The sequence below is a fragment of the Balaenoptera acutorostrata genome, chromosome 6 (genome assembly GCF_949987535.1).
Source record: "Balaenoptera acutorostrata chromosome 6, mBalAcu1.1, whole genome shotgun sequence".
NCBI classification, from domain to species: Eukaryota; Metazoa; Chordata; class Mammalia; order Artiodactyla; family Balaenopteridae; genus Balaenoptera; species Balaenoptera acutorostrata.
In genome coordinates, this window is record NC_080069.1 from 19,188,447 (window position 1) to 19,318,688 (window position 130,242).

General features: G+C 41.1%; 3 protein-coding genes across 4 annotated transcripts; all 3 read left to right on the forward strand.

Annotated features, from left to right (window-relative positions):
• Positions 1-6,417: 6,417 nt before the first annotated feature.
• On the forward strand, positions 6,418-9,884 carry LOC130708393 (NADH dehydrogenase [ubiquinone] 1 alpha subcomplex subunit 3-like). Its single transcript, XM_057548326.1, has 3 exons — positions 6,418-6,437; positions 6,479-6,616; positions 9,626-9,884. The coding sequence occupies exons 1-3, from the start codon at positions 6,418-6,420 to the stop codon at positions 9,882-9,884; spliced, it is 417 nt and encodes a 138-aa protein (XP_057404309.1).
• Positions 9,885-26,609: 16,725 nt separating this feature from the next.
• Positions 26,610-27,972, forward strand: LOC103009295 (leucine--tRNA ligase, cytoplasmic-like). Its single transcript, XM_028161684.2, is given in 3 exon segments — positions 26,610-26,916; positions 26,919-27,356; positions 27,359-27,972. Coding segments are annotated over 3 exon segments (1,308 nt in total). The 5' UTR covers positions 26,610-26,660.
• An 8,896-nt stretch (positions 27,973-36,868) lies between these two features.
• Positions 36,869-102,794, forward strand: SPIN1 (spindlin 1). 2 transcript variants are annotated; one of them, XM_057548305.1, is made up of 6 exons: positions 36,880-37,038; positions 60,176-60,388; positions 75,891-75,939; positions 90,037-90,290; positions 95,005-95,238; positions 99,218-102,794. In XM_057548305.1, the coding sequence occupies exons 2-6, from the start codon at positions 60,337-60,339 to the stop codon at positions 99,415-99,417; spliced, it is 789 nt and encodes a 262-aa protein (XP_057404288.1). In that variant the 5' UTR covers positions 36,880-37,038; positions 60,176-60,336; the 3' UTR covers positions 99,418-102,794. The 2 variants fall into 2 exon arrangements, with proteins under 2 accessions (XP_057404289.1, XP_057404288.1); XM_057548306.1 differs by lacking the exon at positions 60,176-60,388 and having other exon boundaries at positions 36,869-37,038.
• The last annotated feature ends 27,448 nt before the right edge of the window (positions 102,795-130,242 follow it).

Sequence of the window (130,242 nt, forward strand, 5' to 3'; positions counted from 1 at the left end):
AGAGAGATAGGCTGTCACAAGTTATTTAGGGTAAGGGTCCCATAAGTATCTTGGGTTTCTGGAACACTGTGCAGATGATCTGGATGCCTGTGTTAAGGCAATAAGTGGTCAAAAGTTCAGATTCCATCCAAGCTGAGACATGCATAAGTCCCACCTCATCAGTGGCCTCCTGGCTCCATTTTAGAGAGCTCTCTTAGCAATACTGACTCCATTCTGATTTTTCTTTTACACCAGAAACTGGAATGTAAAGTAGAGAAAGCTGCAGGTGCCCCAGGGGAGATGTGACCCAGCCTAGGCATCAGGAAGAGTTGCCTTGAAAATGTGATGAGTAAGCTAAGAGCTGAAGGACCAAAGGAGCTAGCAAGGCAAAGAACAAAAGAACATTCCAGGTGAAGGGAGCTCAGGTATGGAGCCAGGTGAGAAATTATTGACTAAAATGAGAAATCTGTGATTACGGACTTCCCTGGTGGTCCAGTGGTTAAGGTTCCACTGCAGAGGAGTATGGGTTTGATCCTTGGTCAGGGAAGTTCCACATGCCATGCAGTGTGGCCAAAAAAACCAAAATCTGTGATTACAAATAGTGACATTGTCACTCAAGAATTACTAATGCCATTTCTATTCATAAAAGGGATTTGCTCACAGGGTCCTTGGAACAAGATGTGGACTGAGTTTCATCTTCACAGTAAGCAATCTGGTAGATTACACAGCTCTACTATTCTGAAGTAGAAACATATTCTACTATGTTCCATCTAAGATTGGTATTCTTTCTGCCGTTGCAAAAACACAATATTCAACTGCTTTTGTATAGCTTCGTCAACTGCTTTTGTATAGCTTTGTAGCTTCATACAAGATAAATGTCCTATATCCCAATATATTGACTGGTTTTTGAATCTTATAAAAATATTTTGCCCAGAGGATGCTTTGGATTATTATTTTTCAGAATTTAGAATGTTGCACATGGTGGGGGGAGGGGTACAGTTGGAAGCCTTTAACTACTAAGTAGAAATTTCATGATGTTCTATATTTGAATGTGTAATTTCATTAGTGATGTATTCTTTTTCTTTCTTTTTTTGCTGTTTGCAGTGACTATTTCAGAGTTCAAATTACAAGTTTTACTTTGAAGATTTTATAAAAATACAATTGCCTACTTTAATTTACAATATTGAATTTTCAAATAAAACAAGGATGCACAGTGATTGAGGTCCTAGCCAATGTAATAAAGAGACAAAAACTAGGAAGCTGAATAATGGAATGATGCTTGTCTTACAAAATTCAAAGTGATCAACATAAAATCTAGTGGAAGTAGTAAGAGAGTTCCATTAGGTGGGCAGGTATGGGTCCAACAAACAGTAACCATTCACCCGGAAACCAAGCCAGATCCTGAGGGGCCCTCCTGGGTACAAGTCTCTTCATGTCCTGGTTTCTGATTTGTAAAAAAAAGCTTTAGTCTCCTAGGCCTTCCCCAAGTTCCAAAGATCAGACTCAAGCAGTTAAGTATTATAGAAGTGAGAAAATGCAGAAACAAAGGAAAAGCAGTCAAACAAGATAAGTTCTAAGCCTGAACAATAGAGTCACAGGACTCCTAGTTCCTCCTGAAAGGATATAGATAACAATTTGATGCATATCCTTGAGATTTTTACAGAAACTAGGACCCCCCACCCCCACCCCGAGTTGGAAACTGCTAACCACAAGCACACAGACACCAGACTGGTTGGAACCAGAAGGTTGAGGATTGAGATTCCTGAAATATCACCTTGTTACTGCACCACCAACCAATCAGAAGAATGTCCACAAGCTGATCACGCACACTATGACCCTCACCCCTAGTGTTGCCTTTAAAATCCCTGAAAGCCATGAGGAAGTTTGGGTCTTTTAAGCATTGGCTACCCATTCTCCTTGCTTAGTGCCCTGCAAATAAACACTGTACTTTCCTTCACGACAGCCTGGTGTCAGTAGATTGGCTTTACTACATGGCAGGTGAGCAAATGTAAGTTTGGTTTGGTAATAGTTTTTCACATAGGAGAACATCCTTACAAGGAACATCCAGTTAGAAATGTAATGCAAAATAATCCCAACGAAAACTATAAAAAAATTTACCAAACTTACTCAGTAAATTCAACCAATCTTAAGCCTAATGGAACTCGAAACGTGAATTCTAAAATTTTTCTAAAAGATAAATAATATCTGCCAAAATTTTTTGAAGAAGAGGAATGATAAGAGCACACTGTCCTATCACAGGTAAAATACTGATGGCTGTGAAATGAAAATAGTGTGGCTTTGCACCGCTGCAGGCAACTTGACCAATGGGAATTTAGCACATGACAAAGTCAAAGTTCAAAAATGTAAAGAAAGAATGGATTATTTTTTAAATGGTATTGAGACAACTGTCTGTCCATACAGGAAAATCTGAGAAGTCTTTCTGGTGTATGGGAGCAAAATTTGCCACCCCAAATTGTGTCTCTTTGGCATGAGGATTAATACAGGCTGATTATTTTTAAGAAACAAGAGACTCAGGAAGTCTTTCTTTCTCCCTTCCCTTTAGCTGCCTAAAGAAGTTAGATAAAGGGCTTATTTACAGAATAAAGCTGTCCAGAGTTATCTGCAAAGAATATGGGTTAGGTGTGGTGGGGGAAACTCAGCAGGACCCAGAGACCAGAGTTTGCTTTGTGTCCCCTCACCTCTGCCTGGCCCAGCAAACATTTATTTACCAAACATCTGCTTTTTCAACTTCCTGTGAATTGCCTTTCTCCTCTTTGAAGTTCCAAACTACTATCCCCAACATCTCTTTTGTCTTTAGCTGAAGATGGTATTTAAGGTCAGGGTTTCGGCCATTTGGGTGAGTTACTTAGTTTTCCTGGGTCTCTCCCATGTACAGGTTATTAAACTTTTGTTTGATTTTCCCCTGTTAATCTGTCTCATGTCAATTTAATTCTTAGACCAGCCAGAAGAACCTAGAAGGGTAGAGGAAAATTTCTTCTTCCCCAACATCAGTTTAAGAATCACACAGCCTTGGGACTTCCCTGGTGGTCCAGTGGTTAAGACAATGCACTTCCAATGCAGGGGGTGCAGGTTCAATCGCTGCTCAGGGAACTAAGATCACACATGCCACATGGTGTGGCAAAAAAACCAAACCAAAACAAAAACACACAGCCTTAAAATGTTTTGTATTGATTAAGGATGTAAATGTTAAAAAGTGAAATTATAAAAGTACTAGAAGAAACCAAGGGGGAATTTTTTTTAAATTAATTAATTAATTTATTTATTTATTTATGGCTGTGTTGGGTCTTCGTTTCTGTGTGAGGGCTTTCTCTAGTTGCGGCAAGTGGGGGCCACTCTTCATCACGGTGCGTGGGCCTCTCACTATCGCGGCCTCTCTTGTTGCAGAGCAGAGGCTCCAGACGCGCAGGCTCAGTAGTTGTGGCTCACGGGCCCAGTTGCTCCGTGGCATGTGGGATCTTCCCAGACCAGGGCTTGAACCCGTGTCCCCTGCATTGGCAGGCAGATTCTCAACCACTGCACCACCAGGGAAGCCCTAAGGGGGAATATTTTTGATTGTTGGGTGGGAAAGTGAAACCAAACAGAACCCTGTGCGTCTCCCAGGTACAAATCCTTTCTGTGTTCCCCGTTTCTTGTTTGTAGAAAATAAGCTTCATTCAGCTTCCATGACCTTCCCTGAGTTCCAAAAGTCAGGTTCAAACAGTTGCTAATCAGGGAAGGGAGCGAATGCAGAAACAAGAGAGAAGTCAAGAAACAATAGTACAGACTTGGGGCTGGGTCCTTGTTCTTCCTGAAGGAATATATATATAATAATACCTTTGAATTCTTCTGCAGGAACTAAGGTCCCCACCCAGGTGGAAGATGGTAACTTCAAGCTGAGCATAAGATTCCTGGAGCACCACCCTGTTACCTCACCACCAGGCAATCAGAAGAAAGTCACACACCCTGCAAGCCTTACCCTAAATTTGCCTTTTAAAACTTCTCACTGAAAACCATCAGGGAGTTCAGGTTTTTTAGCACAAGCCACCCGTTTTCCTTGCTTGACCTGTGAATAAACCTTTCTCTGCTCCAGACTCCCACATTTCAGTTTGTTTGGCCTCACTGTGCGTCGGGCACACAAACTTGTGTTCAGTAACAAAAATACTGTTAGGGACTGAATGTTTATGTCTCCCCCAAATTCATATGCTGAAATCCTAACCCCCAGGGTGATGGAGTCTGGAGGTGGGGCCTTTGAGAGGTAATTATGAATGGGATTTGTGCCCTTATAAAAGAGGCATCAGAGAGCTCCCTCACTCCTGCCAGGTGGGGACACAGTGAGAAGACAGCTGTCTAGAAACAGACAGTGGGTCCTCTCTAGACACTGTATCAGATGGTGACTTGGTCCTGGACTTTTAGCCCATAGAAGGTGAGAAATAAATTTCTGTTGTTTGTAAGCCATGTATGGTATTTTGTTATAGCAGTCCAAACAGACTAAGACAGTGACTTACTAATGAGGATATGAAATGCAAAAGCCATAAAGAAAATAAATAGGTTGGACTTGGCTGCATTAAAATTTAAACTTCTATATGGCAAGACACCATAAAAAAGTTAAGCAAATAATGCACAAAATTTTTTTAACATAAGAAGAAAATTACAACAACCCAGCAGAAGGGGAAATGCGTAAAGGATGTGAGTAGACTGTTTAGATAAAGAAAACTACAAATGGTTAACAGAAACATTCTCTCTTAATAGTTATCAGAGAAATGAAAATTAAAATAGTGAGATATCATTTAAGCTTAATTAGATGAGCATAAATAATAAAGATTAATAATATCCAGTGTAGGGACTTCGCTGGTGGAGCAGTGGTTAAGAATCTGCCTGCTAATGCAGGGGACACAGGTTCGAGCCCTGGTCCAGGAAGATCCCACATGCCGTGGAGCAACTAAGACCATGAGCCTGCGCTATAGATCCCACAAGGCACAACTACTGAAGCCCACGTGCCTAGAGCCCGTGCTCCACAACAAGAGAAGCCACGGCAATGAGAAGCCCTTGCACCACAACAAAGAGCAGCCCCTGCTCGCCACAACTAGAAAAAAAAAAACCCCGCGTGCAGCAATGAAGACCCAACGCAACCAAAAATAAATAAATAAATGTATTTAAAAAAAAATAATAACACCCAGTGTAAGCAAATGAATCTGTATGTTTCTAGTGTGGGAAGGAAAACTTATTCTTATACATTTTCGGTAGGAAATTGGTATAGGACTTTATAAAGAACTATTTGTAAGCATCTATCAATCAGATTTTAAAGTGTACGTATACTTTATGATAGCAATAACATTTATAAAAAGCCCTTCTATAGAAATAATCATGCATGTTAAGTGGATGATTATAGAAGTACTGTTTATCGTAATGAAAAACAGAAACACCCCAGATGTTCATCAGAAGGGGAATTTCATTAAACTGTGTCACCTTAATATTATAGAAAAGTATGCAGTGGTTTAAAAGGATATAAGAAAGTCCAGTTCAGGACAGCAGACCAATGAGACATGCCACCTTCCACTTGTCTGAGACCTCTTGCTTCTAGCAGTGCCTTCTTCATCCCAAAGCTCCCTGATGACACACCCTGAGTGAAGTCTGCTGGTCAGTGAGTGGTCCCCTGAGTTCCCAGTCAAACTCACTAGAAAGATCCCTGGGGGGACATGACTTCCATCCAAAACAACAGCATAAATTTCCATTGGCCACTGAGCTCTCCTGTAACAAACATCCACCAATCACCATGCAGAAAAAAGAGAACCAATAGTTTACAAGAGAAATACTTACACAAACAAATGGCCAGGCATGGAACAATAATTTGTGAACAACATAAAAGATGAAAACTCTCTAACATACTGGGAGAAATGTAAGAAGATTTTCACCAACATAAAACCCAGATAAATGTGGAGTTACTGTGTACCGGGTACAGAGTTCAAGTATGGGAAGTTGAAAAGAGTTCTGGAGGTGGAGGGTGGTGATTGTTGCACAACAGTGTGAATGCACTTGATGCCACTGAACTGCACACTTAAAAGTGGTTACGATTATGTTATCTCTATTAAACTACAATTAAGAGAAAAAAAAAAACAGAATATAATGAAAAATAAGACAGACGACCAGTTACTCGGCATTGTTCTCCTTGCAGCTGTGGTACCAAAGGAGATGTTAACGGAAGTTGTTCGATTTGACATCTGGGAAAGCGCCTGGAAAGCGGCACACATCCTGGGATGTGTCTGCCTCCGACCTACAGCTGTCTTGGGACAAGAGGGAAGGCAGCCTCACCAAAGGCATCACTACCCTGAAGACCTAACAAAGGAAAACAGACACCTTCCCCAGGGAAGAGGTGAGGACTAACCACCCTGCACCGCGAAGGCACCTTCCACCGGTCTCCTCTGTGGAGACGGTGTATAGATGACGCCCCAGCAGATGAGGTAATAAGACAAAACCCCCGTTGTGAATGTATGTGTTTCAGCCCCTTGGGAAGTCAGCTGTCTGAAGCCGATCAACTTGTGGGCATTAGTGCCAGGGAGCAGGTGACAAATCACATCCTGCTTGTTACAGCTAAAGCCAGAATGCCTCAGCTGTCGGGGAGAGACACGTTAACCCCTCAGTATCCGTTCCCATGACGCGCCTGTCATGAAGACTAGTAGAGAAATGCTTCCCTTTACTCTTGGTAGCCAAAGGGGATCACTTATTCCATGGACACAGGGGATAAAAAAATTCTTAGTCGTCCTCATTAGAAAGACCGTTAAACCATAAATCGCACAGGTCATGGAGGCATAGGACAAATACTCCAACTGCTAGCCCTCCTCTTTCATTTTTGAGGTCAGAAACTTGGGCCTGGAAAAGCTAATATTTTTCACAAATTTAGCAACTAATTTGGGAACTTAAATTCATGCTTGGAAGTGTAAGAGAAGAAAATAATTTTCTCTCTACCCTCTGAGTTCTTGGCTGAGACCCTCCTAATAATAAAAGACAGATTGACAAGAGAAAAAAGAACAGAAGTTTATTAACATGTATACCTCATAGGTGCATGGAATATACTCAGGGAAACTGTAAATCCCCAGATTACCCAAGCCACCACCTTAAATACCATCTTCAGCTAAAGACAAAAGAAAGATGTTGGGGAAGGGAGGCCAGTCATGGTGATGGTGGGGGTTATTTCCAGGAAGAGTAAAGTAAACAAGGGTAAAGTTGTTATATAGATTCAAGTGTGTGCCTCCCTCACTTATTAGACTGTCTTGTAATTTAGAGTCATCTTCCTCTTCCTGGTACATAATAGGTGATACCGATACAAATGGAGATTTGTTTTGTAAATGTAAATGTCCCTTACAAAAAGGTAACTTCTACTCTGTTTTCAGAGCTTCTACGGCCTCAGCTGTTTCTCAAAATAGTCCTTGTGCCAAAGAGGCATATTTTGGGGTGGCATATTCTGCTACCCTTCAACAAGCTCTAATATCTGTAAGAAAAATGGATAGTTTTGATATTTTTCCCCAAAAAACTACACATTCACTATCACCTTGAAAAAAAATCTAGACGCTTCACTGTATTTTATTCTGTTGAGTTGTTAACTGCTCTGGTATTTATAGTTCTGTTTCCCTAGTGAAGACTGCGGTTTCAAAAGCCACTGTCCCTCCCCCATACATCACCATCTCCCTTACTCTGCTTAATTTCTTGGCAGTTGGGACCTTGCCTCTAGTCTCCAGGTCAAGAAGAAATCACACTCTAGAAAGACGATCTAAAATATTAATTTAAAATGTCATACATTACGTATTCTGGGTTTTATATAAACCATAATGTAAACTATGTTGGATTATATTAACACTGATTCATTTTTTAAATAAATCTTATTTGGTGTCTAGAAATTTTTTTCCTTAGAACTCTAAATTTTTCAGCTATAGAGGCCACGTATTCTCTCCATATAGGCCCTCAGAGCATAAATCTGTGTTTTCCTGAAGAAACAGTGTCAACAATATGTATCAAAGATCTTTATTTTTTTAATGGCGACTAAACAGCTCTCAGAAGGTAGAAGTGATTCGACATGTTAAACACAGGGGCTAAAAACCTTGCAGAGGAGAAAGGTCCTCGCGTCTTTCACATTTTCATGTGCTTGTGCAGTGGGTCAATTTTCCTTCATGGCCCCTTTTTGTCTCTGTACTTTACAGAGGGTGAAAACAAAGTCTCGGTATTTACATCAGTAGCACTAATATAACCGGTTTTGCTTAACTGATTTATTTCCATTACTACGCAACATTTCTGATGGTGGATTATACAAGTAACATGACATAGTCCTATCTGATCCATGTTTGTTCATGAAACAACCTAGCTCTTACATCCTCCTTCCCTTTCTCTTTACAAAAGATTTTGTTTAAAAAAAAAATTAAAGGGGGAGCAGATGGAGCACTCTTCAGCACATATTAAGCCTTAAATGTGAAAATAGGGAATTCCCTGGTGACGCGGTGGTTAAGAATCCGCCTGCCAATGCAGGGGACACAGGTTCCAGCCCTGGTCCAGGAAGATCCTACATGCCGTGGAGCAACTAAGCCTGTGTGCCACAACTACTGAGCCTGCATGCCACAACTACTGAAGCCCACGCACCTAGAGCCTGTGCTCCACAACAAGAGAAGCCACCACAATGAGAAGCCCGTGCACCACAACAAAGAGTAGCCCCTGCTCGCTGCAACTGGAGAAAGCCCATGCGCAGCAACAAAGACCCAAAGCAGCCAAAAATAAATAAATAAATAATTTTTTCTTTTTTAAATGTGAAAATAAGCTGAGGTAGATAGATAGAAGGATCTTGCAATGTCCACCTGTGAGCTACAGGGACATGGGGACACATGTAGACATCTCCCTGAGGCTGCAGCCCTGCTTTGTGTCTCCCCACCTTCTTCCCTCCAATGCAAGAGGCTACTGGACAGGCACGGCGTTTCTCCCTTAGTTCTGAGAATGCAGAAGTAAACACTTTCCTACCAACTCCCTGGTGGTCACTGCCTTGCCTCTCCTGAGCATCTCTTTGCCCATACCTCTTTTTCTGTATCCTTCTAAAGAAGGACAGAAATTTGGGGATTCAGTCCACTTTTCACTTCCCAAGTACAGAAACTGACAGCTCTCTCCCCAAAGTCACTCTGGCCGTAGTCCAGTCACCTGTAGGAACAGACCAAGAAGCAACAACTGGACCACTTCTCTTTTTCCTTCTCAAACAAGCTAAAAGAAATTATCCTGATATTTGTTCAAATGGTAAGGAAGACCTTTTTCAAGACTATTGCGATAGGGGCAAGAGATCAGGCCCAACTCTGAATGCAGCAAAGATGGCTAGGGGTTTACAGCCAATGAGCAGACTGTGAGGTTGGTGGATGGGAAATCACTAAGAGGAGACATCCAGGATGGGGAATTCTGGCTAAACCAGTCTAACTGGATTCTTGCTGAAGGCATCAAGGATGAGACACCAGTAGTGGGGGATGAGGAGTTTGATCAGATATCAAGAGTGGGTGAATCTGGCTAAACTGACTTAGCAGGATTTTTTGCTAAGATTGTCTTTAGCAGGCCATGGATGAGGAGGCTGTGTAAAGTTTGGTCAAACAGAGAGTCTTTGTGAACCAGCTCACTTAAATTGGGGTAGCCAGGGAAACTGCAAGACTCCTTCCTTCCTCAGGAATGCCTGGGCCAAGGAACTGGTGCTGGTGGTGTCCTTCACCATCGGGGGCCTCATTATAATTCTGCCCACAATCAGCCCCTACACCAAGTATGCCATCATGATCAACCAGGCCTCACCTTACAACCACCCAGTGCTCCTCCTAGACAATGGGAACATACTCAATGGGTCCAGCAACCCACAGGACCCACAGGGCCCAAGCTTGGAGTGGCTGAAGAAACTGTGAGCACCTACATTGACAGGGAGGGGTCCTTTTCCCTGGATCCCCTAATGAAAATGTGAACACTGAAAAAAAAAAAAAAAAAATGGGGGCAGCAAGCGTATGTGCATGTACATGTACGTGTGTTTAATTATGGGAATGGAAGAGGCAGAAACAAGTGTATTTTTAGATGAGACAAGTCACTTCCCTAGGCCCAGTTATTCCACGCTGCTTGGGGATTGGTGCCTGCCTCCATCCAGAGATTTGAACCAGTGAAGGTTTGCTCCATCTGTTTTTTGAAATACAACTATAATCCCAGGGAAAAACAATTATTTGTCTCAGGGACAAACCAGCCAGGGAAATTTCAAAGAAACGAGACAAGAGTTGGGGGACTGGCCCACAGCACTGTCGTACTCATCCTTCAGGATTCTGCCTGGCTGGCTTCATTCCCACAATGTCTGGACAGTCTGCATACTAAGCCCTAAGGGTGAGGACTCTGCCTTTAGTCCTCAGACATTTGTTGAACACCTACCTGAGCTGGGCCCTGAGAAGGTGCTGAGGATCTTGACCCCACTCTTGAGGAGCCTGCAGTCTGGAAGGGGAGGTGAAGATGCAAACACTCCCAGGACACCGGGGATGGGGTGGTAGGGGTGTCCAAGGCATCTGGGGTGCAGCGTCAAAGGGAGGAAAGAAGGAAAGGGGAGGAGGACAAGTCAGAGAAGCTTCCCTGCCTCTCTCCCTCTCCCTGCCTCCCTCCTCTCTGACAATAGGAGAATTCATTTTGCTGTTTTATTTAATCCCAGTAATTCTGCAGAGTCTAGCTAACTGCTGGCACATAGATGCTCAAAAAAAGTTTAATTCACTGACTGAACAAACCCCATTTTTCCTCTCAGAACGTCTCCTTGGCATGAAGATTATCTCAAGCTGATAATTTTTAAGAAACAGAAGACTCAGGAAGTCTTTCTTTTTACCTCCCTCTTACTGTCTAAAGAATTTAGATAAAGGCCCTGACCCAGGAAGAGCCCCATCACCAGAGATATCTACAAAGAATACTGGCTGGGTGCGGCAGGGGTCACTCAGCAGGGCCTGGAGACCAAAGTCCTCTCTGCGTCCCGCTGTCTCTGCATGGCATAGCAAACGTCTGTTCACCAAACATTTGTTTTTCCACTTCCAAGTGAATTGTCTTTCTCCCCTTTGAAGTCCCAAACCCCTATCCTTTCTCCTTCCCTCAGATGACATATAGGCCTCAATTGCCTAACTCATGCTGCTGCTCTTCAGTATTCTGGATCCCCAAGGCATTGATAAGGGTATCCAACCCCTCTATGAGGAAACGTATTAGCTCTGTAGGGGAGGAAAAAACTCTCCCTCTTCCCTCCTAGGTTCTCCAACTGGGGCCCTGCAAATTAGACTGATAAGAGACATATTAAATAGAGAAGCTCGGAGTTTATTAATGCGTGCAGCACGTATAGACATGGGGAAACTCAGGGATGAGTAACTCAAAGGGGTGGTTAGAACTTGGGCTCATATAGCATCTTAACAAAAAACGATAAATCTCTAGAGATGTGACAAGACAGGAAAAGATGTTCAGGATTTAAAGGCAGCAAACTTGGGAAGGTAAATATATGGGGAGAACTCATGGAAGATAAGTGTTGTTTTAGTAGCCTTGTTACATAGATTCCTCTCCTGATATTTTGGGGGCTGAGAAGAGACTCAGAGCCATCCTCCTCTTTCTGGTACAGTACAAGGAGAAACTTTTACAAATGGGGATTTATATCGTGCTTTTAGGCAGATGGGGAAGGTGGAGAGCTGTGTTTGGCATCTGCTGTTTCTCAATTGTCTTCAGCTCAAAATAATCTTTATGCCCATGTGGCATGTCTTGGGGTGGCCTGTTCTGATCCCCTATAGCCCTTAATCTTGATTGGTGGCCAAATGCACTGCCCATGTTTAAGGACAACCATGATGATGCAGGATTTATATACCAGTAGTATAACAGAGTTAAGATGCTCTGGGAGGAGGTGGACCAGACTTGTCACCTTATTCTAAATGGCAAAGGCTACCTAATGTGATGGGTTGTATGCCCTTGGCTGTATCAAAGAGTGAGATTTCTTTCTATCTTTGCAATCCTTTTAGTGAGTTACATTGAATGCCTGTGATGTGCATCGAATTCTGGTTTAATGCTTTATTTGATAATAATGTTGTTTTCTTTTTCTTCTACTTCTGTGGAGCAGTATTCTGGGGTGGGAAAGGATTTTGCAATTATATTTCCCCCGCACTGGCCGAAAACAAGCCCCAGCACACCTGGCCCAGAGTACCTCCAGGTGTTTGCAGACTCAGCCCCCACCCCAAGGAGTGCTCTTCTCCCAGCCACACCTAAAGCCCCAGGGTACTCTGGAAAAGACCAAGGCCCTGTAGCCCAGGCCAATTATCATTGATCAAAATTTCTGGGGTAGAGCTGGGAAATCAGCATGTTTTTTAAAACTTCCCAGGAGATTCTAGCGTGCAGGCACTAGAGAGATTTGCAGCTCTGGGAGACAAAAACCCAACTCTTGCTGGAATTGGAGCCTCAAGCAGAGCTATGTAGGGGTCGAAATGGCCAAGCTCCCCATGAGGAGACACCACATCTCTTCCTGCTCCAGGTCTCTCAGGCTTCTCGGTCTCCCTGTCCTTTCTCAGCCTGGGCCTTAGCCTCTCCTTCAATTTTGGGAACAATAGATTGCCATTCATTTCATTTCACTTAAGTTAGCTCACAATGAAAAAACCTCATACAGTTATTGGAAGGAAATGTAGGGGAAGAAGAGGGACGACCGTCTCAGGGTCCCTGGCTAGGTCTGAAAATTAAACTGATAAAGACAAATGAACAGGAGAAAAGCATACACATTTATTTAATATAAGTTTTATATGACATGGGAGCCTTCATAAGAAAATGAAGACCTAAAGAAACAGTTAAAACTGAGCGTTTTTATGCTAAGTTTGATGAAGAGTGCACGGTCATGAAGGAACAGGATAGGACAGGGTATGAAGTCAGTGTAGTAAACTGGGGGAAACAGCAAGACCTGTGTGCTCAGAATCTTCTCAGTGTCCCTCCAACCTGGAGATAAGGAGGCTCCTTTACTCTGGGTATAAGGAGGGCACCTCTTATAAGAGGATCTCATGACCTGCTTCGGGGGAAGTGGGAGGTCAGAGAACCCTTCCAAGCACCTGTCATTTCTCAAATGCCTTCAGTTTAAAATACTCAATATGCCCAGGTGCCAAGATGTTGCCAAGGGGTGCCTTCTGAACCCCATCAGAAGGAACTCTTACTTTCAACTTTATACTGAGAAATCTAACCATGAGTTAGATTTTTTTATAACCTCTCAAAACTTAGAAACTCCAATCCAAACTTCCTAAGACTATGGCCCTGTTAAAGAAAATATCATTATGACACTTGTTAAAACAGTAAAGAAGACTCTCTTCAGGACTATGGTGAAAGGTGTCAAGACTATTGCAATAGGGGCAAAAGATAGGTCCAACTCCAAATGCAGCAAAGATGGCTGGGGGTTTATAGCCAATGAGCAGAGTGAGGGGTCAGTGGATAGGAAATCACTAAGAGGAGACATCCAGGGTAGAGGATTCTTGCTAAACTAACTTAAGAGGATTCTTGCTGAAGGCAGGCTGGGGTTGTCAGATATCAAAGGTGCAGGGGTGAGGAATTTGATCAGATATCCAGGGTGAGCAGATATTGAAGGCATTCAGGACACTGTCAGGGAAGAAGAAAACTTTCCCCTACCCTTCTTAGGTTCCTCTGGTTGGTCTAAGAATTAAATAGATATGAGACAGATTAACAGGGAAAAATCAAACTTAATTTTGTATGTATAGGAATCCCACATACATGAGCAGTTCAGAGACAGAAAGGTAAAATGAGGTATATATGTCATCCTGAGCTAAGGAATGGGATAGGGGCCTGGGGCTTCCAAGGACAGGAAGGTAATTCACAGGACAGTAAGAAGAAGAGCAGGTGTTTGGTAATTAGATGTTTGACCTGCTGTATATATTGGGCCACTTAGATAAAATTTATCTCTCAGTAATAAATTTTCTGGGAAAAATCCCCAATTTAAATTCTTCTAGGTACTTAAGGGAGGAGCAATAACTTCTCTTAAACCAGCGGGGTCTCAGTTGCCTTTAGCTTGAACTAATCCTCATGCACATTTTTGGGAGGCTTTTCCTGAATCCTGACAACATGCCATCCCAAAATATGCCATTTTTTTTTTTTAATTAATTAATTAATTTATTTATTTATGGCTGTGTTGGGTCTTCGTTTCTGTGCGAGGGCTTTCTCTAGTTGCGGCAAGCGGGGGCCACTCTTCATCGCGGTGCGCGGGCCTCTCACTGTCGCGGCCTCTCTTGTTGTGGAGCACAGGCTCCAGACGCTCAGGCTCAGTAATTGTGGCTCACGGGCCCAGTTGCTCCGTGGCATGTGGGATGTTCCCTGACCAGGGCTCGAACCCGTGTCCCCTGCATTGGCAGGCAGATTCTCAACCACTGCGCCACCAGGGAAGCCCTGCCATTTTTGTATACTGATTATTTTGAGCTGAAGGCACTTTAAAAACAGCAAATCAGGGAGAGGCTTTCTCTGAACTCCCCTCATTCACCTAAAGACAGATCCTCCAAAAGGAATTCAGTTGTCATAAATCATATCCCCGGGAGTTTCATCCACCAGGAGAGAAGACTAGTAATTGACATCACATCCAGAATTTGTCCCAGTCTATCATACCTCCCATCTAATCCTCTAAGGGCTCCGACATCTTTCCTGAAAATCACTTACTCTCTCCTAAGGGGCCCATATTCCCTATCCCCTTCCCCTATTAAGATGGTATATAAGCTCTTACTTATATATGCTTTTTTTAGGTATTCACTTTTTTTCCTGTGATGCCTTTGTGCACGTAACATTAAAAATTAATTGGGGGCTTCCCTGGGGGCTTCCCTGGTGGCGCAGTGGTTGAGAATCTGCCTGCCAACGCAGGGGACATGGGTTCGAGCCCTGGTCTGGGAGGATCCCGCGTGCCGCGGAGCAGCTGGGCCCGTGAGCCACAATTACTGAGCCTGCGTGTCTGGAGCCTGTGCTCCGCAACAAGAGAGGCCGCGATGGTGAGAGGCCCGCGCACCGCGATGAAGAGTGGCCCCCGCTTGCCACAACTGGAGAAAGCCCTCGCACAGAAACGAAGACCCAACACAGCCATAAATAAATAAATAAATAATTCAAAAAAAAAATTAATTAGGAATTCCCTGGCAGTGCAGTGGTTAGGATTCCGCACTTCCAATACCGGGACTCAGGTTCAATCCCTGGTTAGGGAACTAAGAACAAGCAAGCCACATGGTGAGGCCAAAAAAACAAAAAACAAAAGAAAAAAAATTAATACATTTGTATACATTTTCTTCTGCTAATCTGCCTGTTGTCAGGGTACTTCATAGACCCAACCATCAAATCCAGGAGGGTGGAGGGAAAGTCTTTCCACCCCTACAATACCAGGGGATTCTCTCTAAACTGAGTTAGCAGGATTTTGGCTGTAGCTTGACTTGTCAGGCCAAGGACAGGGCTCAAGGACAAGGCATAGTCAAAAAGGAGGCTGTCTAAAGTTTGGTCTCAATCTCTGTTTCCATCACTTCTCAGCCTTTACTTCATGTTCCAGCAACAACTGCTTGTATCCACACATATGCACACACTCCACTCCTTTGACCATGCAATCTTCCATGCTTGAAATATTCATTCACCTTTTGATCTATAACCCACGTTCAAGAGTTAAATAAGCTTAGATAAATTCCTTGAAAAATATAATTAGCAAATATGACATAAGAACATCTAAAGAATCCCAAATCTATAAAGAATTCATAATAAAAAAAAAAATCCTCCCTCTACAGAAAGGCCCAGACCTAGAGGTCTTTCCTGGAGAATTCTATCAAACATTTAAGATAGAAATAATACCAATAATATACAAGCTCTTTCAGAAAATGGAGGAAGAGGAAATACTTCACAACTTGTTTTGTAAGGCCTATGTGACCCTGACACCAAAAGACTTTGCAAGTAAAGAAAATTACAGACAGATGCAAATATCCTTAACGAATATTAGCAAATCTACTTTAGTAATATATCAAGAATTAAGCTTATCATGACACACTGGGACTTATCCTAGAAATATAAGGATGGTTTAACATACAAAAATCAATTTATGTGGGCTTCCCTGGTGGCACACTTGTTAAGAATCCGCCTGCTAATGCACAGGACACGGGTTCCAGCACTGGTCCGGGAAGATCCCACATGCCACAGAGCAATGAAGCCCATGTGCCACAACTACTGAGCCTGAGCTCTAGAACCCGTGTGCCACAACTACTGAGCCCGTGTGCCACAACTACTGACCTTGTGCTCTAGAGCCAATGAGCCACAACTACTGAGCCAGCATGCCACAACTACTGAAGCCTGTGCGCCTAGAGCCTGTGCTCCACAAGAGAAGCCACCGCAATGACAAAAAGAAGCCCCCACTTGCCACAGCTAGAGGAAGCCCACATGTAGCAACGAAGACCCAATGCAGCCAAAATTTTTTAAAAATTAAAAAACAGAAAAAAAAATCAATTAATGTGATTCTCTACATTATATTGAAAAAGATAAACTTTGAAAACATTATGCTAAGTGAAAGAAGCCAGTCACAGAAAATCACAAATGGTATAATTACAATTATATGAAACATCCAGAATGGGTAAATCCATAGAAACAGAAAGTAAATTAGTAGTTGCCTAGGGAGGAGGGAATGGAGAGTGATTGCTTAAGGATATGGGTCTTTTGGTGTTATGAACATATTTTAAACCGATTGTAGTGATGGTTATACACTTTAAATGGGTAAACTGTATGCTATGTAAATTATATCTCAATACATGCTATAAAGACCTCTTAGGATGTCCCAAAATGCCCTGTAGGACATTTGTCATGTATCATTCCATGTTCAAAAGGCCAGACCTCCTAACTTAAAAATACAGTGAGGGAATTCCCTGGTAGTCCAGTGGTTAGGACTCAGCACTTTCACTTCTGAGGCCTGGTGTTGATCCCTGGTGGGGGAACTAAGATCCTGCAAGCCACGCGGCATAGCCAAACAAAGAGAAAAATACAATAAAATCTTTTTAGAAAGATAAATCAAGTTTATCTAAACCTAGACAACTACTTTAAAGACAAACAGGAAGAATGCCTCTTCTACTCCACACATGCTCTCAATTTCTGGGAACTTGTACTTGGAATAATGTGGTTTCCTACCACTGAGGCTCTGATGCCTGACCCCTGTGGCCTCATGTCTCTCAAGGACTGGGCAGAAGTTCTGGCACCAAAGTATACAACTTTTGCACAAGCTTCATTCATGGAAACTGGTTTTCCTTTTTTGTTGTTGTAGTTGCATTTCATTTTTTTCAGGCATTATTCACATCGTATTAAGCATGATATTCCTTGCACCTAACAGTGCCTAAAAACTCAGTAGACATCCAATAAATATTTGTTAACTGAATAAGGGCAGGAGGGCAGGGAGGGAAGCCTGATATCTGTAACTATAAATTGCAGACTCTTGTTATTTCTGTACTTTTGACATAAACAACTACAAAAAAATGGCAGCATCTTGTAGGGATCTCCATGTCAGGGAATTTTATTGTCAAATTTCAGCGGATTTTTTTTTTTTTTACTTCTTTTTAAATCGTGTTAGTATTTTGCTGTTATTACATGCTGTGATGGTTTTAGAGTAGGATTTGCCAGAATCGTGTTTGCCCCATTAAAAACTCCTATTACCATTGTCATGATTGTTTCCTTCAGTTGAGCATAATCTTGTTCTCCATCTCCAGATACACTGACCATAGGTATATAAATTACACAGTATGGCTTACCAATAACATTACTAAAGTACTTAAAATGCTTTACAAGCAAACCTTTTACAGTTATCATTACAAAATTTGTGAAATAATGTTACTCACTACGATGTGGAACCTTGTGATACATTATTTAGTGTTTTATTAAACCTGGAATCTCACTAGCTTTAAGGAGCTTCCTCTCATAGGTAAATGGACACCGACCTACTTGGTCATTGTTCACTAGTTCTATGCCTCTGACTCTCTGAATCTCTGGTGTGCAAGGTGTAAATTTATCGGAATAAAATATAATTAAACACAGTGTAGATGCTCAATGAATACATAAAAATCCCACCATTATGGTGTAAAAGTGGTCTAAAGAATTTGATCACCTAAAGTGTGGGGTCACATTTCTGAATGAGTCAAATTCTATCAGAAGTACTCTAATGAAAAACTGATGAACTCATAAAAGTGCTAACAAAAGATCAAGATGAAAAAAAAGAAATTAATTACATGGGACTGAGTGAACTGATGAGGATGAGTATAATTTTTGTGACTTTCTGTCTGAATTAAAAAAAAAAAAATCCCACAAGGACTCAGAGGAAAAGAATATACAAATCAATTTTCACTGCAAAGTAAAGGAGCTGTTACAGTGGAGGATTACTGGACTGAATGTCAATATTATGACATAGTATAAGTGTGTTTCATGTTTGGTAATTGCAATCATTGTTGCTTTTGTTGTGGTCATCCATGTACAATGCTTGGTGTCAGTCTATTTATCTCTTGTAAAAATAAAATACAGTGTGTGTGTGTGGAAAAAAAAAATTCTATCAGAAGTATTACTACATTTAGAAAATGAATGAATGAATCATTAAAATAGATACATAGTGACCTCCAAGTATTTATGCACTCATTTGTTTTGACATTATTTGAACTTATTAATAATATGCTTTGAAAGATGAGACCTTTGGCTACTTGCCTACATTAGAAAACACCTGCTGTTGGAATAGGTCCAAATGAATCTTCTATCCTACTTTACGCCTTTGTTTGCTTGACAGCCAGGTATGAGAAACCAGGTAATTTAAATTTTTTCTACAAAAATGAATTGTTCCTTGGTTCAGTTAAAATGCCAAATGAGTAACTTACACATTTGTCATGTGTTTTCCTTGCCTGAGTGTGAAGCAGGCTCTCTGGCTACAGACACTGTCTGCTGTAGCTGAAATGAAAAGACCCAGCTCAGTGTTGGGTTCATTCTAGAATTAAAAAAGCTTTACAAGTAAGGATAGCTTTATATTAAAACCAAAATGAGACCAAAATAGAGGGGATCTTTTGCTAAATTAATGAAAAGAATGTGTGATCAAGGATCCCTGTGGTAATGATAATTTTGCAGCAATCGTTCTAGACCGAAGGCAAGCTAAACAATACAGCATTTTCCATGCCATGTATAGATGGGGTTCTTATTTAACTTGCATTCCACTGTTTTTAGTGTTTGATTTAAACTAGAGTGTGAATTTTATTGTTCTTGAGCTTGTTTCCCAAGGCAGCACATAACTTGTGTATGAAGAACCAGGAGAGATGGTTAAAAGGAAGAATGTGACTCAGTAGCAGGTGGGTCTCCCAGGGGTTGCTGCTGGTCCATGAGCCTCACATTCATTAAACACGAAGGTCCTAGAGGACTGACCATTCAAAGATCACAAAGGGAGTGATTCTCCTTCCAGTAAGAGTGGAATAAAGGGAACAGAATTTATATCTTGCCTTACCCAACTGAAAAACAGATCAAATATAGGAAACAACTATGGATTACTGCTTGGATGGTTTGCTGGCCACGGAGCATCATAAAGGGTGCCCAGATGTAGCCCAGCAGTGGCAGGATCCCTGGGTTAAGGAGACACAGCTCAGAGATGGGGGTGGCCACGGCAGCTATGCTTCACAGGAGAGAGTGCCCCAGAGGAGAGATCTCCACAGAGAACTCCAGAAATCTGTCTGCAGATATGTGAATGTGTTCTGAAAAGTGTGAGTACCTGAGGAGACAGGCCAGAGAAAGATCATCAGAAAGGATCAGGGGAGCAATCCCCAGGTTCACACAGTCCAGGAATAATTCATGTTCCACTAGCCAGACTGGAAAGACTCCTAAGAAACAGGGTGTTGAGAAAAGTAGTCAATAGTGTATTGTCTTAGGAGTAGGGACAAATTAGCCCTAGAGTAAAAATCAAGTCTTAGAAGGATCAAACTATTTACAAGTACCTTCAGTATGTACCAGGATAAAGGCTAGTAACATTTAAAGGAATACTAAAAAAAATTCCTACACCCAAGAATATATTTACCATATCTATCATGCAATAAAAAAATTACCAAATATGCAAAGATCTAGGAAACTATAACTCATGATTAGTAGAAAAATCAATCAGTAGAGACAGATCCAGAAATGATACAAATGATAGAATTAGTAGACAAGCATGTTCAAATAGCTATTACGGATGTTTTCCAAATGTTCAAGAAGGCAGAGGAACACATATGTATAAAAGAGTTATTGGAACATATGAAAAAAAAAATAGAAAGGACCTCAAGAAATAAAAAATATAATGTCTGAGATGAAAAATACACTGGATGGAATTAACAGCATTTTAGACAATGCACAAGAAAAGATTAATGAACTTGAAGACCTAGTAATAGAAATCATCCAAAATGAAACAGAGTATCAGTGAACTGTGAGACAACATAAGTGGCCTAATATTTTTGTAACTTGAGTCCTAGAAGTATAGAGGGAGGTGATTTGATGAAAACTATAAACCCACAGCTCAAACAAACAAGAACAAAAACCAAAACTCAACAACCCCAAGCAGAAGGATTATGAAGAAAATTACTCCAAAGCATAGCATAATAAAATTGCTTAAAGTGAGTGACAAAGGAAGGGCACATTCAGAACGGAGAGATGAGGATGGCAGGGGAGGAGTGGCCAGTGGGCCTAGGACCCTCTGCTTGAATGCTTGTATGTCCCTCATTTGTCCTCCTGGGCCCAGCTCACAGGCCAGCTCCTGTGAGGGACAGGAGGGGACACTGCTTACTCTTGATTGGCAAGATCTGTTTTACTGATGTAGCAGGTGAGGGAGGATATCACCCTCTCCCCTCACTCTGTGTACCTGTCTCTCCAGACTATCTTTGAAGAGGTTTGTGTTTGGAAAGGGTAGAGGAGGAGACTTGCCCTGGCTGGGTCTATGAAACACACTGACAACAGGCACAGTAAACAGAACAAAAGGTATGCAAATTTATTTTGAATATCACATGAATGGGGGTGTCTCAGGGAAAAAAAGTGAATACCCAAAATGGTGATGAGATTTGAGAGCTTATATACTGTCTTAATAGGGGAAGGGGAGAAGGGATTTGAGCATTCTAGGGGAGAGTAAATGATTTACAAAAAAACAACAAAAAACCAGATGGAAGGTGTGGTAGTTTGGGACAAAATTTGAGAGTGGTGGTGACTCTCTGTCTCTTCTCCTGTGATAAGAGTCAATCTTCCCTGGTGAGTGAAAAACTCCTGGGAGGGAATTAATGACAATTGAGTTCTTTTTTTTTTTCTTTAATTTAAAAAAAATTTTTATTTATTTATATTTAGGCTGCCCCCTGGTCTTAGTTGTGACACGTGGGAACTTTTTAGTTGCAGAATGCGAACTTGTTGCGGCATGCATGTGGGATCTAATTCCCCAGCCAGGGACTGAACCTGGGTCCCGTGCACTGGGGCTACAGAGTCTTACCCACTGGACCACCAGGGAAGTCCCCGGTTCTTTTTGGAGGATTTGTCTTTAGGCAGATAAGCATTTGCTTTTTTCGAGTGCCTTCAGATCGAAACAATCAATATACCAAAGAGGCATAGTTTGGGGTGGTGTTCCTAAATTCCTTCAAAGGAGCTTAGAATTTGTTGGTGCAGAGTTAGAGCCTTGGGAAATACAGAATCCAATATAGACCTTAGAATTTGTGGGTGCAAAGTTAGACAGAACCTTGGGAGATAATGTCACTTAAATATCTTAAGAGCCACAAAAAGACAAAAATCCCAAATGCAAGGAGGTTAGGTACCATTTTAAGGGGGAGGCTGCTGATCTTCGGATAGGAGAATTAGATAATGTACAACTTGAGTGATTGAAACATGGGCTGAGACTCCCTTTGGTGCAGAAATGTGTCCCTGATTTTGAGAAGGATCACCGGGATTTTCTGGAGCTGAGAGAATAACCTTGCTTGGGATGGTTACTTCACTCCACTCAGGTGGCACCACATGCTTGTGTCTTCATTGCGTCAATGTATCTAAAGTATGTGTAGACCTAACTCATAAATCAAACATATAGAGTTAATATTTTTGTGCATACTTAGCATTTTAAGTATCTTTAAAGTTTCAGAGATTTGGGGCCCAACAATCTTGTAATTTCAGCTTAAAATGTGTAATTAGATAACTGACCAGACTTTTTTAATTTTAAAAGAAAATCTTATTCTTTGTAAACATTATTACCATTTAAAATAACTTACAATTCATGAATTTATGAAGATTGGTGATTACCGGGATAATTTTGTTCGCTAATCAAACAACCAAAGTACTTACAAAGGAAATCATATATATATATATATACACACACACACACACACACACACACACATATATACACACATATATACGTATTTTGCTATTTTTTAATTTAAGTATAGTTGATGGAAATCAAATATATTGTTAAATGTTTAAGGAGACTTAAGTTGTGTAAAAGCCTTAAAATTTATTTAAAGATTTGTTAGATATATAAATAGAATAATATGAATTATAGGTTTACTTAAAGAAGAACTAGGTTTTTACAATTTTAGAATTCACTAATTTTAAATTGGTAACTTTGATATAGCAAATACTGATTTAAAAAACAAAGTTTGCCCCACAAAGTAGTTGAAATGTGTACAAAGAGCTACTCTCAAGGATATCCAAAATGTGCTTTGAAAAGAAGGAACTTTTCCAATAAGAGAAGGACTCTAGGTCAACAGGAGCCTTCCCTGAGCAATGAAGGTGCAGGTGGAGCTCATTTTATACATTTCTGTCATTCTTTGTATCTTTTACAGCAAGTATGCATCAGTTTTCTAGTAAGAAAGTGTTTTTACAAGAAAAAAAATCCTTCATCTTCCTTTTCTTCCCAAGGGTGATCAATAACTCATGTTGACTTAAAAAACACACACACACTGTAAGAGCTGTGAGTTGAGTATATTCAGCGTCTTGCTGAGGACTGTAGACCAGGAGACAGCCTCTCAGCCCTGAGAAACTGTTCCGAAGCAGTAAGGGAGAAGCCAGGATATATATGAGATTTTTGCTGGAAAAAACAAAAAAGACAAACAAACAAAAAAACCATGTAGTTGAACGTCAGATTACTGCTAATCACAAAAAACAGACATATAAAGTTAATGATTTTAGTGCTTTTCTGTATATGGAAAGATGTAAAAATCTGGGGTCATTGAAATTTTTCCTTAGATATGCATCTTAACTACTTAGGGACTGGTATGCAAAGCCCAGAATGCTTCCTGTTTTTCTCCATCCTGAATTCCCCTCAGGTGCACAGGCAACTGCAGTGGCTAATGGCTTGATGGTTGTAGAACTGGAATAGCAGGTAACATTTTTTTTTCCTTTACCCTCAGAAGTCTAGCTCTTCATCTGCAATAATGGAGGAGGGGTACGGAACCCACTGAGGAGCCTGGAACGTAAGGGGTGAACAAGGGTAATTAAGGAATGATCTGCCGGATACTACTCCAAGAAGAGCTTCGAAGGGCCAGTTGACATTTGTCCTTGAGAACCAAAAACCATCTCTCCTGGAATTAAAAATTCTTCCCCTTAGCCTCTACCACCTACCAGCACAACATTATCATTAGCAGAAAGTCACTGCAAGCACTCTAGCTGGACGAACTTATATTGAATTTAATTGACATCCAAGGCAGAGAGAAAAAGCTATGCTTTGCCAATTTTTAATGTATAGATTAGCAGTAGTATATATGGACACACATTAGAAGCACACTCACACATGGGGGTGCTTGCTCAAAAGGTTTTCAATTCGAGATCGAACATGTTTGGAACTCATCTATTTAGAACATTCCAAATATTCTGCCTCACAGGAGAGGTAATCAGAAAAAGACTGAAGATAACAAAATTCTTAGCTTTTGATTTACAAAGTAGGTTTCTGAAGTCTCAAGGCAGAGATTTTAGTTTGAGAAAAAAAACTTGAGAAGTATGCAAAGTGGGTTTGAGACTCGAATGCCAAATTGCTAAGGACTCACAGATTTGGGGGATATCGAAAGAATAGAGGAAACTGGCCTCTCCCGCCCTCCTGAAATGAAGACTCCCTCCTCCTCCCAGGAAGCTGGCATTGCTATGAAAAGTAGAAGGCCTTGGGATCAGGGCTTGGGACAGATCATACCTGGTGGGAGCCTCTCTGTCCCTAGGCTGCTGATGCCCGGGCGCTGGCATCTTAACTACGTTCTCCATAGGTTTTGGCTTTGTCCTGGCCACAGGTTGCACCTCTGTGGGTTATCCTGGATGTATGTTATCTGCTAGAATGCCAGTGCTCACTGTATGTGCCTCAGGCTTTGCTCAGCCCTCTGAATCATCCTCATACCCAGAGGAGGTGCGGTGAGGCCCAGACTGAAGTTGGTAGATGACCCAGTCTTGAAGGCAAATTGTGAAAATAATCACCACCCAGGGTCCTTGTTTGCAAGCATTGTGGCTTCACAGATTTAATAGCTCTGATAGCTCTGAGGGACTGCTCCAAAGAGGCAAGGGAGGATCCAGGATATACAGGAGTTTTTGCAACAAAAACCAGGGACTCAAAACATCAAAATTTACTGCCAATTAAAGAAAACCAGACATCTCAAGTTAGCACTTTTCTATCTATGGGAAGATGCAAGAGTCTGGGCTCATCGAAATTATTCCTTTGATATGCACCTTAACTATCTAGGACTGGTATCCTGCTTTTCTCCATCCTGAATCTCTTCATGGTGCACAGTCTGGGGCATCTGCAGTGGCCAGTGGCTTGATGGCCCCAACATCCTTTATTTACCGATAAGCCTGGTGACATTCTTCACTCTTAATGAAGGGAAACCTCACTAAAAGAGAGTTGGGAGGGCAGAAGGGGGAGCTCTCACACAGGTACCATTTGAAGTCTATAAGATCCCAACAGGAAGAGAAGTACCTTCCATCTCCTACAGAAATGACACTACTTTATTACCACCAGCAGGAGGAAGAGAGATTTTCTTCTTGCTTGGCATGGCTCAGACAATAAGAGACTGTCACAACTTAACCAATGAAAAGCCACTATATTTTGAACTCCCAGTTTCCTCTAGTGCAGCAGTCCCCAACCTTTCTGGTACCAGGGACCGGTTTCGTGGAAGACAATTTTTCCATGGACCGGGTGTGGGGCGGATGGTTTTGGGATGATTCAAGCACATTACATCTATTGTGCACTTTATTTCTATTATTATTACATTGTAATATATAATGAAGTAATTATACAACTCACCATAATGCAGAATCAGTTGGAGCCCTGAGCTTCTTTTCCTGCAACTATATGTTCCCATTTGGGGGTGATGGGAGACAGGGACACCCGAAGTGTGTTGTTTATGTCCAGTCTACTCCGTAATCTCATTTTGGTTGCTGTCACTGCAGGAAACCCTGCTTCACAAAGATAGGATGTTGGAAACGGAAGCAAGCTTTTCAGTGCTTTTGCGGCAATCTCAGGATATTCCGCCGTGACTTTAATCCAGAAGGTATGGAGTATGGAGATTTGAAGTTGTCTCAAACATACTTTTAAGGCCACCATCATTTGCAATCTCAAGGAGTTGATCCTCTTCTAGCACGCACAAAGTCAATTCACTTGGCTTATTCACAAATGGGTTGCAGATCCATTCCTTGACAGTTTGGGGGTCTTTTGTGTTTGGGAAGTAATGCTCAAACTCTTGTGAAAGCTGAGATAGATGAGCAGTTTTGAAGGTTTCATGGTTTCGTTGGATAGCTGGTCGCCACATATTATACAAAGTGGGCTTGGAGAATGTGAATCACCTGCTGCAATTTAAGTAAGACTCTTGGTATTTTCTTTTAAATGCAGCTTTCCTTTTGTTGGCAGCCTGAGAGTCTTCTGCTGTCTCATCATTGGGTCTTTCCTCCTTTTCAAAGAAGATCTCCAGCGACATTTGTTTTTTATTCATTTTGGCTAGGGTGAGCTTGTGGGCTTACCAAAACTGTGACTGAGACAAGTGCACGGTGCGGGAAAGAGACGTGGACGGAAGTGGTAAATAAAATAATGGGCGGGCCACGTGCAGACTAAAATAAGTGTCAAATTCTGACTTAAAGCCTGCCACCAGATGCAGCTTAATTGTCACTTGCCACTCACTGATAGGGTTTTGATACGAGTCTGCAAGCAATTGATTTATTATGGTCTCTGTGCAGTCAAACCTCTCTGCTAATGATAATCTGTATTTGCAGCCACTCCCCAGCGCTAGCATCACCGCCTCAGCTCCACCTCAGATCATCAGGCATTAGATTCTCATAAGACCTTTCGCATGCGCAGATCACAGTAGGGTTCACGCTCCTATGAGACTCTAATGCCAAGGCTGATCCGACAGGAGGCAGAGCTCAGGTGGTAATGTGAGTGATGGGGAGTGGCTGTAAATACAGATGAATGGCTCACTCACCCGCTGCTCACCTCCTGCTGTGAGGCCTTGTTCCTAACAGGACACGGACCGGTACCAGTCTGTGGTCCGGGGGTTGGGGACCCCTGCTCTAGTGGACTTTTTGTTTATAACAGCCCCTCCCAACTTTCCCTTCTCCTCAACAAAAAGTTTCCTCTCCTTACTTTGCTGCACTTCTTTGCTGGATTTTGATGTCAAAACTCCACAGGCAACTTCCTCACTTTGACCCAAGCGCTTGACAAATATTCAGCCGATGGAATGTGCTTGGCTCTAGCTGATGCTGGTGACACTGTTGAAGATGCTAACTTTATGGAAACCATGGCAGATGCAGGTATTCTCCGTCTGTACACCTGGGTGGAATGGGTGAAAGAAATGGTTGCCAACTGGGATAGCCTAAGAAGTGGTCCTACCAACAGCTTCAATGATAGAGTTTTTGCCAGTGAAATGAATGCAGGCATTATAAAAACAGATCAAAACTATGGAAAGATGATGTTTAAAGAAGCTTTGAAAACAGGGTTTTTGAGTTTCAGGCTGCGAAAGATAATTACCATGAATTGGCCATAGAAGGGATGCACCAAGACCTTGTGTTCTGGTTTATTGAAGTTCAGACACTTCTCTTGGCTCCATTCTGTCCTCATTTGTGTGAGCACACCTGGACACTCCTGGGAAAGCCCAACTCAGTTATGAATGCTTCATGGCCTCTGGCAGGTCCTGTGGATGAAAGCTTGATATGCTCCTCACAGTATCTCATGGAAGTAGCACATGACCTTAGACTGCGACTCAAGAACTATATGATACCAGCTAAAGGGAAGAAGACTGACAAGCAGCCCCCTCAGAAGCCTTCACATTGCACCATCTATGTGGCAAAGAACTATCCATCTTGGCAACATATCACCCTGTCAGTTCTACGTAATCACTTTGAGACCAACAGTGGAAAATTGCCTGATAACAAAGTCATGCTAATGAACTAGGCAATTTGCCAGAATTGAAGAAATACATGAAGAAAGTGATGCCATTTGTCACCATGATTAAGGAAAATCTGGAGAAGATGGGACCTCGTGTTCTGGATTTGCAATTAGAATTTGAAGAACAGGCAGTGCTCATGGAGAATATAGTCTATCTGACCAATTCCCTTGAGCTAGAACACACAGAAGTCAAGTGTGCCTCTAAAGCAGATAAAGTCAGGGAAGACTGCTGTTCTGGGAAACCACTTAATGTTTTTAGAACAGAACCTGGTGTATCAGTTTCCCTAGTGAATTCTCAGCCATTCAATGGCCACTTCTCAACCAAAATTGAAATCAGGCAAGGAGATAACCGTGATTCTATAATCCGGCGTTTAATGAAAGTGGACCGAGGAATCAAAGACCTTTCCAAAGTGAAACTGATGAGATTTGACGATCCACTGTTGGGGCCTTGGCAAGTTCCTGTCCTGGGAAAAGAGCATGCTGAGGAGACCCCCATTTCTGAGCATGCTGTTTTCCACGTGGACCCCACGAGCAAGAAAATTCATCTTATTGAAAATGGGCTACGGGCAGATATTGGTGATACAATGATCAATCTGGTTCATTAAATTCAGGCACATTGGAGATTTATCCTGGTTTCTGGGGATATTACTACTATGATTGTGCCTACAGATGGGCTATGAGAACCTTAGGCTGCACCTAAATGTGGTTTGCTATAGTTGCGTGTCTCGAATTGCAGTTGTTTTCTGCTCCCAGATAAACTTGCTTTGCTGGTATAATAACTGGCTGTTTTATTGTCTGGGGTTAACAAAACCTTTGCAGGAAAAAAATACCACAAACAAAAGAAAAAACCAAATAAAAAATTGGGTAAATGTTTTGCTACACATATGACAGAAGATTAGTATTCTTCAAGGTGCAAAGAGTTCCTACAAATTAAGGAGAAAAATAAAACAAAAATCCAAATAGAAGAATTGACCATGGACATAGACAATTCACAAGAAATAAATATCAAATGACTGTTTTCTGTTTCATTTTTGAACAGCTTTTTTTGAGATTTAATTCATTTATGGGTAATTCACCCCTTTAAAGTGTAAAATTCAATGGTGTTTAGTACATTCCCATAGTTATGGATCCATCATCATAATCAATTTTAGAACATTTTCATTACCCCCAGAAGAAACTCTGCACACCTTAGTCATTACCCTTCAGTCTTCCTATCCCCTCATCCCAGGCAACAACTAATCTAATTTCTGTCTCTACAGATTTGCCTACTTAGGACATTTCATATATATGGAATCATACAATATGCAGTCCTTCATTGGTTGATGATATTGAACACTTTTCCTGTGCTTATTGGCCATTTGCTTATCTTATTGGGAGAACTATTCAGATCCTTGGTCCATTTTTAATTGGGCTGTTTGTTGTTTTATTATTGTGCTGCTAAGTTCTTTGTATGTTTTTATACAAGTGCCTTTTCAGATATGTGATTTGCAGATATTTTCTCCCATTCTGTGGGTTGTCTTTTCACTTTCTTGATGGTGTTCTTTGAAGCTCAAAAGTTTTAATTTTGGGGATCACTAGTTCACCTATTTTGTTGTTGTTGTTGCTTGTGCCTTTGGTGTTAGAATTAGAAACCATTGTCTAATTTAAGGTCACAAAGACTTATACCTATGTTTTCTTCTAAGCATTTTATAATTTTTACATTTAGGTCTTTGATACTTCTGAGTTAATATTTACATGTAGTGTGAGATGGGAGTCCAACTTCTTTTTTTAAAATGTGGATATACATTTGTCTGAGCACCACTTGTTGAAAACACTGGCACCCCTTTGAATTGTCTTGGTACCCTGTTGAAAATCAATTGATTTTAAATGTCAGGGCTTATTTCTGGACTCTAAATTCTATTCCATCTATCTATATATCTATTCTTTTTTTTTTTTTTTTTTTTTTTTTTACCACACAGTGGCCTGTGGGATCTTAGTTCCCCAACCAGGGATCGAACCCGGGCCCTTGGCAGTGAAAGCTCGGATTCCCAACCACTCAACCACCACGGAATTCCCTATATATCTATGCTTATGTAAATACCACCAAGGAATTCCCTATATATCTATGCTTATGTAAATACCATATTGTCTTAATTACTGTAGCTTTGTAGTAAGTTTTAAAATTGAGAAGCGTGATTCCTCAAACTTTACTCTTCTTTTTCAATATTGTTTTGGCTATTCTAGATTCCTTAAATTTGTACACAAATTTTAGGATCATCTTATCAAATTCTGCAAAAATGTCGTCGAGATTTTGATAAGGATTGTATTGAATCTGTAGATCAATTTGGAGAGTATTACCATCTATAAATATTGTCTTCCAGTTTTTGAACATGAGATACTTTCAAACTTATCTAGTTCTTTAATTTCTTTCAACACTGGTAACTTACAGAGTATAATTTTTGCATTTCTTTTGTTAAAATTATTCCTATTTTATTCTTTTGAAATCTATTATAAAAGGAATTGTTTTCTTAATTTCACTTTTGGTTTACCCATTGTTACTGTATAGGAAAAAATTGATTTTTGTATATTGATTTTATATCCTATAACCTTGCTGAACTCGTTTATTACTTCTAATAGTTTTTAGTGGATTTCTGAGGCTCAAATGACTTTTAAATATATGAAAAGAGACCAACCTCTCATAAAATGAGATAAATGTAAATAAAAACTATCATGAGATATGGTTTTGTTCACCTACTGAACTTGCAAAGATCTAAAATTTTCATATCATTGTATGGGTGTGGTATGTATAATATTTCTATTAATATTCATACTCTTTATTCAGCAATCAGATTTCTAGGAATATATCCAAGAGCAGCTATCTTCCAGTTCATGCACAGTATCCCTAGGGATGCATAAACAGTATTGAAGTGTTACGTTGTATGTAGGCATGTCACTGTTTGATTCCATTTACATAACCAGGCAAAACTACTCTGTTGAGAGAACTCAGCATAATTGTATCATCATATCATTTAATCAAAAATTTTCAGGCGACTTCCCAGGTGGTCCAGTGGCTAAGACTCAGTGGTCCTACTGCAGGAGGCCTGGGTTCAATCCCTAGTCAGGGAACTAGATCCCCCATGTCATAACTAAAAGTTCACATGCCACATCTAAAGATCCTGCATGCCACAACTAAGACCTGGCACAGCCAAATAAATAAATAAATACTTAAAAATATTTTTTTTGCAGGATGTTTCTTTAAATCATGAGGACTTCCTCCATCTCAACCTAACCATAATGCCACCATCCTCCTCCTCCTCAATAAAATAATAACTCTCCTCTATCATCTAGTATTTTGCTTGCTGTTTATTTTATTTTTTAAATTTTTTTTTTAAAATTGGGGTAGAGTTGCTTTACAACGTTGTGCTAGCTCCTGCTGCACAGCGAAGTGAACCAGCCATATGTATTGCTTGCTGTTTAAAAGTTATTGTTATATTACCCTTTTCATAAGCATTGCATCCAGTTCAAATCCTGCTCCCCAAAGTTATTTCAGTAGCCTTCTACATGGTCACCTATATTTCATAACTCCCACTCTAAATTTTCTTCTAGATAGCAACAGATTGATTTTAAAAAGTCACCCCACAAACCTGACTGAACATCTTCAATTGTCTCCCACTGGATGGTGAAACTCCCTTACATGTGCATAGAATTTAAATTCCCCAATATCCCGGCACTTGAGGCCCTTCACAAACCCTATGTTCTAACAAATGCGCATGATACAGTATTCAGACAAGTCATGTATTCATTTATAATAGTTGCTGAACCCTTACTGTCCTCTAGGAGGTATATTGATAAGGAAAACATATCTTGCCTCTGGCCTCTGGACTTTATAATGGGGTGGGTGGTGACTAAACAAGTCAGTGCTGTATGTAATTAGAAAAGAGAATCAGTACTACAAAGAAAAATAAACAAGGATGTCAGTAAAAGAGAATAGAGGGCAATCTACTTGTGCAGGTGGTCAGAAAAGGCTTCTCTGAGGAGGTGACATTTAAAAGCATATATTTGCCTGCTGGGTAGGGAATGACCTGGAGAAAGGTGGGAGTGAGCCAGGGGAGTAAGCTGCTTAGTTGACCAGATGGCTGAACTCTGCTCCTGCTGTTTCTTTCTTGGAGTCATTCATTCAGTAAATATTTTCTTAGCACCATGTGATGTCCCCTTCATGAAGTGTAAACATTCTTGTGTATGTAGACATAGGGTCTCCTCCAGAGGCTAATGCAGTACCTTGTGCTCAGTAGGGTCCATTTGATATCTGTTGAGCCAGGGAGTGGAAAGGCTCTTCTGGCTCTCTTTTTCATTCAGCAGTGCTGTGACAGTGATAGTTTCAATTATTTGAGAGAAGCCTGGAAGGGGAATGGCGCTCTAATTTATGATTTTCCTGAGGTTCCAAGGTAAGCCAAAAACGAGTGTGGAGAAAGAGTACTTTCTGAGAGAATTCCTGAGAAGAAGTGGTCCTCTTTGGTTCTTCTGGTCCCACTGCTGCCAGACTTCCAAGGAAAGAGGCTTGCAAAATCTGGCTCCTTCCCCCTCTAATAGGAAGCTGCTGGGGTCTACCTGGTCTGAGGCTTCCTGGGAAGCAAGGTGGCCAGAACTTTCCATTCAGAATGGGAAAGGAAGGGACTCATACCCTCCTGGTTGAGGTTGTTGGAGCCGGGGCAGACTGCCTCCAAATATGCCACAACGGCACATGGATTATTTTGAATTAAAGTTACTTAAGAAATGGCCAACGCAAGAGGGACACTCTGACCTTCCCCTCTGTCTCCCTGAAAACAGGAAATAAATCTCCCATGTGAAAGGTACCCTTTTTGTACCAGGAGGCAAAGAGAGATCCTTATCACCAGAGACAAGGAAATCAGGCTGAGAAGCCTGTATAAACAAACGCTGTTACTTTTTAAATTTACTACCCCAAGCCCAAATTCTGTTTAGATTTTTCACTAATTGAGCGCCCAAAACCTAAGTTTGTATTGTCAATTCCTCACAAATTTCTTTTTTCTTTGTCTAAAAAGTATAAAATCTGCCTGCTTTGGTCACCTCATAGATCCCATTTCTATGAGGCCTACACGTGCATGAATTAAAATTTGTTTCTTTTTCTCCTGTTCATCTGTCTTGTGTTAATTTTGTTATTAGTCCACCCACAAGAACTCAAGAGGAGTAGAGGGGGAAATTTTCCCCTCTCCAACAAGGTGAGGACACTAGAGAGGGCACGAGGGGGGGGGGAGGGGGAGGGGGAGGGGGAAGGGGTCAGAAGCCAGGGTGTTGGATCTAGGTCTGTGTGTGGCTTCTGCAGAGCCTGCAGTAGCACCTCTGGCAAACCTGGGTTTTTTCCCTAACTGGTTACTTCCCCTCGAAGAAAAACTTCTGCATTGAGGCCGTGAAGCAAACTTGGGGAAGCTGGCTACAAACCACAACTGGTCTTCTGTAGTCTTTAATGAACCACATCTCTCACCAGGCTCTAGTCCACGCAGTAGAGATAACAGCAGAAAATAGAAACAAAGGTGTGCCCTCCGGAAGTTCAGAAGAAGACACGATGTGACAGAGGGTGATAAGAGGCTTGGAGAATCCATCCTCACCCATTCCAGCCTCCTGTAGCCCAGAGTGGGGTAAATACCTGGAGAGGTGCCAGGCAGAGCTGACCCTGCCTTTTCCTGAGCATGCCTTACCTCTTCTTCTTTTTTGGCCCCACTGCTGGCCATCCAGGTAGGTTCTGGTCACCTCTGCCCTGAATGACAGTCCTAGACCTCATGCTTCTCCCTGTAGAATATGTGCATCAATGTGGCTCTAGTCAGAGATCTGGCCCCAGAGCCAGCGGAGAAGAGTGGCTTCTGTCCTAGTGAGGCCACCATCTTCTTAGGATTCACATATTAGGGCTGCCTAACCAGCATAGCCATAACCTATAGCCACAAGTGGGAGTAGGAGAACCAGCATAAGCCACAGTCATAATGAGGGCCATCATGTTAGACTTGTAAGCCCTGAGTGCTCCCAGTTCAATGACCTTTGTCTCCACTGCCCGGGGATAGCAGGCTGTAGCACCCAATTGGGAGTTGACCCAGGCAAACACTGGGGAGAGAGCATCCTTACTTACAAGGTGACTGGTGGCCTATAAGGCTCACTCACCTAGAGGTTAAGTTAATACAAAGAATCATCCCTATTGCGTGGGGTACATACTGAATACTTTTTGCTGTGTTGAATAACTGAATAATCCTGTAATAAATATAACTAATTTAAAAAGGCTCCTGAGGATCAGTTTCCTATGATCCATCAATGTCAGTGGGGTGAATATACCAAGTCACTGTGGGTTCATCTCTGGGGCAGAAATTCCCTTCTCCCCAAGTAGGATCCTTGGGACCCAGCAATAAAAGAGACATAGGCCTTGTAATAAGTTGAAACTTTTAACACGCCTGTTTATATTTGTTTATATTTGCCAGCAATATAGTTCCTGCAGGATGAAAAATACATGCAGGCCCTTCTGACCTAATCTCCAGAAGTCCAGTGTGGTTGAAAAACTGTAAAGAAATTAAGTTTCTGGAAATGCTTAGTTAGCAAGTTGGAAGAGAACAGAGGCTGCCTGGGAAGTTGAAGCAATTTGGCTTATTTAGCATTCCAGAAATTCACAAAATACTTTGTATTCCACTTTTCTAACTTGTTATTTTGAAAAATTTCAGTTTTCCAGAAAAGTTGAAAAAATTGCAGAATTAAAACATATATACCCATCACTTAGATTTACCAATTGTTAACCTTCTGCTACGTTTGCTTTATCTGTATATAAAATACATGTGTTTCTGAGCTATTTGAAAGAACATTGTAGCCACCACAACTCTTAAAATAATTCATCACACAACTCCTAAGAACAAGGACGTTCTCAAACATAGCCATGATCACAATGAAACATTTAACAGACTAAATAATACTCTCTTTAATATATTTTCCATCAAGTTCTCCAATTATCTTCCAAATCTCTTTCATAGCTTCTTTCCTTCAACTTGGTGTAGGATCGATGGTCATGCAATGGATTTGGTTGTGGTCTCTTATGTTTGAACTTATTCCTAGCTTTTCTGTGTTTTTCTCGATGTTGATTTTTTGAGGTCTGGTGGAGCTGTTTTGCAAAATGTCTCTCACTCTGGATTTGTCTGATTTCTTCCCCTGTGACTAGCTTCATTTTAAACCTTTTTGGCAGATATACATGGGTGACGTAAAACCTCATTTTTGACATTCAGCATGCTAGCAAGCAAGGCTTCTGAGGGCCGTTGAGATATTTTTAGCAGAAAGACTAGTAGTTGCCTTCTCTGGAGTGTGGCCCTTTCTGACATAGGGCTGGCTGACCTCCCTGGCCTGTGCATTCTTTTTTTTTTTTTTAGAAAATATCTTTTTTTTAATTAAAAATTTTTTAAAAAAAATTTTGGCTGCATCAGGTCTTCGTTGCTGCGCGGCTTTCTCTAGTTTCAGTGAGCAGGATCTGCTCTTCGTTGTGGTGCATGGGCTTCCCATTACGGTGGCTTCTCTTGTTGCGGAGCACCGGCTCTAGGCCTGTGGGCTTCAGTAGTTGTGGCTCGCGGGCTCTAGAGCGCAGGCTCATTCGTTGCGGCGCACGGGCTTTGTTGTTCCGCGGCATGTGGGATCTTCCCAGATCAGGGCTTGAACCCATGTCCCTTGCATTGGCAGGCGGATTCTTAACCACTGCGCCACCAGGGAAGCCCTGGTCTATGCATTCTTGATAGCTCCCAGTGATCATCACTAGAGACCAACTTTAAAACAGGGGTTCTCCGGTGTTGGAGGGGGTAGGACAACATATTTGGCTTTGTCTGGAGACATTTTTGGTTTTCATGTTGGAGGAGGGAGTGTGCTGCACCTAGAGGGTAGAGGCCAGGGATGCTGCTGCCAAACATCTCCCTTAAAAAAGAGTTACCTGACCCCAAATGTCAACAGTAGCGAGGTGGAGAAATCCAGGGGATGCCACTGAAATGTTCCAACTAGCTGACTCCTTGGCACCTGCCTCCTTCCATTTCTCCTTGTTTCTGAAATGCTCCACTACTGTCTGCATCATAAACATTAAACACAAAGGAAAGTAACAATTCCTCAACACTTTCTAACTGGTAAGTACGGCGACACACTTTTGTACATCTGTAACTAAATTGGCCCTCTACTTGGCCTGTGAACTTGTAGCTCTTGCCAAGTGTGTCATCTGAGATGAGCACTTTAATTGTTCCAACAGGCACGTATCAATCTTACTTGGAAGAAAAAGGTGCCAGTAAAATCCCAAAGAGCATTGCTAACTGACGATTGTCCTGCAGGTTAGAGTATACACAGTGCTTTCCAATAATACGTCTGTCATTTGACCTGACAACATTCGGGGAGGCGGTTTATTACGAAGTGACTGCGCTTTTGCACTCGAGGAACCACGTCCGCCCAGCGACTCGCTGGAGGACACGGGGCTGGTGGGGGGAGAGGGCTGGGCGGGAGCTGGGAGATGAGGACGTGGGGAGAGGAGAGTCCCGCGCCAGGGCTTGGAGGGGGCAGAACTCCAGGCTGGGGTAGGGGTAGGGGTTCAGACCCGGGTTTCAGCCTTCAGGTACGGCACTCCGCAGGAGTCAAAACTGTTCTGGACGCTTCCTTCCTCTCCCCGTTCTCCTGCAAACAATTAACCTGACACTCAAAGGGCATCTTGGCTGAAACAGAACTCAAACAAGTTCACGAGTAACCGTGGAAATGCCTGGCTCCTGACTTTCGCGGAGAGCCGAGCGAGTTCTCCAGTTTGTGGTGGGGGCGGCGCACGGGGAGGGAGTGCAGGGTCAAGTGCTGCAGAGCTCACCCTCCCCCGCCAGGTAGGGCAGGTGAGTGGGCGAGGCCCGGGTCCGTGCCGCGGTGGCGCAGTGCGGCGGAGGTGTCCGCGCGGGGAGCCGGACGGCACTGGACGCTGTCTCTGCGGCCACGGCTCAGCCAGTGGATGGCCTTGTCACTGTATCCGGCTTTATCCAACGGGGCGGCGTGCGCGACGCAGGTCGACTTGCTGCTTAAATTCAAGGACAAGGAGGGACAGTCATTCGGTGAAAGCCCTCCCACCGCGCGAAAAGGAAACTTCCAAGGATGCCAGACTTCCGGTGCGACCGCGCCGCCCCTCTCCCGGGGCTCCGGGCCCTGAACACCGCCTCTTCCAGCGCGCAGCTGGGGCGCAGCCAGGCCCCGCCCCCAGGTGAGAGCCGCGCCCGGCTCCTCCCCGCAGCCAGGCCCCACCCGGCGCCAGGCCCTGCTCTGCTCTGTTCCGCGGCCAGGTGAGTGGTGCCAAGCCAAGGCCTGCTCTGCCACCAGGCCCCGCCCCACCTCCAGGCCCTCCCCCACTCAGTCCCGCCCCACCACCAGGTGAGCAGTCTCAAGCCAAGTCCGCCGGGCCCCGCCCTCCGCCCTCTAGGCCCCGCCCACCGACTGCAGCGCCTGCGTAGTACGGCCCGTCGGGCCGGGGCCGGGCGGTTCGGCCGGTGCAGTCGGCGGGCGCAGTGCGCGTGCGCCGTGCGGCCGGGGGCGGGCGGCGGCGGCCGCGGAGCGGGGGCGGGGCGGCGCCGTCTGGCTCGGTTGGGCCGGGGCGGGAGCGCGGCGCGGGACGGCAGGGCCTGCGGGCTGCCGACGGCGGCCTAGGTGGCCGGCAGGTGAGGTCCGTGCGCCGTGGGGAAGCAGGCGCCGCAACGGGGTCGCGGGCGGGGTGCGCTGAGGGACGGTGGCGCCCGGGGAGCAGCGGGCCGAGGCGCATTGTCCGGGCGGCGGGTGGCGCCTGCACAGCGCCCCCTGCCGGCCGGGCCGCGGGCGGGGGCCTCGGGCTCTGACCGCGCGCCTTTGTTCGCCGCCCCCGCCAACATGGCCGCCGCCCCCGGCCAGGCCGGTCGGCCCCGCGCGCTTTGTTCCGGAGGCCTCGGCACACAGTGGGCGGGGGGCGCGGGGCGGGGGGGGCGACGCGGCGGGCCCTGGCGGGGGGCGGGGTGAGTGTTGCATAATCCGGGTTGGGCGGGGAAGAAGGAATGGGACCCTCGGGGCTTGAGGGGGAGGGGTTCGAGTCCCCTGGGGCGGGGGTGGGGACTGTATCCCCGGTTGGGTGGGAGGGGATGTAAAGGGGGGAGGGGAACGCGCCCTCGGGGCGTGGGGAGGGGCCGGGTTGGAGTGTGGGAAAGGAGGTGGGGGAGGGAATGGGGACTGCCCCCCCGAGCGAGAGGGGCTCTGGACCGAGACCTCAGAAAGAGGAGGGGGTTCTCCGGGTTCGGGACCCCCCTGAGGCCTGGCGCTGGTCTCCCACCCAGGGCTGTGTACCTACGACGGCGTAGCCTCCCCGGCGGTTGCCCTGGGTCCTGCAGCAGTAGGCTTCGTGGAGAAGGTGGTTTTTCGGGGCTCCCCGTAACACCCCCCGCCTCATTTCCACCGCCCCCTTGGTTGCCTGTCCGCGCGCCCTGGTCAGCTCTGCGCGGGACTGGCGGACGGCGGGGTTTCTGCACACGCACACTCACACACACACTTTTCTTTTTCATCACGAGTGACCTTGAACGCATTCCGCGAGCATTTGCTGAGATTAATTGCACGGCGCGGAAACTGCGCAGTGCCTTCGGTTTGGCTCTGTTCATCTTTCCAACTGCGGATGCGTCCTCGACTTTACCGGACTCGATTTTAGTGATGGCCTCAGCAATAAATGCCACGAAATAGGCACCCCAAATCTGTTTACGCATTTGCTTTACGTTTATTTGCTATTTCTGATTTGTGGATTGGGATTCCTGGTTTTGGAGAGGGTTTTCCATGCATGTTGAAGTAGCAAATACGGATTTGCTGTACGTTAAAAAGCAACACCAAATACATTTAAGTGTTAACGGATTACATTGTATAACGTGACTTGTGCCAGAGACGACATACCTACCAAAATGCGAATTCCTATATAACTTCTGTTGGAATTTTCTGGAAGGGACTCTGCGGTCTGAAAGCATTCATGCAGAGTACAGTAATTGCTTTCTACACAGCTTTTGTTAGGAAGTGAAAACTAAACCTACACTTGAGGGTGTATACCTGGACAGATTGAGTTTGTGAACATTCTTAAAGGTTGTGAACGTTCAGAGGCTGTGAAATTTCAGATGGGGGTCAAGTGAAATGAGGAGGCTTCTCCCCCATCCCCCCAACTTTGGTTAATGGGCAAATACCAAAAAATTGTAGTAGGTACTGGTTTACAGAACCTTTATTATCAGACTTGATAATGAAATGTAAGAGTTGCTAAATATGTTTGTCAAAATTATGGGTAGTAGATGTGTGTTTCTTGTGAGAAATAAAATTGAATTTCTTTATTTTGACTCTTTTGAGTAGCAAAATGGTTACTTTATTTTTTTAATATTTATTTGTTTATTTTGGCTGTGCCGGGTCTTAGTTGCCACACACAGGATCTTTACTTGTGGCATGCGAACTCTTAGTTGCGGCATGCGTGCAGGATCTAGTTCCCCACCCAGGGATCGAACCCGGGCCCCCTGCATTGGGAATGCGGAGTCTTACCCACTGGACCACCAGAAGTCCCACAAAATGGTTACTTTAAAATGCCGTGAAATGGGTAAGGAAAAGAGGCCTTCAGTCATCTCTATGATTGACTTAGCATTCTTTTTTTAAGATTTTCTGTGGGCCCCAGAATTTTGATAGTACTGTTTCTGACAGTACCTTTATTTACCAATTCAGACCACAGAAACAATATTTACTTAGTTTTGGAATATATATCTGAAGCAGTGTCTAAGGTGGTATTCTTGGTGATACTAGTGCTAAGAAATGCTACAGGAAAAACAAAGGGGTTCTTGGTTACCTTAGTTTGGGAAACAATGCTTTGTCCTTTTCCTTCTCCCCAAGGGTCACAATTCACATTATCAGGTTAAGGGCTTTGAGAAATAGTACCAGCAGTGTTTTCCGTATTTGGCCCCAGATCCCTTCTTGTTTTGTTTTTAGTGTAATAACTAGTAACACTCTTGAAATCTAGGTAATGGTGAAATGTTGGTCATTGGTGTCCTTACTGGTAATGGTACCACTCCCATAAATTGTGGACTGGGAGGTTGATGTGATTTGTGTGTGCCTGTGCATCCTGTGGGAAAGAGTACCTCAGATTTGGCTCTTATCACACTGATAGTGTGTAATTATGAGTTATTAATTTGAGGTCTTAACTAGAAGAAATTTAATTATGTAGTGTTCTCACTTCCCAATGACTTACCTGATTGCATACAGTTAAACTCCACTGGCTGCACTCCTTAATTGTTAGCATTTTTTCTGCCGGTATGTTAGAAACACATAAAAAGGATACCTGTTGTTCCTGAAGAATTACTGTGGATTATTTTAGAAATTAAAAATAATGCTGTTGGGTATTTCTTTTGAATTAGCTGTTAGCAGGATTCTAATTTGCTGAGAAAGAACAGTTAATATATATCATGTAAATACTTTCTTATATTTATTAGATGCTTAATTGTGTTTTCTCTTTTCCTTGAATGAAAAGAAGTTGGAAGCAGGGAATCAATTGTGAAAAAGATAAGAGCTCTGGAGTTGGACATGGAGATCGAATGGCCTTCAGCTCAGAAGAGCCTGGGTTGAAATCCAGCCACACTCCTTACTGGTCCAGAGCCACATACATGATTCATCACATAGCCTTTTTAAGCTTTCTATTCCTTAACTGTAAATTGGGATGAAACCTATCATATAAAACTATCATGAGAGTTAAATGCAGTGGATTTGTGGAGTTCCCAGTACAGTTCCTGAAGTGCAGCAGCTGGTGCCAGTCATCGTTGATTTCCTTCTCCATCCTGCTTTTGAACTTTGCTATAGTTATTAGCATTTTTTTTTCAACGTCAGGTTGCGTAGTTGTGCTGGTCTTCAATTAAATTTTTTTTTATACATTTATTTATTTATTGGCTGCATTGGGTCTTCGTTGCTGCGTGTGGGCTTTCTTTAGTTGCGTCGAGCGGGGGCTGCTCTTCGTTGCGGTGCGCGGGCTTTTCCACTGCAGTGGCTTCTCTTGTTGTGGAGCACGGGCTCTAGGTGCGCAGGCTTCAGTAGTTGTGGCACGCGGGCTCAGTAGTTGTGGCTCGCAGGCTCTAGAGCGCAGGTTCAGTAGATGTGGCACATGGGCTTAGTTGCTCCGCGACATGTGGGATCTTCCCAGACCAGGGCTCGAACCCGTGTCCCCTGCATTGGCAGGCGGATTCTTAACCCGTGCGCCACCAGGGAAGTCCCAATTAAATTTTTAATTAAATCTACTGGGTGCTTATTATATGGCCTTAAAATTGCCATAAGTCGTGTATGGACATAATACATAAAGATGTGCCCGCAGAGACCTTACAGCTGGGTGGGGAAGATACCCATACATATGATGAGGAAATTCGATGCTTTTGATATCTGGGAAGAGGGGATGTTCCAGCAGGGTTAAGAATATAGATTAGGAGAGGAAAAAAGTCTAGATGGAGGGACAGCAGGAGCAGAGTCCTGAAGAGAGTGTTTGAGACCATTCTGGGTTTGAATTACAACCAAAAGTTTGCCCTGTATTATCGGTTACTCCTGTGTGACTGATTCCTAGGTTTCCTGGACATCATAAGTTCTCTGTGGGTATTGATCATACCACTGCTGACACCACTTATAGTTTGTCATGGCCAGTCTGTCTAGGGATGAATTTGGGGCCAGATTTTAAATAATTGTACATATCACATTAAGGTGATTGGTGTTTATCCTAAAGGTGAGGGGAGCCATTGAAAGGCATTAAACCGTATGAAAGGTGCATTGGAGGAATCTGTCAGTGTAGGAGCTCTAGTTTACAGAGTGTAGCCTGTTCAAGAAGGCAGATGAAGTCATTTGAAGCAGGGGCAATTTGTCTGGAGTCCCTAGAATTTAAGTGTGTTGACATTTTTGGGGGTGGGGGGTGGGTGGTAGAGGGAGGAAGGATCCATTCATCATGCATATTGTTTTATCCAAATGTTGAGAGTAAATGAAGAGGTTAATAAAGCATTTTCATACCATTTTATATGTTTTTAGATTGTAGTAAGAAGGCATGACAACTTTTGAAACTTAGATTATATTTGTTTGTTTATATTTGTTGTTCAGCTTGCTTATAGTTATATCCTTATAACCTAGGTTTAATTTTTGGACCTGTCTGCAAATGATCCACGTATTTATCTATAGATGATCTATGTAGTTACAGACACGTATATATGACCTGTATATCTATCTGATATTAACTAATCATGTATCTAAGTTAATATTCCTAGTGTGAGTTTTAGGTCCTGACACAGGATAAGAATGTTCTTTTTCCTATGTACAGGGTTGATTTGTTGTTTTTTTGCTTTCTCTCTTTTAGGATCACTGTGGACCCAAGGAATTTTATGTATTTGGTGTGTTTTAATCAAGTAGTCATCATTCTTTTCCCTCAGCTTGTTCTAATTTGGGCATGGCTTGGTCCTTCCAAACTAGTTCTCTTCCCTTGGATGCGACCCCATTAATCTTTGAACTGTTTCTTGCTCATGTTACAAGATGTCTTAGACTCACTTTGTGCTTTTCCTGCCCAATATCTATCAGCCAGTTGTTTTAGCTCTTTTTATCAGGCAGTGGAATTTAGATAACAAAATCTGGTGCTGTGTGTCCTTACTGCTACTGAGATGCCCTCGCTTTCATTGAATAGGCTTGGGAAATAATAAATTTTGATTTCGTGTTGATATTTCCAATTCACATTTAACTTTATAGGGTTTTTACTTTTTTATCCTTTCTTCTCTAATGTTAAAATTTTGCATTCTTAGCAACAATAGTTACTTTCCTTTATCCTACAGTATAAATATAGTAGTTTGAAAACATTAATAACAGTAGAGTGATTGTAGGTTTGTGTTTTATTCTCCTTGTTTTAAAAATGTATCCATGCAAGGATGTACAGTTGACATTCTGAATTATAAAATCATTTGAAAACATTTTCCCTCTGATTTTGTAACCAATTTGATCATTAGTTTGGTTTATTTGAATGAAATCTTTAACTTTTTAAGGATTTCTTTAATGTTTTAATGTATTTTTTTCAGTGTGTAAAACATTTATATAGTTCCAGAATCAAAGCTGCATTACAAAGGTATGTTCACATTCTCCCTTTTCTTCCTATCCCTGCACTGTTCCTCTCCTGCCCCACTTTTATTAGTTTCTGGTTTATTTTTCCACTGTTTTATTTTTGCAAATATAAGCACAAGTATGTTTTGTATCTGCCTTTCTTAAAAATAAGTTTGTGTACACTGTTGTTTCTTCCTTTTTATTTAATATATTCTAGAGATCACTTCGTATACACTCTTTTCCATTCTTTTGTGCTTGTAGTTCATTTCCTAATTATGAACACTTGGGTTGTTTATATTCCGTTGCTGTGAATAACCTTGTGGATATATTGTTTTGTATTTGTGCAGGTATAATTTCAAGATAGTGAGATTGTTGGGTAAAAGGTAAATATGTTTGTAATTTGTTAGTGTCAGAAATTACCTTTTAAAAAGGCAGATCTGATTATGTCACCTTTTACGTAAAACCCTCAGTGGCTTCCCGTTGCTTTTAAGGACAGAACTTCAAAACGTGGCCTTAAGGATGTGCATATTTCTTATCCTTTGGGGCCTTGACCTCACCTGTACCACATCTCCCTTTGCTTTCCTTGCTCCAGCCATGCAGGTCCTTCTCACATCTCCCGTGCCCATCATCATCTCTGCCACCAGGGAGTGTGGCACTTGTTCTTTCCCTCTTCCTGGGATGCTTTTCTGTCCGTGTTTCAGTTATTTCTAATTTCATTTAGAGCTTGTCTCAGGCATCATTTTTCTATGAAATTCGTTTTGTGTGAGTTTGCACATTTTATAATAAAGGTAGACTAGGGAACTTTGATATATCCATCACTTGCTACAGTAACTAGCAGTTTTCTTGACTTTACTGAAGTCAAGTTCTTCTATTAGAGACATTGTTGTCCTTCCTGGTGCTTATCAAAATTACAGGGTTACATTTGTTCACATGACTTAATGGATTTTTGTTTTCTCAAAAAGGCTGAGCTTCATTAAAGCAGAGATTCTTCTTGTTTTTGTCCATAATTACTTTTCTTGTCCTTAGTTCAGTGCTTGGGTTGTGAGTGCTCAAATCCCCTGAGCAGTAGCTAGAATTGTCCAAGGGCAGGTTGAGGCTGTGTGGTTAAATGTGTGGTGTGCTGCACAGGGATCTGTCAGACAGTCTTATTCAGGGATCTCAGTTAACACAGTGTAGGAGCTGACTACGCAGCTCGTTGATAAGGCTGTTGTCTGTGTGCCTGATGCTGGAGTTTGCAGTCCATAGGACAGGCATTTGAGAAAGGAAGGTGGGTGTACAGTGGGGGAGAACCCAGACTGGAAGCCACAGCGAGACAGACGGAAAGCTGTGTCAGTTCTGTTGCCTCTGACCTTGGTTGTGTGGGTATCCTGAAAGAGCTGGGCCCTTTGTCATGGAGGTTACCACACACACTTGGCCCAGGAGGCAGAGACTCTCAGGGAGCTTGGGGGAAGGTAGAGTAGTTGTTGCAGCCTCGCATCATTGAAGCAGATGGGGAGTTCAGTGGGTGCAGGCTGCAGATGTCCTACCAGATGTGTGCCCCTTCACTTGCTCCCTCCGCCTGCTGCACAGTAGTCTCTCTTGTGGCCCGCCCAATCTAGAAACAAATGGGAGTGGAAATCTTGGGGAATGCGATTTAGCCTAGCCAAGTGAAAATGTTGCAAAGCAAAACGATGAGTTCAGGGTTTTAAATTACCAGATCAGGTTCCACATAAGGGACCTGAAAGTTTCTACGACTGCCCTAAAACTGCAAATTGAATTCCCCGTTTGTAAGTGAAAACATTGGTTGGTAAGGAATGGGATCCTGAAAATTGGATTAGAGGCATATGGTCAGATTCTGATTTAGTTGGAGACCTTGAACACCTAAATTCTGCTGGGCTATCTTTCCCAGTAGAAGCAGCCTTTCCATTCCTTGCCTGAACTTAATCTCCCTTTGCCTGAAAAACCTGCGTTTGGCTTCCCCTAGGATCATCCCAGGAGGCCCCAAAGGGTGAGGTGCAAATTGTGACCCATGAAGAGGTAGGCCTACCCTCCAAAAGATTGTCTAGTTTGCCATGAGAGAAATAGGAACCTGGGGAATATTTATGGGAATGGATGTTAAGGGTGTGAGTTGAAGGTAAAGGGAATGTAAAGTTGGGTTAGGCCAAATTTATTGATGTGGACCCATAAGGAGAGATTCTGGATTCAGTGTTATAGCTTGAGGGCTTAGAAAGGGCTCTGCTTGGTTGATTGCCTGAAACAAACCAAAGGGTGGCCTGTACTAAGTGGAGTTGAGATGTCAGAACTACCTTGGTATACTGTAGAGGAAGGTATCCCAAGGCTTAGGGAGATTGGAGTGTTGGAGTGGATTTGTCATGAAAGACTTACCCTTCCTGGGAAGGTTCATGACTCAGGCAGGCCTTATCCCACAGCCATAAGACATCTGCAAGACATCTGAACGTTTGGTACGATAAGCCCCAGTACCCTTGAGAACTCTGGTCACTCTTCTCTGTAGATCAGAAATCACAGTGGGAACTGCTGACACTGAACTGGAATCTGTAAATGCTGTGGTGACAGTTGGATCCTGGGTTGTCAGGTCTATTAAATGGTCTTTTTTATTTAGAATCAATCTCTGGGTTGTAACTACTGGTAATTTTTTGGTTACTCTGGTATTTTTGTGTAACCCTGTGAAGTTTTTCCTTAAATTGACTCAGTAAAAGATAAAAGCAATTTTATGTACTTTCCGTTCATAATTACTCTTCACCACAAGTTTTAGTCCATAAAGTAGGGTTCATCTAAAATACATGAGCCTTTAAATATATAATTTATATGACTTGTGGGACTATAATTTGGTGCAATCTTTTTGGAAGGTGGCATCATTGAAACAATATAAAATGCCTGTACTCTGTTTGGCCTAGCAATTCCACTGCTAGGAATTTATGGTATAGATGTATTTGCACAAATGTACAAACCTGTATGTGTAAGATTTTTCATTACAGCGGTGTTTGTGGTAGTGAAAAATTAGAAACATCTGTCTAATATTGAAGTTAACAGTAAAGTAAGTGATCTTTGTATCCATACACTGGAATGTTCTGTCACTATTAAAAATAAGAGGGAAATAAAAATAAGAGGAAAAAATTTCCTATATTGCATGGAAAATGTAATGTTTAGTAAGAGAAGCAAGTTGTAGAACTTAGTATGTGTGTGCATGTATGTGTTTTAAGATGTTTGTATATCTATACTTAACTATGCTTTAAGAATTTGCATATGTCATTAGATTCGCAGCAATCTTTAAACAGTGGTTACCTCTGAGGGATGTGAGAATGATGAAGGAAGGGGGAGGAGCGCTCCACGTAAACAGTCCGGCTGCATACAGCTGCTTCTTTTTTTTTTAATTTATTTTTTTTGAATTTTTGAATTTTATTTTTTACACAGCAGGTTCTTATTAGTTATTTTATACATATTAGTGCATATGGGTAGCTTCTTAATCTGAGTTAATAGTAAGTAGCAAATTCCGCTTTGGTTTAAGGATAGTTGACTTTTCAGAGTCTTGCCTTTTTGATTTTTCTTTTTTTCTTTTCTTTTTTGGTGAAATGTTCTGAAAGTACAGAAGTAGTTACAGATCCATGGTTTGTGACATACCAACCGTGGAACTCTACTCATTTTGTCATGAATTTCATTCACTCGGTCATGTATAGTTGTAGTTTGTTTATTCATGTAATGATTTATTCATGTATTATCCATGGTAGTAGTTCATACTCCTGTTGATAAATACTGGGTTGTTCCCAGTTTGAGCCTGTTGAGGTCCCCCAAGGACAAGAAGACAACAAGTTGGGATTAGATTTTGCTGTATTGGGAGAAATACTTGTGAGAAAGCCAACAGCCCCTTGCAGGACTGATGGATGTAGAGGAGGAAGAGGTTGGAGGGAACGTTTGGTACGATAAGTCTTCGGACTTCAGTGCAGTTCTAAGAAAGTTTAAGCAAGGCCAGTGACATGTCCTCCAGCCAAAGTTGGGGTCAGAGGAGTTCCTTGTCCTGCAGGAATGGACATGCTTTAGCATCCTGCTTATGGCCAGTCATTGGCTAGAACAGCCTGTGGGAAGTGTTGGGCTGGGGGAATGGTGATGATGGATTCAGAACAGAGCAGCTCCCCATGTTAGGTGATCCAACGGGCTCATTTCCATGACTGTCACGGGGCTCATGTGAGCAGACATGCTGTGAACATTCAGGTGCATGTTTCTTGTATGCTTTTTTGTTGGGTAGACTTAGGAGTAGAATTGTTGGGTCATATATTATGCCTATGTCCGGTATTAGTAGATAATGCCAAACTTCCAGTGTGGATATACCTATCAGTTTCTATTCCAGCTACAGCAGGGGTCCCGAACCCCCAGGCTGCGGACAGGTACCCGTCCGTGGCCTGTTAGGAACCAGGCCGCACAGCAGGAGGTGAGCATCAGGCGGGCAAGGGAAGCTTCATCTGCCGCTCCCCATCGCTCACGTTACCGACTGAACCGCCCCCCCCCCCAATAACTTCTCTTCTGTGAAACTGGTCCCTGGTGCCAAAAAGGTTGGGGACCGCTGGGCTACAGTGAACGCATTCTTGTGACTCCACGTCCTCGCCAGTGGTCTTTTAAAATTTAAATCATTTCATTGAGTGTGTGGCAGTATCTTGCTTTAGTTCTTGCCTAAGTTAGGTGTGGTCATGAGATTTGTCTTGGCCAGTGAAGTGTGAACTGAAGAGACTTGTCACACAGACTTTAAGAGCAGTGGTGAGATATGCCACATTCCTTTCCTCCTGCCAGTGATCATGTTTCCAAATGGAGCTTCTGGCAGTGCAGGTCTTTTTGTGTCTAGAGCAGGGGTCCCCCACCCCCAGGCCATGGACTGCTGCCAGTCCCTGGCCTGTTAGGAACCGGGCTGCACAGCAGGAGGCGAGTGAGCGAAGCTTCATCTGCTGCTCCCCATCACTTGCATTACCACCTGAGCCATTCCCCCCCCCCACCCCCGTCCATGGAAAAATTGTCTTCTGCGAAACTGGTCCCTGGTGCCAAAAAGATTGGGGACCGCTGGTGTAGAGCAAACAGAGAGCAGAGGGTGGGGGAGAGGGCAAGGGTGGAGAAAAGAGGGGGAGGGAATGGGTGGGGAGTGGGAATTTTTTTCGTCTTAAGCAGCTAAGATTTCTAGGGTGGTTTGTAACCATAGCATACTCATTAACCTATCTTGTCAGATAAACTTTTTTTTGTTGTTTTAAATACACTTTATTTTTAAGAGCAGCTTTAGGTTCACAGCAAAACTGAGTAGAAAGTACAGAGTTCCCCTGTACCCCCCGATCCCACACAAGCACAGCCTCCCCCGTCAGCAGCATCCTGCACCAGATTGTACATTTGTACAATTGACATTGTACAATGTCATTGACATTGACACATCATTATCATCCAAAGTCCATAGTTCACATAGGGTTCACTCTTGGTGGTCTATATTCTGTGGGTTTTGACATTTATAATATGTATCCGACATTATAGTGTCATACAGAATAGTTTCACTGCTCAAAGAATCTTCTGTGCTGTATTTGTTTTTTTCTGATTTCTGTCTTCATTTCATTGTGGTCATAATACTATATAAAAGCTTATGAAATTTTTTGAAGCTTGCTTTATGGTCCAACATACGATCACTTTTTGTAAATGTCCTGTGTGTGCTTGGAAAGAATGTGCTTCTGTCTTTGTTGGATGCAGTGTTCTATATTTCTTAGTTCAACTTGGTTAATTGTGTTAAATTCTTCTACATTCTTACTTTTTTCCTTTTCGTTTGCTGGTTGTATTGGTTACCAAGAGAAATGTATTAATACTCATATTTTGCATTTGTCTGTTTTTCCTTACTTGAGATAATTTTTCTTTATCTATTTTGTGGCTATGTTACTAGGTGCATACAAAGTTTAGCATTGTGTATTTTCTTTACCAGTTGAGTCTTTTAAAATAATTGTCTTTCCTTAAGGCAAAAGTATTATTAGAGGTAAAGGTTGATTAGCTTAATATTAATGTAGTTGCATTATCTTTTCTCTGATTAGTAGGTGCAGTGTATATCTTTTTTTTTAACCTTGTACTTTCAGTCTTTGTACTATGTTTTGGACGTTTCTGTTGTCAGCAGTATATAACCCGGGATTTAACAAATCTAGTCTGACAATATTTCTTATAATTGGAGTGTTTAGTCTATTGATATTTAAATTCAACCCAACTGTTGGCATAGTTGGGTTTAAGTATGTTGTCTTAATAAGTGCTTTCTGTTTATTGTACCTGTTTTATGTGTATTTTACTCCTTTCTTGGCTTTCCTTGGATGCCTTTTTTTTTTTTTACCTCTGCTAACTTCGAGGTTACTTGAAACATGCATCTTTGACTTGTCAAAATCTAATATTTGGTTGTTTCCCCCTCTTCCTGGACACTTAAACTCCATTTATTTTAGTTTCACTTACGTAGCACAGTTTGTGCTATTTTAATTCTGTGTATATTTTGTCTTAGGACATTATTAATTTGTACAGTAGTAGCCATTTGGATTTACCCTTTTCATCGCTCTTCGTTCCTTGTTGTAATTCCAGTCCAATCCAATTCCATTTTCCTTCTGCCTGAAGAACACTCTTTATTTCTCCCCTGTTGTGTGACTCCTAATAGTGAATTCTTTGAGTATGTGTTAGTCTAAAAATGTCTCAAATTGATTTTCCCTTTTGAAGGATATTTTTGATATGTATAGAGTTCTAACTTGTCAGTTTTCTTCTAAGGTGTTGAAAGAAGTTATTAAATTAGATTTTCAGCTTTCATTTTTTTTCTTAAGTAAACTGTCAGTTTAATATTTGCTGTCATGGATGGGATCTATCTTTTTTACTTCAGGTTTTTATGGGGTTTTTTTTGTTTGTTTATTTTTTTGGTCTTTGGTTTTCAACAGTTCTTATGATGTGTCTAGGTTTATATTTCTTTTAATTTATATTTTGTGTTTATAGGTCTTACTGAATCTGTGGTAATGTTTTTTATTCTTTTGAGAAGTTGGCAGGCATTATCTTTTAAAGTATTTCTGCTGCCCTGTCCCCCCTACCCTCCACTCCATTTAAATGCATGTGAGGCCTTCCCAGTCTCTTACCCTTTGCATGCTTCGTCCTGGGTATTTCTTCTGATCTCTCTTTGTTCACTAATTTTTAACGAGACCAGCCTATTGATAATCTGTCCATTGAGTTTATTGTATTTTTTCACTTCTGGAAAATCTGGTTCTGTGATAGTTTTCTACCAAAGTTTTATATCTTATTTTTCTATCTCTGAACATAATAGTCACAGCTATTTTATTTTTCATTTAATAATTTTATTTATTCCTGTAATCTTCTTCCCGTAGCTTACTTTAAATTATGATTTTGTAACTGCAACACCTGGTAGCCCAATGGGTCTGCTTTTTTTTGTTGTTTATCTGTCGTTTCTGCTAGTTTTTATTTTGTCTCTTTCTGGGCTAACTTGCATGGTTGCACATGTAGTAGATTACATTTTTTAAATCGTTTGAGATAATTTGGGGTCAGGATGATATTCCTAGAGAGGATTTATGCTTGCTCTGCCAGACGTCTGAGGGAGCTGGCAGCTTGGGATCACCTCTGCTAAGTTTTAGGGTAAAGAGGAGTTGCGGCTGGACTTCTTACCATTCCCCCAGCTCCAAAGAGCAATTCAGGATTCCATTTCATAGAGACGTGGGTTCACCAGCCCCCTCCTTCCTTTGGCAGTCCCTGGGTTCTGGTCTTTGGCCCCTCACCTTGCAAAGTTGTTAGCCTTTAGCTGCCCCTTTACACTTGGCAGTTACTCTCAGGGAGAAAAGTGGTTGCATATATGGGGTTTACCTACCACTCTAGGTCCTGCCTTTGGAAGCACTGCTGTCTTCAAGTTCTTTGATGCCTTCAAGCATATGGTTAGTGTATGTGTCACTGTGTGTGTTCAAGTTTTTGTTACGGAAGTTTTCAGTCATATACAGTCGTTCCTTGATATCTGCGGGGGGTTGGTTCTAGTATCCCCAGAGGATACCAAAATCCATGGTTACCAAAATCAAGTCCTTTACATAAAACAACGTAGTTTTTTGCATGTAACCTATGCACATCCTCCCATATAATTTGTCATTTCTAAATTATTTATAATATCTAATACAACATGAATATTGCATAAATGGTTGTAAATATAATGTACAAGCTGTGTAAATAGTTGCCAGTGCTTTCAGGAACTTTCTGGAATTTTTTTTCCCCTGAATATTTTTGATCTGAGGTAGGTTGAATCTGTTGACGTGGAACCCACAGATATGGAGGGTGAACTGTACAATAGTCAAGAAAATAGTGTAAAAGATCCCCCTTTGTCTCCGTGACACCATTCCAGTGATCTTCCTGACCTTGAAAGCTTCCTGGCTTCTGGTATGGCAAGATGTTCCAGGCTCTTCATATATTTCCTCCCCCTCACCTGGAATTAACCTTTTCTATAAGAAACTCTGCTTCCCAATAGTTTTTGTTAAGGGTGTTCTTTTAGATTTTATTTTGATATTCTAGCTTTCAGGAGAGTGGTCTAAATTACCAGTCCATCACTACCAGGATTGTCCATTCTTTACATTGATTCCTGCAGGTGGCCTTTAAAGACACATCAAAGATTCAGGGTTGCTTTTTGCCAGTGGTTTTAGGCAGGGGGGGTTGTGCCACGGACGTTTTCTCAGTCTGGTGAAACCTATGGATACCTTCTCAGAATGTTTCTGAATACAGTGAATAAAATACAAGGGAGCAAAGAAGAAATGTTATATTTAAATAGTTATTAAAATATGAAAACAATGTTAATTTAGTAGTATGGCTTTTTTTGTTACTATGTTAAGTGACAGATAAGATATACAGAAACAATTTCATATTTTAAGGTACTAAAGGGACAGCTCTTGATGTTTATCAAAAAGTAAATTGAGGTGGTCTTTTATCTCCTTTCACATATTGATCAACAAATAATTGATGATAGGGAATACAAGAGAGCATAGTAGATCCGTGTGTCACAGCAGTGTAATCCTGACACACTAGCTACCCAGAGTGAGGTCAGATTTTATAGGCTGAACCACTGTCCTCCATAAAACTGCCCTCACTACAGACACCAGCAATAGACTTGGTGGTCCACAGGCCACCCACATTTCTGACCACCTGGCTACGAATTCGGGGGTCCTCATGACCTTCTCATGTTTGATAATTTACTAGAACAACTCACAGAACTCAGGAAAATGCTATACTTATGATACAGTTTCATTATAGCAGAAAAGGATCCAAATCCATGACCATCCAAAAGAAGAAGCACGCAGGACAAGGTCTGGAAGGGTTTGAATGGGAATCTTTCTTCTGTTTTCTTCTGTGGAGTCAGGAGTATCACTGACCTGCACATGGATATGTAATGGTGCATGGAGTTAGAGTATTGTTGACCAGGGAAGCTCTCTCCAGCTTCTATGTCCAAAGTGTTTATTGGAGTTTCGTTATGTGAGCATGGCTGATTGAATCATTGGCCATGAGGTTGAGCTCAGTCTTTAGCTTCCCTCCCTGAAAGTTGGGCTGCTATCGGGGGATTCAAAGCTCCAATCCTCTAATCCCGTGGTTGGTCTTTTTGGTGTGGCCAGCCCCATTCTGAGTCATCTTGTTAGCACAAACTATCTAGGAGCCCACCATAAATCACAAACACTCCTGTCATTTAGGACATTCCAACGATTTAGAAGGTACTTCCCAGGAACGGGGTTGGGGGGGTGGGGGGGGGCAAGGTCCAACCAAACTCTTTGTTTTACAACAGTTACCAATTCTGTTGTCACAGTTTGATGACTAATGCCCTGATGGCTGATCCACTCCGGTCATGTCTTGTTCTGTGGCAGGCCTCATAACTTAATTTAGAAGTAGTTGATGAGGGCTTCCCTGGTGGCGCAGTGGTTAAGAATCCACCTGCCAATGCAGGGGACATGGGTTCAATCCCTGGTCTGGGAAGATCCCACATGGAGCAACTAAGCCTGTGCGCCACAACTACTGAGCCTGCGCTCTAGAGCCCACGAGCCACAACTACTGAAGCCCGCGCGCCTAGAGCCTGTGCTCCACAATAAGAGAAGCCACCGCAATGAGAAGCCCGCGCACCTCAAGGAAGAGTAGCCCCCGCTTGCCACAACCAGAGAAAAGCCCACATGCAGCCACAAAGACTCAATGCAGCCAAAAAAAAAAAAAAAAAAAAAAAAACAACGAAGTAATTGATGAGCTTAAAAGCTGTTTTGAGATCTGTAATAAATGCAGTGGGGTGGAAAGATCTGTGATTTCTATTGTTGAGAAAGTCAGGGATACTGGTAAAATCACGTGGTTTCATATGCTCATGATGGAAGGAAGTGCTTGCTATATAATTCAGGTGAAAGTTAGGAAAATGAAGATAGAATTTTTCCCTCATCCAAATTCATGATACTTGTGAATTTTGTCCATCCTTAAGAACTCCTATATTAGAACTTGGTGGTTAGATGTCTCATGATTTAGGCTGTTTAATAATTTTGTTTATATTGATATGAGAGTTTGGGGCCCTGAAGGCCTTCAGATATACACTTGGTATGTACTACAGCCAAACACTGGATAATTAACAATGCTGTGTTCAAACAGCCCTTCGTTTTAATCTTGAGGTTTTAGCCAAAGGGACAGCCTACGCTGGAGACCTCTGGAGCACTGTTTCTACATGCCATCCATTGAAACATTTGTGACTGGACTTTCTGGTGAATTCTTTTGGGTACTTACAAAGGTTCTGAGTTGTAATACAATGTTTTTTTCTTTCCAGATTTATATAATCTAAAACTATTGACCCTTTTTCTCTCAACATTTTATTGTGAATATTTTCAAGCATATAGAAAAGTTGAAACACAGTCGAACGTTTGTATACTCACCATCCAGATTCAGGAATTGCAAATATTTTGCCACCTTTTTTTTTAAATAATTTTTTTAAAAATTTATTTTATATATTTATTTTTGGCTGCATTAGGTCTTCGTTGCTGCATGCGGGCTTTCTCTAGTTGTGGCGAGTGGGGGCTACTGTTGGTTGCGGTACGTGGGCTTCTCGTTGCACTGGCTTATCTTGTTGTGGAGCATAGGGTCTAGGCGCGCGGGCTTCAGTAGTTGTGGCACGCGGACTCAGTAGTTGTGGCTCACGGGTTCCAGAGCACAGGCTCAGTAGTTGTGGCACGTGGGCTTAGTTGCTCCACGGCATGTGGGATCTTCCCAGACGAGGGCTTGAACCCGTGTCCCCTGCATTGGCAGGCAGATTTTTAACCATTGCACCACCAGGGAAACCCTACCACTTGTTCTTCATCTATTTTTTATTTTATTTTATTTTTTTAATGGTTTTTTTTTAAATTTATTTATTTTATTTATTTATGGCTGTGTTGGGTCTTCGTTTCTGTGCGAGGGCCTTCCTTAGTTGCGGCAAGCGGGGTCCACTCCTCATCGCGGTGCGCGGGCCTCTCACCATCGCGGCCTCTCTTGCTGCGGAGCACAGGCTCCAGACGCACAGGCTCAGTAGTTGTGGCTCACGGGCCCAGCTGCTCCGCGGCATGTGGGATCCTCCCAGACCAGGGCCCGAACCCGCGTCCCCTGCATTGGCAGGCAGACTCTCAACCACTGCGCCACCAGGGAAGCCCCTCTTCATCTATTTTTAAAAATCACATCTTAGGACATAAGCTACAGACTTTTGAGTACCTACAGTAAATCTGTGTTGTTGCCACCAATTCCGAATTTTGCTGTTCTTCTCTCTCTGCTGTTTTCCCCAAACTTTTTAAATGAAACTTGCTATACATTGAAAAGTTAAACCTATAGCTGAGTTATACCTGTATGTTTTCCATTGAGATTCATTTGCTGACATTTTGTTATACTCACATTTTTTGTTGTTAAGCCATTTGAAAGTTGCAGTAAATTGCAGACATGATACTTTTAAAAATGAGGACTTTTTCTTTGTAACTACAATATCATAATTAAGAAATAAAGAAAATTATTTCTTGTTTAATATTCAGGTCCTTTTCAGATTTTAGCCATATGTCGTTTTTCACATAAATATTTGTGATAACATATATTCCTCCCCACACTTTGAACCCTTTGTGACGACAACTTTAAGACACTTGTTGGCAGCCCAAACTTCAGCTTAACACTTGATGTGTTTAGCCGTTTGTACTTTTCCACTAGTGCTGAGGCTTCTTTGGAACATGGCACTTCTGCTTAAGCAGTTTTATAAATTTATTTTCTTTTTATAAATAACACTGTTTGGTGATAGCAGCTGGCAGCAAATATTTTGATATGTAACTTTTTTTTTTTAATATTTATTTATTTATTTATTTAGGCTGCTCCAGGTCTTAGTTGCGGCATGCATGTGGGATCTTAGTTCCCCCCAGGGATCGAACCCATGCCCCCTGCAGTGGAAGCACAGAGTTTTAACCACTGGACCACCAGGGAAGTCCCTGTGTTTATTTTTAAAATAAGAAATTTATCTCAGCTATGCTACTTGCAGTCTATATGCCCACGTACGTTTTAATTTCGGTGCAGTAGGTTTTTATTTTGTATTATTTATTTTTTTAACCTCTTTATTGGAGTATAATTGCTTCACAATGTTGTGTTAGTTTCTGCTGTATAACAAAGGTGCTGTAGGGGTTTTTTTTATATATAAATTTATTTATATTTGGCTGCATTGGGTCTTCATTGCTGCACCTGGGCTTTGTCTAGTTGCGGTAAGCCAGGGCTACTCTTCGTTGTGGTGTACGGGCTTCTCGTTGTGGTAGCTTCTCTTGTTCCGGAGCACGGGCTCTAGGTGCGTGGGCTTCAGGAGTTGTGGTATCTTCTCTTGTTCCGGAGCACGGGCTCTAGGTGCGTGGGCTTCAGCAGTTGTGGTACACGGGCTCAGTAGTTGTGGCTCGCGGGCTTAGTTGCTCCACGGTATGTGGGATCTTCCCGGACCAGGGCTCGAACCCGTGTCCCCTTCATTGGCAGGTGGATTCTTAACCACTGCGCCACCAGGGAAGTCCCGGTGCCGTAGGATTTTAATTTCCAAAATGGAACAGGTATAGTGGGTGCCTTATGGTGGTTGTGTAGAGTCTGAGTTGATGCATGTATAGCAGTGTGTGACACACAGCATGTGCTTGTGGACACTTGTTTGTGAAATTGTGAGAATCTTGTGATCCCCTTTGAGATGGTTATAGAAATATTTTGAGTTTCAAAACTAAATTCATGACATGTTTTAAAGATTGTTTAGCCAAATTGCATGCTTGGATAGTTGATTATATTTAATACAGATGGACTTATAGCAAAGGGAAATGAATCCAGGATCTTCTTTTCCCCAACTTTCTTTATGAAAAATTTTAATTTGAAATAAAAGTTCAGAGAATAACATTAGTATGTTCTTTGTATAGATTCAAAAATTAATATTTTGTCATTTTCACTTTTTTGTTTGTGTATGTATCACTTTCTTTCCGTGAACTATTTGAAATTCACTTGCAGACATTAATTCAGCCTACCTGTAGAAATTTCAGCATGTATTTCCTAAGAATAAATATATTCTCATGTATAACTACAGTGTCATTATTGTGCTTTTAAAGATTAATGAAAATTCCATAATGTGTCATCTACTATATAGACCCTATTTAAATTTCCCCAGACTTCAATGTCTTCTATAGCTTTTTCTCCTCCAAACCATTCATTCAGGGTTTGCTTGCTGTCTGCTTTTAGTCTCTTTTAATCTAGAGCAGTATGTCTACCTTTTTTTCTTATGACATTGACCTTTTAAAGAGTATATTCCATTTGTCTTGTAGAAACTTCTCACATTCTCTTGTATCACCTGTATTTCTTAAAAACTGGGAATTAGGTCTAGAGGCTCAAGTAGATTTAGATAAAGTATTTTTGGCAAGAATTTTTTTTTTTTTAAAGGGGTTTTAGGGAGAGGCTTTTTTTTTTTTTTTAAAGAAATTCACGTTCTTTTATTTATTTATTTATTTATGACTGTGTTGAGTCTTCGTTTCTGTGCGAGGGCTTTCTCCAGCTGCAGCAAGTGGGGACCACTCTTCATCGCGGTGCGCGGGCCTCTCACCATCGCGGCCTCGCTTGTTGCGGAGCACAGGCTCCAGACGCGCAGGCTCAGCAATTGTGGCTCACGGGCCCAGTTGCTCCGTGGCATGTGGGATCTTCCCAGACCAGGGCTCGAACCCGTGTCCCCTGCATTAGCAGGCAGATTCTCAACCACTGCGCCACCAGGGAAGCCCCGGCAAGAATGTTTTATAATGATATGATGTACTTTGCATCACATCACATCTGGAAGCCTCTAAAATGTGGTTGGCTCACAATTAGTGGTGTTGAATTGTTTGATCCCTCCATTGTCAAGAAGCATTTATAATCAACAGGTAATTTGGGGTGATTCTTTGGTACTGTGCAACATTATTCTTTAACAGCCTTTCACTGAATGGTGTTAGCAATCTGTTGGGTTTAGTCCTGAATACAGAACTATCTTTTTTATTGGCTTCAATTTAAGCTCCATTTGACAACATTTTGTGTAATATTTGAAAAAAATTATGACTCCTGCTATCTTAGAAATGAGATTGTGCTGTCTCAGGATTTAAGATAAGATCAAGCAGTTGGAATAGTAATTGCAACTCAAAAATGGGGAAGGACTTTTATCTGGAATTTTGTTTTCTTATATTATTCAAAAAGCTCCTATATCCTTCTCTTCTGCAACTCTTTTTTTCAATCTGTGTCTTATACTTTTTACAAGTATTATAACAAGTTCAACCTGAAAATTTTAATGAAGTGGTAAGCAGTAGAAAATCATACCAAGGTAAGCTTAAATCTGCTAGTGAGAAGGGTGCATACTCTTTAGACCATCAGTAAGCTAAATTTTTCATGTTATAGAACCAAGTTGATTTATTAAGTTAAGAAACGTTGATACTTGTGTAGATTAAAATATTCTTCAGTCTTTGAAGCAGCTTTGTGAAGAGTGTCAGAGAAAAGGAGCAGAGTCATGGGATGTTTTTAAAATTGGGAAATACTGCATTATTTATTGTATACCGATGAGAACAGAAATTGATAGAGAAGATAGAGATGGGATTGATAAAACATACGAAAGGGTTGAATTTAAACACAGTTTATCTGTTATTATAGTAGCAGAGGCTACCAACCAGCTGGTGAATTTGGTGGTGGGAAGATGAGTAGTTTTCTTTTGTTTGCTTCTGTCTAACTAGCAGAAAGGAACCGTATCTGCTGAGGGTGGGCTTGGTATTGTCAAATGCCCACTTGAGATATGAGATTATAAAGTTGAAGTTTTTCAGCCCCATTTAATGGCTGAAATTGTGGGTGCAGTAGGTAAGGAGTTGGGTTAGGGTTTTGCCAGAAAGTGACAGGAAGAGAGAAGCAAGGGAGTCACTATAGTGGTTGACCATCTGTGGAATCTAAGCTGAGTAATGAGGGAAGTTAGTCCCCAAGGAAGATAAAGGTCAAGCTGTAGTTTGGAGGTAGTGGTTGCATCAGACTTGTTGGAGTGGGACTGCTGGTGTAGGAAAAGTGGAATGATCAGAGGTGGTTTTGAGTGTGAGATGCTTGAAACAAAGATTCCAGAGGTATTGTAGTCATTGGTGACGAGAAGGTTGAGGTTGTGGCTGTGGAGATAGTTGGCTGGAGTTGGGTAGGTAGTTTGAAGTGAGGATGTCAGAGAACCAAGGGGGCACGTTGTTCAAAAGATCATATGTTGCCAAGAATGTGATGGAAAACAAGATCTTCAGGAGTGTGTGCATATGACTAGAGGATTAATAGGTAGATGACTGCAACGAAAAGGGGGGCCTGTTACTACTAGTGCTATAGCACTTGCCTCCACGTTGGGGTGTTGGGGTAGGAGAAATTGTGTAAGTAAGGTTGTTTGGGGAACACAACCACTTTGGAGAGAGCTGCTGGATGGAGGGGACCCTAGATAGACTTTTGCTACAGACAGACTGCCTTTCAGAAGGCAGCAGAGAGGTTTGGGCAGATGGGGGAAGAGGGCTGTAGGGTTCCAGTAGGGAAAGATGCATCAGAGTTGGAAGAATTGAATGGGGAACCTGAGATTTCTGGTGCTGAAAGAGGTAGACTGATGCGAGGCTTACATGTCTGTTGGGTGGCCTTGGGAAGGACGAGTGTACTTCTTTGTTGTCATGACAGCCTAGACTTTGTTGTCATGACAGCCTAGACTTCGTTTCCTTAGCTCAGTGGGTGGGGATACAGGCTGGTTGTAGCTCCTAGGAAGAGCACATGAACCTTGCATGGGAAAAGTCACCTTCAGAAAAGGTGCTGCTTCCATGTTTTTTCTGTACAGGCGTACCTTGTTTTATTGAAGGTTTGTGGCAACCTGGCATTGGCAGATGATGGTTAGCATCTTTAGCAATAAAGTATTTCTAAATCAAGGTATGTACATAGTTTTCTTCAGGTATAATGCTACTGCAAACTTAATAGACTACAGTATAATATGAACATAACTTTTATATGCATTGGAAACCGAAAAATTAGTGTGACTCACTTTATTGCAATATTTGCTTTATTGTGGTGGTCTGGAACTGAACCCTCAGTATCTCTGAGGCATGCCTGTATAACTTATTGCCACTTGAAATACTGTCTATTTTCCTTACTTATTTGTGTACTGTCTGTCTCCTCCTACCTAAGCTTCAAACAGTAGGCATTCTGAATATTCATTAAATGAATTATAAAAGCCATTTGTTTTTAAATTTCCCTTGAAGTTTTATATAGTTAAGAATTTTTACCAGTTGAAATGATTCCTCTCTCCCTTGTTATTTAGGCTTTTTAATTATTTTAACTATTTTGTTGAATTTTAGTCTCTAGAAAATGCATTCCCTTCAATTCTTAAACCTGTGAATGCATGGCTGTACGATGTAGACATGATGACTAATAACGAGAACTGAACGTAGTCATGTGGTTCAGTGAAATTTGTGGTGGTTATTTTTGTGTTTTATGAGAATACGTTTCCATATATGTTTTACTACATGGACTGTAAACTGGACCCAAATTTCATTTAAATGATAAACTGACTTAACTTTTTTGCATGGGTGTGGAAATTTCTTTGAGGCTCCTCCAGAGTTATTGCATCTTCCGCTCTGGTTTCCCGAAGCTTGGGAGCAGAAAGGGAACTGCGAAGTCTTATTGGCTGCAATCCCTTCTTTTGCCCAAGGCTGCTGGTTTACTGACCACACCTCTAGCTGTGGCTCAGACTTGAAGTAGTTTCCAGGGCTGCCTCACCCTCCAGCTGTTGTTCCACCATGCACCTGCCACACCTCTGTTGCCCGCTCCAGTGCCTTGCTGGGTCTTTTTGTGTCCCATCAAGAATATGGGCCCTGCCAGTCTAAATCTTTTCTGACATGCCAGTGTCTACCCTTTTCTGACTTCTGCCAGCAAAATGGATTGGCTGCCAGCAAAATGGGTTGGGATACAATGGGGGAAGCCAGATGCTGTATTATGTTCAGTTGACCTGTGAGGAACTGCACTTTTCCTTGTTGAGGGGTCTAGTACCTCCTTTTCTCCTGCTCCTCTGTGTTGTCCTTGGCACTGAGTTCTGAGGAAATAAAGTTAATTGCTTCCCGGCAAAGTGTATTTTAGCTGATGTTACGTTTAAAATTTGTCATGTTTGATGGCTTACTCGGAGTAGTTTGCTTTGTGATGCTCTAGTAATGAATGAACTATTATTTCACTGTCTTACAGAGTACTTAGGATTTCACGTATTTTTGCTGAACTTATTAAAAAAAGGCGCTTGGGATGATGGATTAACAAGAACATTGAAATTCTGTGAAAAGTTTCAAATTGGAGCATACTGAATTTTCACCCTAGTCCAGCAGCTCTGCTGCTCACTTAAATACAGATGAATGAAGACCCCATTCGGGAAGACACCTGGCCAGCGGTCCAGAGCTGATGCAGGTAGGCAGTGCAGTTCTACACTTTAGTACAATAAATTTAAAACAGTTGTAAAAATGAGAAATGCTCTCATGTAATTCCTAGTGGTTTGCTATTCCTAAAGCTTTGTGATTTCCAGTATTTTAAACACATACACATGTGAAAGAAACAGGTTTAGGTTTTGGAAAGGTAGGGATCATATTAATTTTTTTTTCCTGTGGTCTCTTGCAGTAAGTTATAGATGTCCAGTAAATACAGCAAGTGAATTGTAAATACTTATAGGATTATAGTAAACAAAGGATTTATCATTTGTTTTTGAAAGAAGATGTGAAAGTGAGATGACTAGCTGAGTATTAGATTTAGTGAGATTTAGGATATTTATAGGGAAAAAGGTAAGCTCAGTTTTTTGTGTGTTTATTTGAAAGAACTTTACTGGAATGAAATGTATGGAAATGAAATGAATATTTAATAGAAATTAATTCTTATTTTTGTGGCACACAGCCGATACTAGAAGTTTAGACTTTGCATGATTTTTGTCCACCCTAAAAGCAAAGGTAAAAATCTTATAGGCTACAAAATAAAATAGGTAAGTAGTATTTTCTTTAAGGTTTATGTTTTTCTCCGTTCCAGAAATACATTTGAATATTGGAAAAAACCTGTCATAACATATTAAGGTTCTTTGATAAATGAATCTGAGAATTCTGCTAGGAAAATTACTATTAATCATACAAGTGGTTGCTATGTGATATAGAATTTATTTATTAACTGTAGTGTTTGGAATTCCTTTGTAGAAGAGCCACAGGGATTAAGATTTTTAAGTTTCTCTTTTCTCTTTGATTTTAGTTCCTCTCTTGTAAAGATAATATTGATTTAACTGTTAAATATTTGTCAGTAAGATTAACTTGCAGTAGTGGCAACTGACTGAAGTGTAAGTCACCTGAGAGGTTACTATTTAAATTCCAACTCGGCTCATCAGCTCTGTCCTGCTCTTTTTATTAGCTGTATAAACATTGGTGCATTTTGTATCTTCTTAAGCCTTGGTTTTTCTCATCTAAACAATGGGACTGTTATGGTATGTATCTATTGGGGTTATTATGAAGAATAAATGTGTTTCTGTGTGTCAGGTGCTTAGGTAGGTGCCTGGCACATTATAGCTGCTCTGCAAAAAGCATTTTTTTTTTGTTGATCCTACTGTTTATAACGAAATGTTTATTCTATTTCATTAGTTGCAAAAATTGCTGTCAAATTTTTGTTGATCAGTGAACGCCCCATGTTTCTGTCATTTGAAATAGTAATTTGTACCCTCAAGTTCTTTTTATGCACACCATTCTAAATTCAGCACTCCTATTTTCTGCACTAATTTAGTCATATTCTTAGGAGAGAGAATTGATTAAAGTGATGTGTAGTATGGTGTAAGTAATTGAAGGAGCTAAACCAAGAGATGTTACTGTTAAGGGAGAGATTGTCTAATCCTAGCCAGTACTTTGATCTTACATTTTCTTACTCTTTTGATATTTTTTAGAGCATATGGCATAGTGCTAAAGACAAAGTAGGTACTCTGTAAATTCTAATCAGCCTATTGTTGAATATTTTAACATATGAAATCCTGGGGTCATTTATTGTTTTTCACTGTTGTGTATTATACTCTATTTTAGAGAGATTACTGATACCTTGATCAGTATTACTTATAAACTAGTCTTAATCATTTTTCCTGTTAACACAGACAAAGGCTTTGTTACTTGTAAATCCCTGTATCAGTAACAAATGTGCCCATTTACAAGTAAAGAAAATTCACACGCAAAGGGGGTTTCTTTTTCTCATGCAGCAGGAAGCCCAAATAGGCATTCCAGAGTTGGTATCGTGCCTCAGCTATGCCCTTAGTCTGGTGCCATCTGAAAGGCTAAAGTGGGGGCCTTCAGTGGGTAAGGCTCCTAGGATGTTTCTCTTCCTCTGTGGGCCATCGTGTAGCTGGACTTACTTGCTCTGGGAGCCCTCATGCAGTATCCCAAGAGAAACAGGCACAGTGGCATGGTCTCTTCTCTTGGAGCCTTGGAAGTCATACAGGTTCACTTCTGTTGCGTTTTGTTCACTGAAGCAGTCTCAGAGGTCTGCCCAGGTTCAAGGGAGTGGGCATGTACTCTGCTGCACGGGAGAAGTGTCAGAGAATTGTGGTCATGTTTTAAAACCACCACAGTGGGCAACTCCTAATACCTGACAGTGTTTGACGTTAGGGTGTGAGTGATCAATAAACATTTGAAAATTGAATTTTTTACATTCTCTTTATGTACCTAGTTCAACATATCAGGGATTTCTATTTTTTTAAAATTAATTAATTAATTAATTTTTGCTGCGTTGGGTCTTTGTTGCTGCACACGGGCTTTCTCTAGTTGCGGCGAGCGGGGGCTACTCTTCATTGTGGTGTGCAGGCTTCTCATTGTGGTGGCTTCTCTTGTTGAGGCGCATGAGCTCTAGGTGCGCAGGCTTCAGTAGTTGTGGCACGTGGGCTCAGTAGCTGTGGCTCACGGGCTCCTGTAGAGCACAGGCTCAGTAGTTGTGGCACATGGGCTTAGTTGCTCTGCGGCATGTGCGATCTTCCTGGACCAGGGCTCGAACCCATGTCCCCTGCATTGGCAGGCGGATTCTTAACCACTGTGCCACCAGGGAAGTTCCAGGGATTTCTATTTTTAAAATAACTTAGGTTTATTTATATAAATATGTTGGAATTTAATTGGTTACTAAAGTGGTAGTTTATATATACCTAATGACGTTGGGCAGCAAGTCCTTTTATACAGTAAAACTTTTTTCATATTTTTTTTTTCCTTTAGAGTTAGCCTTCATTTTTACTAGTTTACCAAAGGTTGCAAATTTCCTCCTTTTATGACATTATACTGATACGTACAGGGAATGGTAGTAATAGATATCCATGTGCCTAATACTCAGATTAACAACTATTTTTGCTATGTTCAAATATTTTTAAAACCTTGATTTTATTTTTATCAAATCAATAAAAATTCATGGGTGAAATGTCAAGTAGTGCCGGAGACTTATATCAAAAAGTAGGCACTCCATTTATTTTGATGTTTACCTTCATGAGTATACAAATTTCTCTTGATCTGACAAATTTAGATATGTATTGAAACCTGTTGAGGATGATGGCTTTTTCACGTAACATCTTTTTCTCCCGTTAACTTTTTTTTGTTTTAAATAATGAAGTCAATATTTAATTTTTTTATTGAAATAAAGTTAATTTACAATGTTGGGTTAGTTTCAGGTATACAACAAAGAGATTCAGTTGTGTGTATATACATGTACATATGTATGTATTCTTTTTCAGATTCTTTTCCATTATAGGTTATTAACAAGATATTGATTATATTGGGACTTCCCTGGTGGTCCAGTGGCTAAGACTCCACGCACCCAATGCAGGAGGCCTGGGTTCGATCCCTGGTCAGGGCACTAGATCCCACATGCTGCAACTAAGAGTTTGCATGACACAACTAAAAGATCCCGCCTGACACAACTAAAGATCCCGCATGCTGCAACGAAGATCCCGACTGCAGCAACTAAGACCTGGCGTAGACAGACAGGCAGATAGACAGATAGATAAATAAATAAGATATTTTTTTTAAAAAGATACTGAGTATCGTTCCATTTGCTATACAATAGGTTCTTGTTGTTCACCTATTTTATATATAATAGTGTGTATATGTTAAGCCCAAACTCCTAATTTATCCCCCTCCCCCATTATGTCTCCTTTGGTAACCATAAGTTTGTATTCTATGTCTGTGAATCTATTTCTGTTTTGTAAGTAAGTTCATTTGTGTCATTTTTTTAGATTCCACATATAAGTGATAGCATATGATATTTGTCTTTGCTTCAGTTAGTATGATAATCTCTAGGTCCATCCATGTAGCTGCAGATGGCATTATTTCATTTATTTTTTTATGGATGAGTAATATTCCATTGTATATACGTACCACATCTTCTTTATCCATTCATCTGTTGACGGACATTTAGGTTACTTCCAGGTCTTGGCTATTATAATTAGTGCTGCTACAAACATTGGGGTGCACGGGTTGCAGTATCATATGGTAGCTCTGTTTTTAGTTTTTTAAGGAACCTCTATACTGTTCTCCATAGTGGCTGTACCAGTTTACGTTCCCACCAACAGTGTAGGGAGGGTTCCTTTTTCTCCACACCCTCTCCAGCATTTATTATTTGTAGACTTTTTGATGATAGCCATTCTGACTGGTGTGAGGTGATACCTCATTGTACTTTTGATTTGCATTTCTCTAATTAATGCATGTTGAGCCTCTTTTAATGTGCCTGTTGCCCATCTGTATGCCATCTTTGGAGAAATGTCTGTTGAGGTCTTCTGCCCATTTTTTGATTGGGTGGTTTTTTTGATATTAAGCTGTATGAATTATTTGTATATTTTGAAAATTAATCCCTTGTCAGTAGCATCATTTGCAGATATTTTCTCCCAATCCGTATTGTCTTTTTTCATTTTGTTTATGGTTTCCTTTGCTATGCAAAAGCTTTTAAGTTTAATTAGGTCCCATTTGTTTATTTTTCCTTTTATTTCCATTACCGTAAGAGACAGATCCAAAAAAATATTGCTGTGATTTATGTCAAAGAGTGTTTGGAATTTTCCTCTAGGAGTTTTATAGTAGCCAGTCTTACATTTAGGTCTTTAATCCAGTTGAGTTTAGTTTTGTATATGGTGTTAGAGAATATTCTAATTGCACTGTTTTACATTTAGCTGTTCAGTTTTCTCAGCACTACTTATTGAAGAGACTGTCTCTTTTCCATTGTATATTCTTGCCTCCTTTGTCGTAGATTAATTGACCATCAGTGTGCGGGTTTATTTCTGGGCTTTTTATCGTGTTCCATTGATCTCTATGTCTGTTTTTGTGCCAGTACCATACTGTTTTGATTACTGTAGCTTTGTAGTATAATCTGAAGTCAGGGCGCATGATTCCTCCAGCTCTTCTTTCTCAAGACTGTTTTGGCTATTGGCGGTCTTTTGTGTTTCCATACAAATAAAATTTTTTGTTGCAGTTATGTGAAAAATGCCATTGGTAATTTGATAGGAATTGCATTGAATCTGTAGATTGCCTTGGGTAGTATGGTCATTTTAACAGTATTGATTCTTCCATTCCAAGAACACAGTATATCTTTCGTCTTCAATTTCTTTCATCAGTGTCTTACAGTCTTTGGAGTGCAGGTCTTTTGCCTCCTTAGGTAGGTTTATTTCTAGATACATTCTTTTTGATGCAGTGGTTAATGGGATTGTTTCCTTAATTTCTCTTTCTGATATTTTGTTTTCAGTGTATACAAATGCAAATGATTTCTGTATATTAATTTTGTATCCAGCAACTGTCAAATTCATTGATGAGCTCTAGTAGTTTCCTGGTAGCATCTTTTAGGACTTTCTATGTATAGCATCATGTCATCTGCAAACAGGGACAGTTGTACTACTTCTTTATTAGCCTTCTAAGTTTTGGCTAAAATGGTACTTATTGTTTCTATCATGATTACTGCATAAGTTCTGAACTTTTGAGTCAAGTAATGCAGTATGATTATTTTTTTGCACATTATGTTTTTCCTGGAGTTTAGTGATTGCTTTAGTTTTTTTCTATTTGTTTAAGTTTCTTTGCAAGTTGAAGTCTCTTAAACCCTCCAACAGCTTTAGAAAACTCCTCTCAGTATAATTTCCTGCATGCCAAATGTGATAGATAATCCATCTGTCCGTGTTTTTCTTAGAGGATTTTTTCCTAGCGCCTTCTGTCCTTTTCTAATCTGTTGATTATTCTCTCGACCTGATGCAACATTGTCATCCTTGGAATTTCTTTTTCCTCTTTTGTATGTTAGATTCTCCTTTCCTCCTGGTTCCCATGCATTTTGTCTCTTAGTGTGTACTCTTGCCTAGGTAAAGCATGTACGTCTTCAAAAGTTTCAAGAGTAGGCAGTGAATGAGTTGATTGTTAAAGCTGCAAGTGGAATGTATAGTGATTCATTCATATTCTTTACTTTCCACTTCTCAGATTTCCTGAAATTGTCTCTAATAAGAATTTTTTAAAATGCACATAGAAGATGGAAGTTTTTTTGGACCTTGTATCAACATTGTTGTTATTCTACTCTCATGCTTTATATTTGGCAGGGAGAAGATTCTAGGTTGGAAATAACTTTTTCTTTCAGAATTTTCCAGGCATTGCTCCATTCATTGTCTTTGAGATCCAGTGTTGCTATTTGGGGAAGTTGTATGCCATTTTCATTTCTGAACCTTTGTATGTGTCCAGTGGTTATTTTCCCTCTTCTCTAGAAACTTTTTTTTTTTTTGTAATTTATTTATTTTTATTTATTTATTTTTGGCTGCATTGGGTCTTCGTTGCTGCATTTGGGCTTTCTCTAGTTGTGGCGAGCAGGGGCTACTCTTCGTTGCGGTGTGTAGGCTTGTCATTGTGGTGGCTTCTCTTGTTGTGGAGCACGGGCTCTAGGTGCGTGGGCTTCACTAGTTGTGGCATGCGGGCTCAGTAATTGTGGCTCACAGGCTCTAGAGCGCAGGCTCAGTACTTGTGGCACGTGGGCTTAGTTGCTCCATGACATGTGGGATCTTCCCGGACCAGGGCTCGAACCTGTGTCCCCTGCATTGGCAGGTGGATTCTTAACCACTGTGCTACCAGGGAAGCCCCTGTAAGTTGCATTTTTAAAAAGCCTTTCTTGAATTAGCTCTGCCTCTTATGAATGTCTTAGTGTCTCTTTGCTTTTCGTCTCTATTTGTGAATGTTTTCTCTTGTGAATGTTTTCTTCAGAGATGGATTTTCAGATTTCCTGCTTGTATGATGAGAGTATTTAACACCTCTCAGATTTCCTCATTTCTCCCTTAAAGTTATAAAGTCATACTATTTTTCTGTTTGTTGAAGTGGCACCCCCAGAGACCACTGCTGATCATGTAAAGCCAGGCTAATTAAAATTGCTGATCAACAGGGAGACTGTCACCTTGACAGCCTCCCAGGGAAATTTCACAAGAGAGAAAGGTGCTCACAGGGGAGGAATGAGTGAGTTAATAGGATTGGAGGCAATGAGTGTGGTGTGTAGGGGGATTGGTATTTTTAATCCAAATGAGTTGCTGGAACAGACATTGGTCTTTATCCTTGGAACATTTGAGTCCATGCAAAGTTAAGTCAAAAGTTGGTTATTTTGGAACATGTGTCTGAATGAGCTTGTTACAACAGTTTGAGTGTATATAGTTTTACTTGCCTGTCATGGTTTAGTACAGTTTAAGTAATGGTTTGGTGAGTCATTGAACAGTTTATTTTGTAAATTAGGCTTTTTTTCTCATTTCAGTCAACAAATAGATGTAGCTACCTAATAAAGGGTCTTGTTCTGTTTTCCACTGGAAAATCTGTGATCCTCAGATGGGTGATATAACCCACCATTGACAACTAACTGACATCGGTGCCCAGTGAATATATACACACCTACCTACTCTTCTGTTATTTGCTTTTTCCACTTAACAGTATGTGTAGGTGACCTCTTCTTAGCAGTATATAGAGAAATTGCTCATGACTCTTTACAACTGAACAGTATTCCATTGCGTGGATGTACCAAATTAGTTTGTTCAGTAGTCAGTTATTTGGACATTTAGGTTGTTTCTACTCTTCTGCTATTAGAAATAATAACTGCAGTGAAGAACCTTGTCCATTTGTCTTGCCAGCGCCATTAGGATAGATTTCTAGAGGTAGAACTGAATCAGATCTTAAATGTGTATGTAATTCTGTGAGATGTCACCAGATTCCCCTCAATGGGCTCTGTACCGTTTTGCATTCCTACCAGCAAGTAATATGTGTTTCTCACAGAGTCTCACCAGCGTTGTATGTTGTCAGCAATGTAGATTTTTGTCCATCTGATGGGTGGGAATGATATCTCAGTGTAGTTGTATGTGTGAGGCTGCATGTCTTGTGTTACTTGTAAATGCCTCTTTGGCCTTTTTCTGTTCTTATCTCACCCATTTTTTTCTTCTCTACTTGCAGAAGCTCTTTTAATGTCAGAGATATTAATTTTTGTCTGTGGTATGAGTAATTTATCTTATACTCTCTATTGTGTGGAGTCAGCTTCTTGGAGAAAATCTTCCTTGAGTCCCTTGTCTCTTGCTCCCATCTGTATGGGTCTCTTAGCCTACTTCTCAGAAGCTGCGCTGAACGTCTAACATGGTTTCTCAGATCCTCTGTGTTTACAGTGCTTTTCTCTCAATTTCTGGAGTATCCTCCAATAATTTTGAGAGATTTGTTTAAGGTTTAAATTTTGAGCCATGCATGACTGTAAATGCCAGTTGGTAATTTATCTGGTTACGAGTTCTGTATTCAAAATAATTTTACCTCAGTTTTGAAGGCATCACTTACCTCTTGTTGTCTAGCCCAGTGTTGATGGTCAAAGAATAAGTCTAGTGCCTCTTTATTTTTTTTTAAAGAATTTTAAAAAATAGACTATTTTTTAGAGCAGTTTTAAGTTATAGCAAAATTGAGCAGAGAGGGTACAGTGATTTCTCATGTACCCCCCACTTCTCCCCAGTGTTCCCCTGTAGCAGCATCCCACACTCAATTATACGTGTGTTACAGTGAAGGTACCACATTGACACATCAGCATCATCCTAAGCCTGCAGTTTGCCTTAGTGTTCACTCTTGCTGTTTTATGTTCTGTGGGTCTTGACAAATGCATAATGACACAAATCCACCATTATAGTATCATACAGAATGGGTTCACTGCCCTAAAAATCCTGTGTTCCAACTATTCATCCCTACCTCCCCCTTACCCCTTGGCAACCACTGACCTTTTATTGTCTCCATAGTTTTGCCTTTCCCAGAATATCATATAGTTGGAGTCATAAAATTTCTTCATGTCTTTTCATGGCTTGATAGCTTTTTTTTTCAGTACTGAATAATATTCTGTTGTCTGAATATAGTACCGATTATCTGTTTACTTACTGAAGGACATCTTGTTGCTTGCTTCCAAGTTTTGGCAATTACGAATAAAGCTCCTATGAACATCCATGTGCAGGCTTTTATGTGGATGTAAGGTTTCACCTCCTTTGGATAAGTGCCAGGGAGGATAATTGCTGGATCATATGGTAAGAGTTTTGTGAGAAACTTCCAAATTTGGATTCCCACCGGCAATGAATGGGAATTCCAGTTGCTCCACATCCTCTCCAGCATTTGGTGTTGTCAATACATATTTTGGATTTTCACCATTCTGATAGGTGTGTTAGTGGTATCTCATTGTTTTGAGTTTGTATTTCCCTGATGACATGTAATATAGACCATCTTTTCATACATTTATTTGCCATCTCTGTATTTTTGGTGAAGTGTAAAGGTTTTTGGTTCATTTTTTAAAAGTTGTTTAATCAGTTTGTTTTCTTATTGCTGAATTTTAAAAGTTCTCTTTATGTTATGGATAACAGTACTTTATCAGATATGTCTTTCCCAAATATTTTCTTATCGTCTTGACAGTGTCTTTCACAGAGCAAAAGATTTAAATTTTAATTAAGTCCAACTTATCAATTATTTCTTTCATGGATTGTGCCTTTGGCATTGTATCTAAAAGGTTCTCAACATAACCGAGGTTATCTAGATTTTCTCCTATGTTGCCTTTTAGGAGTTTTATGGTTGCTAGTTTTTTGTTTTACATTTAGGCCTATGATCTGTTTTGAGTTCATTTTTGTAGTGGATATAAGATCTGTGTCTAAATTCATTTTTCTACATGTGGATGTCCAGTTGTTCCAGCACCATTTGTTGAAAACACTGTCTTTTCTCCATTGTATTGCCTTTGCTCATTTGTCAAAGAACAGTTAACTGTATTTATGGGTGACTATTTGTGGGCTCTTTATTCTATTCCATTGATCTCTTTGTTCTTTCACCAATACCACACTGATATGATTAGTGTAGTTATATAGCAGGTCTTGAAGTCGGGTAATGTCAGTCCTCCAATTTTGTTTTTCTACTTCGATATCCTGTTGGCTATTTGTGTCTTTTGCCTCTCCATATAAACTTTAGAGTCGGTTTGTTGATACCCACAAAATAACTTGCTAGGATTTTGATTGGGATTACATTTAATCTACAGATCAAGTTGGGAAGAGCTGACATCTTGACAGTGTTGGTTCTTCCTATCCATGAACATAGACTATCTGTCCATTTATAGGGTTCTTTAATTTTTTTAGTCTTTGAGACTAAAAAGTGAAGCAGTCATAAAGTGCAATTATGAAGTTTATTGTGGGGTGACTTATACACAGGCAGGATCAGCTGGACGACCATCCATAGGTGTTTGCAGCTGCACTCCATACCACCAAAAGGAGTATAGGGGGATTTAAAGGAGCCAAAGCTAAAAATGGAATCTGATTACTAAGGGAGAAGCACACCCACACAGATGGGACTGGGGTTTTTCCTCCCTGCCTCAGGGGTCTCATGTCCACTAACCATCTGCATCAGCAAAAGATATTCTCCCAGTTTTCATAGCAGGTGAAGGCAAGGGTAAAAGTTGATAGGAAACTTAACCTGCTTTGGGTGCATTTCTTGTGAGTAAGCTAAAGCTCAGTCACGCAGAAAGGGGAGGGGGTGGGACTGTGGGCCTAAGATGGAGCTGACAAAGAAGAGTCAGTGTGGTTCAGCCACACAGAACCCTTGGCATGTTATTCATAGTTATTTTAAGTTCTCAGTTGGATAATTCCAGCATCACTGCCATATCTGAGTCTGATTCTGGTATTTGCTCTGTCTTTTCAAACTGTGCCTCACAGTTTTTGATGAAAGCCAGACATGATATTCTGGGTAAAAGGAGCTCTGGTAAATGAGCCTTAAGTGATATGGTGGTGTGGTGTGGGAGGGAGAGATACACTAGTTCTGTGATGAGGTTTTAGTCTTCAGGGAGTCTGCCTCACCGGGCTGTGACCTTCACTTGTGCTTCTCAGTTTCCTCCCCTCTTGTGTCCTACAGGGTGGCTAGGGGGCTGAGCCTTGAAACTCCTGTCACACCAGGGGACAGCTAGAGAGTTGGAGTTGGGTATTTCCCTTCCCTCTGGTCACTTAGGCCCTGATACAGTAAGGCTCCAATAAAATAGTTTCTCTCAAGGGCAGGCCTTGGTAAGAACAGAATACTTTGGTGTATTTCAAAAGGGGTAGTACTTCTCCCTTCCCTCTGCTGAAAGCAAACGGGGGTTTTTCTCTGCTCTTCACTGTGAGAACCTGATGGTGCTTCTGGAGGTAAAACTTACAAAAATGTGGAGCCCCCTTCCTTCCCATGACTAGGTCCCCTGGAGTTTTTATTTTTCAGACTTGTCCACACCAAGCCTCTAGCAGTTGGTCAACTGCCTTTCAGGTTTTCCTACCCAGGTACTGGTTCCTGCAGAGGATTCTGCTACCATGAATTGTGATTCTCTGTGTCTCCAGTTTTGGGGACAGTGTGATTCCTTGTAACCTCACTTCTCTCACCAATCTAAGAAGAGTTGTTGATTTTTCAGCTTGTTCAGCCCTTGTTAGGACAGAGTGATAACTTCCAAGCTCCTAACATGCCGGACTGGAAATGGAAAGTTCTCTCTCTTCATTTATTTTAATTTTCAAGAGCTCTTGTTTTCCCTTTTTATAGCCACTTGTTCCCATTTTATGACTATAGTATCTTCAGTTTTCCTGAGGATACCAGTTCTTTTATTTAATCTTCGTAGGTCTTGGAACTACAAACAGTGATGCTTATTTTTATCTTTCTCATACCACTGGGTTTTTTGTTTGTTTTTTTGTTTTGTTTGACTATTGATCATTGTCCATCCATACTTAAGAATTAAGGATTAATTACGAACAACTTACCTTTTCTTGAGTGATCAGAAGATTGTTTTTGTCATGGTACTCATCTAAATGGGAAAGTCAGCTTTGTGGGGAGTGTGGCGATGTCTGGGGCCTGTTAAGTGTCTAGGATTCAGGGAGCGGCGTGGGTGTTAGGCCGGGGGCGTACCAAATGCTAACGTCAGCTGCCCTTTCCTTGTATAGTTAGTGTGGAAGGGAAGGGAAGGGATCCTGACACCAGGTACAATTCCAGTAGATCTTGATCGAATCCTGTATTTTCACGTCTACTTTTGCATTTTTTATATCGTTATGCTCATCTGCTGTAAGCCTAGGGATGTTCCAGGGATGCTCTGGATAGATTTGCTCTCTGTTCAGTCTGTAGCTTACCTTCATCTATGAGCTGCCCACTTCATGCAGTGTATATAAGCATGCTAGGCGAAAGTGGGGGAAAATGGCTGTCTAAGCAATCGGGGTAATGTCTCGCTGTTTTTATCTATGAAGTAGAATGGACAATCTTACACAGACCAATTGACCATATATCTCCTTTTTCATTTAACATCTTAGAATTGTAAATGTTATGTAAGTACAGAAATTTATGTCTAAAAATTGCATGTCTTAATGTAAGGCCAAGGAGAGAGAACTTTGCAGAAAACCCAGAAGCCTTCTTCCTCCACCCAGGTGGATCTTGTTACTTAGTGTGAATTTTGATCAATATAGTAAGCATGCTTTTGCATCATTCCACAGATATTGATAGATTGTTTTCATTTTCATATTTTTATTCAAAATATTTGAATTTTCATTGTGATTTTGTGTTTGAACCATGAAGTTTTAGAAGATTGTTGTTTAATTTGCAAATACTGGGGTGTTTCCAAATACCTTGTTATTCATTTCTGACTTGATTCTGATATAGTTAGAGGACATACTTTGTATGATTTCACGTTATTTTAAGTGTATTGAGGGTTTGTATTCTGAGTAGCATATGGTGTATCTGGGTTAATGTCCCATGTGAACTTAGAAAAGATCTTTATTTTGGCAGTATTGGATTGGCGTTCTGTAAATGTCAGCTAAGCCTAGTTGGCTGTTTGTGATGTTCAGGTCTTTTATATCCTTTCTGATATTCCTAGCCACTTGTTATATTAATTACTGAGAAGCGTTCATATTTTTAAATATAATTATGTCACTTTTCCTTGTCACTTCTGTCAGTTTTTGCTTTATATATTTCAGTATTCTTTATTCATTTATTTATTTATTTTTGGCTACGTTAGGTCTTCGTTGCTGTGCGCAGGCTTTCTCTAGTTGCAGAGAGTGGGGGATACTCTTTGTTGTGGTACACGGGCTTCTCATGGTGGCTTCTCTTGTAGAGCACGGGCTCTAGGTGCACAGGCTTCAGTAGTTGCAGCACATGGGCTCAAGAGTACAGGCTCAGTAGTTGTGGCACATGAGCTTAGTTGCTCCGTGGCATGTTGGATCTTCCCGGACCAGGGATCGAACCTGTGACCTCTGCATTGGCAGGCGGATTCTTAACCATTGCATCACCAGGGAAGTCCGTATATTTCAGTATTCTATAATTAGGTTCATATACATTTAAGATTGTTATGGCTTCCCTTTTTCTGTTTTGTTTTGTGTTTTTGGCCGCACCCTCACAGCTTGTGGAGTCTTCGTTCCCCCACCAGGGATTGAACCCAGACCCTCGGCAGTGAGATCTTGGAGTCCTAACCACTGCACCACCAGGGAACTCCCTGGTATGGCTTCTTGATTGATCCTTTCATCATTTCGGAATGTCCTTTTTGATCCCTGATAACTTTGTCCTGAGGTTACTTTGTCTGATGTTAATAATCGTCTCTTCCTTCTTTGTATGGTCTCTTAATTGATTCATTTAGATTATGTTTAATGAAATTATCAATATTGTTGGGGTTGGAAAGATTTTTGCTACCTATAGTATTCTGAATCCACAGGTAGGTTATTTTGTTTATCTTAGCAGCACCTTAAAGATTTATTCCACTGTTTTCTGGCTTACATTGTTTCTGACAACTCTGGAGCCAGTATTTTCTGTTTCCCTAAATTTAAGGTGTGTTTATTCTTTGTCTGCTTAAAATATTTTATTTGTCATTGGTTTTCAGAAATTTGATTAGGATGTGCCTTGGTGTGGTTTTTTCCTTTGTCTTTATCTTACTTTGGCTCCATGGTTATGTACTTACACATCTGGAAAACTTTCTGCCATTATTTTTGTCAGACTTTTTCTTCCTTCACCCCTCGGTCCTCTCTTTCATGGAGTGCATTTCATTTATGTTGGGCTAGTTGATATTGTCCTACAAGTCACTGAGGCTGTTTGTTTCCCCTAGTTTTTTCCTTTGTGTTCCATTTTAGATATGTTGTACTGTAATGTCTCACATTCACTGGTCTTTTTATCTGTGGGGTCTAATCTGCTATTAATCAGATCCAGTGATTTTTTTTTTCTTTCATTTTGGATCATGTATTTTTCACCAGTTTCATTTATTTATTCTCTTCTCCCCACCCCACCCCCATTTTTCTATTTTAAGTGTTTATGTCTTCCTTTAGCTATTTGAGCATAGTTGTTAATAGTTCTTTTAACATCTTTGCCTGCTAATTACATCGTTTTGGTAGTAACCCTCTTGGTTATGGGGTTACAGTCTGCCGCTTTTCCACAGGTCTAATAATTTTAGTTGGGGTGTTGGACATTTGAAGTGTGTTGTGGAGCACTGGGTTTTATTGATGTCCTTTAATGAATATTGGAGTTTGTTTTGGCAAGCAGGTGCTAGGATGGGTCTATAGCAGCTTTTATTCTTAGGGCTACTTCATCCTTCTGGTTAAGGGATTATCTTTTTATGGTTTTTACTGACTGCCCTGTGTGTTCAAAGAGGTGGCTAGATGGACTTTGAACAACTCTCATGCCTTTGCAGGTTAATATCTAGCCAGACTTAAGACCACCCCTCCCCTTCCAGATGTTTGGAGCTCCCTCTGAGATCTCTCTCCTTGCCAGCACTCAGATCCACAACTCCCAGCCACCTCGCCCTCCGCAACTCCCATTTGACTCTCAGTGTAGCAGAACCACAGTGTTCTTGGTCTTCCCTTCATGAACCATCATCCACAAGTCATTGTCGGGATGCACTTGGTTGGTGTGGGGGCCCCTGCGTGGGTTTTCTGCTCCCTGGTTCCGTAGTCCTCTGCTGCCTGTTGTCCTGATGTTTGGATCCAGGTGTGTCATATCTCTTGTCCCATTTTGTAGTTGTTTGTGGCAGGAAGACAAGTTCTGTACCTTTTAGTACTTTATGACTAGGATTGCCATTTTTTGTTGTAGTTTTTGTCCATGTGATTTTGGTTTTGTGTTTTATGGCCGATTTAGGGAGGTAAACTGCTGTCCCTGTCATTTTATCTTCCCAGAATCCCTTATAGCTCCTATTTAAAAGATAAGTAAACAAATGGTATTGTTACACGTTGGCTGTTTGTGGGTTTTTTTGGCCACGCCTCGTGGTTTGTGGGATCCTAGTTCCCCAAACAGGTATCGAACCTGGACCCTCGGCAGTGAAAACGCAGAGTCCTAACCATAGGCCACCAGGGAATTCCCTTGCGGTTTATTTTAATTTCATACTTTATATAGCAGTTTTTCATAAGTTAACTTTTTCCTGAGTTTGAACTATTTTTTATTCAGTTTTTGTTGACTCATACTCACTTCTCTTTTAGGCCATGCTGGTGTATCTGCAAGCATGATGAAGAAACGGACATCCCACAAGTAAGCAATCCTGAAACTTGCCTTTTTAGATAGCAAATTGCGGTCTTTGGTTACATGAGATATGAGGTCATCTGTGTGAGGCCCTCTCCCTGTATGAGCAGGTCTTGCCTCAGAGCAGCCAGCGCCACACATAGCCTTGCTACACGCCGAGTAGTGGTGTGCTACCTAATCCCTGTGCACTGAGGACCTGGCTAGCACTCTGCCAGGCACACTCACTTCTTTATAAGATTTTCAAATGAATGAGGAGCTTGTAATTTAGAGAAAGCATATGTATGTTGAAAGATAATTTTAAGTGACAAATGTGTTATAAATCCTAAATTCTATAGGTACTAGAGAATAGAAGCAACTTTTTTCCTCCCTGAAATCTTCTTTTGTGTGTAATGTAGTTAGTCCAAAAAGAAAATTGAGATACTATCGTAAATAACAATATCCACTGGTACTGTATTTTATTTAATAGATTTTACAAGTATCCACAGTATCCACTACTGTGCAGTAGTGACAGCTGCTGCACCATGGAACCCTCTCTAACAAATCAGTTATGATTGTATGAGTCTTAATCATGGATTGTTAAATATGGAAGACTCTCCTTGACCCTAGCACCTCCTAAGACTCTTCCTATAGCAATTATTTTCAAATTACTTATATTGAAATGCTTGCTCCTCTTGGTCACCGCACTGTAGTGGTCAAAGAGTGTGAGTCCTCTGGGCTTTCGTGGAAGGTCTGGATGAATAAAGGTGCCTTTCAGTAATTGTTGGTGATTAAACTAAACATGTCTCTATTTAAATGAATACTTGTATATGTAATGTAAATATTTGTGATATTCAGTTTAAGAAATGACTTGGAAAGTAAAAATATGAAGATAAGGCAAGTCCTGAGGTTCGATAAAGCGTTTCTCAAATTTCATTTATTTGCCCATCACCTTCACATCTTCTGCCATATTCAGTAATCTGATAATTTATGTACTATATCTCCACTGATTATCATATCATTACCATAAATTGTAAACCACCTCTTGGCACAAATAGAAGGTAATGAAAAAAAAACTTAAATACAGTGGGAAATGAAAGTAAATTACACATTAATTTTGCAAAACCAGAACTGTTCATCTTTTTTCCCCTAAAACACAAGGCTTGAATACCTACCTGTTCAGTTTTTGAAGTTCATATGTGTACAGCTAGAAGGGTTTCTCATCCTGTATGTTGCATGATGCAGGGAACTTGATCTAGTGCTTTAATATGAGGTGTGCTTGTCTCACTTAAAGAGTAGATGTTTTGAACATATTAAAAGGGAGAAGTTGAAGTGAGAAGAAAAGTTATCAGTCATTTTCCTATTTTTTCTAATCTCAGTGCAAATTTCAAGATGGGTGGGATGGAAAAAAACTGAAACAAAAGTTTCCACATTTCACAAATGAAAGGGGTTAATAGTTGTCCTTGGAGGGGTGAGTGGGAATAATGGCTGGTGGAGAGGCTGGCCTTGGAGTGGGAAGGCCCACTGGCTCAGCTGTGGGCCTTACCAAGTTCCCTCATGTGCCTGGTGCTCTGCTTAACTCATGTAAAGTCATGGTGTTGGACTAGAACAGTGAGGTTTTCAGCTTTTTATCATAGAATCCTTTCTACAGATGAAGTGTTTACAGCAAGCAAATACAGGAAAGCAGAACTGGAGCCTCACTCTCCTTGCCTGCCCCCATTGTGGCTCTCCAGAAAGTAAGGCACTCGGGACTCCTCATGTGCAGCCACTGACCCGTGGTCATGCCTCCTCTCGCTTCCCGTGTTGGTACAGGGGGACTGAGCAATAATAACTCCACGCGCAGATGCCTCTGCTTGCTTGAGAGAGAGTCACAGGAACGCCCAGGAGACAAATGCTGGCAGAGCCACCGTCCTGAGAACGGCACCTCCTGTCCCCGTGGGTGCTAGGGGATTCGGGTAATCGGGTCTGAAGTGCTTGGAGCAGTGCCTCTGCACCCAGAAACGTTGTGTAGCTGAGTCTTGTTCTCATTTTTTAAAGTAAATAGAAACACACTTTTGTACTTCTTGCGGGCTAGGGTCCTTGGTGTGTTTGGGGGACAGGCTGGTGGACAAGCCTTTCCTGGCTTCCCAGGAGGTTGTTTGGGAAATCTGCACTGAAGTTACATCTTGAAGGGAAGTGTAGTTGGGGGACATGTAAGGTGAATTTACCTACAGTGATTTTTTTTTTTTTTTTTTTTTTTTGGCTGTGTTGGGTCTTCGCTTCTGTGCGAGGGCTTTCTCTAGTTGTGGCAAGTGGGGGCCACTCTTCATCGCGGTACGCGGGCCTCTCACTACCATGGCTTCTCCCGCTGCGGAGCACAGGCTCCAGACGCGCACGCTCAGTAGTTGTGGCTCACGGGCCTAGTTGCTCTGCGGCATGTGGGATCTTCCCAGACCAGGGCTCGAACCCGTGTCCCCTGCATTGGCAGGCAGATTCTCAACCACTGCGCCACCAGGGAAGCCCTACAGTGATTCTTTGTTTTAGTTTTCAAATGTAAATCTGACTCTTTTCTTCCTAATTGGAATAGTGGAGAGATTTACATTTCAGGGTACTGCTGGAAGGTATGACTGGGCTTTGGTGTATTTCTTACTAATGTACATTTAGAAAATGGATCAGGAGCTGTTACATGCTAAGTTGAGGATTTCCAGGGAATGTTTTCCTTTCATTTTATAAGATACCAATACTAGTCACCAACCAAAACTGTCACTGTGCTCCTCCTCCTCGTGTCCCTGGTGTAGTCTCGTTTAGTGTTCATGGCATCCCTGTCAGGTAGGGACCGTGAATCCTTCTGTGCACAGAGAGATTAAGTAACTTGTCTGAGGTCATACATATACGAAGTGACTGAGCTAGGATTCAGAAATAGGACAGTCTGATTCTAAAGCCTATATTAACTACCACATTCTATTTCCTGAACTGTGTGTTTTGTTGTCTCATATCTGAAAAATATATTATTTCTGTCCTAAACACACAGACTAGGTAACAGTTGGAGCAAGCATCTAAATGATCCATGGTATTGACAATCTTAAATTGGTCAAATATGTAATACTTTTTAATCAATTTGCCAGTAACTGTTATTAACACCAGTGAAAGTGACTAGTGCTTTGGAAAACCCTTGAGGCATTTGGATGTTTGCCATGGACATCTCTGATATCCTCAGGGTGTACAGTGTGTAGACAAAATAATGAAAAACTCATAGTGATCTGGATGGAAAACTTGACTTTCTCCATCTTGTTTTTATATTGCCAATTTAAGCTGGGAATGACCGTATCAGCTGTAGAACTTTTATCAAGCAGCAAGTACTAGAGAAGCAGTTTTTTCTCTCTCGACTTGCTGGTATGCATTTTGCAGAAAGATAATTATTTTGCCTTAATAGTTTCTTTTGAAATCTGCTGGAACACAGAGTAAGGAAACTGCTTTTATCTCACAATACGAAATAGAATAAGGAAAGAGGTCAGTTATTAATTCATACACCAAAGTACGTGGTGTGTGGCAGTCATTTACTGGTTCATAGTAGAATTGTAATAGTTGAAAAATTAACTTGAAGAAGTATGGTGCCTTTAAATATTGACTATAAAAGTAAGATATTTACTGATGAGAAACAGTAGTCAACTTAAGTCAATAAGGGAGTCTAGATAAAAGATGAAAGGTCTTAAAACAGATTTTTTTTTTAAAATTGGGGTATAGTTGATTTATATTATGTAAGCTTTAGGTGTACAACATAGTGATTCACAATTTTTAATGATTATACTCCATTTATAGTTATTATAAAATATTGGCTATATTCCCTGTGCTGTACAATATATCCTTGTAGTTTATTTTATGCATAGTAGTTTGTACCTCCTAATCTCCTATCCCTATTTTTCCCCTCCCCCTTCCCTTCCCCTATTGGTGACCACTAGTTTGTTCTCAGGAATTCTTTTCTTTTTTTTTTTTTTTTTAAATTAATTAATTAACTTATTTATTTATTTTATTTATGGCTGTGTTGGGTCTTCGTTTCTGTGCGAGGGCTTTCTCTAGCTGTGGCAAGCGGGGGCCACTCTTCATCGCGGTGCACAGGCCTCTCACCTTCGCGGCCTCTCCCGCTACGGAGCACAGGCTCAAGACGTGCAGGCTCAGTAATCATGGCTCACGGGCCTAGTTGCTCCGCGGCATGTGGGATCTTCCCAGACCAGGGCTCGAACCCGTGTCCCCTGCATTAGCAGGCAGATTCTCAACCACTGCACCACCAGGGAAGCCCCAGGAATTCTTTTCTTGATTACCAAATAATTAGAATGGTACTTTGCGAACTTATTTAAAGTATTGAGCAAAGTACAGAAATGTTTTCTGCACTCTCAGTTTGTCTTTTTTGGGCACATGGGTGGATAGAAATTAGTATTTGTTCTGGATCAGCTCTACTACCAAAGGTATGGTGCCAGCAGCAGTAGCACTTGGAAGCTTGTTGGAAAGTCTTTGGTCCCTCTCCAGACCTGCGGAATGGAGCACAGAGTCTCCGGGGCAGGGCTTGGGTATCTCTTTGCAAAAGCTCTCTAGGTGATTCGATGCATGCCAAAGTTTGAGAAGCACTGGCCTAGGCCATTATCAGAGCTGATAATCTTAAAGCACATTAGATAACTAAGTCAAGTTGTTTGGAAATGAGTACACAAAATTACAGCAATGAAGGATGATTGGATGCTGTGTACTTGGTCACCATTTTCTCCCATTGAAACTACAAGAAAAGCCATTTATAGCTTCTGGAGATAAGAAACAAGGAAAGTGATGATAGATGTTTAATTCTTGTTTCTCTGCTTTTATCCTTGAATTGTTTTGGATCTTGACGCGATGCAGCTTTTTATTTGCCCTTGGCTATGTAATTCCATATGTCCTCAGTTGAATGAAGTGTCTTGGTATTTGTTTACAGTATTGCTGTTTATTTATTGAGTACCTAGTAAATGATAGTTAAGAACATTTTAGACTTTTTTTCCAAAGAAAATACCAGAGACTAAGGGCTGTTAAAAATAATGTATCCAGGGAGAACATAAAACAAAATCACCATATTCAAGGAACTGTTATTTTAAATTTTAAAAGTTCGTTGCTTTAAATCATTAATCTCACATCCTTATTTGTACTGCTCGTATTTATTTAAAAAAAATTTTTTTTTTTTTGGCCATGCTCTGTGGCTTGCGGGATCTTAATTCTCCAACCAGGGATTGAACCCGGGCCCTCAGCAGTGGAAGCGAGGAGTCCTAACCACTGGACCACCAGGGAATTCCCTGTACTGTTCTTAGATTGAACTGTCTAGAGATGACACAAGTGTGTTTGTGTTCTTTTTATATCTTCTTCCGGTAATCCGACATGTTCTTATAATGTTTGCTTTTATATATACTATTTCAACTCATGTAAGTAAGCTTTAATTTTTATTAAAGTTTTTCTTATACATATATAATTATTTATTTATTTTTGGCTGCGTTGGGTCTTCGTTGCTGCGCGTGGGCTCTCTCTAAGTTGAGGCGAGCGGGGACTACTCTTCGTTGTGGTGTGCGGGCTTCTCATTGCAGTGGCTTCTCTTGTTGCAGAGCATGGGCTCTGGGTGCGCGGGCTTCAGTAGTTGTGGCTCGCGGGCTCTAGAGCACAGGCTCAGTAGTTGCATTGCACGGGCTTAGTTGCTCCGCGGCATGTGGGATCTTTGTGGACCAGGGCTCGAACCCATGTCACCGGCATTCGCAGGCGGATTCTTAACCACTGCGTCACCAGGGAAGTCCCCCCTTAAAGTTTTTCTTACTGATTTTTGAATCTGAATTAGCAATTAGAAATTAAAGTAAAATGTTAGAGTTTGTTTAATATATAATTTTTAACTTTTCTAGTATGGAAAATTTCAAATACACACAAAAATAAAGTAGTATATAATAAATCCCGAATTCCTATCATCCAGCTTCAATAATTATCAACATTTTGCCCAATATTAGATACTCTTAGTATATTTCTTGTTATTTAGGGAAGTTCTAAACCTTGTCTTCTAGTAGATGCTATAGTTGGAAGAGCTTAAATCAGTTTATCAAAAACATATATTTCTACACTCTTAATATTAAATAATATTTAATATTTTAACATATGTTTAAAAATATTTTTAAACATTCTTCTTTGTAAACTTCCGCTGCAAGGGTATTTGAGCAGTTTAGGCATTCAAGGTGCAGTAATTGGAAAGCTTGACTAATGATTTTAAAAAGTAGTATATTATTCTAATTACTCTTTGTCTTTAGTATTCATTGAAGCATCCATTCTTTTTTTTTTTTGGCCGCGCCACGTGGCATGTGAGATCCTAGTTCCCCCACCAGCGATCAAAACACGTTCCCCCTGCAGTGGAAGCACAGAGTCCCAACCAGTGGACCACCAGGGAAGTCCCATCCATTCATTCTTTTTTACCTCCTCCTTTCAATCAAATTAAGTTGTTTATTAAATAAATTGGGCAGAAATGGTATCTATATTAGATGTCCTTTAATTCTTCTTTTAGAACTAGTGAAATGATGTAAAAAAAGGCAACAAATAAAATTTGGAATTGATAACACTAATATGTATAAATCTGTTTTTATATATAGTTTCTTGCAGAATTAGGACATCCATTGCATTAATTTAAGAGTAATTAAAAATTGTGTTTTATCTGCCAATGAAAGTAAAATACTTAAGTCATAGAAAAATTTGAAAACACAGGTAAATTCAGAGGAAGACAACTTATTTTTAATGCCATCATCCAGAGATTACACCTGTTAATAATTTAATGTATGTTTTAAAAGATTTTTTCTGCTTATCTGTATGGATAATTGTGTGTCCTACTGTGTGCCCTGCCATGCACAGTACTAAGTGCTTTGGAAACATTATTTCGTTTATTCCTTGCAATGACTCTGAGGGATGTATGTACTGAGTTGAATAATGTCCTCCAAAAATCATGTCCACCTGGAAACTGACTGTAATCTTATTTGGATATAGGGTCTTTGCAGATGTGGTCAAGTTAGGATGAGGTCATACTGGATTACGGAGGTCCCCCAATTCAATGACTGGTGTCTTTATAAGAAGAAAATTTGGACACAGACTTATAGGGGAAAAGGCTATGTGAAGACAGAGATTGGAGTGATGTGTCTACAAGCCAAGGAATAAAATGTCATGTTTTTTCTGTGATTTTAATAGCTATGTAGTTATTTCATCATATAGATACACTATTACTTATTGAATCAGTGAGACCTATTGAACATTTTTTTTATTTCCAGTTTTCCCTGGTATGAACACTGCTCAGAACATCACTGTAGCTGTAGCTTTGTGCTTGTCCACTGTTTTCTTTTGATAAATTCCTAGACATGGAATTACTGGGACAGTGGATTGCCAGGATTGTTCACTAGGAGGGTTGTATTTATTCTGTAAGCAGTTAGAAAATAGTACTTCATTGTAATTTGCATTAAATTTGCAGTTTTTGTTATTGGTGTAGAAAGATCATCCTACCAGCAGACCAGAACACTGAGAAATCTCTGCAAGATATACATCAGATGGGAATAGATTTATATAAAAACTAAGCTAAGCCAAGGAACTCCCAACCACTTTCAGCTGCAAAGGAAGACCTCCAAAAAGTTGAAAAAGTTAAATGTTCAAACTAGACCCCTAGAATCTGTTCAGGTCAGGGAGAGCAAAGGCTGGCTGCAGTCGTCTGAATCATTACGGGTGAGAAACCAGCTGCATTAAGCAGTAGATGCTCACCTTACCTCCCCTGACTTGAAGTTGCTACTCAGTCTCGGCTGCTCCGCAATTCCCTGGGTCCTGGCTGCTTTATCAGAACCTGTACTTAATACTCAGACACCAGGGACCCTGACTTGGCCTGAAGAAATACATCTCAGCTACAGATACCACTTAATCTTTCCTTGCATCTGAAATATGAACACTGAGAATCATCAGGCACCTGAGGAACACTTACAGCACCAAAGAAAGTCATACATGGAACAGGGCAGCTAACCAGGAATCTGCAAGTGTTAGAAAGCTGCCACTCAGACAGCAACAGACTCAACAAAGACAAGGCTAAACCCAGAAGCTCATAAGGAATCAGGAAAAGTGAAAATTATCCTCAGATATCAGAAGTTGTGTTCATTAAAAAGAAAAATCATTCAAGATAAAGAAATAATCAGTTCATAGAAATTAAAAATATTATGTAAGGTATTCAATAGATAGACTGAAATTCAAGCCTGTTTTACCTAATTCAAGAGATTGACCAAGTGCTAGTGAGGGATAATTAGAAACATATGTCACAAGTCCTGGTAACATTTCAGAATCCAGTAACAAAATTCTAAAAGCAATTTGAAGAGGAAGATGGGTTACCCTCAAAGGAGCAAGGATCAGATTGGCATCTGGTATCTCTTAACTCTGGAAGGTAGAAGACAATGAAAATACCTTTTTGCAATAAAGGTACTGAGGGGAAAGGGAATTTGAGCCTGCCTTGTATACCTAGGCAAGTCAAGGATGAGAACAAAATAATATTTTGAGGCTTGCAAGAATTTGGAGTTTGCATTTGTTAACCGTATCTGACTTACCAGAGGACATGTCCAGAAAGACCCAAATATATTGGGTTGGCCAAAAAGTTCAGGTTTACGGGAAAACCCGAACGAACTCTCTGGCCAACTCAGTATGTGAGAAAAAAATAAATGTTGCAGAAAGCAGCAAAAATCCTCTTGTTTACTTCTAAATAAGGAAATGTTTTTTAAAAATTATTTTTAAGATAGTAGCAAGATAAATAACAGTTTGGAACAAAAGACTAAATTTCAGCAGCGTGGTGAAAGTGGCCAGGAAGGGGTTACTAGGTGCTAAGGTGTTTGTTTTTAAAATTCTTTCCTTCTTTTACTAAGAATTTTTTTGTTATTTTTAGTCTTGCTTGGACCAGGGAAGGAAAAGTATAGGTTTTGATTAATTGTAGATTTTAATAGAAAATTGTAAGCTTAAATAGGATTTTTTTTTTTTTTTTTTTGGCCGAGCCATGCAGCTTGCGGGAGGCTCCCCGACCAGGCATCGAACCTGCGCCCTCGGCAGTGAAAGCATGGAGTCCTAACCACTGGACTGTCAGGGAATTTAAATAGGATACTTAGGAAGTTAGAAGTAATTGCTGTTAAGTCTAGAAATAAGATCTATAGATTCCTACAGCTTCCATTGGAAGCTTTATTTGGTGCAAAGAAACCTTGTTCATCCTAGCTGTATAGATAAAGGAAGAAAGGGGTGAGGAAATGAGACAAAGCATTGCAAACAGAAACACAAAGCAAAATGTTAGAATAGACCAAGCATATTACTTACCACAGCAAAAGTTAATGATTAAGGGCTTCCCTGGTGGGGCAGTGGTTAAGAACCCGCCTGACAATGCAGGGGACACGGGTTCGAGCCCTGGTCTGGGAAGATCCCACATGCCACGGAGTAACTAAGCCTGTGCGCCACAACTACTGAGCCTGCGCTCTAGGGTCCCTGAACCACAACTACTGAGCCTGCGTGTCACAACTACTGCAGCCCGTGCGCCTAGAGCCTGTGCTCCGCAGCAAGAGAAGCCACCACAGTGAGAAGCCCGCGCACTGCAACGAAGAGCAGCTCCCGCTCACCACAAGAAGAGAACGCCCGCGCAGCAGCAACAAAGACCCAACGCAGCCAAAAATAAATAAATAAATAAATAAATAAATAAATAAAATTTTTAAAAAGATAATGATTAAAATTCCCTTTAAGAAAGTGAGGAAATCAAATCCATGCAAAAAGGAGGGATTGTGTTTCTTCAGAATTAAAGGATATAGGAGCCTCTTTGAATAGGGATGCTTGCTGCCTAGATTTGAGTCCCTTGTGTTGTTCAGAAGATGGAGGAGAGCCTTGTGTACTACCACTGGAAGTGACCAGGATAAAAACTGCTTGTTCTGAAATGTGATTAGAAAGCGTCAAGCGTCTCCCTCTTCAGAAGCAATTGCGGTTCCAGAAGAATGCCACTAATGAGTATAGAAAGGATTAGTGACTGAACTAGAAAATCACTGCTCTGAGTCTTCTAGTTGCCCTTTTCTGCTATCAGTGGCTAAGTTTATATTGGTTTTGTTGAGAATCATGGTAGTAGAAAATTTCATGCCTCTGAATCTAGGATGGAACCTTTTCTGTTGTAGTCAGTGTTTTCCAGAGAAACAGCACCAATGGTGCGTGCATAGAGAGACTGGAGATCCAGGGAAGAGCTGATGTTGCCGCTTGAGTCTGAAGGTAGAATTGCCTCTTTGTGTGGGGCGAACACTCTTTCTTAATACCTTTAACTGATTGGATGAGGCCCAACTATGTTATGGAAGGCAGTCTGTTGATTTACATTTCAGTTTCATGTAGAAAAATACCTTCACAGAAAACATCTAATGCTTGACTTAGATACCTGAATACTGTGGCCCAGCCAACCTGACACATTAAAATTAACCATCACACTGGTGAAGATGCTGAATTTGCTTATAATTTTGGTAGTAATAATGGAATGTCTGTGTGAATTACAAAACGGTGCATATGACTGAATTCTTTCTTCAGTGAGTTTTGGGAACCAACCTCTGCCTTTGCTGTGAAGAAAGCCTGATCCTGTACACAGGATGAATCACAAGGACTTTTGCCTAAAGATCAAAAGAAGATAGGTAATTGTCTATTTGAAGAAAAACGTAATGCTAGAAAAGATTCTTGTATTCTAAAGGAGGAATGTAATCACCTTCACCAGCCATGTCCCTACAGAGGGCCAGTTGGATGTAGTGGCATATTTTCAGGGATTATGAAAAGGTCTTGAGGTTCACTTTCTTTCGGGTTTGAGTGTTAGTAGTAGTTACAAGTTACAGACTCGATAATATGTTATCAAGGTTTTTTCCTCTTCACTAAGTTTTATACTGAAGTCTTCTAAAATTAATCTTATTAATTCATTTATTTTAGCTTATATAGATTGGTTCCTTGCTATGTACAATATTGAATTTAGCTCTTGCTTTTCTCCTTTCTCTCTCCATTTAGTATCAGGTACTTTGTTCCAAGTAATATTCTTTTGTTTAGTGAGCTTCTTATACTTTACGTATTCTTCTTTCCTACCCTTTTTCAGAGTGGTGTTAACTCTATTTTCAGAGCAGGTAATAGTTAAATACTACTCTATTTCTCTTGTCCCTGTGTTTGTTCTGTAGTAAGAGATATTCATTGCTTACTATCAGCTGTGTGCTGAAACTTTTCTAAGTGTTCTTTCTTTTTTTCCCCCTTAATATTTATTTATTTATTTATTTGGCTGCAGCAGGTCTTAGTTGCGGCACGTGGGATCTTTAGGTGTGGCATGTGGGATCTAATTCCCTGAGCAGGGATCGAACCCCGGCCTGCTGCATTGGAAGCACGGAGTTTTAGCCACTGGACTACCAGGGAAGTCCCCCAGGCGTTCCTGATTATCTGAAACTCTGTCCTATACAGTTGTCCCTTGGTGTCCGAGGGGGATTGGTTCCAGGACCTTTCACACCATACCAAAATCCATGGATGCTCAAGTCCCCTGTATAAAATGGCATAGTATTTGCACATAACCCACATAAATCCTCCCATATACTTCAAATCATCTCTAGATTACTCATAATACCTAATACACTATAAACACTATGTAAATGGTTGTAAATATAATGTAAATGATAGGTAAATCGTTGCCTGCGTGTGGCAAATTCAAGTTTTGCTTTTTGGAATTTTGGGATTTTTCTATCCATGTTTGGTTGAATCTGAGGATGTGGAACCCATGGATATGGATGGCCAACTGTTAACTTCTCCAGGAAGCATTTGTGAGAACAGTATTCCCCATGTTATTATGTGTTCACACAGTTTTATCTGTGTACTTTTACTTGGAGGTCAGTATAGAATTTTTGGCTGCCTGTAAAACCCTCACCTCACATTTTCTTTCCTGAGAACCTTAAGTTTGTCACTCAGTTATCTGGTGGCACACGGTGTCACTGTGTGATTTTCTTTTCCTTACACATGTGATTATCTTTTCCTTACACATGATGCAGTTCTTTTGCTTGGATGCCCACGAGATGTTATTTTCTTTAAAGTTTGTTTGTTTCACTAGACTGTCTTAGTGTCAGTAGTTCTGGGTCAGTTTTCCCAGGGGCGTGTTTGTACATTTAAGTCTTTTATTTCTGGATATTTTTCTTGAATTATTTTAGTATTCTTTCTGTTCCTCCGATTTTAGCTTTTGGGTGATTCTGTTATATGGACGTTGGAATTTCATATCTGTTCCCATCTGTCTCTTTTTTATTATCTGTTTTCCTTAAATGCCCCATGGTGTCAATTTCTTCCATGTTCCTCTAGTTTAGCCTTCATTTCTGAAAAGTTTTCCAATTGCTGCTTGTTTCTTGACTGTGTCTGATTTTTCTCACATCTTCTCTTGTGTAGAGCTGTCTCTCATCTGGGCTCTTATGTTTTTGATGTAAGTTCCTCTTTCATGGCCTCTGTTATGTGCATAATGTTAGGTGATAATTCCCATCTGCCTTGTGGGCATATTTTGGGGTTTGCCTCTGTTGCCCATTGGTGCCACCACGGTCCTCTCCCGTGAGAAGGGCTGAGGGTATTCCAGGACAGCTATCCTCGCTGCAGAGCTCTTCAGTATTCCCATGGCATACTCAGGTTTCTCTGTATAGTCTCCCCTGTGATACCTGTTGAGGTCGGCCTCCTTTGGGCCCACCCCGTAAGCATCTGAACCTCATCTTTCCTTTACGCGCGGGCCTCACCCTACTCGGGATGTTATTCTCAGTATGTGTCCTCAGCGCAGGGCTCTGCCTTTCCTGGAAGGCCATTTGGCTGGGTGTTTGCAGAGACTTAAGGGCTGGGTTAGACACACTGTTTTCTGGTCTCAGGTCCTGCATATAACCTTTTGAACCCTTTTACAGTCCAGCTGGAGAAGTTTTCCTTCTGAGGTGTTCCCCAGATGGTGTTTCCTATCTTGCTTAGGTAAAGGACTGTGTCAACTGATTCTAGGCCTCCTTGAGGCAGCTTTAATAGCTTGTTGTAACCTGTTCCTCTGTTTCACAAAACCACTAAGTTTACCAAGCTGGTCTACTTAAAATATGTACAACTGTAGTTTTAAATATTACAGGCTACAATAAATTACTTGTTTTTAAAAGTTTATTTGTATTTATGCCATTTGTTCACCACTTTTATTTGTGGTTTAACCAGATGAGAGCTTTATGCCCATAAGAGTGTGGGAGTGGGTTCTTTTCTGCTCCCTAAATTTTTTCATTCTTGGCATATAGTGGCATCCATGTGCCAGCATGGCTTTGGCCTTCAGCTGGCATTCAAGCCGAGTCTTGTCCCTTGTCTCTGGATTTCTACATGAAATGCAGTTTTTTTTCCCTGATATTGAGAGCCAGGTGTATTATTTGTAAACATTGTATGTAGATTTTTCAATTGTTTGTAATTGAGAAAGAATGTAGTTTGGTGTTGCTTCAATAATTTTTAATACTACATTAAGTATTTGTTACAAATTTAAGTGTTGAAGGTTATGTTTTCTAGAGAAATAATGATAGTATATAAATGCATGGGTAGAAGCCAGCCTGGACTCCAGTTTCAGAAAAAGTTAAATGTCTAGTTTATTCTTATTGTTTCAGCCAGTGGGGACAAAATTATGTGGGCATTAGAATGGGTGAAATTGAATTTCTTGAATTAATGAGAAATGGATTTCTATTTTATAAAGCCATATGCATGTGCGGTTATTTCATGTAGTCAGCCCTTGTCTTTCTTTGATTAATTTGGATAATTGTGAGTTGACTGAATTAAAGGCAACTCAGAAAGCTGAAAAACTGATACTTAATTTTAAGGCTAAGTTGCTATTGACTAGTTGTGTTTTTCTGCGTGTCCACAGTTAGGGTGCACAAGAAGCTTCTATTGCTAGAGACGGGCCGCACCTGTGAGCCACCACTGCATGGCTGTGGGACTGGGAGATGGCTGTCTGTAGCCACCTGAACCCCGAGTGTGGCAGCATTAGCTAGCATAGGACTGGATCATCTGTGATGGGAGCATGCTAGCTAGCAGTAGTGGTGTTGGTAGGAGTGCATACTTTTGAGATGATACCTTACGTGTGTATATGTGTGAATACAGAAAACATCGGAGCAGTGTGGGGCCGAGCAAACCTGTTTCCCAGCCCCGGCGGAACATCGTAGGCTGCAGGATTCAGCATGGGTGGAAAGAGGGGAATGGCCCCATCACCCAGTGGAAAGGAACCGTTCTGGACCAGGTGCCTGTAAATCCTTCTTTGTATCTTATAAAATACGATGGATTTGACTGTGTTTATGGACTAGAGCTTAATAAAGATGAAAGAGTTTCTGCGCTTGAAGTCCTCCCTGATAGAGTTGGTAAGTTCTCTTTACTATTTGTGCATTATATGCTTTAAAAATGATTACTGAAATGGATGCTTTTTGATTATTAGCATTACTGGTATTTTTTTTATTGGAGCATAAGCACTTCTGATACACATTTAAATCAGTCACCTAAAACCACAAAAACTGCTCAGCAAATGTTCTAAAACCAAAGTTCAAGGAACTGTGAAGGATATAAAGACGTATAAAATTGTTCCCCAGGAAGTCGACAGTCTAATAATTTCTAATATGATTATTTCCCACATTTTGCTCACTGTTTATCTGGACTCTGGTGAGTAAGAGTATTTCTCATTAGCTCAAATATTCAGTGTGCTCATTTCATCAGATTATAATAGGTCAGAAAAATTTCATGTATTTATTTTAGGATCTTTATGTGAAGTGAATTTTTATCATTGTGTATTATTACGTAAGTGATAATTGTACCTTCAGCCAAAATTTAAGCAACCAAAACATGTGAACTCTATTATACTACATTCTGGGGGTTCGTTTGTACAAGGTTTGTGGGAAGTGAATGGCTTTTTTAATGTCATACAAATCAGTTTCACCTTGCATACCTTAGGTTCCTTAAGGCATAAGGTGTCAGTTAAATAATAATGACTGGTTTTATTTTTAAGAATAAAATAAAATATGATTTTATTTTTAAGATCAACAGAATACACCCAAATTGTTACTTTCTTCAGAGTATTTACTTTGAAATGTTTTCTTATTATTACAGTGATGCTGCTATTGCTTGAATCTGGTTTATGCTTTTGGAATTGTCCTTAAAAGCCTATATATTTACAAATAGAGCCTCAGCAGATCTGCACTTGGAGGATAGAAATTTGGGATCAAATTGTCAAGGGAAGACGCTTACCTAGTCCCCTTTCCCCCTTTGTTTTTGCCGTTGTGTCCCTGGAACACATGCTTCCTCATCAAGTTAACTTTGCCAGAGCAGCAAGTTATTTTTTAATCCTTGCTTTAGATAGCAAACACTGTCTTTATTCATCCTGTATAAATATAGTTCAGTTTTCACAGAAATCTTTCTTTAAATTTGTATTTTTAACCGAAGGTAACTAATTATGTAATAGTAAATCTTTGGCATTTTAGTCGAAGTTCGGCTGAACACGTTCTTCCTCGTGAGGCACATCCTCTTTCCTCTTGATCTTGACATCAGTCCATTTTCCACATTAGAAATTAACATTGAAGAATCTTCCCTTCAGGGCTTGTAAAGTATTATCCACACCTTTATATCAATTATTTGTGCTCAGTAATTATCATACATTCTTTTTCTGACCCAGAATTTTAGTTTCTGACCCCGTCAAGGGCAAGGCTGCTAGCTTACTTGAAATTTACTGCATTCTGCCACATGACCTGTGTTAGCTCTATTGTCATCATAGGACAGAAGAAACCTTGTATCTTGATAAAAAAGTGATTTGACTAAACCAAAATATCCGAAGATATATGAGTATCTCTGGTGATGGGATTTAAGGGTTTCTTAATGTTTTTCTTTCTAGTTCTGGGCCATCTCTGTTTCCAACAGTAGACATGGATTGCTTTTGTAAACAGAAAAGCAATTTTAAAAAGGAAATCCAAAGGCCTGTGTGCAAACCAGCAATATGTTACATGCCTAATTTAATTAGGAGTTAACTATGGTATTCCCTATGATACTTTAGTCTGAAAAATTATTTGGACTTCATTTATGTTCCATGTAGGAAGAAAATGGTCTTTCCTAATTTGCTTAAGGCAGGCAGTACATTAGACTAAAGTTACAGTTTTGTTTTCCTTAAGCTAAAGGTGGAGAGAAAAGTAAGTCAGTCAACCCAAAAGCATGTGATGTCACAGCGTACCAGTTCCCAAAGTGTAGTCTGAGGACCCTTGAGGTTCCCAGAGGCCCATTCAGGAGGCTTATGAGGTCAAAATTGATTTTCATAAAAATCTTAAGATATAATTTGCCTTTTTCACTCTCATCCTTTCACAGTTATACACTGGAGTTTCCCACTATTTGGAAGATCTGCATAACTCAGTGAATACAATATTTTCTATATGAGCAATGCATGATGTTACCAAATCATATTTTGGTGAAAGAGCCATTCAAAGACTGACAGATTTTTTATGTTGTGGTAAAAACACAAAACATTAAATTTACTACCATAATTATTTTTAAGTGTACAGTTCAGAGGCATTTAAGTATATTCACATTGTTATGGAATAGGTTTCCAGAACTTTCTCATTTTGCAAATCTGTAATTCTTTCCCCATTAAAACAACAGCTACTCTTTTCTGCCTCCCACTGGCCCCTGGCAGCCACCATCCTGTTTATATGAATTTGATTACTTTAGATACATCATAAGTAGAATCATGTAGTATTTGTCTTTTTGTGACTAGATTCTTTCCCTTAACAGAATGTCCTCAAGATTCATCCATATTGTAGCATGTGATAGGATTTCCTTTCTTTCTAAGGCTGAATAATATTCCATTGCATGTGTATACCACATTTTTTTTCCCATTCATCCATGATTGGACACTTGGGTTCCTTCTACCTTTTGGCTATTGTGAGTACTGCTGCTGTGAACATGGGTATACAAATATCTCTTCGAGCCCTTCTTTCAGTTCTTTTGGGTATTTAACCAGAAGTGGAATTCTGAATCATATGGTAATTTTGTGTTTAATTATCTGAGGAGCCTACATACGTAATATTTTCCATAGTGTTAATGTTTTACAGTCCCACCAACAGTGCCCAAGGGTTCCAGTTTCTCCACATCCTCACTAATATTTATTTTCTGTTGGTTTTGATTTGCATTTCTCTGATGATTAGTGATGTTAAGCATCTTTCATATGCTTTTTGCCCGTTCGTATGTCATTTTTGCAGAAATGTCTATTCAAGTCCTTTGCCCACTTTTTTGATCAGGTTGCTTGATTTTTTTGTTTTGTTTGTTGTAGAGTTGTAGGCGTTCTTTATGTATTCTGGAGACAAATGAATTTTAATTTAATAGTGTGACAAGTTTATTGGTAATGATTTCAGATTCTACATTGCAATTAACCTTTAAGGAAAGCTACCACTTGTTGAGTTTTGATGTGGTATCATAGAAGAATATCTAGAATTATCTGAAAAAACTAATAAAATATTTTTTCAACAGCATATCTTTGCGATTTTATACACCAACTAAAAGTACATACAACAGATTGAATGCTGAAACAGATATGAGATTCTAGCTGTCCATTTTTAGAGCTAGACATTTCTTACTAATTTTTTGTTAGAAAATATTTTTCATTAAAAATGTGTTTCTGTAAGTATTTAAAAATATTTCTAGATATGTCATTTATAATTTCTAAAATAGTTGGTACTGATATTTATCATCCATGTAAACAAATGTACAAAAACTTTTAAGAATGTAAAGGAGTCCTAAGATGAGAAAGTTTGATAACTTCTGGTATGAAGAAAACTAGTGGGATTTTGCTTTAGTGTCATGCACAGTGGGGAATTCTATGTTATTTTTGGTAATTATTGCATACTTAAGCAAAGAAAACTACCGTATGTTTGCAGTGTCCTTCTGATAAAATTGGATGGCAGTATCTTTACCAAGAAATTCTAATCTTTGTTCCTTTGAACTTTGACAAAAATAGAAGCACTCATGAATAAGATAGAAGTGCTAATTTTTTTTTAAAGATAATTGTCTAAAATGCGAGGAATGGAAAAACCTTAGAATCAGTAGGTTCCTCCATAATTTTCCCAATATTAAAAAAGAAAATGAAACTTGTGATTTCTCACCTGTGTCTTCAAGGAATGTAGAGCAGGGCTGCAGAGGGCTATTGATACACCAGTAGGGAGGCCTGTGTTCCTAATCACACAGGCCATCAAGAACAACCTGCTTTCCTCTGAAATAATTTATACAACAAATGTTGAACCCCTGTGATCACAGTATTGGAAACAAGATGGGAAAGGCCTTTGCTTTCATCACTGTGCAGTCTAAAAGCAAGTAAACAAACATGTAAAACAAGATAACTGCAGAGAATGGTAAATGTCTTTAAGAAATCAAGCTCGGTTAGGTGACTGATTGTTGGGGCTATTTTCACCGGGTGGTCCTGGAAAGCCTCTGGGAAGACATCTGCTCAGGAAGAGCCAGCCCCCGAGGATGTGGGGGCCGTAGTCAGCCCAAGGGTATCCCAGGAAAAGATGCCCATGCTGCTGAGGTGTAGGCAGTCAAGCAGGTTGTGACGAACAGGAGGGCAGAGGGCTGGCAGGGGATGATGGCCAAGGGGCTGTGGATCTGGAGAAGCAGTTCGTTATTCAAATTATGAAAGGAAAGTGCTGGAGTATTTTAAGCAAATGACCAACACAATCTGGTATAACGGCCACAAATATCACTCTGATTACTGTAAAAATAAATTGTAGGGGCAAGAGTAAAAACCTGTGCCTTGAGTAGGTTAATACCTTGGTTTTCATAAATGGTCAGTGGTTATATAAGATATTTAAAAGGCAAGGTGGGTAAAGGGTACATGAGAACAATATTATTTTTGGAACTCTTCTGTAAGTCTATAATTTACCTCATAATTTAAAATAATTATCTATTAAACAGTAACAAAAAACACTTTATACCTTGAATAAACAACTAAAAGTTTTAATTAGGTACAGTACCAAGAACAGATGAATTCAGAAAAAAAAGAAAAACAGATTCTTTCCCGTAAACCATTGTTTGCTTTTTTGTCCCCAGCAACATCTCGAATCAGTGATGCACACCTAGCCGACACAATGATTGGCAAAGCAGTGGAGCACATGTTTGAGACCGAGGATGGCTCTAAAGACGAGTGGAGGGGAATGGTCTTAGCACGCGCCCCTATAATGAACACATGGTTTTACATCACCTATGAAAAAGATCCTGTCTTGTACATGTACCAGCTCTTAGATGATTATAAAGAAGGCGACCTTCGCATTATGCCCGATTCTAGTAAGTATAGATTGACAACTTTTATTTTTGGTAATTCAAAAGGAATTTGAATTTTAGAGCAAGATATTTGATTAACTCTTATGCAGATAACATTTAAAAATTTTAATTATTAGGGTTAAGTGATTATTCTTTTAGTCATGCACCAAGCATAGGTTGTGAAATTTTCACCCTTTTGCCAAGAATAATTTACTTTCCCTGTTCTGGACTTTGGACTTTTATATGAATGGTGTATATAATGTGGGGTCCTTTGTGACTAGCTTCTTTAACTCAGCTTATGTTTTCAAGGCTCATCCATGTTGTAGCGTGTGTCTGTACTTCATTTCTTTTAATAACCAAATACAACTCGATTGTATGGATATACTATATTTTGTTTATTCATTCATCTGTTGATGGATATTTGGATTTTTTTTGCTTTTTGGTTATTATGAAGAATTGTGTACAAGTTTCTGAGTGGACATTTGTTTTCAGTTTTCTTGGGTATATATGCCTTGGAATGGAATTGATGAGGCATAGTGATCACTCCGGGTTGAATCATTTAGGCAGCTGCCAGACTGATTTTCAAAGTGGTTGCATCATTTTACATTCTCACCAACAGTGTGTGAGAGTTCTGATTTCTCCACATCCTTACCAACACTTGTTAACTTGACTTTTTGATTCTAGCCATCCTAGTGGTAGTGAAATGATACCTCATTGTGGTTTTGTTTTTCATTTCTTTGATGACTAAAGATGTCAAGTATCTTTTCGTGTGTTATTGGCCATTTGTGTGTCTCGTTGGAGAAATATCTATTCACATCCTTTGCCTGTTTTTCAATTGCATTGTCTTTCTGTTATTGAGTCGTAACAGTCAATCGTACAGGTACAAGTCTCTTGTCAGATATGTGACTTGCAGATACTTTCTCTTATTCTCTGAGTTGTCTTTTCACTTTCTTGATAGTATTCTTTGAAGTACAAAAGTTTTTAATTTTGATGAAGTCCTATTTTTCTAGTTTTCTTTTTATTGCTCATGCTTTTGGTGTCACATCTAATTCCCTTGCCAAATCAAAGGTTATGAAGATTTGCCCCTATGTTTTCTTCTAAGAGTCTTACAGTTTTAGCTCTTACATGTAGATCTTACTTGGATCTTTGATACATTTTGAGTTAATATTTGTTTATGATGTGTCATGCCCAACTTCTTTGTTTTGCATGTGGCAATCCAGTTGTCTGAAAACCACTTTTTGAAAGGACTGTTCTTTCTCCTACTGAATGGTTTTGGCACCCTTGGTAAAAATTACTTGACTGGAGGTATGGAGATATTTCTGGACTTTGAGTTCTATTCCATTTGTCCATATGTCTATAGTTATGCCAGTGTCACACTTGATTACACTGGTTCATAATAGGTTTTAAAATCAAGAAGTGTGAATCCTCCTTTCTTCTTTTTCAGAATTGTTTTGGCTGTTCTTTGCATTTTAGAATTTTAGAATCAGCTTGTCAGTTTCTGCAAAAAAGTCAGCTGGGATTCTGTTAGGTATTGTGTTGAATCTCTAGATCAGTTTGGCGGGGGCGTATTGCCATCTTAAGTTAAGCCATTGACCCATGCGCATGAGGTGATTTTTCATTTATTGAGTTTTTTCCATTTCTGTCAACGTTTTGTAGTTTTCTGAGTATAAGTTTTTGCACTTCTTATAGTCCTAAGTATTTTATTCTTTTTGATGCTATTGTGAATAAAATTATTTTCTTAATTTCACTTTTGCGTAAGCCTTTTTTTTTTTTTTTCCTTTAAACTACTCAATAGCTTTTCCTCAAACACATGAATTCTTGGCCCTAGACAGATGTGGCCGACTGACAGACACTGGATATATTAGCAATGTAACACCATCTCTGTTCCTTTTTTTTTTTTTTTTTTTTTTAAAGTTCTTCCTGTGAACAAGCCACTCAATGAATCTACTCATGTGCTCATCTGGCCCTGACTTCTGCCTTCTTAGATTTTTTTTTTTTTTAAAGTGTGTGTATATTTGCTGTAAATGTGTAATGGAAAGTGTTATATAGGCGGGAATTTAAATATGAGAGCATACCATAAAAGCATTTCTCCAACCTATATGAAGTTCTAAACTTTTTTGTAGAGAAATGTCCAAAGCAAGTACTGTTGACTTGATAATACAAAGTATGAGGTCATTTGCACATTAAATCATTGCCTGTACCGACCACGTCTTTATCCTCCCACTCCTTTCTTTCAAGTGGTATGGAAGTTTATTTGCTGTTACTTGATGTTGTGATGTTCTGATACAAAGAGCTCTGCAGTGACCTCTGAGTCCCTGGCTTCTTCACTCATGGTTACTATAAAACGTATGGCGATCATGTGTTTGTAATTTCTTTGTACACATCAGGTGCCACAAAAGTGTGATGTGGAATGATGTTGCTGCTTGATGGAAGAGCACTGTTGAAGAAGAGTTCAGCTTAGATTTCCTCTTTACTTCCTTTTTTTAAAGAACTGATAACACTGTGCTCAGGTGGTTTGTTTGTGTTGTGTGAGATCAGAATAGCAGGTTTCAGATTAGGCCATTCAGTGAGAGAATTTATTATAATCAAAGAGGCAAACTACTGTTAATACAGATACATGATATGGTCCAAACCAGGATACATGTGAAAATAGAAAGGTGCACTGCTAACCATTGTGTCAGGACGACTGGCATAAGCGCTGACTGTCTTGGTCAAACCAGGATACCTGGTTGTCCCACTTGAAGGCTCTCTGTTACTACATGGATAAGAGCTTGAGTTATTCAGGACCTGTTAGGGGTTTCTTAAAATAGAATTGTAACTGCCTAGCTCCATCCCCTGGCTCCCCTTTTTTGTACTTTGTTTCTTTATTGTTGGCAGTGATGGTTTGTTCTCATTTTATGTGTATTCCTAGAATTTACAGAGCTCTTGCTAGGTCATAGGGCGGGCAGTGTTTTCCAACGCTCAGATTTTCCTGGGGACTTCTAAAGAAGTACAGGTGCCTCAGCCATCCTCTGAGATTCCGTTGTAATTGGTCTGAGGATGGAGTTCACTTGGCAACTATTTTTATAGCACAGGAGATCTCTTTTATTTTCAAACTGGGTTAAGAGGACCATGTGTGATGAAATGAAGTTGAGGGAAAAAAAGCTTTAAGGATTCACAGGATAAGACAGGAATACTTAGGCATTTTAAGTGTGTAGCACATTCTCAGTAATCCCAGTAGGTATTATCTGCTTTGAAATTATTTCAAAGTAAAGCAGGCTTATTTTTAAGAAGTTATAAAACACAACATTGTAAATCAACTATACTTCAATAAAATTTTTTTAAAAAAGAAAGAAGTTGTATAATTACAGTTGATTCTTGAACAGCTTTGGGGTTGGGGGTACTGATCCTCCGTGCAGCTGAAAATCTGCATATGACTTATGGGCAGCCCTTCGTATCTGCGGTTCCTCTGCATCTGTGGATTCAACTAACTGCAGATCGTGTATTTACTATTGGAAAAAATCCCTGTGTAAGTGGACCCATGCAGTTCAAACCCCTGTTGTTCAAGGGTCAACTGTATTTAGTTTTTTTCTTGACCCTTTCCTTCTTTTAGTCCATCCCTCTTTAGGTAATTATAGCTATAACTAAATATAAGCCAAAGGAATTTCTGGTTATGATTTTCAAAGTCGTTTACATGTCTAGCTCTTGGGGGGTCAGCACACTGTTTTTGTAAATAAAGTTTTATTGGCACACAACCACACCATTCATTTATATATCATCATCTGTGGCTGCTCTCATGTGACAACAGTACAGCTGAGTAGTTGGTACAGACACCGTATGGCTTCAGGCCTAACATATGTATTGTCTGGCCTTTGAAGGAAAAGTTTGCTGACTCTTGGTCTAGAAAATCAAGATGAATTCAGGATATTAAAAAAAATTTTTTTAATTATTAAAATAGATATGTGAGTTGGTGTGTATCTAAAAATTGACTCTAAATTCTCTTATTTCCCCCTTTTAAATACAGATGATTCACCTCCAGCAGAAAGGGAACCAGGAGAAGTTGTGGACAGCCTGGTAGGCAAACAAGTGGAATATGCCAAAGAAGATGGCTCTAAGAGGACTGGCATGGTCATTCATCAAGTAGAAGCCAAACCGTCTGTCTATTTCATCAAGTTTGATGATGATTTCCATATTTATGTCTACGATTTGGTGAAAACATCCTAGATGTCATCACGAACTTTGCCAAATTTGTGGAACTATTAAATGTATAATTTGTAGACATAAAGACTTGATTGCTTTCCAGTTTAATGAAAGCTTAAATGTCCCTGCGAACCCACAATCTCTGCCAGCAGAACTGGTTTTGTTCTGAATAGTACAGATTTATGTGAACACAAAGCATTTTGTGTAAGGAACTCCTTCCTCTTAAAAGAAGTCTGTCTGTTTGGAAGGGAGTTACAGGCAAGTCTGGTAAAAGTTAAGCTAGTATCATAGTCATTTAAAACTGTAGTAGACCTTATCCACTTTCCCCTTCACGCTTAACACTGTTATTCTGCTGCCACAATGCAAGCATAGTTTGGTATTTTTGTTATTGCCTTTTTTTGAGATATATATGTATCTATATCTACCTACCTATCTATATCTGTGTGTATACATATATAATGTATATATACATACACATAGATCTGTGTGCACACACACACACACACACACACACACACACACTTCATGGGCAGTCCTTTCTTTGTGGGTTGGAGTGGGGGTTACATAATTTTCTCCAGTTTAACAGGAGTGCTGACCCAAGCCACTTGTATTTAGTGTATTCAGTGTATTACTGCTGTTTATTTAAAATTAAATTTGGGCACAGGAAGCACATCGGGACATTCAGCTTATTTTGAAAGTCAAGTTCAGAGCACCATTTCAGTCTGGAGGCTTTAAACTGTAAATTAAAATATGAATCATCTGTGAACATTTACTGACCCACATTACAATTTTACAAAACAGAAATCTGGGTAAAAGGCTGCCTTTAATTCTAAGCTTTGTACATTATTTGTTTACATTTTTTTATCATAAATACTTCTTTTTAAGCAAAGCCCAGGTACTTGGTCCACATAGTGTAATGCAGGTGTATTTTGGATGGCACATTTGGTCCATTATTTGTACAAATTAGTAATCTGGAATTTTAGTACACAGATTTAAAAGGCAACAGTATATCAGCGGTTTATGTGTATTTGGTAAGTTCCTGGAAGAACGTAGTGCTTTTATATTAGAAATGTAAGTTTAAGAGTGACGTTGTTGCCTTTTAACAAGTTCTCTGGGATACCTTTATTTTTATTACTGTTATTACTGGTATATGATTATGGTCAGAAGGCTTTTCCCCCTCGGCTTTTCCCCTCAAAGAATGTCTAGACAAATAACAGCTTAAATTCCTGACACCTCTTGTGGTGCTGTATGTTCTTGCTCATGGTGTGCTGTTGATGTGGATTCATTCCATTTGGTGGATCCTACCACATCAGGGTCAGTCACCTGCACTGGCTTGTGGGTGTGACTGATAGCAGCCCTTAGCCATTGAATCCTTTCCTGCAAGGTTGTTTTAACTAAAATAGAACTGCAAAAGTGGTTCATTTAGCAGCAGAACATCAGCCTATCACTTTGTTTTGGATGATCCCTGGCAGTTTGAAAGCTAGGAGAAAGATGATTTGTGAAACCAGTCTTGTGGAGGTTGAAAATCTTACCTCAGATTTGGGCAGAAAGCTTAAATGCATATGAATCTCAGTCAAACACCAGGTCTGTGTGACGTCTCTCATGGCTGTTCTTGATGTTAAGAGATTCTGTAGTTTCAAGGCCGCGCTCTGCGTGGTTTGTGTGATGCCCATTTTTGCCTTCAGGAAGGCTGTGCCTTGTTGTGCTGGTGGGTGGTTACCTCGCGCACCATGGAAATACAGCACCCCAGTTCTCTCCAGCGTGCCCAGTGCCTCACTGACGGCAGCCAGGGGTGAGCTTCTCCGTGCAGTGGGTACCCAGGTCTTAGATGTTCCTCCTGTGCTTGAAACAAGTGTCATGCTACAGATCTGTCATCTGTTCTCCTGGAGGCTCTTGTAAGAGTTCCTGCATGTGAATCTCAAGGTTGAGCCCAGCTCCCCGTGCCCAAGTGGACACGTGTGGCCCAGAGAGGGAGTTGTCCAACGTGCACTGCATGAACAGGACACAGTGACTTCAGACTGAAAAATAAAGTCCTTTGGAGGCATCCTGAGGGTTGGGTCAGTTGAGTTGAAACATTTCTGGCATTACTTAATGACTTGCATTGTGGTTTTTCTGCAAGTACCTTTAGCAACTTTTAATACCACGTGATCTCTCTAGATGAATGTGACGTGATTTATTATCATCATTATTTTAATCATTGTTCCATTTATTGCCTTTAGGGTTGAAGGAAGGGGAAGGGGTCTTTTTGTTGTTCTTTTTTCCTTTTTTTTTTCCCCATTCTTTTTTCTTTTGGTGGCTTAAACCACACTTCCTGACGCCATGACTATGCTCCCCAGCCGAGTATTTCAGGCTTCGTCTAGGCTCATGTTTCAGATCTGCATGCACTGCTTGCATTTTCCTGGTATCGGAATGTTGGTTCCTTGTTCTAGGAATACAACATTAATTTCCAAAATTATCATGGGACTTGTGACAACACAAGACATGAATCTCTGTATAAAATGTATTGGCCTTTCTCATTGACCTGCTATAGTATTATTGTGTCGTGTGTGTGTGCGTGCGTGATGTCTGGCTGCCATGTAAAGCTTCAAAGGAAAACCTTAAAAGCAGACCATCCTTTTTTGCATGCTCTATTCTAAGTAGAATGTTCAATGTAACTAACTAAAATTGCATGTTAAATATATTTAGGTTTTTTGTTTTCTATCTTTGTTTTTATTTGTTTTCAGTTTCTGTATATTTGCTTAACTGTGCTGTTTCAGTGGTTGTAGGATAAAGATGCACTGGTGAAGCAAATGTAGTGCCAACAGAAGGTGATTTTCCAGTTGTGTATGTCATGCAGCATTTGAAGGGACTGTGCATTCTTAAAACAGTCACAGTTGCTTCTAAACCAGATTTCATTTCTATTATTGTTTTACGTGCCAAACCCTGAAGTGCATTGGGCTTGAATCTCTGAACGCTGTGGACCCATTAGAAGACTGTTTTGATTGTCACAAATTGTAGTGCCTGAAGACATCCTTGAAGCTGATTGTCTTAAAAAAAAAAAAAAAAGTTCTCCAAAGACAAAACAGGAATTATTGTAACAAAATAATTATGGTCAAAATGTCTGTGGTTCCTTGGAAATGCTGCGCTTTTTGTATTTTCCATCATTAGTGCAGTTCGAACGAATGTGTATAGTTCAGAGGTCTTCGTGTTCGCATTTTAAAATTAGGTAAATGACCTCATCTTTCAAGCTTGAATTCATTTTTAATTTTAATTTTATTTTATACAATGTGTAGACAGTTCCCTGTTCTCTGCATTTAGAAGTATAAACAATATAAATCTGTTCATTCTGTAAGTAATTTTTATAATTATGATGTAACTCTATCCTATCCTTAAAACATTTAAAATAAACCCTTTATGTGCAACTTTTGACTGTAAATTTTGTGCTTATGAGCAAACTGATGTGTTAAACGTGCTTCTGAAAAAGTTTTTGAAGTTTTACTTGAAGATTTTAAGAGACCTTTTTTCCCTCTTTTCACCAAATGTAAATGTCAGATATATATAGGAACAGAAAGAAATAGAATTTTTATTTGAATGATAATTAATAGTACCTGTAAAGAAAGGGAGCAATAATCAATAGCCCCAATATATTATATAGTCCAAAATATGAAAGTTTGTGATTAGCAATTAATGAGAAGTTTCAATTTATCATAAAATTTTAAACTTAAAAGAATTGTTTAAATAGAATTAAATAATGTATGTTTTATACTTTCACATCTTTTCTTGCTATAATTATATATTGCTTTTATTAATACTTAAATACCAACTAGTGAAATTCAGCAGTGAAAAATCTCCATTTTTTTTTCAGTAGTAAGGACAAAGGCATGTAGGTAATACTGGAACTATATGTACTCTGTATTTTATCTTGCTGGATAATTTTATCAGTGAGGGGGAAAAGTAGAGTTTATGGTATGCCTGCCCTTAATTAGATTCATTTTTTATGTTTCCCTGTTTGGCCCAAAGATCCGTGGTTAAAGCTAGGACGGGACAGGTCGCTTTTCTTGCTGCCAGAGTGGCTGGGGAGGCTTGGCATGGCAGCTGCAATGACCACTGCTGAGGCCCTGGCCAAGGGGATGCAGGACCACCTCTCAGACTCTGGTGAGAGGAGTCGCAGACAGGTGTAGGGAGCAGATGAACCTGGAAGCACACGTGTTCACCTTGGGCGAGATCTTACAGTCGTCTTCCTGAAGGTAAATCATTCATTGCAGTATCGAAGGTACAGCTCAGGAAATACTTTCCCCCAAAATAACAAGGCAAGCTTAGTCTAAAGGTTGGCGGTTGCTGGCTGCTGTTTGTAAACTGAAGAACTAGGTCTAGAGCAGTCGCCACTACTGGAGAATTGGAGGGATGGGCTTGTTTTCCATTGTTTCTTCACTTGGTACAGTCACAGCTCTGTGATAATAAAGCATTTGACACTAATAAAGCACTAGCAAAAGTGCTTAATAAGTACCTTGCCAAACACTTTGTTTTTTTGTTTTTGTTTTTTGACCATGCCATGTGGCATGCGGGATCTTAGTTCCCCAACCAGGGATCAAACCCATGCCCCCTGCAGTGGAAGCTCAGAGTCTTTTAACTACTGAACTGCCAGGGAAGTCCCTTCATTTAATTCTTAATACTGTGAGGAAGGCATGACGTTTTTCCATGTTGAGCTGTTGTAAAAGGAGTGAGGGTTGGGTACCTTGTCCAGGATTACAGAGGCCATCAGGACTCAGACCCTCAATGCTGTGCCCGGGCTCCAAGCTGTTGTGTTCACGCCTCAGAATTAAATTACTTCAGTGGGGTGATTTGATTCGAATAGTCCATGGTCCAGTCATTTCTATGGATAATTTTTTGTAACCTTATTTCATACATTGATAGCAAAAAGTGTTTTATTTCCAAGTTGCATAATAAAAGGTTTTATATTAAGCCACTAGAATGTAGAAATCTCTTTACAGTGAGAATTGTAACCCAAAGTTATACTGACTATAGCTAATAAAAGATAAAAATAAATATCTTTTATTTGGAGAGAAATTATACTGGCAATATTTAAATAATTTCCATCACAAGAATGTAGATACTATTTTATATTTCAAAGACACTTTAAACATGTCATTAAGTTAATATTCTTACAACACCTAGACTTCTTATGCGCCTTCCTAGTTTTTACAGTAATTGTCCTATGTCATTAATATACGTGTGTGTGTGTGTGTGTGTGTGTGTGTGTGTGTGTGTTTAAGTTTTTAGGCTGCTGAATTTCAGAAAATTTAGGTGAGTCTGTAAACTGTTTCTCCAGACATTCTAGGCTAGTCTCTGCCCCTGAATGGGCCCTAAAACTCTTAGGTTTTGGTAACTCAGTGGCAGATGGTCTTCGGGTACCGCCTTGGCACATCCTTTTGCCTAAAAATGACGTCGCATTCTTTCTGCTTAATTTTTATGTGAGGGCGCTGGACCAGGTAGCGCATTGACCCCTGTCAGCTCTCGCAATGGTGACACGGAAGCGTGGCCCCTTTCCATGCATTTCTTTTTTACGTTGGCTGTTCACCGTCGGTGAGTAGGCCGCCGTGTGTACTGTGGGTGTGTTCCTGCTTCCGCTTCGTCTCCATCCTCGTTCATTACTTTCCACTTATGCTTTCAAAGTTCATGCTCTGGGGGAACATCAGAGCTTGAAGTACCACGTGAACTACCTAAAAATCCTTTTTATAGGATGGGCACGTTACACGTAACTTTAAATTCTGTGTCTTCACGTTGGAACCAAAGCAGATTATGATGTGAAAGGGACAGAAGGAAGACCTTTTAAAAACCTTGATGTTATTAACATAAACAGTTAACAACTGAAGATTGAAATTCAGCATTCTGAATTGTCTTCTGATACAGATTGTGAAAGTAGCTTCAAAGCTTTTGCCTTAGATTTGTCTCCTAAAGGATTTGTAAGAAATCTGAACACGACTACTTGTGCACTGCGCATTCCCACTAGAAAAACGAGAGGAGAGTGGTCCCTGGTGACTGTGGCTTTTTTCCCAAGAGTTGTACTTTGTTGCGGACTGTGTTTATTCTGTGTGTGTGTGTGTGTGTGTGCATGTCTGTTATTTACGGGGGACCTGATTTGAACAAAGTGTTGCTTCGAGTTGCCCTGTAATACCGTGGCCAAGTAGTTTTAACCACTGCATTTGTCTTAATTTATCCCAAATCTGATTTGTCACAGGAGAAGGACAAGATTGTGGTCATTTTCAGAGCAGTCCAGCCAGCAGAAGAGAGCAGTATGTTAAGGACTGAAAAACATGTCTGAAGAGATGGAGTCCACAGCCTGCATTGTCCTACAACTAGAATTACTGCCTCTGAGCAGTCTGTGGGGGAGAGATCACACAGAGCACAGGAAACTAACACCTGTTACCAGCCGTCTCCTTAATTCACATGCATTTGTAAGACAAACAAGTAAACAAAGACAGAAGTGTCTCACCCGTTGTCACTGGCCCTTTTTTAAAATTTGGTAATTATATTTTTTAAAAAGGGTCATGCTCTGATCAGATTACATGCGGTAGACCACTGAAGGATTGTTTTCTGATACTGCTCTACATATTATATGTGTCCGTCAGCTCAGGCTGCCGTAACAAACACCACAGACTGTGGGGCTTAAACAATAGACATTTATTCTTGCTCAGGTCTAGAAGGTGAAACTCCATGGTTAAGGTGTCAGCAGGATGGTTTCTCCTGAGTCCTTTCTCCTTGGCTTGCAGACAGCTGTCCTACCTCCAACTTCACATGGTGTTCCCTCTGTGTGTGTCTGTCGTGATCTCTTGTAAGAACATCAGTTACGTTGGATTAGGGCCCGCTATAACCACCTCGTTTAACCTGAACTGCTTCTTTAAAGGCCATATCTCCAAATACAGTCACATTCTGAGTTGCCAGGGGTTAGGATACCAACAGATGAATTTTGGGGTAATGCAATTTAATCCACAGCACCGTGTTAAAATTTAGTTGGGCTTTCTTACTGTTAAGCTTACAATGGAAAAGAAATCTTATTGTCAGAGCATTATTTTTGACAGACTATTTTAAAAACAATACTAATTTTCTATTTTTATTTAAAAGGGATGGATAAATTTAGTGTACGAAAAAGAGCATTGAGGGGGAGGGGGGGTGGGGAAAAAAAAAGAGAGAGAGAAAAAAAAAAAGAGCATTGAAAGAAGAGCCAAATCTCTGAGTTCTCGTTGCCCACTTCCTATCAGTATGATCTCAGGCAAATTGTTTAGCCTTTCTAACTTCTTTTCCTCATCTGTAATTGGGGAGAATCCTGCCCTACTCACTCAAAAGATGAGTGGATCCAATGACGCTGGATGTGCGCGTGATGCAAACCTGAGCCCGATGCAGAGGGGGCGAGTCACCTTCGTGCTGGGATTTGATTGGGTGTCAGGGCCTTACACAGACAGCAGCTCTGTCATTTCAGGCCTTGCCATGTTTTGCTTTGATTTTATGATCTTTGAGATCTTACTTTTAGTTTCATATAGTTTCACTTATATAATGTCAATCGGGAAGATTTCCATTTTTATATTTTTTCAGAACACTAGCATTTCCCAGCATATGTAAAAATTGTTGTAAAAAGCACCGTTGAAAGGTCAGTGGGATGTTCCACATTTTCCATTTTACTGTGACTGAGAAGTAGACTATAAAGATAACCTTCATGAATAAAGGTCTGCATCTGTGTTTTGCTAATGTTCTCACATTGCCGTAGGGGTCATGAACACTGAACTGCCTCCTTAGTGCTTTCGTGAAACGTGGTGCTAGAGTTGGCAGTGTCGGCCAGTGGCCCGATTTGGAGTAATTTAAATAGCAGTCTACTTTCAGAATGTCTTGCTGCCTAAGAGGGAAGTCGTATCTTTAAAACAGGACAGTTACGCCCGATGAAACGTAGCCGTTGTGTGTAATAGGAGAGTCATGACCACTGTCCTCCCTCCCACCCCAAGTGAGGCCTTGATGCACTGTGTCTTTAATCACCGATGTTGCTTTTTCTCTAATATAATCTGAAATCAGTCCCTCTTTGGAGAAGTTTTAAAAGTTGATTATGGTTTTGGGGGGGGCGGGGTTGTTTGCAGGTATTAAATTTCACCTTAGTATTTGATGTCCCATCTTTAATTAATTTCTGGTATGGCTATTTAACATTGGTCCCACACTCAAGTAAAGCCAGCTGCTTTATTTAAACTGCAACAGAATTTCATTTTATTTTCATGTGTGCTCAAAAGAAAGAACCATCAAATTGTCCGAGAATGGTAGCTGGCAGCTGGCGCGTAACAGTGCCATTGCCTGTGTTCTTCAGTGGGACGCCTGGGAAGGTGTCGAGGGTGTGGGCACCAAGAGCAGGTTTTTGTCCTGCTGGGAAAGTGAAGATAGCAGGCTGCCTTCCTCTAAAGGAGGTGAGGGTTTAATTAAACTTCTTCAGAGTGGAATTTCAAATGTTGCTATGTTGCAGGTCTTTATTATAACCTGTAAGCAAGTCAATTCTAACCTAATTCAGCTTTAATACTCTTCAGATAGTAGCAAAAATGTACACTTGCTTCTAGGATATTGTGTAAATGTGGATAATATACAAATAATTTCATAAGCTACCGAAAATCTTTTATGGAACAAAATAGGTATACATAGTTATTTTGCCCTTGAAAATTCTCCATCCTTTAATAGTGAAGTTTTAAGAGGCCTGTGGAAGATTGCTCTTTCTTTCCAGATAATGTAAATTGATATGGTATGCTGCCACCTCAGTGAGGCATCTCACTGAAATGGCTCCTAAAACTTGTGGTCACTGTTGTGTGGTTAAAATTCACCAGTACGTGAGTTATATGGTGGTTATGACTTGGGATTTTGGGGGGGTGCGGTGCGGTGCAGCAGCTGGACTTTGCAGGATAAATTCACAAGGCCTGGTAGAATTAGCCCTGGGCAGGTATTTGGAGTCTGGTCTCTGTTCTGAACTTCTAATTTGTTTATCCAGAATAATATTATGATTTCCTGTTTTTTAAAAGCACTTAGGAAAGAGTAACTTGTTTTTGCAAAAATGCCTCAGAATAAGTGACAACCTATACTACATTTAAACTAGCAAGGTAATTCAGATAGCAATAAGCTTGTGTCTGTTCTGCATGTTACTACATCGAAGTCTTCCCACTGCTCGCCTGGTTCAGTGAGGTGCCTTATACCAACAATTACTTTGGCTGATGAACATGAAGCTGATGAAGGTGTTTATTCCTAACCGGTGTTCTCCCTGCTACACTGTGCTCCGTGGAGGAGCTTACAACTGCCATTTAAGCATTTTAGTTGTCTGTGACACCAAAGAGTGGTGTGGTGTAGCTTTTAGAAAGAGAAAACAAAGTAAAATGTAAATTGCAGCATATTCTCAGTTTACAGTCAAAATCCTCCCAGCCGACCATTGGCCAACAGACCGTTAATACACTGGAATCCACCAGGGCTGTTTCTGCCCAGCCTCCTCCAGTGAGGGGCTTTCTGTGAGACAGCAGGACAAACTTGTGTTCCACGTTCCAGCAGGATCCATTTGGCTGTGGTCAGGACTTGCCTGGTTGGGTTGTCATACCTGCTGCTTCTCAGGTTTTACATGCACCTTATCTTATAGTTTTATCATGAAGTGCAAGGTTAAGTTTCAAATTGTGTACCATTAATATCAGAAAAATCCAAAACCTTTTCCCCAGTTTCTGTGTCTTCATAATTTAAAATATTCTAAAATTGTTTGTGATTTGTTTCCTGTTTAAAAACAGTTCTACCTAGAATTTCAAGCTGGAACAGAGGTGAAGGCATGATTTTTGGCTAGACACACATATTAACAGTAGCTCTGTATTCTTATCTCTACCTTCTTTGGAGAAAAGACCAACTTTACCAGCTTCACTTTTCTGATGTGATATTGTAGGATTTACTGGATTTCAAGACATTTTAAGTATTTTGAGGAAAGACACTATTAAGATGAGACTTTTGTATATCAAGGTATTTTAATGTTTTCCTTATACTGAGCATCCTAGGTTTAACTTAATAGTTTATATGCTCATTCAGCACTGAACTGAAGGTAAATTAGAAGTTTTTCAAAATTTATTTGAGGCCGTTGTTCTAAGTCTCTTAATTTTTCCAAGAAAATTAAGTTCCTTTTATAGCTAACCATATTACCAAAATTCCTTTGCACTTAAGTAAATTGTCATACCTTTATTAAGCATCTTATTTCAGGATCATGTTAATATAATTTTGTGTTGATTTATTTACTTTTTATGATCTTTAAAGACAAGATTTTAAGAATCTTGTGTCATGAATTTTTTCAGATGGTAAAGTCATACCTAGTTCCCTAGGTAGCGTCCAGAGTATCCTTTTGAAAAAGTTCTGGTTTGAGTGACTTTGAGCAGAAAATCCCCCCAAAAGGGAAGTATATGAAAGTACATTATTGAAAAAAGGAGTAAGCTAATTCATACAGTGCCTAGGATACCTTTAAGCATTAGAAGAGACACTGAGCAGATTCATCTCAGGTTCACCTGAGAGTCTGTCTTTCAATGGCTCTCCACTTCAGGCTGTCTGCCAGCTCCTGAGTGCCTGCAGAACACCTATGAAGCTGAGTGCTTGGGTAGAGGCCCACGATAGAGTCAGGAGGCATCTCCACTGTTCTGGCCTCCACCAGGGCCTCTGACTGCCTGCTGCACAGCATGTTCATAACATCGTGATTGGTGTCACAGGCCAGTTGAGTTTTGAGGTTGTCACCCGTCACCCCTCGTGGCATCCGCAAAGTCCAGGGAGCAGCCCGGGCCTGAGGGCCAGTGGCGAGTGTAGTCCCTGGTAAAGTGATTGTATCCTGTCTGCTGAACACAGGTGACACTCAAACCTCAGAGGTCAGGATATCCACCTGCCCCCAAGGACCCTGCTGCCCAACCCCTCCCCCCCCCAACCTCTACCCCGTGGCTGCTTCCTGGAAGGAGGAGTAGTGAGAGCACTGCTCTCTTTGCACAAAGATCTGTTGCGTAACTACTGTCTCAGTTACACTCCTATTGTGGATGGTCAGGAGGCCCCAGGAAAATGTTCACAGACAGAAGTGTCAAATCTGTATCCCAAGTGGCCATGCTGGGTTTACAGCCTCGGGAGTTGGTCCTACATGACTGTCAAGAGTGTGTTTGACAGTGGGGTTTGCTGTGACAACTAGGAACACTTTTCATTTTTCAACATGGGAATTCTTTCTCTGAGTGGTTCCTGGGAAGGCCACTGAGGGTCTAATTTCTCCCTTTCACTTTAGCACCACACATTGGTGACCAGGATTGCAGAGAAAAGGGCAGCTGCCCAGCCCCAGGTTGCCTGTTGGAGCTGGTGGCTAAGCAGGCATCGTGTACTGTAATGAAATGTTGGCTGACGTGACCATTTTCTCTTACACGTTAGTCCCCAGTCCTTTCGTGCTTTTATTTTCCTTGCCTTATCAACAGCATACTTTTAATGGTCTGTCATGAGCCTAAATAAGCCTTTATAGAAGATTCATTTACTTATATTAAGATTATATATTTAAAAGGTGAGGTTTTGTAGCTTTTTTCCTCACTGACATTGTGCTTGTAACTCACCATTAAGTTATTATTCTGGAGTAGAAAGGGGTTAAAGAGCTAAGAAATAGGAATTGATTACATGTTAATTTTGTTAATCATCAGAAATGGGTGGTCTTTAAGAGTGTTCAGTAAGACTGAGAAATTGTTTCTGCTAACCCATCTTAGGCTAGTGTCTTTGCATGCAGTGTGAGAGTCAGCTACGTGATCATCTGTGTGAGGGTTATTAAAAATACAGATTCCTAGGCTTCACACAAACTAAAGTTGACGCTCAGGAAACTGCGATCTTAGAAGAACTCCTTCCCTACCCCTAAATAATTTTGTGCATATTCAAGTTTGAGACCTACCATCTTGGATCTTAGGGAGTATTTAAAAATCATGGGAGTTTTTGTTATTTTAATATTTCCAAGGCTGTATCTCAGGGGTGGTGAGAAAATGCTTTTATGTTTCTAATGATTTTGACTTAAATCTTCCTGTTTTAAACCTTCAGATTAACTTTTATGTCAATATACGAATCTTATTCGTAAAAGACTTTGGAACTGGGGAAATGATTAAAGTTGTTGTGTTTGGAGTTCTGTGAATGTGCTTATGAGATTGCTCAGATATCAGCACATGGCATTCCTGTGTTTTGCCCATTCATGAGCCAGGCTGTGTTGGTTCTACCTCGGACCTCAGCCAGGTGACCCTTGTCTGCTGTTGCCCATTTAGGTATGACTTTCTGATGGAAAACAACCCTCAGGCTTCAGTATTCAAATGATGTTGATAGCTTCATCAGAAACAAAACTCAAGTCATTTTAGACTACTTCTGTTCTATTCCTGAAAGGATACTCGGTAATAGTTTTAAAACAAAACAGAAAACTTGCAGGACACGGAAGTACCTTGTGCCAAAATGATTTTCACCTGCAGGATGCTCTCTCATTCTCTCACACATTGATTTAACTTTGGAAAATGAATTGATGTCATTTTATAACTTTGAAAGATGCTTATTAATTAAAAGAAACTATTATAGGAACAAAAGAATAGTATTTTATCACAATTCATTTGCGATGTACACTTGGAATTTCTCTAAATAACCACTTAGCTGTGTGTTTCACAGAATTCTTTTTTGTCTTTAAGAGGATGGAACTCAGTCTTCAAACCATCTGAATGATGACATGGATGTGTGTATGCAGTGGCTTAATACCAAATGCATCCATGTTTATTTTCCAGATAGCTCACATTGGCCTGATTACTGGACTGTTATGCATAGATAGATCTTAATATGCTCAATGTTACTTCTTAGAATCTGAAGTACAGAGCTTGAATTGGTTAACTAACAACCTTTTATATTAAATTCCTTGTTATCTTCCTGGAAGTTGGACTTTTGCAAAAACGATAGTAAGTGGATGATTAAAGAGGTGTTTGTAAAAAAAAAAAAAAAATTGGATATCACTTCCTAATAAGTGTTAATCACAACATAATATCAAAATATATGGGATGCAGCTAAACAGTGCTCAGAGGGAAATTTATAGCTGTGAATACTTACATTAAAAAGATCTCAAATCAAAGTCTAAGCTTCCACCTTAAAAAAACTAGAAAAAGAAGAGCAAGAATAAATCCAAAGCAAAGAGAAGGAAAGAAATAATAAAGATTAGTTTGGAAATCAGTGAAATAGAAAACAAAAATAGTAGAGAAAAATCAATGAAAGCAATTGTTGGGTCTTTGAAAAGATCAAGTTTGGCATACCTTTAGCTACCCTGACCAAGGAAGAAAGAAGACACAAATTACCAACATCAAGAATCAAAGAGGTCACATAACTACCAATTTTATAGAAATTAAAAGAATGGTAAGGAAATACTGTGAACAACTTTATGTCAACACATGGACAATGCAAGTGAAATGGACAAATCTTAAGACACAAATCACCGACACTTTGTCAAGAAGAAATAGAAAATTTCATTAGATCTATAACAAGTGGAGAGATTAGACTGGAAATTAGACTTCTCTCATGAAATAAACCTCAGGGCCAGATAGCTTCACTGGTGAATGCAGTCAAACATATAAAGAAGAAATAATGCCAATCTTTCAGAGACTCAGAAAATAGAAGAGGAGGGAATACTTACTTGTTCTGTGTTATGAGCCCCCTATTATCCTGATACGAAAGCCAGACAAAAGCATCACAACACTACTACAGACCAGTATCCCTTATGAATATAGATACAAAAATCTTCAACAAATCCAATGACATTTAGAAAGGCTTAGGTTCATGACCAGGTGAAATTTAATACCAGAAAGCCAATGAATGTATTCCACCATATTAATAGATGGAAGGACAAAAGACACGAGTCATTTCAAAAGGCAGAGGGAAAGCATTTGACAAAGTATGACACCATTCATGATAAAAACTCTCAAAAACATGGACTAGAAGGGAATTTTCTCAACCGGACAAAGGGTATCTATAAAAAAACAACAGCTAACATCATACTTCATGGTGAAAGAATAACTTTCTCCCCTGAAGTCAGGAATGTCAAAGTTGTCCACTTTCATTCCTTCTACTCAACTTTATACTGTAGATCTAACCCTGCAGTCAAGCAAGAAAAAAATAAAAAGCATCCAGGTGGGAAAGGAAGAAATAAAGTTATCTTTATTTGCAGATGAGATGATTCTATCTTGAAAATCTTAAGTGATATACACATAAAACATTAAAGCTAAGGAATTCAGCAAGGTTGTAAGATGGAAGACATATACAAAAATCAATTGCATTTCTACATATAATTACATCAACTTGAAGTTAATTCCATCAAAAAGGATAAAATACTTAGGAATAAATTTAATAAAAGTATGAGATTGTACACAAGAAGATCTAAATAAATGGAGAGACATTCCATGTTCATGGACTGGAAGATTCACTATTAATATGGCAATTCCTGTCAAAATTCCAGCAGGTTTTGTTGCAGGAATTAAGCTGATCCTAAAACTTTTATGGAAATATAAAAGGACTCAGAATAGCCACAAGAATTTTGAAAAATAAAAACAAATTTGGAGAACTTATACTTCCTGGTTTTAAAACTTAACTATAAACCTACAGTAGTCAAGATAGTGTGGTATTGGAATGAAGATATATCTAGATACATCTAGCTATCTCAGTGAGACAATTTAGAGTCTTGAAATTAATCCTTACATTCATGGGCAGTCGGTTTTCCTCAGAGGTACTGAGGCAATTCAGTGGAGAAAATATTGCCCTTTCAACAGTTGAGGCTGGAAGGATTGGTTATCCATATGCAAAAAGATGAATTTAGATCATTCATAATATACAAAAGCTAACTCAAAATGGACCAACGACCTAAATGCAAGAGCTAAAACTATTGAATTTAGAATAAATTACAGGCAAGAATCTTCATGGTTTGTCAAAGATTTCTTGTATACGACACCAAAAGCACAATCTAAAAGGTAAAGTTGATAAGTTAGACTCCATCAAAATTAAAAACTTGTGTGTCATAAGCCACTGTTAAGGAAATGAGAAAGCAAGCCAGACTGGGAAAAAACATTTATAAATCATATTGATAAAAGATTGATATTCAGAGTATACAAAGAACTCCTTAACAAGAAGACAATCCAAGTAATAGTGCAAAGGATTTGAATAGACATCTCTCCAAGGAAGATCCACAAGTGGCCAATAAATACAAAAAGATGTTCAACATCCTTAGTCATTAGGGAAGTGCAAATTAAAACTGAGATGCCACTTCCCACCCAGAATAACTGTACCAAATAACAATACCAAAATAGCTGTAACCCAAAAGATAGGCAATGACAGATGTTGGCAAAGATGTGGAGAAACTGGTGCAGCCCCTTTGCATAACAGTTTAGCAGTTTCTTAAAAAGTTAAATACAAATTTACCATAAGACCCTAGGTACCTAGGAAAATACACATGAAAATTGAGAAAATATGTCTACAGAAAACTTGTAAACTAATGTTTATAGAAACATTGTTCATAATAGCCCCCAAATGGAAATACACCAAATTACCGTCAACCAGTGAGTGGATAAACACACTGGTAGATCCATACAATGGAACACTACTCAGATAGGAAAAGGAATGAACTGGTACAAGCTACAATATCAGAAACATAAAATGGAGGAAGACAGATGGAAAATACCACATACTCTGTGATTCCATTTATGTGAAATTTCCTAAAGAGTAAACACTACAGAAAGTAGATTATTGGTTGGTTGCTGGAGGCTGGGGTTGGGAATGGAGACCACCTGCCAGTGGATACTAGGAGTCATTTTGCATTGAGGGAACTGTTATTGATGATTGTATAACCATTTACTAAATTTACTAAAAAATTATTTACTTAAAATAGGTGATTTTATGATACATATGTGAATTATGTCTCAAATAAAGCTTTTAGAAGACGCCTGAGATGATATCTGAATTCTTAAAAGTAGGAAAGGTGGGAGGGACAGTTTGTGATTCTGAGTTTGGGCTGCCTGCCTGGGAATTTGTTTTTCTGACGACCTCATGGGTGATGCTTTGGTATCCAGTCCGAGGACACGGGGCTAGACCAAAAGCGTGGTGTTACAGTTTGTGATTTGCATTTGGACGAGGTAGATTGCCGAGGGGGTTGGGGGTTGTGAGCTCCGTGAGTGTCGTGCGCCTTTGTCCTCTGGGTCAAGTGCTGGGAAACAGCATCAGGGCTGAAGTCATGAAAAACTAAAGTTTTCTCTATTTAGGAAAATAACTGGTGGGAACCATAACGTCATCATCACAAGTGGATCCTCTTGCTAAAAGGCTGAGAGGAGGGCAAGAAAACTAGAGAAAAAGCTACAAGTATTAATAGTTGTGGAGCTGGGCAGCTCACGGCCCAGGCTGAGACGCCCTTTGGGCGAATGCTCGCATGTGGCACGTGGGCACCACGGGGCAGCAGTGGTTGGTGGTGAGTCGGTGCTGTGAGGCCTGCAGGTTGACCAAAAGCTAAAGGAAGCACCTTGACGCCAGGTGGCCCCTTCTGATGCTGACACTCTGTGATTCTTCCGGAGACCAAGAGCAGGCTCAATCTGGAAGAGGGAGTAGGCCCATGAGAAAGGCAGAACCAGAAGAGGCGGCCAGAAGGGAGTGTGAAAAGCCAAAAACCAAAACCAAAAAGATAAGAATACCAAAAGCAAAAGCAGCTGAGAATGAGACCTTATACACTTTATTTTCACTCCCAGTGACTCGTTACTGGAAATATTCTGCTTTAGGCTAGTTTGGAAATTAAACACATCTTACGTGCTGTGGGGCTGAGCCTGCCCTCAGAAAGTGAAGGCAAGTGGAGAGGTGGACCCAGGTCACTCAGGCTGGGTCAAGAACGCCTTCTTGTCACCCTTCGAGTCTCACCACTACATCCCTCCATCAGAGCTCAGCCCACTGCAGTGAGGAACCTTCCAGAGTCCACCTTGGGGTGGAATGCAGACTTGTGTTTGTGCACACCTGTGTGCATGTGCTCTGGGATGCTGCATTTGTTGGCTGGAGCAGGTGTCAGAGCACACAGGTGGTTGTGCGAGGGACAGGAGAATGTTAGTCTCATGTACATTTGTGGTCCTAGGGGGTTTGTGAAAGTAGTTTTTTTTTTTTTTGGCTGTGTTGGGTCTTCGTTGCTGCACGCAGCAAGCGGGGGCTACTCTTCGTTGCGGTCCGCAGGCTTCTCATTGCGGTGGCTTCTCTTGTTGTGGAGCACAGGCTCTAGACGCGCGGGCCTCAGGAATTGTGGCACGTGGGCTCCAGTAGTTGTGGCTCGCAGGCTCTAGAGCACAGGCTCAGTAGTTGTGGCACAGGGGCTTAGTTGCTCCGCGGCATGTGGGATCTTCCCGGACCAGGGCTCGAACCTGTGTCCCCTGCATTGGCATGTGGATTCTCAATCACTGCACCACCTGGGAAGCCCTGAAAGCAGTTTTTGAGGAAAAATTAGCTATGGAGGCAATCCTACAAGTCAGCCCAAAACCAGGGCAAATTCATGTGGGAAAATGTTTCATCAAAGTCCGGCAGGAGGCTGGTGGGCAGGCGGCATGTCTTCCCCCGCCAGAACATGTGTGTGGCTCAGTACATTTCTTCATTGCTGCCTCCTACCCTTGCACAAGTGGACACACTGACGAGAGAAGGGAGCAAACAGGATGTCTAACCCTTTCCTGCCTAACATACCTGGACTTTGAGGGAGAACAAATAAAACACTTCAGAGGGGGGAGATTATTCGAGGACCAGAGTATCAAGCTGGGAGTTCCTGCTGGAAGCTATTTGGGATAAGAATCTGTGAGGATTTCACAAGTCTCTCCTATTCGAGTTCTTTGCTAGAGAAATTGCCTTGCTTTTTTTGCATTTTTGTTGCCTAACCACTTCCGCATGTGCTACTTTATGAGTTTCTCCACGTCAGATTCCAGTTCCAGTTGCTGTCATTGCAAGGGGATTCCCACTTCGCAGTCATAACTGGGAACACCTCGCTATTCCCCTTGGGCATTTTGCATGTCCTTTGCAAGCCGCCCCGGCTCTCCTGGTGTTTCCTTGGCCTGGATGTTGTACTCACAAGCTAGTGGTCAGCCAGTGCCAGCCCCAGCCTTGACCCTGAGGGCAGTGACTGCCAGTGCCCCATCTCCTCGCAGGCTTGGATGTGCTTGCTCCTTCAAGATCCAGGCAAGAAGGACAGTTGGGTCCAGATGCAAAAGGAAGAGAGATACCTTCCAGTCTCCAAGAGGACTAGCTCTCCGTTCTTACATGGCCACATTTACACGGGAGAGCAACCCAAGGTTATGTCGACTACACTTGACCATGAGAGCTTTGTTTCCCCCGGTGTGTGCCATGTATTCAAGAATCTATAGTGTTAAACTGAAGCCCTAAAAAGAATGCCTACACTGTAATGAAGACGAATGTTCATGCTTAGGAACTGGTTACTTTCTTTGCACAGCATAAGAACATAAGATTTTGAGGCAACCAGGCGACATCCACCTCTGTGCTCGTGGCAGCTGTGGCTTTGACCTTGGCCTGTGCTTTTCTTTATGCCCCATGTCTCAGAAACCTTGGGGTGGTAGCCATTTCAAAACTGCTTTGATTTATTTCACATCCGTGTAGATGTATTGGTCTCTCTTAATATCAGCGATATTCTTGTCTAAATTATGTACAAAAGAATAAAGCCAGATATCTGTCCTAGGTAATAATGTCTTTATTTTGGAAAAATTGATCACAGCAACAATGAATTAATGGTTAAATGAATACATCACTGCCTCCATCCCTCTCGTCCTCTAGGGCCCACAGCCATGATGGATTGCAAAGCCTCCTCCAGAAGTGCATCCCCTGCTCCCAGTGACTTTGTGATAATTTGAGATGGTCTTTTAAAATTCACATTTGAGGGCTTCGCTGGTGGTGCAGTGGTTAAGAATCCTCCTGCCAGTGCAGTGGACACAGGTTTGAGCCCTGGTCCGGGAAGATCCCACATGCCATGGAACCACTAAGCCCATGGGCCACAACTACTGAGCCTGCGCTCTAGAGCCCGTGAGCCACAATTACTGAGCCTGCGCTCTTAGAGCCCGCGAGCCACAACTACTGAAGCCCATGCTCCTAGAGCCTGTGCTCCGCAACGAGAAGCCACGGCAATGAGAAGCCTGTGCACCGCAATGAAGAGTAGCCCCCACTCGCCACAACTAGAGAAAGCCCACGGGCAGCAACGAAAACCCAACGCAGCCAAAAATAAATAAATTAATTTAAAAAAAATTCACATTTGATAGTTGATCCTAAAGAAGTCTTTAGAAATACAGTTTCTTGGTGGTTGCTACTAGACATGAGTTTTACCAGTTTATCTTTGAATGAAAGTCTCTCAAGAATAAAAGTTTGTTTGGATTTGTGGATGGGGGACCTAGAAAGAGAAGTTTGCAACCTGTGGCTTGGAGAAGACTCTGGTGGAGAGATGTCATGGACCCTCAGTTATCACTTACCCCCTCGTCTGCTGATGGCTACCAACACAATGGTGAGCAATAAACCCTTTCCAAGTGAGTAACAAGCCAACGCAGAACTTACCAGGGTAAAGCAGCTCTGGCTTTGGATTTCGGGAGAATATCTTGGAAGAAGCCAAGGCAGAGAAATCCTGTGCAGGACAGGAATGTTGCAAGCATTTCAGAGTTAGATTTCCTCAGTCCTTTAACAGAGTAGAGATATCTTACTAACATCTGACAAAGTAAGGACTCCAGGGAGAACCATGTGTGCCTGTATTAAGGCACTTGGCAGAAGCTTGAGCCCATAGTGCTACAGGCTGTGTCTCTGCAAAATTCCTATGTTAAATCCTGAGGCCCAGTGTGATGGTATTAGGAAGTGGGACCTTTGGGAGGTGACTAGATCATGAGGGTGGAGCCCCCTGTTGGGATTAGTGCCCTTACAGAAGAGACCCTAGAGATCTCCCTTGCCCCTTCCTCCATGTGATAGTGGACAGCAGTAAGTCATCCACCTGTGAACCAGGAAGCAGGTCCTCACCCACCTTCTGGTGCCTTGATCTTGGACTTAAAGCCTCCAGAACTGTGAGCAGATTTCTTGTTTGTAAGCCACCCAGCAGCCTGAGTGGACTAAGACATAGCAGTAACTCAGATTTGTCAGGCAACAGAACACCATGTGTGTACGTGCTGGGAACTTGGTTGCTCTGTGTGTGTGTTTCATATATAAGATATAAAATCCTTACAATAACTTCTTCTGACGGTTAGGGATTATTATCACTCCCATTTTACAGATGGGTCCACTTGAGTGTCTTGTAGTAACAATCAGGCCTGTGCTATGGAAAGCTGAGCTTGCACTGAGCATCCAAGACAAGGCTGTCCAGTAGAACCTTGGGAGATGTTCTGTCTGTGCTGCCCAATGCAGTAGCCACACGTGGCTTCTGAGCACCCAAAATGTGGTTCATGGGGCTGAGGAACTAAATTCTTAATTTTATTTCATTATAATGTAGATAGCCACGTGTGGCCTGTATCTGCTGTCGTGGACGGTGCAGATGAGGCGCTAGCATAACCTAACACAGATGGTTGTCCATCTCATTGCTGTCCTGTAAACTGTACAGGTAAGTACTATGTGTTCGTTGGTACATAAAATAAATTCCATGCCTTAAAAAGGTGGGCATCTGCCTCCCTTGCATTTCTCCCCATAAGTTCAGTGTGACTTTTGGGGGGGCTTCAGTTCAGATGTGAAGGGCCCTCGACCAGTGAACTGTGAGAGCCTCAGTTTCTGCCGTTGGGCCAGCAGGGACCCTGTGCAGAGACTGAAATAGGTGGGTGGTCGCATCTTACAGATGACGGGTAGACCTCGAGGTCAAGGGTCTCTCCAGTTGTGGACACCTGCCTATTGGAGGGCAGTGCAGAGGGGGTGGTTCCTGTCCTTCCACGAACTCACACCTGCCAGCGTGATCATGACCTGACCCTGTCAGTCAGCATGCATGCAGCTGATCTTCATTCATTCAGACCACTGACTGTTTCTCAATATATACAGATTTACAAAACAGGCTCTCAAAAGTCGGGCTGAAAAATCCTGATCTTTCTCAGGAGAGAGGGCTGTGTATTTTACCCACAGGTTTTACAGAGAGTCTTGATGTATGTTGGAATCAATCTTATTTTTCCCTCTCTCAGCTGGTCCCAGAGATTGAGAACAGGGTCCTGTGTGTGCTCACAAGTGTGTAAGTATGCACACAAGTGTGCATGTGTGTCTCTGCATGTTCAAGTGGGTATGCGAGCATGTGTTTAAATGTGCATGCGTGTGTGTACACATCCACGTGTAAAGTGTATGCAAGTGCTGCACGTGAACACGTGGGTAGTGTTAGCATATGCATGTGCAGGTGAGTATGCATGCGTGCAGGCAGTGGAGGCCTGTCTCTGGGGACTGAGGGTGAGCACACAGGTGGGAGGAAGAGTAGACCGGCTGTGGAGGCCAGTGAGGAGAGGTGACGGCCGCAGGCTGATATGCTGATGAGGACTCGGCACCCAGAAAACAGAATGTTCCTGACTAAAGGCCTCTGTTTAAGCAGAACAGCTGCCCAGGGCGTTGCTCTAAGATTTGTCAGTTGGTTGGAAACTATTAGGTTGAGAGCATGATTCTCCTGGAGTGTGAATGCAGATTCTGATTCAGCGGGTGTGGGGTGAGGCCTGAGAGTCTGCACTTCTTTTTTTTTTTTTTTTTTAAACCTAGTATCTTTTTTTTAAAACTTATTTTATTATTATTATTATTTTTTAAACTTATTTTTATTTTTAATTAATTTATTTATTTTTGGCTGTGTTGGGTCTTTGTTGCTGCACGCAGGCTTTCCTCCAGTTGCTGTGAGCGGGGGCTACTCTTCGTTGCAGTGGGCGTGCTTCTCATTGCGGTGGCTTCTCTTGTTGCAGAGCACGGGCTCTAGGTGCACAGACTTCAGTAGTTGTGGCATGAGGACTCAGTAGTTGTGGCTCACGCGCTCTAGAGCACAGGCTCAGTAGTTGTGGCACATGGGCTTAGTTGCTCCGTGGCATGTGGGATCTTCCCGGACCAGGGCTCGAACCCGTGTCCCCTGCATTGGCAGGCGGATTCCCAACCACTGCGCCACCAGGGAAGTCCGAGAGTCTGCACTTCTAACCGGCTCCGGGGGCAGCTGCTGCCCTCGGAGTAGCCTGAGGTGTAGAAGACAGGGCTCCACAGAGAAATCTGGAGACCCTGGGCTGCCCGAGCGGCCCCAGAGCGTGGGAGAGGTGGCCTAGGCAAGGTGAATAAGACTCACACAGGCCCCCCGTGATCTGTGAGACAGGATGGCGAGGTGTGTGGAGCCTCTGCTCCGCTCTGAGGGTCAAAGGCTAGTGAGCTTGTGACATGGTGACACCCCTCGTGCTGGCTGGATAAACTGCAGTAGTCACCAGGATGGGCGCTTTACCATCCACGAGAGGGTCTGAACAGTTACAACTTTGGAGAAACAGATCACCAGGCCTGGAGCGGGTAAGAAACCTCCACAGATGAGGGAATGAGTCCGCCTTGAGGAGGGAAGAATCGGAGACTGAAAACGGAAGGGGCTTTGGAAAGCCTGGTTTGCCCTGAATGTGTTATCCGGACAGCCCCCAAGGCCAATCTTGGGGTTCCCAGGGGAGGCCCCAGGAAAGAGGTTACCGAGAGCTACGGCAAACCACTGGGAATGCAGTGGCGTGACTTTCTATCCTTTGGGCTTCATCCTAAGTGCTCAGTGCCCATCTTGCCCAGGTGGTTGGAGCCTGTAACACCACACTTTGAGGTCGATTACAGATATCTGAGCCTCAGCCCCTCCCTGGCCAGCTGTCTTTAGAGATTGTCTCTGGATTGTGGGTCACTTGGTTAGATCAAATGATGGTAAGTGGATCACTATGTCTCTCTAATTTGCTCTAACAAATTAAGTCACTCTATTGCTAATAGGAGCTCAGTAGTATCAATTTATATTAAAATGATAATGAGAAACACAGTAGCTTCTTATTTTCCAGACACTTTTCTAGAGACTTTACATATATTATCTCATTAAATCCTCCCAATAGACATTACCATCTCCATTTTATAGATGTGGAAACTCAGGCTGAGAGATGATAAATAACTTGCCCAAGGTCATGCAGGTAGGAAGCGGTTGGATCTGCTTCACGTATCCGCTACATACACAGCTCTCAGGCCACAGCATGAAGGGCACTTGGACATGCTTGTGATTATGCGTCAGGATTGTGTGTTCTTAAAGGGACATTTGAATTTTGGTATGATAGTAAGAGGGGAAACCTATTTACTCAAGAATAATATAGTCACACTCATTGCACACCCACTAAGGTGGCTCTAGTCAAAACGACAAGTGTTGGTGAGGACGTGGAAAAACTGGAACCATCGTTTACTGCTGGTGGGAATGCAAATGGTGCAGCTGCTTTGGGAAACAGTCTGGCAGTTCCTCAAAATGGTAAACAGAGTTACCGCGTGAACCAGCATTTCCATTCCTAGGTTTAAACCCAAGAGAAATGAAAACATGTGTCCACACAATAGTTTGTATACAAATGTTCATAGCTGCATTATTCACAATAGCCAAAAAAAAAAAAAACAACTCAAGTGTCTATCAACTGATGACGAGATAAGCAAGGTATAGCCTACCCATACAGAGGAATATTATTCAGCCACAAACGGAATGAAATACTGGTACGTGCTACAACTTGGATGAACCTTGAAAACGTTATGCTGAATGAAAGAAGCCGGACACATAAGGCCACGTCATAAGTTTTCATTTCTATGAAACGTCCAGAATAGGCAAATCTATAGAGACCGGAAGCAGATCAGAGGTTGCCAGGGGCTGCGTGGGAATGGGGAGTGACTGTTCAGGGGGTCTTGGGGATCTGTGTTTGGACTATGAAAATGTTGTGGGACTAGATAGTGGTGATGATTGCACAACCTTGTAAATATATTTTAAAAACCCCACTGAAATAAAAGTTCACTTTTAAAGGGTGAATTTACAGTATGTGACGCATATCTCAATTTTTAAAATGTCTATGATTGAACCTGGAGAAGACAGAGGCTGCAGCCCTGGTCGCCACGTGGAGTCTACTGGCCCCAGTGCTGGGGACGTGGACAACACCCAGGCTGTCAGGAGGCACCACGCTCTGTTTCAGATCAATGTGTCTTCTCGCCTGGGATCTCCGGGGACCAAACTGGCCTCTGGTTCATTGACCTGTTACAGTGAGCTGATTGGTTACCAAAGGAGTCTTTGGGCATCTTACCAATAAAGGGAAAGAGTTTTTTAGGATTTGTAAAGGATGGAGTTTAGGTGAAATTGGAATGAAGCTGTGGGTTGATAGGCTTGCCCTGCAGAGCTGTGTAGACCTCCTTGGGAACTGCAAGAACGTGTGTCCAGAGACCCCCTTGTGTGAAGCTGTGCACCTGGGTTGTACATCTGGCCTTCATCCCTGAGTCAGAGACCCAAGTCCCTTGGGGATCATGGGCTGCTTCATTCTCACAGCTTTCATTCCAAACGGCAAGTGTCTGACAGTCTAGGATTTTAGAGACTCAAGCTTCTCAGTGGGAACAGCAGCAGTCCTTCACAGGGGGTGTTGTCGTGACAGGGCACAGCTGTCCTGTGAGAAGTGCTTTTCTTATGAATTCTGCAGCTGGTCTTCTGGGGCTGCCCTCTCAGCCCAGTGAGTGGCAGGGTGGGTTTTTACTTTTACATGGAAGGTTCATGCCAGTTACCCAGGGCCCAAATCTGAACAGGAGAGCCACAGCCCCTTCCTCGCAAAGCGCCCAGCCCACAGGGGAGGATAGACTCAAACTACCAGTAACACTAACTATCCTACCGCATTATGTGGTTATATATACTATAAAAGATATACCACACATACAACTATGCTAATTGGTTACACAGTGTAAAATGTGCTCAGCGTGAGTTAACCTGGCCTGACAGGGTCCTGGGGTTGAAGGTGGACTTGCTGGGACACGACATTCAAGCAGAGCCCTGAAGGGGAAGGAGGGTTAGTGAAACAGCATGTGCAAAGGCCCTGGGGTGAGAAAGAACATGGCTTATTATGTTAGAGAAACTGGAGGGTGGGCAGTGAGGCTGGCAAAGAATGCGAGATGGGATAGACCGGCAGGGTGAAGTTTGGTCTCAACAACTATCTCAGGCACTATAATTAATGGTCACTATCAACGTACTCAGGCCATGTCAGAGAGGGTCCAGCGAGAGCTACACCTGCTTTTGTCCTGTATCCTCTCTCTAACATACACATGCACACCCTTTGTACTTCTCTGTTTTAATTCTCTTACAGACTTCTTTGTGAGGTCAGCACTTACTGATAAAAGCTTTCCAACTTCCTCATGCCACGTATTCATGATCTGTCAGAGAGCCCTCCATGCATTTTGTTACTTCATTCGAGGATGTCACAAGGATTTCCATTTGTAATTACATACAAGGTCTATGAGGCTGCCCATTGGCTTCTTCTGAAAACAGTGGTCCCTGCTCACAGAGCCATTGCCTGTGGACCAAATCTCTGCAGGGGGGAAGGCAGGGGGAGGGGTGCACGAGACCTGTGTTTTAGTGGATCCTCTGTAGGCAAAATGACCACATAAGAATATTTGTTCTGTTCTGGCAAAACAAGTGGTGAACAGTGTGGGGGTGCAGGGAAGGTAGCTCGGGGCCCTGTGTGTGTGTGTGTGTGTGTGTGTGGTGTGGTGTGTGTGGTGTGTGTGTGTGTGGTGTGGTGTGTGTGTGTGTGTGGTGTGTGTGTGTGTGATGTGTGGTGTGTGTGGTGTGTGTGGTGTGTGTGTATGTGTGGTGTGTGTGGTGTGTGTGTGTGTGTGATGTGTGGTGTGTGTGTGGTGTGTGTGATGTGTGTGGTGTGGTGTGTGTGTGGTGTGTGTGGTGTGTGTGTGTGTGGTGTGTGTGGTGTGTGTGTGTGTGATGTGTGGTGTATGTGGTGTGTGTGTGGTGTGTGTGTGTGTGATGTGTGGTGTGTGTGTGGTGTGTGTGTGATGTGTGTGTGTGTGGTGTGTGTGTGTGTGGTGTGTGTGGTGTGTGTGTGTGTGATGTGTGGTGTGTGTGGTGTGTGTGTGTGGTGTGTGTGTGGTGTGTGTGGTGTGTATGTGGTGTGTGTGTGTGTATGTGGTGTGTGTGGTGTGTGTGTGTGGTGTGTGTGTGTGTGGTGTGTGTGTGTGGTGTGTGGTGTGTGTGTGTGTGTGGTGTGTGTGGTGTGTGTGTGTGTGGTGTGGGGTGTGGGGTGTGTGTGTGTGTGTGTGTGTGTGTGTGGTGAGTGTTGTGTGTGTGTGTGTGGTGTGTGGTGTGTGTGTGTGTGTGTAACAGTGGTGGGGGTTACAGGGAAGTGACAACCGGAGACTGCCAGCCATTCACCACGTGCTCTTAGAGGCTGGAAGGACCCTGTAGCTGGGAAGTCTGTGGAGAGAGCAGACACAGGTGCCTTGAGCCAACAGTTACTGTAATGTACATGAGGAACTCTAGATCTCTCATTGGAAACTAATCATCTCTTAGCAAGAAATCGTTTGAACAGTCAGCTCTTCATGTCCTAACGGAGGACGCATCTCTGCCTTCATGCCCTGTTGCTCAGGGCATGGTAGTCAGGTTTCAGATCTCCACCTTTAAAATGGGCTGATTACCCCAGTAGGGGCCTCTTTAAGGGGCTGTCACAGGGAGTGGATGTGACCCCCACCAGAGTGAACCAGGAAGGGGCGAAGGCTCTGCAGGTCTGACTAGACCATCTGTCGAATCATGATTCCGAACTGCCTCTTCTCCCTGTGATTTCATCACATACAGTAGGAAAAGTATCTGCCAAAATACCTTACACAAGATAGAAATTTTAGACAAAACACCACACGGGTTGTTTTCTGCAACAGTGATAGAAAACATTGGCTTGAACGAGAATGGATTACCTCCCATAACTGAAGGTTCTTAGAAGGGGCGGGGTGATGAGGTGTAGTACTCCAGGGCCGCCTCTGCCTTCCTCCATGATTGACTCTAGCTATAGTCTGATAGCACAGTGGGTGCTGCAATCCCAGGCATCTTGTCCACTCCTGGTCCTGTCCCAAGAACTCAAGTCTTTCTGAGAGACAGCAGGACCCTGGGTAAGAGGATGAGGACATAGGAGGGAAAGTCCACACAGACAGGCACCCTCCCTAGGGAACCGCCTTGCCTGCTGGGAGGTCCACTGGGACAGATAGAGGGGCTGGAGGGGTCTGAACTTTGCTCTCAAAGAGTGCACGCGTGCCAGCTTGCTAGCGATCAGGGTGGAGGGAGACTGGCCACCACCTTGCTGCACTTCCCAGCCTGAAATGCATGCCCAGTAGGACTGCTAGTGCCAGCAGCAGCTAGGCACTGAATCTCAGGTGGACGGGCCCTGGGAGAAAACTTGGTTTAGCTGTGCAGAGACAGCCTGGAGGGCCTGGGATGTGGTAATGGTCCAAATCTCGGAGCCCATTGCCAGTGTACGAATGGTGGGTGTGGTCCTCCACTGGAGCCCATTGTCAGCATGTGCACAGTGGGGCACAGTTCCAGCAGTGGCAGAGTTTGCTGGCGTGCACACTGGGTGGTACCACAGAAACGCACGTCTTGGGCGGACAGCCTCTGGGGAGGAATATGCAGCAGTTCCTTTCCTGGCAGGAGAGCTCCGGTCCCGCCCACCCCACACTACGGCTTGGAGCCGGAGCTGGGATGAACAGGTCCTGGGAGAGAGCAGTCACAGAGGCAGTCCAGGTCCCAGGCAGCAGCACAACCACTTCAATTCCTGCAGCTACAGCGCTCTGGCCCCCAGCACCAGCCTAGCACTAGGTCTAGGATAAACACAATGGAGAAAGGGATGTGACCTTGGGCTGCTCTGGTCAGAACCGTGGACTTCTGCACAGGTGGTGAATAGGTTTGCTGTGACCACAGGGACCTCACTTGCTTCAGCACTCACCTCCTTTGGGACAAAGTGTGACATCAAGGGCAACAGAGCCGAATTGAACCCAATCCTCAGGGCTTCTACTCCAGTAACTGGGGAGCAGAGCCCGCCCCCAACAGGGCTGTGATAGCCATGGAGCGAAGAGGAGGCCCTGCCAAACATCCAGTGCTGGCTCTGGACACCACAACACCAATTACACCCACTATCAAGGGGATAATGGCCAGCACACACTGAGAAAAGATGTGGCTGGCATCCAAAAATATTGGACTCACACAGTCTACACAGGGATGGTCCCACATAAAAACACCCCTTCAAGACCACAGTAGATAACTGTTTCTCCTAAAGTCATAGAGGCAGAGGAAGTTAAGTAAAATGGAAAAGCAGAAGAACCACTCCCAATTCAAGGAACAAGAGAAATCCCATGAAAGAACAAATAATGAAACAGACCTCACCAGTCTACTAGACCCTGAGTTCAAAAAGGAGGTAATGCAAATGCTGAAGGCAATAGGAAAGATTATCGATAGAAATGCAGGTCACTGTAACAAGGAACTAGAAACTATAAAACGGAACCAATCAAAATTATACAGCTCAATTGCTGAGATAAAAAACTGATCTAGAAGCAGTTAATAGCAAACTAAATAACACAGATGAACAAATAAGTGATCTGGAAGATAGAATAATGGAAATCACCCAATCAGAACAGCACACAGAAAGACAAATGAAAAACAAATGAAAGCAACAGGCGAGATCTATGGGATAATGTAAAGCATGCAAACCTACACATAATAGGAGTTCCAGAAGGAGAAGAGAGAGAGAAGGGGATCAAAAATGTATTTGAAGAAATTATGGCTGAAAACTTCCCAAACTTGAAGAATGAAACAAATATCCAGGTACAGGAAGCACAGAGGGTCCCAAACAAGATGAACCCAAACAGACCCACACCAAGACTTAAATATTATAAGTAAAATGGCAAAAGTTAAAAATAAAGAGAGGATTCTAAAGGCAGCAAGAGAGAAACAAAGAGTCAATTACAAGGGAACCCCAATAAGGCTCTCAGCTGATTTCTCTGCAGAAATTTTGCAGGCTAGAAATGAGTGGCATGATATATTCAAAGCCCTGAAAGAGAAAAACCTGCAACCAAGGATACTCTACCCAGGAAGATTATCATTTAGAATAGAAAGAGAGATAAAGAATTTCTCAGACAAGCAAAAACTAAAATAATACAACAATACTAAACCTACCCTAAAAGAAATATTGAAATGTCTTCTCTAAATAGAAAAGAAGCAAGAATCTATAGGAAAGGGAAAATCACAATAGGAAAGTCAAATATATAAAAGGATTGAAGATCACTTAAATAGGCCAGTAAATAGATTCAAAAACAATAAAAAAATTTTTGTAAAAACAATTTTAACTACAATTAACAGCAAAAGGATGAACATGAAGATGTAAAATAGGGCATCAAAATCACAAAAATGTGAGGGAGGGGAATAAAATATGTAGATCTTTTAGAATGTGTTTGAACTTGTATTATCAGTCTAAAGCAAGTAGATATAGTTAAGGGTCAACATACTTGAAAACCAGGTAACCACAAATCAAAAACATACAATAGATTCACAAAAACCAAAAAGGAACTCAAGCATAATAAAAAAGAAAACCATATCAAACCACAAAAGGAAAAACAAAAAATAAGTTTTGTAGAAGAACTACAAAATCAACTGGAAAACAAGGTTTAACATGACAGTAAGTACATATCTATCAATAATTACTTTAAATGTCAATGGACTAAATGCCCTGATCAAAAGACAGAAGGCAGACTGGATTAAAGAAAACAAAAACCTACAATATGTTGCCTACAAGAGATTCACTTCAGGGTGAAAGACATGCACAGATTGAAAGGGGATGGGAAAAGATATTTCATGCAAATAGAAATGACAAGAAAGCTGGGGTGGCAATACTCATATCAGACAAAATAGACTTTAAAACAAAGTCCATAAAGACAAAGAAGGACATTATATAATGATAAAGGGATCAATATAAGAAGAGGATATTATACTCATTAACATATATGCACCCAATACTGGAGCACCTAAATAAATGAAATGAATACTAACAGATATAAAGGGAGAAACTGATAGGAATACAATAATAGTAGGAGACTTTAACACCCCACTGACATCAATGAACAGATTTTCCAAACAGAAAATCAATAAGGTGGGCTTCCCTGGTGGCGCAGTGGTTAAGAATCCGCCTGCCAATGCAGGGGACACGGGTCTGGTCTGGGAAGATCCCACATGCCACGGAGCAGCTAAGCCCGTGTGCCACAACTACTGAGCCCGCACACCCTAGAGCCCGTGCTCCTCAATAAGAGAAGCCACCACAATGAGACGCCTGCACACCACAGCCAAGAGTAGCCCCCGCTCGCCACAACTAGAGAAAGCCCTTGCACAGCAACAAAGACCCAATGCAGCTAAAAATAAATAAATAAATTAATTAAAAAAAAAAAATCAATAAGGCAACAGAGATCCTAAATGACAAAATAGACCAATTGGACTTCAGCCTCAACAATTTAATAGGATAGAAATTATTTCGAGCGTCTTTTTTTCCCTGTACCTGCATCGTCCTGTTTTTCATGCCCTCCTCTCTCAGCTGCTAATTAGGGGTGATGTCATCTCCGAGCTGCTCTCCGGTAACCTTGTAGACTGTGTTTGGATATGACTTTGAAATAGGCAAGTTTGTAAAGGTGGCTCAGCTGGAGAAATGTCCCCACAGAGGCCATGGCCCCCAGCAGGGGGCAGCCGCCTTTGCAGCGTTCACCGTCTAACCATGACACTGTCTTAAGCCGGCACTTGTAGCAAGTGCAAGGCTCATCATGCCAGAAAACCGAAAGGCAGATGCATGTGATTTCTCTTTTTTT

Bases quoted from the DNA above. Each gene is read 5' to 3' on its own strand.
- LOC130708393 (XM_057548326.1), top strand. From the start codon at position 6,418: ATGACGCCCCAGCAGATGAG. The intron at 6,438-6,478 runs GTAATAAGACAA...TATGTGTTTCAG, and splicing joins ATGACGCCCCAGCAGATGAG to CCCCTTGGGAAGTCAGCTGT. The intron at 6,617-9,625 runs GTATCCGTTCCC...AAATTGGGGTAG, and splicing joins AGAGACACGTTAACCCCTCA to CCAGGGAAACTGCAAGACTC.
- SPIN1 (XM_057548305.1), top strand. From the start codon at position 60,337: ATGAAGACCCCATTCGGGAAGACACCTGGCCAGCGGTCCAGAGCTGAT. The intron at 75,940-90,036 runs GTAAGCAATCCT...GTGTGAATACAG, and splicing joins AAGAAACGGACATCCCACAA to AAAACATCGGAGCAGTGTGG. The intron at 90,291-95,004 runs GTAAGTTCTCTT...TTTTGTCCCCAG, and splicing joins AGTCCTCCCTGATAGAGTTG to CAACATCTCGAATCAGTGAT.